Consider the following 135,143-nt stretch of genomic DNA (forward strand, 5'->3'; position numbering starts at 1 on the left):
TTTCTTTCTTTCTTTCTTTCTTTCTTTCTTTCTTTCTTTCTTTCTCTTTCTTTCTTTCTCTTTCTTTCTTTCTTTCTTTCTCTTTCTTTCTTTCATGAAGTCTCAATATGCTGAGATTCCTATTTAGATGATAAGTTAGAATGAGAGAGTGGGAGCTACTAGAGCAGTGATTCTCAGGTCTGTCAGATCAGCACCCCTTTTATATATATTAAAAAAAAAAAGTCACAGCATCCTCTTTACTCTGCTGAAATGTAATTGATGCATAATAGGCCTACAGATGCATAACATGCCTATATAAATAATTTCCAAAAAACCAATATAATGCCTTAACTCTAATATAAAGAAGAAATAAAAATAAATTATAATGAAGCATATATTCCAGATATGAATGTTTAGGCACGACTCTCTAGAAGACCTAATGAAGTAGTCAGATGTTTACAACCCTCTTTAGACTCAATGAAAATGTGACAGCTACAAATGCAGACTGATATTGGTGTGTCATTTTGGTAAGTCAAATACCAGGAGTGGTGTTGACATTACTACATGGTTTCTGAAATGGTGAACAGCTCTTGGTGAAGGTCTTAAGAAAGTATCATTTTTCCTCTAATTTACGTGGAGTTGCATTTCCAGAAATTTTAGTGTGTATAAAACCATGCCAAAGCAAATCAATCAACCCAGCATTTATTAAAAAAAGTCAAGTTCTAGGCTCCATTTTTTAAGGTGATTTTGTTTTGTTTAATGAATGTCCGTGATGGCATTTGAAAGGTATAAGTGTTGGACAGTTTTTTGTTGTGTAGAACTATCCTGATTATTCCTTCATCATAAGATATTTAGAATCCTTGGTCCCCACTCACTAAATGCTGCTAACAGCCCCCATGGTCATTGCGATAATTTAAAATGCCCCTCAGGTTTCTGTGGGAGCAGCACTGAGCCACTGAAAACCACTGGGTTGCTAGAAGAAGACACGCTGATAGAGTACACGGAGGGCCTTAGAGTGAGGGGATGACCAAAAGTCACTCAAAGTCCCAGTGCAGTAACTTCATTCAGTTCAGCAACCATTTGAACTGCCTCCTGACTCAAAGAAGCATGGGCCAGTGAACACTCAAACCCTAAACTAGGGCAACATTTTATTATACGTAACATTTGCTATAATTCGTGTTGACGGGTATGATCCCAGGTCATCAAAATAAGGTATACCTTGTTTAAGGAGGTAGACCAAAACTAGATAATGGAAATTTTCCTCTCAAAAACAGAAGTTGTAGTTTTGGAAATTCATATATGTAGAATATCTCCTTTTTAAAATGTCGATTCACTAATGGGCTATTATTATGGGATTTTTATCTAAACAGGAATCCTCTAAGAGGCAACTACTCTATAAAATTCAGCTGCTCAGTTGACAGTCTTAATAAATAAGTGACAGCATTGGGATCTGTTTAAAGTTTGATTTTCAGTTCTCTTTCCAATTACATTAAAACTACTTAGGTTGAGTTGAAGTTTAAAATTGCCAACCTCAAGGAAAAATTCAAACTCAAAAGCTATTCTCTTTCACACAGTGCTAGCATAATTTAAGTATTTCTAAATACTGATTTTTGTTAGACGAAGAGAGATTGCAGAAAGAGAGCGTCGAGAGCGAGAACGCATTAGAATAATTCGTGAACGGGAAGAACGGGAACGCTTACAGAGAGAGAGAGAGCGCCTAGAAATTGAAAGGCAAAAACTAGAGAGAGAGAGAATGGAACGCGAACGCTTGGAAAGGGAACGCATTCGTATTGAACAGGTGCAGTCAGAAAATCTTTTCATCTTAAATAACTGACCTTTTTCAAACCCTGTGATTTTTGCCCTAAAATTTGCTTTACTTGTTGTAAAGCGTCTGTAGAATGAGTTCAGCTAATGAGCATTTATTAAGTGTCCCTGAAAGATAACAATCACTTAGGTGGTAGTTCAAAATAGATTTAGTAGTGACTTTGTTCTAGCCAATTGGTGAGAACTCAAGCTCTGCAATATCATGGCAGCCTAATCGTCTGAGCATAGGACTATGAGTCCAGAGTAGTTGTAATCCAGGCTCTGTCACTATCCCAGTCTCAGCAAATAATAACTTATTTCCTTACATAGTAGAGTGGGAATGATTTCCCAAGGCTGGAAGGAAATAATGCCTCTCTTTGCAGAACTGCATCTGGGGTTTTAAGGCACTTTAGTTTCCATACATATTAAGAACTTTATCTCTAATTCCCTTTAGGTACTTTTGTTTCAGTCAAATGATGAAACTAAATCTAACTTTCCCCATTACCTGCCAACCTCCACCACCCAATCTCTGTTACTGTCATGTTGCAGAACAATAGCCATAGCCTAGATTACTGATTTCTGAAATCAGTTTTGTTTATGTATTTGTCCCAGGTATGTGTTTTGCCCGGTGCTTGCCTATGGTTTTTCTTAATGACAGGATGAAGACACCGTTGCGTATGTACTTACCTATGTTTTCATTTTGCATTGGTCGGTTCTTCCTTCTGTGTTGTCTGAAGGAGCGTCGTAAGGAAGCCGAACGTATTGCTCGAGAACGAGAGGAGCTGAGAAGGCAACAACAGCAGCTTCGTTACGAACAAGAGAAAAGGAATTCTTTGAAACGCCCACGTGATGTAGATCATAGGTAGTTGCCTGCTTTCTTCTTTAACCGTTAACACTTGCTGTCTTGCTGCTTTCAAACTAAGACAGCCTGGAGCATGAGCAAGTACAGGCAGCCGTCGCTGGAATAAGAGGTCATGAGAGTAGGGATGGGAATGATTGCAGGATGGGAGTGGATCCAGTGCATTGTCAAGTAGGAAGAGTCTGCTCTGTGTCCCTCTCCCTTCCTGTTGCCAGATGTTTTCCATTACGACTGGAAATACAGCAGCATAGCAGGCTTCAGTGGTGGTCCTCAAACTCAGACCCATTTTGAAAATTCTTACAGGGTAGTGCAGATAAACTTGGAAGTTACAAACTTGGAAAGATTGCATTGCGTGTTTGTGTTCATGCTGCTTCATAGATTTCCAGATGCAATCACTTAATTTTCTTAATATAAGTTCTGTGAGATTTAGTTGATTGTGTTGAGAAATATGTGGAATGAATGAATTGTGCTTGGGACTTACCTATCTAACCTTTCCGAAGTTAAGTGTGACTGAAGAAGTTGTGTACCGTTGGTTAGAATTTTATTATAAAATGGTATCTGTCTTTCCCATTTACGAATTTTAAAACAGACCATTTTTCAACTATTTTCTCTTCTGTGAAATTCCTCTAACGTTATATGACTTTATGCAGTCTGATAATTCTTTGCTAGCTTGTTCTTGTAACAGAAGGTTTTATGTCTTGAGTTTATTAGCCCTCTGTATCCACAGTTCATAGCATGTGGTATGTATGACTCCAAGTAAGTGTCGTCGGATTATTATAAAACTAATTTATATAAATGAGCAAATATTTCTCTTCAAGGCGAGATGATCCTTACTGGAGCGAGAATAAAAAGTTGTCTCTAGATACAGATGCACGATTCAGCCATGGATCTGACTATTCTCGCCAGCAAAACAGATTTAATGACTTTGACCACCGAGAGAGGGGCAGGTTTCCTGAGAGTTCAGCAGTACAGTCTTCATCTTTTGAAAGGTAGACAGATACCTTGAAAGTTGTTGTATTTGGGGGGCGCCTGGGTGGCTCAGTCGGTAGAGCGTCTGCCTTCAGCTCAGGTCCCGATCCCAGGGTCCTGGGATGGAGCCCCACGTTGGGCTCTCTGTTCTGCGGGGAGTCTGTTTCTCCCTCTCCATTTCGCTCTCCCCCAGCTCATGCTCTCTCTTGCTCGCTCGCTCTCTCAAATAAATGAAATCTTTAAAAAAAAAAAAAAAGATAAAAAAGAAAGTTGTCGTATTTGGTACATGAGCCTTACTAATGATAACATGGGTTGTCTGTTAAAATCTTAAGTACTGCAGGTCAGATCTGACTGTTCAGAACAAATCCTATGTTTGGCTTTTGTTTTTATTAATGTAAATGTGATTCAGTATTCAGAATTAGTTTGGGGCACCTGGCTGGCTCAGTTGGTAGAGCATGTGACTCTTAATTTCGGGGTCATGAGTTTGTGCCCCACGTTGGGTATAGAGATTGCTTAAATAAATAAACTTTGAAAAAAATTAGTTTAATAGGCCACCATAACAAGGTTAAGTAGATTGGCTTTACCTTCTTAACCTCGTTTAAAACTAGGCGGGAATACCGTTAGCTTTGGATGTGCCGCAACCGTTGAGAGCGCAAGAACAGCCTTCAGTAGTCACTTGAGTGATGGTAGCTCCTCCCAGATGCTAAACAACAATCTCCGTGCCAGACATTTAGGATACAAGTTATTATAATCAACAGTTGTGGCTTTTTTTGGTGGCTTTGCCTGAAATTAATTTTTAAAGAAGCTGTGATTTTTTTTTTAAGTTAATGCAAGTAAAATTAAGACTAAGGCCAAGTAAGTACATCTCAGGACCTGTGTTCTTTGTTTTGGATAATCAATAGGCGAGAACGCTTTGTTGGTCAAAGTGAAGGGAAAAAAACACGTCCTACTGCACGGAGAGAAGATCCAGGTTTTGAAAGGTATCCCAAAAATTTCAGTGATTCCAGAAGAAATGAGCCTCCACCACCAAGAAATGAACTTAGAGAAACAGACAGGCGAGAAGTCCGGGGAGAGCGAGACGAGAGGAGAACGGTGATCATCCATGACAGGCCTGACATCACTCACCCCAGACATCCTCGAGAAGCAGGGCCCAATCCATCCAGACCGACCACCTGGAAGAGTGACGGTGGCATGTCCACCGACAAACGGGAAACAAGGTATCTGGGTAGTTGCCAGTGCCCAGCCCATGGTGTAGAACGAATTTGGGTTCTATTAAAAAAAAAAGGTGTAATAGAGTTTTGATTGTAGCTGTCTTTGTTTTGTTTAACAGAGTTGAAAGGCCAGAACGATCTGGGAGGGAAGTATCAGGACACAGTGTGAGAGGGGCTCCCCCTGGCAGTCGCAGTAATGCTTCTGGCTACGGAAACAGAGAGGGAGACAGAGGCGTGATCACGGACCGAGGGAGTGGAACACAGGTAAATGCTTGAGGATGTATTGTCACCTCTTCAGGAGTAAATTCAGAAGATTTACCATTTTGATGTGGCCTTAATTACAGTAGAATGATTGGGAGATGAGGTTCTTACAAAAGATCTTAATATTTTTCATATTTTACTGTCAACAATTGAACATTAATAGTCCAAAGAAGTAGGATGCTAGCCCTGAAATTCTTAAGCCTTTTTATTAAAATTCCTGCTGAAATTTGAGCATTGTTAAATTTTCTAGATGAGCCCTCCTAGTGATGAAGATTTTATTTCTCTTTAAGAAATTGAGACTTTTAGATTAGCTGGGAAATCTTTGGCCTTTTCTTGTGTTTCTCTTTCACTTTTTCTTTTTCTTTTTTTAAATACTCTCCTAGTTCAGTAAGTAGCTCTTTTTATCCCTTTTTTGTTCTTTTAATTCTAAATGTAGGTGAGTGGAATATTTCATATTTCTTAATTGCTTTTTATTCTTGTGACACTTTATTGACTTGAATATTTCGTAAGTTAATGAACCTGGCTGGAGGGAAGTATCTTCATCTCTTAGCAACTCAGATGAGCCAAAACCTTTTTTACCTAATCTGAAAGCATTCTATTGATGAAATACTGGCATATTCATTGACATTAGCACAAACAGAGTATCTTCTTAAATTACATACAAAAAAGAATTCTGAAATGTGTTTGTGTGGGTGTGTCCATCATCCAACCTGGTTATACTCTAATGTTTTGTCTTGTGTTTGAATACCTATTAGGTTTTGTAGCAATATTTTTTACTGGAAAATGTTTTTTAATCCCTTGGCATTCTAGCTAATACCCCTATACATTTCCATTTCATCCAGAGCATTCATGAAACAGATTTGGGCCTGATGGCGCTTTGTAATCTTTCATGTTTCTAGTAAGTAGAAATGTTCACTGGATCAGTTAGTTCATTGGGCTCCTTACCCTGGACAGAACTTGTAAGACCGGATTTGTAATCCAGACATTCTGCCTTAGTTAGAGTAAACCTTAAGGCAGTCTCATAGACTGGCCCCTGCATTCTGATATCCATTTAGAAAAGGTATCCCGAGGAGATCATCCTGTGCCTCCCTTGACAATGCTGTTTTTCCTAATAGAAGTTGTTTTGCCAGTATTATCTCTCTGTAGAGTACCATCAGCTTTGTTTTCTGTGGACTAAGTATCATCACTTCTGAGTGCTTTCCTTGGATCCTTAGTTCTATGGCTTTTGTTTCCTTATGTTCATTACTCTGTTTTTCATTGTCGTGTATGTAAGACCTTCTAAGAGTCATGCTGTAATGAGTACCGTGTGAAATAGGACGACGGCTCCCGTGTCTCTGTGCTGTTGGCATGTTGATCATACACCCCACCCTGATTTTGTCTGTTTTGACCCCTCACTGTGCCTTCTTACATATCTATCGATCCAGTCATCATATATAGATCTAGAAATACTCAAGGGTCAAAAAGTACTTGCATGCTGAAAGGTATGGAAATTGAAATTACATTGCCCCCATACCCTACCCTGAAGCCTGAGCAGCTTCTCAATACGAAATAGATGGAAACTCTTTGCATGTGCTCTGGTATTATTCACCCTCTTTTCTTTTCAAACACCTTGTTGATTTGATCCTGACATGAAGCGCACACCAGCGAAAGTGAATCGGCATGAGGCTGCAGGTGTTGTGACTTTTCTTTTAATATGTGATTCCGTAGCACTACCCTGAAGAACGACATGTGGTTGAACGCCACGGACGGGACACAAGTGGACCAAGGAAAGAGTGGCATGGTCCCCCTTCTCAAGGGCCCGGATATCATGATGCAAGGCGAATGGGAGATAGCCGGACAGGAGCAGGCATGATAACCCAACACACCAGGTAAGTACTCAGTTAAGACTTTTCTGCCAGCATACATCCAAACCTTTATCCTTTCCTGAAAGGGCAATATAGTTTGAGAGATTGAATCGCAGCTGGTAACAGCCCTAGGTCTGCCTGTACATTTCCCATACTAACTCCAGATCTCCTGGAGATTATGTGCAGGGCCGCGGATGGTAATTTGTTGGTTTATATTCCTCATTGTAAGTTCATTGATTGGCATTCAGCCATATGGATTGAGATACAGGTATGTGTGTATGTCAGAATCCAGTAAATAAAGAACACTAACTTGACGTTGGAGCTGTCATCTTGTTCACTACCTGTCACTCCTAAAAGTCCTAGAAAGGAAGAGGAGACTGAAAGTACATTCTGCTCCCTCCCTTTTCCGGTAGCTCTAGCAAAACTTTTGGACATTTAACCCAAAGCCTGTTCATTTTCTCAGAGGTGAGCTTTATCTTCTCTGTGCACTAACATCCATTGTGGCCCCTCAGCCGCCAAGTCTGTGGTCTCTCCCTCTCTTCGTGCCCTTCTGTCTTCCCATTCCCCTGTCTTAGAAAAGGGGGCGGGCTCACTGACCCAGTTTACTGCTGTTCTGTGGTCAGTTCTGCTGTCAGGCTTGAGTGAGTGTTTATTCTGTCCGTGGCTGCACGGCCTCGTCACTCATTAGGTCTTTGGTTTCAGAGGTTACCAGTGCCCTTTTTCTAGATACATCTATATTCCTTTATTTTCTGAGCTCTCAGTCTCCTTGGTGGTTAAGCACTATTGCTCACTGTGGCTTTTCTTTTCTGGGGGGAACTCTGTTTTCTAAGGCATCAGACTTTTCTTTCTGCCCTTTAGATTTCCTTTGCCGGCTTCTTCAGCCCTCGAGACTTAGCTCCATAGTGTCGTCGTTATGTAAGTGCTTTGCCGCCTCCATAGATTCTGGATCACAGGCAAACTCATGCTCTCCTGTTTCAAACCTTCGTGCTCCACGTGTTGCCTCCAGCTTCTTTTACTTTGCCAGAACCACTGAGCGTCTCGTTCACCCAGACTGGGCCTCACCTGTTATCTTTCTCCACTCCTAGCATACTATTTCTAAATGTGGTTCCATTAAAAAAAAAAAAATAGTTGTAATAGCTATGCCTTCTTCCTCATTTCAGCTTCTCTGATTAGTCTTTTATCTTCTCTGTTACTCACGCTATTTATAAATTTAAGTATTAGAACTGTTTTGTTATACCATTATTTGCTCCAAAGCCATGAGCCGCCTCTCTGGTCACAGATCTAACCCGCCTTCCTGAGCCAGGCATCCAAACCTTTACGTCATGTGATCTTACTCTCCTTCAACTATTTCACCATGGGCTTTTATCTCCCAAATTGGTTGTAGGGTGTTTTGGTGGGTCTTTTTTCCTGTGTCGCTCGTTACACTAACTACGTTGCCATTAAACATATAAAACACTCCATCCTCCAAAAAAATCCAAAAATAATTCTGTGACGATGTCCTCTGGCTCAGAGGTTCAGGTTCCTCGTTGATGCCGGTGCTGCTGATGTAGGGGTCACACTCTGAGAGCCACTGCTCTCCCCATTGACGGGCTTACTACAAGGCAGAGGCTCTGAAGTGAGAGTGCCCAAGTTCAGATCCTTGTTCCACCCGTTATTAGCCGTGATCTTGGGCAAGTTACTTAACCTCCAGATGCCAGTTTCTTCATCAGGAAAGTAGGGTTAGTGATGGTCCATACCTCACAGGGCTGTTGAAAAGAGTAAGTTATCTAATATGGGTAAAGTACAAAGAACAGTGCCTGGTAAACGATAAGCACTTAATAGGTATTAGCTGTAATTTAATCTCTTGTTCTTGACAATTTTTTCTTTTAAACCTTTTTCAGTAATGCATCCCCAATTAATAGAATTGTACAAATCAGTGGCAATTCCATGCCAAGAGGAAGTGGCTCCGGATTTAAGCCATTTAAGGGTGGACCTCCACGACGATTCTGAAAATTAGCTCTCTGCCATGGTTTCAAGATAATTTATTGAAATCTCCTGTAAACTTTACTTGACTACTTATGAAGAGGACCTCTGACTTGCTCGAGAGTTCTGTCAGACTTTTCTTTTTTTCTCTTTTTTTAAAATTTAACATGATTGCTTTTCTCAATTTTGGAGAAGATGTTTAAATAGTTCCGTTGTAACTTTTAATAGTTTTGTGTATCATTCAACTTTTTTTCTTGCAGCACCGAGACACATTTGAAAAGATGGAGTCAAAACCATTTTGTTCAACGCTGTGTGAATATAAAGAGTAGTTTGCAGCTGTGTGGTAGTCGTTTCATTTGCAGCATTAGCTCTGTGGTGTCAGGCTCTAGAGTCACTTCTTGTCACCAAGCGTTCGCAGCCTCCATTTCGAAGGCTGTCGAAGCTTAAAAGAAGTCTGCCGTCTAATTTTTAGAGAATAAGATTGTTCCTTGCATTTCTGAGTATTATGTAACCTATTTTTGCAGAAGGTACTGTTACATTAAGTGCATCTGTGTATCCTGGTTTAAAAAAAAATGTACTCTTTTTTGAAATAAACCTTCATATTCTGTATAGTTGCTAAAGCGTCGAGAACCTTTTTAATTGTAAAACGAGAGCCGGTTTTCAGGTTAGTGTAGCAGCGCCCTTGTTCGGGTTTGCATGGTGTGAAACCACATAGATGAATGAAACCTTGGCCAGGAGCTTTGTACCACTGAGGTTTTTAGACTGAGTTGTGCAGGTAAGTGCACTTTTAGGTAATCTGCACTGTTTGGTGGGTAAATTCCATCTCTGGGAATTGTGTGGGTACTAATGTTTCCATGTTCCCAACTATGTTGAGAACTGGAAAAAAACCAGGTTCTAGCTTGGTGAATCAGTTGGGTTTTGTAAATACTTGTATGTGGGAAGGCATTGTTGTCTCTTTGTGAAAATAAAAATCCACGCCTGGAAGTGTATGTGTCTTTGTTTCCAGCTCTTTCTGGAGTTACCCCAAAGTAAGTGACTAGGTTTAGAGCTGCGAAGGCAGTTTTTTGGTCTTTGTTCCTTGGAAATACATCTCACTTTGATCTTTCACCTCAGTAGCTGGGTTGCACGCTATGGTGAAGTGTCGGTGAGTTAACCACTAATCTTAAGCTTTTTTTTTTTTTTTTTTTTTTTTAAAGATTTTATTTATTTATTTGACAGAGATAGAGACAGCCAGCGAGAGAGGGAACACAAGCAGGGGGAGTGGGAGAGGAAGAAGCAGGCTCCCAGCGGAGGAGCCTGATGTGGGGCTCGATCCCAGAACGCCGGGATCACGCCCTGAGCCGAAGGCAGACGCTCAACCGCTGTGCCACCCAGGCGCCCCAGCTTTTTTTTTTTTTTAAAGACATCTTTTCTAGGAAAGCCCTTCGAGGTAAATTCTGAATACCGCTTCTTAAAGCCTGCCCTGTTCCTTCCTATAAGTTAGTGATGAGTAATCCAAGTAGTCTAGATTCCTGGGTAACTCAACAGTCTGGATACTCATCTAAGGGGAAAGATGGGAATAAGGGATCGCCCTGAGGCCCCCTTTTGATGTGAGAAGTAGTCTTTGTAGAAGTTCTTGTAAATGTCCGCGGGTGGCCCTGGTCGGGCCCATGAGATGACTCAGACTTCTGAGTGGCATGGGCAGCCACAGTACCCTGGTCTTGGGCCCTTTGGGGGAACTGGCGCTTCTGTATTGCTCTGGGTTTCATAACATTTTTGGCCCTTCTTAACCCCACAACTGACGATTTCAGTTTGTAAAGCTTGCTGGTGAAATAGAGAAATGCACTGGTGCAGCTGCCGGCCGGCCAAACTTGGAGGTCTCCTCGGGTGAGCTAGGGCAGTGGTTCTCAAGCCCAGGCCCCACCCCCAGACGTTCGGGGTGGGGCCTAGGCATATTTTCCACAAAAGGTCCCCCAGATGATTCCTGCGAGCAGGTGGCATTGAGAATCACGGATAGAGTCCAGAGTAAGTAAAGCCAAATGCTGTTTGAAGAACAGCCAGTAATTTTATGGGCAGGAGACTTTTCCTCGTCACTGCTCAAACACGTGTTATTTCAGTCTTATAAACCCCATCTTTTGCCAGTGGGGATGAGATGCTCTGATTAATGTAATTTTCTAGCTAACTGGTGATTAATAACTTTATATAGTTGAACCATTCAGGAATGGGCAAAGGAGGACTTGAGCACCAACTTTCGGAACTTGTGTTAAGTGGTGAGATCTTAATATTATATATTACAGTGCTTTGTTTTCATTCTGCTAACTAGAGAGTCCCCTCTGAGAAGGGTTTAAAAGGGTTTTAGTGGGGTCCCAAGGTTGAGACACTAGATCAAGAGAATGTCTCGGAGTCTGGTCCAGACCCTCCTAGCTGAAGCATATAATCTTTATGGGCCCCAGTTTATTTATCCCTAGATTTATCAACCTTTATGATTCCTACTCTCCAACTTCCGTTATAATAAAAACTCAAAGTACAGGCAGCTCTGGGGGCGCCTGGGTGGCTCAGCAGGTTAAGGGTCTGACTCTTGATTTTGCCTCCGGTCATGATTTCAGGCTCTGGTGAGTTCAAGCCCCACATTGGCCTCTGTGCTCAGTGGGGAGTCTTTCTCTCCCTCTCCCTCTGCCCCTCCCGCCGCTTGTGCACACACTCGCTCTTTCTCTCACTAAAAAAACACCTAGCTCTGATCATTCAATCACAGGAAATTAAAGAGAGAAAATGTTTCTCACACAATAAGGTAATTAATATGTGTGTTCTCCCCATATTTACTCTATATGTGTTCAACGTATTTTCATTCAAAATCCCAGCATACTTTTTTTGTAGAAATTACTAAGCTAATTTTAAACTTTACATGGAAGTGCAAAGGAGTGAGATTAGTCAAAATAATTTTTAAAAACAAATAACTCCAAGGAATTATATTACCTGATTACTGTGTCGGCATGTTAAATATGAATGAGTATGATTCAGGGAGTCATCACAGAGGTTACTGTTTATTGAGTACTTATATGTGCTAGGCATTGTTACTAGGTAATTTACATGCATTAATTAATTACCATAACAATGTTACGTTTTAGGTGTAGGTACCAATTTTTTTTTTTCAAGGTATAGGTACTGTTATTATTCCCATTGTTTATGTGTGGAAACTAAAGAAGTTTGCCCAAAGTAATAAAGATGACAAGTGGTAGAACCAAGACTCAAACATAGGCAGATATTTATAAGAACATCAGGGGCGCCTGGGTGGCACAGTGGTTAAGCGTCTGCCTTCGACTCAAGGTGTGATCCCGGCGTTCTGGGATCGAGACCCACGTCAGGCTCCTCCACTGGGAGCCTGCTTCTTCCTCTCCCACTCCCCCTGCTTGTGTTCCCTCTCTCGCTGGCTGTCTCTATCTCTGTCAAATAAATAAATAAAATCTTTAAAAAAAAAAAAAACATCAAATCATTTCATCCAGTGTAGGGCATAGATCTATATATAGTAAAGGTGTGTGTAACGTTACAGGAAACCTCTACAGAGTTTTCTGAAGTGGTGGTACCATTTTGCATCAGCAATGTAAAGGGTAAAACTTGCTCCATGGACTCATCAACACTTGGTATTGTCAGTCTTTTTAGTTTCAGCCATTTTAATGGGTGTACAGAACTATCTTGTATTAGTTTACATTTCCCTGCTGACTTACGATGTTGAGTGTGTTTTCATGTACTTATTGACCACTGCTCTGTCTTTGTGAATTGTTTCTTCAAATACTTACCCATTTTTAATTGTGCTTTTTGTCTTACGGAGTTGCAAGATCTCTTTATGTATTATGGATACATAATACATACTTTTTCAGATATATTTGGGAATATTTTCTTCCAGTCTGTGGTTTGCTGTTTCATTTTCTTTTTTTTTTTTAAGATTTTTTTTTTGAGAGATAGCACACTAGTGGGGGGAGGGGCGGAGGGAGAGGAGAGACTCTCAAGCAGACTCCCTTCTGAGCATAGAGCCTGACATGGGGCTCTCTCCTACGACCCTCAGATCATGACCTGAGCCAAAATCAAGAGGGGAACGTTTAACCGACTGAGTCACCCAGGAGCTCCTGCCTTTTCATTTTCATAATGGTATCTTTTGAAAAATAGTTTTGTTTTTTTAAAGATTTATCTATTTGCGAGAGCGAAAGAGCACAAGCAGGGCACGTGGCAGAGGGAGAGGGAGAAGCAGGCTCCCTACTAAGTAACAAGCCAGACACGGGGCTGGATACCAGGACCCCAGGATCGTGACCTGAGCTGAAGGCAGACGCTTAACTGACTGAGCCACCCAGACACTCCTACCTTTTCATTTTCTTAATGGTATCTTTTGAAAACTAGTTTTTAGTTTTGATAAAGTTCAGTTTATCAGTTTCTTTCTTTAGGGATGTTTTTGCTCTAGGTAGAAATCTTTGCCTGTCCCCAAGATCACAATTTTTTTCTCCTGTGTTTCTTCTAGGCCTTTTATAAAGTTTTAGTTTTTACATTTGGATAAAATCCATTTCAAGTTGACTTATGTATGGCATTAACTAAGGGTTGAGTATATTTTTTCTATATGGATATCTAGTTTTTCCGGTATAATTTGTTGAAAAGGCGTTTTCCTAGAAATTACCTCAATCACCTTTGCTTTCTTCTTTCTTTTCTTTTCTTTCTTTCTTTCTTTCTTTCTTTCTTTCTTTCTTTCTTTCTTTCTTTCTTTCTTTCTTTCCTTTTTTTTTTTTTTTTAAAGTAGGCTCTACACCCAGCCTGGAGCCTGAAGCGGGGCTTGAACTCAAGACCTGAGCAAAGTCTAGAGTCAGGCACTTAACCCACTGAGCCACCCAGGTGCCGCCTTAACACCTTTATTTAAAAAACATCTATACATGTGAATCCACTTTTGGATTTCATTCTGTTCCATTGGTCTCTACGTCTACACTTTCACAAATACCACAATGTCTTGATTACTGTCTGTATATTAAGTCTTTTATATTAGTCTATTAGGTCTAAATCAGATAATGTAATTCTTCCAATGTTGTTATTTACATATTTCAAAATTTTGGCTAATCCCACTCCTTTTAAAAAATCAGCTTGATAATTTCTACGAATAAAGCATGCTGGGATTTTGAATGAAAATGTTGACTATGTAGATTAAATTTGGAGAGAACTGACGTATTAACAGTATTGAATCTTCCAGTCCATAATTACTGTAGTGCTTCATTTAACAGGTCTTCCTTAATATTTAGCAATTTGTGTTAAAATTTTCATTGTGTAAATTTCACTGCACTGGCTAGTATCTCCAATAGAATGTTGAATACGAGTAGTGAGGGCCGATATTCTCGCATAGTCCCCGATTTCAGGGGGCAAGCATTCAGTTTTTTGCCATTAAGTGTGATGTCACTGATGAGCCTTTCATTTATACCCTTTCCGAGGTTGAGGAAGTTACCATCTATTCCTAATATACTGGGAGTTTTTATTACAAATAGGTATTGAATTTTGTCAAAGGCTTTTTCTGTGTCTGTTGAGATGATTGTATGGGTTTTCCCCTTCATTCCGTTAAGAGATGAAGTACATTGATATTAAAACATCAACCTTGCATTGTAGAGAAAATTCATACTTCGCTATGATTTCTTTCTCTCTCCAGATACTGATGTAGCTGGGTTTGGTTTGCTAAAACCTTAAGGACTTTTTCCACAACTGCTTTATTGAGATAAAGTCCTATACCATCCGATTCTCCTACTTAAAGTGTGCAACCTAGTGATTTTAGTCCACTCACAGATCACCACAGTGAATTTGAGAACATTTCCATCACCTCAGAAACACTGTACTCTTTATCTGTCACCTCCTCAGTCCCTTATTTCCTTGGCCCACCCCCAATCCTAAGCATCCACTGATTTATTTTCTGTCTCAATAGATTTGGTAATTCTGGGCATTTTATGTAAGTGAAATCATGTTATCTTTTGTGACTGGCTTTTTTCCACTTAGCATAATGTTTTCAAGGTTCATCCATGTGATAGCATGTTATCAGTACTTCATTTCTTTTTATGGGTTAATGATGTATTGTGTAATGATTTCTGTTTCTATCTAATATTATTCTGTTATCCATTCATCAGTTGATGCACATTTGGTTTGTGTTTGCCTTTCGGTTTTAAATGTAATACTGTTATGAACATTCCTGTACATGTTTTTACGTGGGCATATGTTTTCACATCTCTTGGGTATGCCCCGGGAATGGAATTGCTGGATCATATGCATCTCTATGTTTAATTGCTTGAAGAACTGCCAGACTATTTTCCACATTTGCCCTTCATTTTATATTTCCGTTGACAGCATGTGTGCGTTCTGATATTTTCACTTTCTCACCAATGCTGACTTACCTGACTGACCCCAGCCAGTCTCGTGGGTGTGAAATGGGATCTCATTGTGATTTTGACGCGCGTTTCCCTGATGACTAATGACACTGACCATCTTTTCCTTTGCTTATAGTTCATTTGTACATCTTCGTTGGAGAAATGTCTGTTCAGATCTTTTACCCATTTTTTTTTAATTGTGCTGTTTGCCTTTTTGTTATTGAGTTGTAAGAATTCTTTAACTGTTCTATCTAAGTAGACGTCCCTTGTCGCTATATGACTTGCAAATATCTTCTCCCATTCTCTGGGTTGTCATTGAACTTACGGTACCCTTTGAAGCACGAAAGTTTTTAATTTTGACTTAGTCTATTTTTTTTTTCTTATTGCTTGTGTCCTTGATGTCATTTCTAAGAATCTGTTACCAGAGCAGAAGTCGTGCAAATTTACCACTGTGTTTTCTCCTAAGAGTTTTATAGTCTTAGCTCTTACATTTTAGCTGTGTGATCTTTTGGGTTAATTTTTGTATATGTTACAAGGTAAAGTTCAAATTTCATTTTTTTACATGTATATCATCAGTTTTCCCAGCACCATTTGTTGAAAAGACTGTTCTTTTCCCATCGAATAGTCTTGGCACCCATGTTAAAAACCAGTGCACCATGGACACATGGTTTCATTTCTTGACTCTCAGTTCTCTTACATCGATCTTTTGTCCTTACGCCAGTATCACACTACCTTTATTTTTGTTGCTTTAGAGTCAGTTTTGAAATTGGAAAGTTTGACGGTTTTTCCTTTGTTCTGTTGTTTTTGTTGTGGTGGTGGTAAGAATTTTTGCATTGTTTCCATAAAGAATAGTCTGTAGTTTTCTTGTACTGTTTATGAGGGTAATGCTGGCTTCGAAATGTGATAGAGAAATGTTTCTTCCTTTGTCTTTCTCTAAAAGAGTTTGCATAAAATTGGTATTTTTTCCTTAAATGCTGGATAGAGTTTACTGGTAGTGAAACTATGTGGGCATGGAATTTTCTTTTGGGGAGATGTTAAATTTATAGATTTAATTTCCTAAATAGACATGGAGCTATTAAGATTTCCTGTTTCTTTTTGAGCCATTTTTTGTACTTCTTGTCTTTCAAGGAATTTATCCATTTTACCCAAGTGAACACGTTTATTGGCAGAAAATTATTCATTATGTTCCCTTTTACAATCTGTGGGATTTGTAATGATGCCACCTCTTCCATTTCTCATACTGGAAATTTGTTTCTTTTTTCTTTTTCTCTCGCTCAGTCTGGCTAAAGAGTTTTTTACCCCCAAAGGACCAGCTTTTAGTTTCATTGTTTTTTTCTTAATCCTTTGTCTATTTTCTACTCATTTTTTTCTGATCTTAGTCTTTGTTATCTTCTTTGGTTTAATTTGCTCTTTTTCTCGCCTTAAGATGGAGACTTAGATCATTTTTATAGGCCCTTCTAATTGTTTTATAGATTTAAAGATTCTTTAAAGATGGTGGGACACAGTACAAAAGCACTTGGATGGATGAAAGGCAGAACTCTGTTACTTACAGTTCTGAGCGAGTGAGTTTCCATGCGGTGCAGCACAGAGGGTTGCACCCAGGGACGTGGTCACAGCAAATCAGAGCTGTAAGGGGCAGCTTTGGTATGGCGTATGAGGTTAGCTAGGTTTCATGGGCTCCCCTGAGGGTCAGCTGTTTTGAGTAATTTCACTTTACAGCAGAGGGATTGTCCTTAGTTGTGTGGTACCTGGTCCCAGGGTAATTAGGGTGGGTGCATGGTGGCCCAGGGTATGAGAGCTCAGTAAGGGAATTGGCTAGGCCGTGGATTGACTCAGCCGCTCAAGAAGGGAAACTTGTTAGTTAGCTAGGGCCTTTAAATTGGGTCAAGAGAGCATTTTTAATTTCTAGAGGTATTTCCTAAGGAAATGAGTATAGATCTTGAAGAGCTCTCTGCACATCTGTGTTCATTACAGCAGTATTTACAATAGCCAAGAGATGGAAACAACCTAAGCGTCTATTGGTGGATTAAGAAAATTGTGTGTGTGTGCGTGTGTGTGCGCACACGCGTGCACACACAATGGAATATTATTCAGCCTTACAGAAGAAGGTAATCTTGCCATTTGGGATCACGTAGGTGAATCTGAGGGGTTTCGTGCGCAGTAAGCTACACACAGACAAATACTGCATGATCTCACTTACGTGTGGAATCTAAAATCGTCAGTTTAGTAGAAACAGACAGTACAATGGTGGCTGCTGGGATGGCAGGAAGGGGGAGGTTAGCGAAGTGTTCACCAAAGGATACAAAGGTTCAGGTGCGCAAGATGAAAATGAGCTCTTGTGTACAACATAGTGACTATAGTTAATAATACCGTGTTGTGTACTTGAAATTCGCTAACAGGGTAGATCTTAAGTGTTTTCCTTACAAAAGAGAGGAAGGAGAGAGGGAAGAACGGAAGGAAAGGAGAAAGAGAAATGGTAACTGTCGAGCTGATGGACATGTTAACTAGATTGTGTGATCATTTCACAATGTATACGTGTCAAAACACGCCGTCTACCGTAAGTGCGTACAATGTGTTATTTATACCTAGGTGTTAAAGAAAATAAGCTTTCTTTTTTTTTTTAAGATTTTATTTATTTATTTGAGAGAGAGAGAGAGCACAGGTGGGGAGGAGAGGGAGAAGCAGGCTACCTGCTGAACAGGGAGCCCGACGCAGAGCTTGATCCCAGGACTCTGGGGTCATGACCTGAGCTGAAGGCAGACGCTTAACCGACTGAGCCACCCAGGCGTCCCCTGAAGAAAAATTTTTTAAGGATAAAATTTTAAGATACAGATTAAAATTGACCTCTTGATGTCTTGACATCAGTTTTAAGCTCCGTTATTTGGGGTGTTTGGCCTAAATAGTAGAGGAGACTTAGAGAGTAGAGATAAGTTGTCTTGAATGGCATAGACACCATTTTACTGTGAGGTGAAAAGGAAGAAGAGAAGTGGAAGTACAAGGAACCCTTGCAGACTGGCCCGTATCCAAGTTCCCCATTTATATGGCATTAACCACGAAACCATTCTGAACTTTCTGGGGTCTCTAGCGATATCTTGGTGGACTTGTAAAATGTGTCGAAAGCCCAAGTTACATTTTTCATGACAATACTGTCTCGGTGTTTTCCTTGGGTCAGGGTGGCAGATTCTGCAGTTACGTTGAAGGGAATGAACTGCTAGTTCAGTAAGGTGTATTTAAATGTTAGCGGTATTTGTGGTAACCAAGGGGAAGGGGTGTTTGTGGCGGCCGTTGATGGAGATGCAGGGTGAGAGGTCAGGTGGCAAGCCAGAGTTTGGGGAGGGGAGGTAGGAGAATGCAGTGGGGGCAGGAGGTCCTGTCCCCAGGGAGTTGAGGGGTAGACAAATATGAGGCAGTTGTACGCTGGGGAAAGCATTAATTTCCATTAATTTTTAGAGTTGCACAGATGATAGTAAGCTCTCCAAAATTTCCCTTTAGGCATGGGAATATTAGGGCGGAGAGCAACGAGTACACCAGGATCACGGGCTAAGTAAACAGCGAGATGGAGAAGCGTAATGGAAGCCTCCTATTAAAGAGGACAAGCAGTAAGTGACGTGGGTCTCATTGGTCAGTCCCTTAGCAGAGGGGGCCAGTGGTCTCAGGGCGTGGAGTGCAGTCCTCTCCGGTGGTGAGCTCTTCGGGGTGCTGGTGTCCGAGGCGGTGTCTTCTGCAGTGTTGAACTCCTGGGCCAGAGCAGTGTGGTCTGGGAGGTGGGGCTGGTGCACCCTTCCAAGTGCGTACCCACTCAGAGCGATATGGCTCGTGGGTTTTCTTGTTTGTTTTGTTTTTCGAGTGTTTTATTTTCTGAGACTAGAAATTACGAAATTGAACCGAGAGGGGAAAAAGCAAGCTGTGACATCTTGAGAATCTGATTAACCGTTCAATCCTTTTAAAGTCACTAACTCCAGCGGCGGCTGGGTGGTTCAGTGGGTTGAGCTCTTTATTTCAGCTCAGGTCACGATCTCAGGGTGCTGGGGTCGAGCCCTGCATCAGGCTTGCGTCAGGCTTGCTTTGGCTCCGAGTTCAGTGAGCAGTCTGCTGGAAATTTTCTATCCCTCGGCCCGTCCCCACACCGTGCTCACTGTCTCTCTCTCAAATAAATCTTTAAAGTCACTAACCGTTTTAATAAGATAAGCGCCTTAATTTTACATTCACAAAACTACACTATAATGAATTTTGGGTTTTTTGTTTTTTTGTTTTTGCGTCAGGGGGTATAAACGTCCCCCCTACCACCTATAATATAGTAGGACTGCTTGTAGGATTTGAAGCAGGGTTGGGCCCGCGAGCTTGACTTGCACGTGTCTGTGAAGCTCGGGGGCTTGGGGGCGTCCAGTGATGCTGGAGACTGGGCCAGAGCCCCAGGGCGGGTGGCCGGATCTCCAGTCTCCCCAGCAGCCCGAGGTTTTGCCCGGACGGGCGTTGAGAGGGCTTCTGCATCAACAGATGGCGCACCTCGCGGCCTGACTTGGGTGCGCGTTGTTCTCCGGTGTCGTGTTGTTTGCCCATCGCCGTGTCTGCAGCCGCAGCGTTAAACTGTATGCAGACCCCCCAGCTCGGCCCGCGATGATGGGCCTTTTGTGCCGTGTGTTGGTTTGACGGTTGGCAGGCGAGCTGGCAGGGCCTCGGGCTGCAGAGCTTGCCTTAGCCGCACTCCATGTCTCGGGGCCTCAACCTTCGCTCCGTTCGGTGGAGATGGCGACTTGGAGGGTTTGGGCCTCCGGGCTGCAAACCGGTGAAAGCGCACAGACCAGGAGTAACGACCAATAGCCGGGGAACCGTGGGCCGCTGCGCCCGGCAAGCTTTTGTTGCCCGGTGCTGATCTTACTGTGGCCCGCAGGAGCGTCCCCAAGAAGGGACTGGCTCGGCTCCTCCGTGCGGGACGTGGTTCGGATTTTATCATCATCTCTGAATGGGATTTTCTGTAGTCCTCCTTGGTAGTCCACACCGTCTGTGCAATGGCCCTGGACTACTAATTTTTACGTCCTTGAGGGGATTGGAGGGGGGATCCCAGAAGAATTATCCACCTATTTATAATCTGAATACTGAGGGAGGTTTTTTGGGTGGTGGAAGTTCAGGCTCCAATGGTCCCGTATGAGATGAGATAAGCAGAAGTCTGGCCTGGTGGGAAATTTGTGGTTAACAGGCCCCAGAAGATATGTACCCTCAGTCTAGCCTCTTGCCTTTATGGGGTGGGATTGAAAATCCTTGAAGACAGCAGAGGCATCAAAGGGCCTCGTATGTGGTGAGTTCTCATATACATAAAAGCTAGACATTCATTCCCTCTTTAAAGATAGGAAAGGGCATTGGAAAGTTTGTTTAGTCGGCGTAAGGTGTGAGTAATCCAAGGAGCCTTAAATTAAGAAAGAATAAGGCCTGGGGCAAGATAGAGACCCATTTACGGGTCCATTTGCAGGCTAGGGGTTTAAAAAGAATAACTTCTTAGTTATTTGAAGAGACCGTCATATCTCTCATTTAACTGGCTGTCTGGGACCTGTTGGGAAGATGAAAGTTCAGTTGAATGCCTTTCCTGAGAGGACATTGTGTGGTTTGAGAAGTGAAATGTATGTCTTGGTAACTCGGGAATGTCTGGAACTGGGGGGATGAGGACTGTCTGGGAGGCCTTGTATTTTGGCCTTAGTGTATATGGAGGCATGTGAGACTTCGATTTCGATCTTGGGTATCTGTGAGGCAAGAGATTGGGAGGTTTTTTTTACCTTGGGAGGGATCAACTTTTAGGCAGTGGCCCCAAAGTTTGTAAAAAATGTGCAGATGGTGCTAAGACGACTGCCTGAAATGTGTCTGCCTTTGCTGACCTCGCGTCCCGTCCTTTATCAGGGACATCCCGGTTAAGGGACGGAAGCGGCAACAGCGCCCCGCGCTCCCTCCCGTGTGGTGGCTGTGCTGTCTGCACACCGGGAGATGTACTGCCGTTCGCTCCGTTCACCCCGAGCAGCCCCCCCGGTGGTCCAGGGCCTGGAGGAGGAGGGGCACCTGGCAAGGGGCTGAGAACAAAGGAGGCCATTTCTCTTGCAAGCGGAACAAGCCACCGGGCCGACGTTTGGCTCTATCCTACAAGGAGGCCTCAGTAGCCGTGCGGGGTTTGTGGGGTGCCCGCTGCCGTGACCCACGGCATGATGGGCAGCTGGGTGCAGAGGGTCACAGGCTCAGGGTCTGTGGGAGCCACTCTTCCCGGGGTATCTCAGGATGTGGCCAGCAGTTTCTGCTCTGGAGGTATATAGCGTGAGACGAAGGAGGCTAGTTTCTGGCATCAGAACCTATGGGCAACTTAAGGCCATCATAGGTGGTCCAGAGACCGGGAGGTAAGAGGGGAGGTGGGCAAAGCCCCTCCAGTGGAGCCTCCAAGGTACTGAAGGAAGTGCCTGTTGATTTTCACTTTTCACTTGGGCAGATGCTAGGGCCTCTTGTTGGAGGGGCCCCATTTAAGATGGACAGATTAGTAAGTAGTAGCATCAGTGAGATTAAGCAAAACTTGAAGTGAGGATTGTATTGCCTCCAGAACCCAAAAAGGACTCGAAAATACTGACTTGTCTGTCCTTAACGAGTGTGTCAGATGCATCTCCTCGGACATGGATGTCATCACGTTAAGGGAATAGCTGCGCTCCTGGACAAAGGTGAATGCAGTGAGGAGCTTTTCTGCAAAGACTGTGTGTGAGGGCCTTGCTGAGCTCCCCCCCGTGGTCTAGTCACGGTGTCGTGTGTCCTTCAGAGGTGAACGCGGACTCGCTGAGGCTGTGTGAATAGGCACTAAAGTGGACATATTAGCCGGTTGCCGAATGGAAGACATTAGTAATTTCAGTAATACTGGGTATTGAGTATGGGGGCCTTCAGGGATGGGACCGCAGCGTTGAAGGCCGCGGTGATCCAGCACGAGGCATCAGCCATTCTCCTAGATGTACGAACAGGCAGAAGTGGGCTGTCGAGGGGAGAAGCAGTAGGAATAATCACCCATTCATCAGTTGGGTCTGTGTAAGTTTCCATACTCGAAGGACCTCTTTTAACCCTCACTGGGCCATATTAACTACTTAAATTTTTTTTTTTTTTTAAGATTTTCTTTATTTGAGAGAGAGCGAGAGAGCACGAGTGAGCACAAGTGAAGGGGCAGAGAGGAAGAGGGAGAAGCAGAGTCTCCGCCGAGCGGGGAGCCCAGCGTAGGGCTCAATACTAGGACCCGAGCCAAAGGCAGACGCCTAACTGACTGAGCCACCCAGGTGCCCCTGAAACTTTGTTTCAGTTTAATAGTGTGTGCGTGTGTGTGTCCATGTCCATTTATTTTATTAGCTTTTCCTGTATCCAGGCTTTTTTCTTTCTTTCTTTCCTTTTATCATTCTTTCCTTTTTTCCTCCCCTGCCCCTCCCCACCCAGATGCCCCTCCTCCCTCCCTCATTGGCTGTGGAGGGGGAGGGGGAGAGGTTCTTTAGCCTGCTCATTCATCATTTTCCTCTGGAGAGCCTCAGGTCGGTATTATTACGTTTGGGGACTTCCTTCACAGTGACGGTTGTACGGTTTAGTACTTCAGGCTTAAGTTGGATTGGTCTTGATGCCTTGGTTGTGCCACATGGGTACCATGGCTATTTTCTCCTATAACTGAAAATTAGATTTTTCATTGCAATGCAGCGTAAGAGTGCTGGCCCCACAGCCCTAGAGCTTGACGGATGGAAACTTCCTTGCAGCAGATCTACCATTTCCTCTATGGGGAAAGCCATGGTTTTCAGTTTCTCTGTTTGGAAAATGGAGGAGAGGGACATGGCCAGCTCCTAAGTGGCTGTCTTTCCTTCCAAGGCTTCCCAGTCTACATCCGAGGGATCTGGGTTGGGACTTAGAGCTCTAGGAGCCTCTCCTTGGGACAATGCAGTGAGCCCCCTGTCTGAAGTATCAGTTCCTTGGCATTTGTTGTGCAGTGGAACTTACTAAAGCCCAAGCACAGTGTCTAGGAGTCTCGCATCATTCAAGCAATTGGGTAACCTTGGTGAGTTATGCTAGGTGGGGTGGCGTGGGGGTACAGGAATGGGGTAGTCCTTCCCTAGCCTGCCCCTCGCTCTTCGTGGCTGCTGTAAGACTTTGTTTATCACTGGTTACAGCATTTGATTATGATGTGTTTTGGTGTGTGTGTATTTTCTACTTGTGGTTTGTTGTTTTAATCAAATTGGAAAATTCTGGCCATTTTTTCCCCTATATTGTTTCTACATTCTCTTATTCTGAGACTTCATTTACATGTAGTTTTTGTTTTGTTTTTTTAAAGATTTTATTTATTTATTCGACAGAGATAGAGACAGCCAGCGAGAGAGGGAACACAAGCAGGGGGAGTGGGAGAGGAAGAAGCAGGCTCCTAGCGGAGGAGCCTGATGTGGGGCTCGATCCCATAACGCCGGGATCACGCCCTGAGCCGAGGGCAGACGCTTAACCGCTGTGCCACCCAGGCGCCCCTACATGTAGTTTTGAACTCGATGTTCCCTCAGAAGTCACTGAACTTTTATTTTTTCATTCATTTTATCTTTGTGCTTTCACGTTTACCAGTCTTTTCTACTGCAATGTCTAATCCACTGTTAATCTTATGATGTGAACATTTTATTTCATACATTGTTTTTTAATCTCTAAAAGTTCTATGTGGGTTTTTAAAAATGCGTTTGATTTCTCTCTTTATTATGTCCTTATTTGCCTTTGAATATATGAATACAGTATCTAAGTTCCTTGTCTGCTAATTTAACATGTCTCACCATTTCTTTTATTTGAATTTTCTCCTGGTTAGGGATCATCTTCTTGGGTTCTGGCATGTCTAATAACTTCTTATTCAGTGCTTGGCATTATGATTACTGTATTGTTGAATGTCTGGATTTTGTTGTTTTCCTTCAAGGCGTAAGGCATTTAAGTTATTTGTTGATCAGTTTGACAGATTTGAGCCTTGTGTATAGATTGTTACGGTGAAGCTGGAATAGATTTCAGGCAAGAGATAGTTCAGTCGTAATACTGTGGGGCAGCCTTGTTGAACTCAAGGCTTCAGCTGGTTGAAACTCGAACTTCTTGCCCTGCATAACTCTGGGAATTGTTCAGTTTAAAACTGATCTTTTTTTGCTCAACCACATGGGTTTCATTTCATGCATGTTTGGCCTAATACTACGCAAAGGTTAACGAGTACTTATATGGGGCCCCCTTTCTGTACAGCTCCCTTCTCTCGAGAGCTCTGTCCTGCAGCCGACTCCATGAACTCCCATCTCTGTCTTTTCACACTCAGCATTCTGGGCTCTGATTGAGTTCCCCTCCCTGTAGCACCGTTAGGAAAATGCATCCAGGCAAGAAAATGGAGCAATCAGAGAGCTCACTTCTGTCGTTCTCTTCTCTCAGGGATAACAGCCCTGCTCTGTCTGTTGTCCGTTGTTTAAAACAGTTCCTTTATGCATTTTGTCCAGTTTTCTAGTGATTTATGATAGAACAAATGTGACCTCTGTTATTTTATCCTTTATTGATAAATAGTGACAGACGATAAATTACACAAACACTGGGTAAATGTTGGCATATACAAGCATGTGTCTCCGTGAACTGCCACAATAATCAAAATAAAGAACATCCATCATCCCCAAGATTCCTTTTGCCCCTTATCATCCATTCCCATTCCATCCCCAGGCAATCACTGATCTACTCGAAGTCTAATAGATTAGTGTGTATTTTCTAGAATTTTGTATGAGTGGAATCATAAATACAGACTCATTTTTGTCTGGCTGCTTTTACTTGCGATCCTTGGCAGTTTGTTCATGTTGCTGCGGTGTCAGCAGTTCATTCCTGTATATTGTGACGAGCACTTCGTTTAATGATGAACTACAGTTTGTGTTCCCCTGATAATGAACATTGGGGTTACTCTCAGTTTTAGGCTCTTTCAAATGAAGTTACTCTGAATGTTTGTGTAGAAATCTTTTTTTTTTTTTTTAAGATTTTATTTATTCGACAGAGACAGAGACAGCCAGCGAGAGAGGGAACACAAGCAGGGGGAGTGGGAGAGGAAGAAGCAGGCTCCCAGCGGAGGAGCCTGATGTGGGGCTCGATCCCAGAACGCCGGGATCACGCCCTGAGCCGAAGGCAGACGCTTAACCGCTGTGCCACCCAGGCGCCCCATGTGTAGAAATCTTTGCGTGCACACATGCTTTCACTTCTCGGGGGTAAATAAGAGTGTGATAGCTCGGTTGTATGGTGGGTATATGTTTGACTTCTTAAAAATTGCCAAACTGTTATTCAGAGTTATTCATATCAGCAGGGTAAGAGTTCCAGTTGTTTCACATCTCTGCCACCGTTTGCTAGGGTCAGTCTTTTTAATTTTAGTCATTCTAATGGGTGTGTAGCGGCACCTCATTATGGTGCTAATTTGCATTTCCCTATGACTAACGATGCTGAGCATCTTGTCATGTACTTATTTACCATCTGTATGTTTTCCTGGTAAAGTGTCCACACTTTTGCTAATTTTTAATATTTTTCCTCATTGAGTTGTAAGATTTCTTGAAATATTAATACATGTCCTTTGTTAATATATATTTTGGAAATATTTTCTCTTCAGCCTTTATCTTGCCTTTTCTTTTTCTTAAGTGTCCTTAGGAGAACAGAAGTTTTAAATATTGATGAAATCTAATGTATTGGCAATCATGCTCATAGATTAAGAAATTAAATGTTAAGATGTCATTACTTCTCAGACTGATCTATAGATTCAAAACAATCCCAATCAAAATTCCATAATGCTTTTCTTATAGAAGTTGTCAGGTTCATTTTTAAATTATATAGAAATGCAATTATATTTTAAAATTATATAAAAATGCAATTATATAGCACCTATAATAGCCAGAACAACCTTGGAGTTGCAGAAAAAATTCACATTACTCCTTCTCCTTGATTGCAAGACATTTTATTCAACAACAGGAATCAAGATGTTATGGTTCTGACATAAAGATAGAGCAACGGATCAATAGTATCCAGAAAATAAAAACCTGAACATTCACAATTAATGATTTTGACAAAAGTGCCAATATAATTAAATGGGAGAATATAATCTTTTCAACAAATAAGACTGAACTAATGGAACAGCCATATGCAAAAAATGAATCTGGATTTTCACCTCACACCATATAGAAAAATTACCTTGAGGGACATAAGCATCATAAGGCAGTGTGAGTCCTTTCCTTTTTCTTTCCCCTTGATTTACAACTCATCAGACATCCATAACTAGGGGCCAAAAGTGCCTCTGGCCAGAAGGGAGCGACATGATATATTCCAAACGCTGAAAGAAATATTCCTGCAACCAAGAATACTTCATCCAGCAAGGCGATATATCATTCAGAAAAGAGAGAGATAAAGAGTTTCCCAGACAGACAAAAGTTAAAGATTTTCATCCCCAATAAACCAGTCTTACAGGAAGTATTAAAGGGGACTCTTTGAGTGGAAAGGAAAGACCATAAGTAGAAGTAAGAAAACTAGGAAGCACAAAAGCAGTAAAATTAAGTAGAGCTTTACAAGTTAGTCAAGGGATTCAGTGAAGCGGGAGGGAAGAGGCGTGAAGAATGGCTTCAAACTTAAGCGGCCATCAACTAAAGACAGACTGCTGTATGCATAGAATGTCATATATAAACCTAACGGTAACCACAAATCCAAAAAGCAGTAAGGGACACGCAAAAAATACAGAGAAAGGTATCCAGGTATATCACTAAAGAAAGCCAGGAAATTATGAAAGAGCAAGAGAAGAAACAAAGAACTATGAAAACCACCAGAAAACAAAGAACAAAATGGCAGTAAGTACACACCTATAATAATTACTTTGATGGACTAAACAATCCAAAGACATAGGGTGACAAAATAGATAAGAAAGCAAATTCCGTCCATACGCTGCATACAAGAGACTCCTTTCACAACTAAAGGCACCCCTGCAGATAGAAAGGGATGGAAAAGTGTTCATCGTGCAAACGGAAGCGAAAAGAAAGCTGGGGTGGCAATATTTATACTGGACAGAATAGACTTTTTTTTAAATTAACATATAATGTATTATTTGCTTCAGGGATACAGTTCTGTGATTCATCAGTCTTACACCCAGCACTCACCACAACACATACCCTGCCCAGTGTCCATCACCCAGCCACCCTGGACAGAATAGACTTTAAAACAAACACTGTAACAAGAGACAAATATGGGTACTATATAATCATAAAGGGAACAACTGAACAAGAAGATATGACACTTGTAAATATTTGTGCATCCAACATGGGAGCTCCCAAATACATAAAGCAACTAATAACAAACATAAAGGAACTAATCAAAATAATACAATAATAGTAGGGGACTTTGATACCCCACTTACTTTAATGGATAGATCATCCAAACAGAAAATCAACAAGGAAACAGTGGCTTTGATGATACGTTGAAACAGATGAATCTAACAGATATTACCAGAACATTCCATCATAAAACAGCAGAATATGCATTGTGTTCAAGTGCATATGGAACGTTCTCCAGAGCAGATCACATGCTAGGCTAAAAATCAAGTCTCAACAAATTAAAAAAGATGGAAGCCATACCATGCATGTTTTCTGACCACAACACTATGGATCCAGAAATCAACTACAAGAAAAAGTCTGGAAAGAACACAAATACATAGAGGTTAAAGAACATGCTACTAAGGAGTGAATGAGTCAACCAAGGAAGTAAAGAGGAGATCAAAAAAATACATGGAGACAAATGAAAATGAAAACACAACAGTCCAAAATCTTTGGGATGCAGCAAAAGAGGGAAGTTTGCAGCAATACAGACCTACCTCAGGAAGCGAGAAAACTCTCAACCAGTCTTACACTGAAAGAAGGTAGGAAAAGGAGGACAGACAAAACCCAAAACCAGCAGAAAAAAGGAAATAATAAAGATTAAAGCAGAAATAAGTGAAATAGAAACAAACAAACAAAAAAGAACAGATCAATGAAATTAGGAGCTGGTTCTTTGAAAAGATCAACAAAATTGATAAACTGTTAGACTAATTTAAAAAAAGACACAAAATCAGAAATGAAATGAGAAATAATAACACCAAAGAAATACAAAGAATGACAAGAAAATATGAAAAGTATATGCCAACACACTGGACAATCTAGAAGAAATGGATAAATTACTAGAAACATACAACCTTCCAAAACTGAATCAGGAAGAAATAGAAAATTTAAACAGTGATGAAATTGAATCTGTAATATAAAAACAAAAACAAACTCCCAACAAACAAAAGTCCAGGACCAGATGGCTTCATAGGTGAATTCTACCAAACATTTAAAGAAGAGTTAGTACCTATTCTTCTCAAACTATTCCAAAAAATAGAAAAGGAAGAAAAGCTTCCAAATTCATTCTATGAGGCCAGCATTACTCTGATACCAAAACCAAATAAAGACACTACAAAAAGAACTACAGGCCAGTATCTCTGATGAATGTAGATGCAAATATCCTCAAAATACTAGCAAACTGAACCCAACAATACAATAAAAAAGTCATTCACCACAATCAAGTGGGATTTATTCCTGAGATGCAAGGATGGTTCAATATTCTCAAGCAATGTGATACATCACATCAACAAGAGAGAGGATAAAAAACCATATGATCATTTCAACATTCATGATTAAAAACTCTCAACAAAATAGGCTTAGAAGGAAATTACCTCAACATAATAAAGACCATATGTAAAAAACCCACAGCAAACATGCTCAATGGTGAAAAACTGAGAGGTTTTCCTCTAAGATTAGGGACAAGACGAGGATGTCCATCCTCACCATTTTTATTCAACGTAGAACTGGAAGTCCTAGCCACAGTAATTGGACAACAAAAAGAAACTTTAAAAGCCATCCAAATTGGTAAGGCAGAAGTAAAACTTTCACTGTTTGCAGATGGCATGATACTATCTATACAAAATCTGAAAGGCTCTACCAAAAAACTATTAGAACTGATAGATGAATTCAGTAACATCATAGATATAAAATCGATACACAGAAATCTGTTAAATTTCTATACACTAATAATGACGCAGAGAAATTAAGAAAATAATCCCATTTACCATTGCACCAAAAATAATAAAATACTTAGGAATAAACTTAACCAAGGAGGTGAAAGACCTGTACTCTGACAACTATAAATCTGATGAAAGAAATCGAAGATGACACAAACAGAAAGATAATTCTATGCTCATGGATGGGAAGACCAAATATTGTTAAAATGTCCATTCTACCCAAAGCAATCCACAGATTTAATGCAATCCCTATCAAAATACCAATAGCATTTTTCACAGAATGAGAATAATTAATCCGAAAGTTTGTATGGAATCACAAAAGAGCCTGAATAGCAAAGTAATCGTGACAAAGAAGAGGCATCACAATCCCAGATTTCAAGATATACTACACAGCTGTAGTAATCAAAACAGTATGGTAGTGGCACAAAAACAGACACATAGATCAATGGAACAGAACAGAGAACCCAGACGCAGCTCATGGTTATATGGTCAATTAGTCCTTGGCAAAGGAGGCAAGAATACACAGTGGGGAAAAAGAAAGTCTCTTCGACAAATGGTGTTTGGAAAACTGGACCACTTTCTTACACCATACATAAAAATAAACTCGAATTAAGGATCTAAATAGGAGACTTGAAACCATAAAAATCCTAGAAGAGAGCACAAGCAGTAATTTCTCTGACATCGGCTGTAACAACATCTTTCTAGATATGCCTCCTGAGGCAGGGGAAGCAAAAGCAAAAATAAACGTAGGACTACATCAAAATTAAAAGCTCTTGCACACAAAGAAAATAATCAACGAAACTAAAGACAGTCTACTGAATGAGAGGAGATATGTGCAAATGACATATCTGATAAAGGGTTAGTATCCAAAATACATAAAGAACTTATAAAACTCAACATCCTCAAAACCAAATAATCCAATTAAAAAATGGACAGAAGACATAAACAGACATTTCTCCAAAGAAGAGATAAAGGTGGCCAACAGACACATGAAAAGAGGCTCACCATCACTCATCATAAGGGAAACGCAAATCAAAGCCATAATGATACATCACACCTGTCAGAATGGCTAAATTAAAAAACACAAGAAATACCAATTGTTGGCAAAGATGTGGAGAAAAAGGAACCTTCCTGAACTGTTGGTGGGAATGCAGACTGGTATAGACACTGTGGAAAAGAGTACAGAGGTTCCTTAAAAAATTAAAGATAGAATTACCATATGATCAGTAGTTCCACTACTGGGTATCTACCCAAGAATACAGAAACATGCATTCAAAAAGATACATGCACCTCTTTGTTTATTGCAGCGTTATATACAACGGCCAAATTATGGAAGCAGCCCAAGTGTCCATCAATAGATGAGTGGATAAAGAATGCTTTCTCTGCCATCTATTGAATGTCCTTCATCCATTCATCTATTGATGGACACTTGTGCTGCTTCCATAATTATTATATAAATAACACATATATACATTATATATATGTTATATATATAACATTTTATATTATATATATGTATATGTGTGCATATATATATATATATATAATGGAATATTATTCAGCCATAAAAAATGAAATCTTGCTCTTTGCAACAACATGGATGGAGCTAGAGGGTCTAATGCTAAGTGAAATAAGTCAGAGAAAACAAATGCCATATGATTTCACATGTGGAATTTAAGAAACAATAAAAGAGACAAACCAAGAAACAGACTCTTGACTCCAGAGAACAAACTGGTGGTTACCAGAGGGGAGGCGGGTGGGGGGATGGGTGAACTAGGCGATGGGGATTAAGAGCACACTCAGCACGATGGGCACTGAGTAATGCATACAGTTGTTGAATTTACTATATTGTACACCTGAAACTAATGTAACACTATCTTAACTATGCTGGAATTAAAACTTTTTTAAAATGCAAAAAAAATAAAGTGCCTTGGCACAGCCTACCAGGATACCTGTGAGACCCAAACATGCGCCTGAAAGTGGGTGGACTGGAGTGTGGAGGAGGTTGCAGAGAAACAGGTGTTGGCTGTAGAGCCGGTGATGGCAGCGAAGGCCGGGTCTGGCGATGAGCCAGCATGAACTTTCCGGCAGAGCAGTTGGAGGGTGAATCTGAGGAGTGGGGTCTGCCTGGCCACAAGTGCTGCAGCTGGAGGGACCAGCCGCCTCTTCATGGAGTCTGTGGTGACGGAGAGGGGAGCAAGGAAAGGGTCGTAGGCAGAGACGACTGACGGAAAGCGTCTCCTGTGTCCGCTCCAGGAGGCAAGATGACTGCATGGCCCTCTGGGACCTCCCGCCCCCAACTTGAGAATTCCCCTGTTGGGCTGCGGGCACAGCCACAGCTGCAAGTACTGAGTTCACACACCTACTCCCACTGTGCTGCCACTCTTTGCCTTTTTTTCTTAAATGCTGTACCCCCGCCAGAGTCGGCTCTGCTGAAAGAACTGTAAAAGTCCTGTGTTGTAGCTCCACTTTCTGCAAAACAAAAGGAAGGCTCCTAACTGCCGACCTCTGAACTGCTCCAACCAAAGTAAAAACAGCCTTGACCTTAGTAGGTATTTGCTACCTGAAAGGCAGCAGCAGAGGCACTTTTCATAAAATACCGTGAAAAAACACAAAGTGGCTGGATGCATTAAAAAAAAAAAAAAAAAGACCCAACCATATGCTGCCTAACAGGAGACTCATTTGAGCTCCAAAGACACACGTAGGCTCAAAGTGAAAGGATGAAAGATGATATTCCAAGCAAACAAAGAAGGCAAGCATAGCCATACTTAGGCAAAACAGATTTCAAGGCATAAAGGGTGACGAGACAAAGGGGTCAATACAGCAAGAATATACAACAGTCATAAATATATATGTGCTCCAGCACCAATATAGTAAGCAATTAAGCAACAGATCTTAAGGGAGAGACGATAATGGTAGAGGACTTAACTACCCCACTATCAGCAATAGACAGATCATTCAGACAGAAAATCAACAAGGCAACATCGGAATTGAAGCACACTTTAGAACAAATGGATTTAACAGACATATACAGAACATTCCATCCAACAGCAGAATACACATTATTCTCAAATGCACCCAGAACGTTCTACAGGATAGATCATATAGGCCACAAAACAAATCTTAGACAATTTAAGATCAAAATCATACCAAATATCTTTTCTGACCACAGTGGCATGCAACTAGAAATCAACAAGAGGGAAGTGAGAAGATGTACAAATATGTGGAAACTCAACAACGTTCTTCTAAGCAACCACTGGGTCAAAGAAGAAATCAAAAAGCAAATTAAAAATGATCTCGAAACAAAAAGAAAATGAAACAGATCGAGTACTGTGGGATGTAGCAAAAGTAGTTCTGAGAGAAAATAGCAATAAATGCATATATTAAGAAATTAGAGGGGTGCCTAGCTTTGGATGCCTAGAGCATGCAAATCTTAATCAAAAACAATAAATCAAAACAAAAACTCAGAGTTGTGAGTTCAAGCCCCACATTGGGCATGCAGCCCACTTAAAAAATTATATTTATATATAAATTAATATATGTTTATATATTATATGTGTTATCAAATATTAATATAATATATACATTTGTTACAGAGAGAGAGAGAAAGAAATGAGATCTCTAATAAATGACCTAACTTTACACCTCAATAACCAGAAAAAGAACAAATTAAAACCAACGACAAATTAAAACCAACGTTAGAAGGAAGATAATAATAAGGATCAGAGTGGAAATAAAGACCAGCAAAACAATAGGAAGGAACTGGTTCTTCAAAAAGATGAACAAAACTGACAAACCTTTAGCTACAATAACTAAAGAAATTAGGAATAAAAAAGACTCAAAATTAAAAATGAAAGAGAAGACATTACAACTGATCCTACAGAAATAATAGAGTCATTAGAGACTATTGTGAACAATGATATGCCAGTGAATCACATAACCTAGAAGAAATGGATACATTTCTAGAAACAACCTATCAAGACTGAATCAGGAAGAAATAGAAAGATTGAATCAGTAAGCAAAATCTCTCAACATAGAAAACACTAGGACCAGATGGCTTCACTTGAGAATTCTACCAAACATTTAAAGAATTAACACCAATCCTCTTCAAACTCTTTCCGAATATCAGGGAGGAGGAGGGAACACTTCCAAGCTCATTCTACGAGCCTGCATTACGTTGATACCAAAACCAGATAAGAATATTGTAAGAAAAACTACAGAGCAATATCCTTGATGAATATAAATGCAAAAATCCAACAATATTAGCAAATTCAAGAACACATTAAAAGGATTATACACCATGGCCAAATGGAATTTATCCCTGGGATGCAAGGATGGTTCAACATACAGAAATCAATAAATGTAACACATCACAGCAATAAAATGAAAGATAAATACCATATGATCATCTCAATGGGTACAGAAAAAGCATTTGACAAAATACAACATCCCTTCATGATAAAAACCCTTAATGGTCTGGGCATGGAAGGAACATATCTCAACATAATAAAAAGGCCACATACTACAGACCCACAGCTACCATTATACTTGGAGCAAAACGTGAAAGCATTTCCCCTAAGATCAGGAACCATGCAAGGACGTCCACGCTCACCACTCCTATTTAGTAGTACTAGAATTCTAGTTAGAGCAAGTCGGCAAGACAAAGAAATAAAAGGCATCCAAATCAAAAAGGACTAAGTAAAATTGTCATTATGTACCGATATTATCCTATGTATAGAAAATCCCAAAGAATCAGTCAAAAAACTGTTGGAATTAAGCAACAATTTCAGTAAAGTGGCAGGATATAAAATCAACGTACAGAAATCAACTGAATTCCTTTACATAATGATGAAGCATCCGAAAATGAAATAAAGCGAAACATCCCATTCACAGTGGCACCAAAAACAATAAAATACTTAGGAATAAATTCAACCAGGGAAGTGAAAAAATATATAATAATAACCTTGCTGAAAGAAACTGAAGAAGACACAAATGGAAACACATTCCATGTTCAGAACAATTAATATTGTTAAAATGGCCATACCCAAGCCATCTACAGATTGAACACAATCTCTGTCAAAATTCAAAGGCATTCTTCACAGAAATAGAAGAAACAATCCTAAAATTTATGTGGAGCCACAAAAGATCCCAAATAGACAAGAATTCTGAGAAAAAAAGAACAAAGCCAGAGGTATCATACTTCCAAATTTTAAAGTAGAGTACAAAGCCATAGTAATAAAAACAGTATGGTATTGGCACAAAAACAGACACACTGACCAGTGGAACAGAACAAAGGGCCCAGAATTAAACAACAACAAAAATCAACAAATGGGATTACCTCAAACTCAAAGCTTCTGAATAGCAAAAGAAACAATTAACATAATGAAAAGACAACCTACAGAATGGGAGAAATTTTTGCAAATCATATATTGGATAAGGGGTTACCATCTAAATGTATAAAGAACTCAGTCGACTCAATAACAACAACAAAAAATCTGATTTAAAATAGGCAGAACTATATAGACATTTCTTCAAAAAACCTTCAACAAAATGGCCAACAGACGCACGTAAAAATGGCCAACATCACTAATCATCAGAGAAATGCAAATCAAAACCACAAAGAGATAGCACCTCATACATGTTAGAATGGCTATCATCAAGGGGCACCTATAAGGTGCAGTCGGTTAAGCGTCTGAGTCATGGTTTTGGCTCAGGTCGTGATCTCAAGGTCATGGGATCGAGCCCCATGTCGGGCTCAGCGCAGAGTCTGCTTGGGATACTCTCTCTCCTGTCCCGCCCCCCTGCCCTCTCTCTCAAATCAATAAATCTTAAAAAAAAAAAAAAAGTTAAAAAAAAAGGAATGACTATTAAGAAGACAAGAGACAACAGGTGTTGGCAAGGAGTGGTGACAAGGGAAGCCTTAGACATTATCGGTGGGATATAAGTTGGCCCACAACTATGGAAAACAATATGGAGGTTCTTCAAAAACTTAAAAATTGATCTACCATATAATCCAGCAATTCTGCTTCTGGGTATATACCCAAAGGAAATAAAAAGAGGATTTTGACAACATATATGCACTCCCGTGTGTATCACACATATTATACACAACAGCCAAAGTATGGAAAAAACCCAAGTGCCCATCAGCAGATGAGTGGATAAAAAAGATGTGGTACATAAACCCAATAACATATTAATCGGCCACGAAGAAGGAAGGTATCCTTCCATTTGTGACAACATGGATGGACCTTGAGCACATTATGCTAAGTGAAATAAGTCAAAGGATGACAAGTACTGTATGATATCACTTGTACGTTTTATCTAAAAAAGGTAAACCTGTAAAAAACAAAATACAATGGTGGTTATCAGAGGATAGGGGTTAGAGTGATAGTCGTTAAGGGTACAAACTTTAACAAGTAGAAAATAAGCCTTACAGACCTAATACACAGTACACTGGCTATAGACAATGCTATTATAATTACGTAATATGATAAACAGCACCACATCGGCAATCGTAATACATAAACGTATCAACACGCTGCGCACTGTAGACTTACATGATGTTATGCATCGAATTTATTCAGAAGAAAAAAAGATTAACTTGCAATGGTTCACAGACCTAACTGTAAGAATAAAACCAGAACACACCTAGAAGAGAAATCTTCTTGATCCCAGATTTAAATTTTTGATTGGCTACCTGAAATGTAGATGAGAAATTTCAGAAATATAAGAAGTGGCTTAAAAAGGAAGGAGGTCATTAGAATATGTTAGGTGTGCAAAAACTTACCGAATTTTGGGGAATGAAATCTTTATAAAGGGGCATACATCTAAAACGCAGTGATCAAATACAAACAAGGCACATTTTAATTTGGCCTCCAAACCCTATTTACAGAGTAAACCACCTCGAGAAAGCTGCAGCTTTGCAATCTTACTGACACTATTCTTTTGGTAAATCAAAAGCACAGAAAGAGAAGCTTCAGAAAATTTCAGGCCATAACCTTTGACCCTTTAAAGGATGATCTGGTACCCCAGTTCCACACCAAGGGAAAAAAACCAAAACACTGATGAGGCGAGGTTTCAAATGCTTAGTCCCAGAATGTGACTTTAAAGGATTAGCCTCCCTATGCTGAGATTCAGATTCTGTCAAGGGCAGCCTACGTCTGAAACAAACACCGAAGTCTAGGAGGACCGGTAACTAACCTCCACATCAGAGGAGCCAAGAATGGCAAATGCGTGACTGCTTCCGTGATGCTGAAGTAAGAGAGTGGGCTTTGGAGTTGGACAGGTTTGGTTTTACATTTCAACATTGCCAGTAGCAGCGACCTTTTGCAAGTTGCATAATCTTTCAAGTTTCTGTTTAACTGTGACAGTATCGATCTCCTAAAACTGTTATGAGGATTAAGAAGAAGAAGATAAACAGTGCAATGTCTGATACATAGTAATAGCCTAATAAATGTGGAGTATGGTTGTTACAATAATGAGTAGTAACCCGTGAGCTCCCTGTTCTAAGGACTAGGACATTCAGTGGAATGCCAGGGTTCAGGGGCTACTATATTTCATCTACCTCATCACCGTGTATTTAGAGTGATTTATTTAGTGATGTTGGCCGTCCAAAGAAAAGTCCTCAAAAGAATGAAGCCGTCCTTGGAGGTCTCTGACTGGCTGAGTCAGGAGAGCATGAGACTCTTGATCTTGGGGTCCTAAGTTCAAGCCCTACAGTGGGCCTAGAGCTTACTTAAAAAAATGAAGACTCCTTTAAAGGTGACATGTTGGCCTTTGCCTGAGTTGACTGAAAGGTAACAGAATATGCCACCCCAAAATATGCCTCTTTGTATTATTTTGAGCTGATTGTTTTGAGAAACAGCAGACACAGGAGTTCTGAAAACAGAACAGAAATTACCCTTTTGTAATGGAAATTTAAATTTAAAAAGGAAATCTTCCTTTATCAGAAAAAGAATGACTAAATCACAAGAGAATCTTGTCAGTGGAGAAGACACCAACTTAAAGATTTTAATGTGCATAACAGACCTTACTTTACTATACTTTTCCTGGTTACTTCCTCTGGCTTGATCTCCACCCCCCCTCCACCCTCCCACCCCCACTCTTCTTTCGTCTTTATCTGAAATGGTATTTAAGCCTGAATTCTAAGCAACCTCTGAGAATTAATGCATCTTTCCCTATCTCCCAAGTGTACATGAGGTATACATTTTAATAAATGATTTTTTTCTTATTAATCTGTCTTATGTTACAGGGGCCTCAAGCTAAGAACTTACAAGGGTAGAAGGAAATTTATTTTTTCTTCCCTGACCCTGACGACTTTGTTGAAGGTGCCGACTTTTGTCTGGCTGACTCTTTGTACCCTGCTCCCGACTTATGCTTACTTTTAAAATGTAATGTCACAGCTTTAGTCCAAATATGGTCCTTCCTATGAAGGCTAGGTGCCTAGGTCTCCTGCTATATTTTATTCTTGATAAATGAATAACCAAACTAGTCTTCAAGGAGAACATGCCACAATTTCCAGTTTTAGAATTATTATATTATTCTATGTATTAAGTTTGCTTGTTGCACATTTTTCACTGTGGGTCATTCTGAGTCCAGATTTATCTCAGTCCTTATCACAGGGTCAGCATTATATTTGGAGAGAATAGAAAAATGTTTGCTTTTATGAGGCTGAAGTAGCCTTCTTAAGCTCCTTAATCAAAGCCTTTCTTAAAGTTCTTGGCTTGGTTCAAAAAAAAAGTTTCCCCTAGTCTATTACTAATTGTTACAATTTATTGAGTGTTTGTTATGTATCTCATACTTTGTATGCAGTATCTTTAAACTTTGTAACAAGGTATAAATTATTACATTTTAGAGATAAGAAAACAGGCTATGTAGTATTAACTTCCTCTAAGACTAGGGAGTACAAAAAAGGCCTGATTTTGCAGATTTCTACAGGTTTGAAACAGATGTGACTTCAAAAGTCCAGGGTCAGAATTTGAACACAGACCTGTCCTAGACTTGTATGTCCCCTTCCAGATATATTTGTGAACACAACCTCTGGAGTCAGACTCTTGGCTTCAAATCTCAGCTCCAATAAATTAATAGGTGCCTGCTTCATAAGATAATACAGAGTGAGGAAAGAGCCTGCAAGAGAAGGTGTGAAACAGGGAAGAACAATGCTGCTTACTCTAGTTTTGTTGAAGCTGCTGTTTCCTAAGCATCCTTCCATCAACCCTGGGAGAATGCAGGATGATGGCCACGGAAAATCAGAGGCAGGGGTAAAGGATTAGGAATTTTAGTTCCCTCTATCTACGTAACTCTTATGCTATAGGAGAAAGCCAATTCAATAACTCAATTTACTTATTTTACTTATTTAAAAGACAGGCAAGCAATACCTATGTAATGCAGATATCTTTAAAAATTCCTCTAAATAGATATTCAAGTTCATTTCAAGTGCCAGTGATCATGTAATGTGCCAAGAAAATCAAGATGAGTAAGATTTGACTCCTATTCTCAAAAGGCCCACAATCTAGTTTAAGTACTGTAACAAGGGGAGGGCAACAAAACACTATGTGTAATGATTAATTCTGCTGAGAGGGCTGTGGGGGTCTAAGAAAACTGTCACCGAAATGTCACTCATTAGCCGGTTTGGGCATTAAATTGTTGGACAAAAACTTTACATTAGGGTTGGCGTGGTATAAAGATAAAGTGATTCCCTCTCAGCTCTTTCTAACTTAGTCTTGCAAGAAGATAAAAGTGTCAGATATAATGAACCTACCATCGGGATCAGGTAGTTAACTACTGTATGGTTTAGAGTTAATTGTTTTTTTGTTCACTGCCTCAGGTGGGTAAAAATCTGTCTTTATCAAGAGTTAGTCCAAGTATTCTAAGAGTTAATTCCAGGTAAATGTGAATCAATATGTCAATTCCCCATCTCTCCATTTCCCCACTTTGTAAGAAGTACCTTAATGAGATGAATATACATAGCGGGAAGACTGTTTGGTCTAAATATCAAAGTTTATTGAAATAAAATATAATCTATAATAAAAAATACTAAGGGTGTTATCACTGGTTACAGTTTTAAGTACATTAACAAAAAAATCCAACATTTTAATCCAAGAATGACACTATCCTTGTGGTACAATAACAAACATGAAATTAAATATTGAATAATACTGAATAATTCTGTCAGAAATATTTTATACTTTCCCATCTATGTTCAATATGCCTTTTTTAAGGAATATCCTCCAAAAGTGAAACTTTTGAAACTTGCTTAAGACATAGTTTTTAGAATTAAATAGTTTTAACATAATTAGCATTTAAAACCAATAACTTTTTCATAGAAATTCAGTTCAATTCTAAGTTGGGCAGATAGATGCTTTTAGGTGTCATTTGAAAATGTCTTTCAATGCTGTTTTGTATCGGTCTCTATAGTTGCTATTATTCTCAGATTGCAATTAAAGCTGGTCATAAAGCAAAATGAATGAATTAGAAGTAGAAAGGGTGTTAAGATCGCAAAGAAAAGGAGGAGGGAAGGGCAGGCACTCATACGTTATATATTTAAACTCTTTAAGAACTCTATTTCAGTCGGCCTATCTTGGCCTAACACAAGAGATCTAGGATATGTCACAGCAACTTCCTTTCCTGACCCAAGTAGTCAGACGTGAAAGTGGAGGAAGAAAATCGGTTTCTTCTTACTACACTTAGAGATCACTTGCTCTGTAGTCATGATACTATTTCACTTGCTATTCCCCAAGATATGTGCCACATCCAATTATTCTGCACAATTCAAGGACAAAGACTCACATGCGCTAACTTTAGGAAATGACTTTCGGGTACCTCTACACGTGTCACACGTGAAGATTATCCCTTCTGCTGACTGCTGTGTAGCAGTCATACATCGGTCTTCTATCATCGTGTCCTACTTGTCATGTGTGGGTCTGTGAAAACAGTGGTGGTCATTTTACTGAGGAAAACTGATTTTTAACAAAAACCATTTTTCATATCCCCATCTTTAAAAATCTGTAGACCTATGATATCTCATGTACTCGGGAAAAGGAAAATGATTACCTCATACAACTAAGATGTAAGAAGGAATAAAAACTGACAAAATTGTGACGCACCAGACAGATCTTCCAAGATTAAATGCCAATCTTAGTCTTTAAATGTATTGTTAGTTAGAACTACTCTACAGGGTATTTAGTGATAATGCCCGTTTGCACAGGTCACTGATTTGGGAATTGAAACGGGCAGTTTCCTGACTTCCTGTTTAAAGGTGTTAACTCCTAGACCCAAAGAAGCCAGCATCACCTTCAGAAGAATTTTGCTTTGTGCATCCTCTAATCTAGGAGGCATCTCTGCCTCTAAAGCACGATGTTGCAGTGAGGAAGGATATAAAGTTTTTAAAGTTAATGACAAATTATTAAGTGACTTGAAAAAAATTCTTAAAATTAGTATCAAATAAAGTAGATGCATTATAGAATAATAATAGAACTTTTTGTCTTTTAAATCTACAGAGATTTATAGTTTAGGTTTTGTATTTCTGCCGTGGTATTTCAATAGCTTATCTCGGGTAGTACCATGTTCTCAAAAATACCAAGTTATAGGCAGAGAAGTCTAAATCTCAGGACAACAGGACGAAGCTGAACTTGGTAATAGTTCAGCTATTGTTGAAGACTTTGGCCCAATTTTTTGAGTTTAATTTTTTTAGATCAGAAAAGTGAAATGAGAAACCAGGATACTTTATATGTAAAAATACATATGCATATTCACAATGTATTAAACTCCAATTTCTAACAGCAGAGACACTGGGATTAAGTAACAGATATGTGTGAATTAAAATTTAGATAGATCTTCAAAAGAAGTTCAAATTACCTGGGTCCTGCAGTCTGTTCCTCAGACTCCGTTATCTCTATTTTGCAGTTTTTTTTGGGCAAGAAGGCTTTGATTTTAAACTTTAGTTCGTTTTAAAGTGTTACCTGAGAAAAGTAACCTCAGTTCTTCATAAGATTTTCTCAGCAGCTATAGAAATGTTGGATATCAGTAAAAAACAAAACAAAACAAAAAACCACTATATTCCCAGAGAACCAAAGAACTCTGATTTTCAGTCACTTTCTAAAAGGAATTTATCTGCACATCATCAAATAACATTTTATACTAAAAAACAGAAATAATTCAAATAGCCCTAAAAATGACAGCACTTAACAGACCTAAATGAATTCCATCCATGCACAAAAGTTTACATACACGTATTAGTAACCTAATACCACTGTACTTTGTTCCATGAGAAAAAGGTAAAGAGAATCTAAATATTTAGATATATGAAAGATACTGGAAAAAATAGACTTTTAATGCTTCTTATACTCTCAAAATACTCTCAATTTTGATCAAAACACAAAAGCAACCACAAAATACATTTTAGGAAGTGATGACGCCATACTCAAAGACAAGATAATTCTACAAATTTTAACAGCATTAAAAAAACCGACTTTAAGAAATATTGTTATTGGGAAAAAGATGTGCACACTCAAGAACAAAAACTATAATATTTATGATTATTTAAGTAATATTCTGAGCTTATACTATGCCCTTGATTCAGGAGTGTAAAGCACTAAAAAAATGAGCATCTTTTACATATTTAGAATAAACTGAGGCACAGAAAGTTTGCCCCTAGAAAGATAAAAGCCAGATTTTTAGACTAAAACAGTTCAGACTTCCACATTTCCACATTTGTATTTCCTTAAAATACAAATTACGTACATCTTTAATGCTTCCATGTTATTTTATCAAGTATTAGTAAGTTTGCAATGATAGTTTAAGTTGTATGCCCAAGTACTGTATGATAGATAAAGCCTGTTAAGTTTTCCATCATATTTTAAAATAACTGGTATATTTAATTGGAAATTAAGTGAAATGTAATAATCGATTTGCTTTTTTGTTTAAAAGAGTTTTTTTTAAATAAATGAGTTTGAGGACAGTTCTGGAAATTCTTGCCTTGACTATTTCTCCAGTAGGACTTTACAGATATCTGCTTCATATGCCAACATTAATATAGGGACCATAACAATTCTTCCCTTAAATATCTATTTGACTTCTAGTCCTCTCTCCTCTCAAGATCTCTCTTAGTGACCTGAGCTGGTGATTCATAAAAACAAGTATTAAGGTTTTGTGAAAGTACAAAATGGTGAATGTTGGGTTCAGTCAACTAATCTCTGATACTGACTTGCTTAATTAGGCTAAGATCAAGAAGTATGAGGAAGAATTTGAAACATAATATGGGATAAGTTGCCAAATACTAGAAATATGAGACACAACAAAATATATTCCAAAACGTAATCCTAAACTTAAATCTATGCCTCATTCGACTGCAAAACTGACACCTTGAAACATGGAAGAAGTCACTTCACCCAGGCACACTGGACCAGCATATTACAGGAGCAGGCAATGCCAATTTTAGCTGCCTCAAACTGCTTAGTGTATGTATGTACCTATGTATGTGTGTGTATTCTTAAATGGTAATTCTTAAATTTGAGGGAAATTTCCCAGATTTCTTTAATAGAAGTCATGGATCCTTGCTTCAGAAATACACAGATACACACACACACACATGCACAATGCACACACACACATACACACACACACACACACAAATACTGTTAAATGTTGATAACCTACTGTAAAAACTGTAAATTACAGCATTGTTAATTCAATGGGATTACACATCAGGACAATTTTCATATTGGTAACAAAGACTGGTCACTAAACTGCAGAAATAGCCTTTGAAAGTATAAGAAAGTATAGTGACCATATCCACTCATTCACATCTCTTTTGCTGAATCTAATAGTGATTGGTTGATGCAAATGCATCCTTAATCTAGCCTATAAATATTAACAGCAAAAATGTTTAAATTCTAACTTCTGCTAGCAGTTCACGTAACAGTTTTCAAGTACTACAAAACACTGAAGGAAAGACTTGAATATACCACTATCGAATTCCAATGTACCCAAACCAGCAATGAAATGTCTGAATATATAATTTGTTGCCTTAAGCAAAATATAAGAAAATAAAAGACACAATAGCTCTAACCTTCAAGGATGGGAAACCAGTATCTCCAAGAAGTTTAAGAGAACTGAACATTTAATTTTTTTCCTCACAGTAATCAAAGCTAACATTTTATCATTATTACTCTTGGTATATTAAACTGAATTCCAGGAATGTAAGAAAGTCTGACTTGGAAATATTACATAGAAAAAAGGTTGAATTAACAAACACATTACATTTTTTAGTTATTTTTTATAAGTATACATTGACGTCTACTTATCTGATAGCAGCACTGCTGGTTTTGAGTGAGTTTTTTTTCTTCCAGAGGGAATGCAGAATGGCAGTATTATCTTTGGAACAAATTAAGAAGATAGTAACAAATAACAGAATAACTTTTACACATATATTTTTCAAGGGTAATAAATAGATAAGTATATAATTATGGAAAAATATGCCTCAAATATGCTTTTTAAAATTTCTCAGGATTTACCGTTTTGCTTTTTCCTATTAAAATATAATGCACTGTCACTACTATCTGTTCTAGGAAAAACAAACCCTGAGGTTTGAGTTTCCTCCTTCAACCAATAGAGTGATATCAAGAGTAAACTTGTACTAAGGTCAGCTTGCTTGAGCCAACAGAGAATTCTGTAGTACATCTGATTACTTTACCAATGTACACATATTCTAGGTTACTAACTAGAGACTCACCAAATATTTTGTATCAAAGTTTTATACCCTAAACAGATTCTCTGATGATTTATCATGCTAGCATAGGAAATCTGAAGGAATAAACAAATGGTATAATATAACCAGACATGCAATACAGAAGGACATGACAGAAAAGATATAGCTTGACCCTGGATTTCTCCCTTAGAATAATTCCTTCCATAAATAAGACTTTACTTTTTATTTTTACATATAGACTCATCCTATAAATAGTCTTGGATCATGGAGAATGTTAAAGACATAGCTTAAGAACACCAGACCACATTTTTTTGTAGTCTATTGTCACCCTAGGCCACAAGAACATTCTCCAAGTGGATGCTCAGGTTAGATTAAGAGGCTCTTAAACAAATTTACTGAGGCTGAGAATGTAAATCACATAACTACTTGCAGCAGCAATAGCCTTTTCAAAAATAACTAAAACAAACTTTTAAATATAAAGCATATAAAAAGGACTATTAAGGATAGTAGAAATACAGGAAAATATGTGTTGCCTCATAATAAAGTTCAATAAATATTTCTTTCTGAATCCTATAAACACTACAAGATGTTATAGGTCTATTTGGTTCCCATAAGTTAAAAAAATCCGATTGCTTTTACATAAATTCCTCCCAATTCTTATCAATTTTCAGAGTTTTATTAATGCTTTTTCACTAGACTCAGAGATTATTTCGAACTTCCTTTCAGAAATGTGCTTTTTTGTTGGCTTTAATAAGTATACTTAATTTTCCAGCAAATGAACATGATTTAAATTTTAAGGTTCAAGGTAATTCTAGAAAAAGGTAGACGTTGAACGATCTGCTTTTCCACATCCCATATTTACAAGGCCTAGCATCCACTGTGGTTTCCTTCCTTCCTACTCAGTTATCACACTATCAATAAATAGTAACTGTCGTACAAGTTACCTATATTAAGGATTTCAAAATTCCTCAAAATTTGACACTACAAAGTCATTAATATCTGATTTTGATAGAATATGAGTATTAGTGTTACGCAATTTTTTGCTACTGGAAAATAAATGCAAATTATTTTTTCTATCTAAATTAAACCCAAGCTCCATTATCAGTTCTCAAGACAATATCTAAAATGTACATTCCTAAAGAAAGGTAAAGCTGTTCAAGGGCTGAACTAGTCCAATTCAGGATTAAGGGTTATTTATTTCTGTTATTTTTTTGTCTTGGTTCTTTTGTGTTGTTGTCGTTTTTCATTTTACATCCCTACATTAAACCCCTGGTTTCTCTTGGATTAGATCATAATTTATCACTGTAAAAGTTAATTTCCGAAACTATTGTGCTAATATTTAGATTTCAGGAAGGAATCAGACAAAATAAGTTACCTCCATTCATTGTTAGAACAGAAGATAAAATAGCTTACTAACTGATAGGAGTTATGAATGTCACTATGACACAAAATTTGCTGTGATTTGCTTATTTGGCTACAAGTGCAGTATTTTTCATGAATGATAACACACAGCATTTCCAACTTGTAACATGAAACTCCAGCTCATAAAGAGTGTACTGTGTGACTTGAAAAAGTCTGATTGTAACTAAGTAACAACCTTTCCCCTGAAAAACATGAGCAAAATCCATTGGGAAATCAGGCACAGACGGTATTTATCGGTTTTTCTTCCTTTCCTCCTGTGGTTTTGTTTCTCAAGACATATAGACGCATCCAACAGAATCCAACACTTGTTACAAAATGACACAGCTATTTTTGTCCTTTTCTTTCTCTTTATCTTTTTCTCGAGGTTCCTTTCGTTTACGTTCACTATTCCCAGGTTGTCTTCTACTTGGAGAGGCTTGTGCTGGCTGGCTTTGCTTTAAGAAAAATAAACAGGAAGAAATTACCTCAACTTTCTAAGGTGCTTAATTATAGTTATCTAGAAGGAAAAACCACAAGAGTGAAAGGAATCATTAATGGAAAAGTTATTTGTACACAGAGTTGTTGTGTTACATGGTATCTGAGGAACTGCCTCTGTCATTTTGGACAGATCTAATTAATGTAGCCATTGTTCCAAGTAAATGGAATTTCAAACAAATAATGTATAGGATTATATTCCCTGAAACCTCAAATTCAAGAAATATTTGTGTTAAAGTTTAGAAAATGTTAAAGAAGGTGACGTTTGGTAAATTAAGTTCCCTAAGACCTCATTAAACTATAATAAACCTCATTATTATAATAAACAGATTTTAAAGGAGAAAAATGAAAATCCTGAGAACTTTGAGTGTGAAATAAGTGTATTCTGTGAAATAAGAGAACATAAGAGAATGTTTTTAGTGAAAAACTACTCATGACATGGTAGGTTTTAACTTTTAAGCTTGGAATAGTCAATGTTTGAACCAGAAATAGAAAATACTTAGTTTAATGGAGACATCTACGTTTAAAGTTTCATCAGACCTTAAAGTGCACCTTGTTTTCTTGTATACCCAAGTCAAATGAACCGTTCTGGCATGGTATAGTTAAACATACAAGAAGGGAAGTATTTTTTTCATTTAATAAAATGAGATTTAATATAAAGGAACCCACTTAATAGTCACATTTTCAGTGCTTAATACGTTTAACTAGGAAAAGTGGAAAGGTGCTAATAACCTTTGTTGAATACTTAGTACACGTCAGACACTGGGTTAAGTACTAACATTATTTGTTCTTATCCACAAATCTAAGAGTTAAGCATTATCTTTTATTTTCAAGATAGGGAAAATGGGGCTAAGAGAGGTAAAGGACTTTGTCCAAGGTGTTACAGCTAGCAAGGGGAGAGACAGAAGCAGGAAATACAATCCATGTCTATCTGGCTCTTTAAGTCTACATTCTTCCCAGCAGTACCTCATACCACCCTCTAATTGTTACAAAAGACTTTGTTCCCATTGGTTTATATTCTTTGGAGCTATTAACAATTTAAAAAATACATTTGATTCAATTGTACCAAAAATAATACTTAGAAATAAACTTAACCAAAGAGATGAACTCTGATGAAAGAAATTGAAGACAACACAAAGAAATGTAAAGACATTCCATGCTCATGGATTGGAAGAACAAATATTATTAAAATGTCTATACTACCCAAAGCAAGCTACAGATTTAATGCAATCCCTATCAAAATTTCAACAGCATTTTTCACAGAATTAGAACAAACAATCCTAAAATTTGCATGAAACCTTTACAAAAGACCTTAATGGCCAAAGCAATCTTGGAAAAGAGAAACAAAACTAGAGGTCTCATAATTCCAGACTTCAAGCTATATTACAGAGTTTTAGCAATCAAAACAGTATGATTCTGGGGTGTTTGGCTGGCTCAGTCAGAAGAGCATGCCACTCTTCATCTCAGGGTCATGAGTTTGAGCCACACGTTTGGTGTAGAGATTACTTAAATTAAAAAAAAAACACAACAGTATGATACTGGCACAAAAATAGACATATACATTAATGGAACAGAATAGAAAAAACACAGAAATAAACCTACAGTTATATGGTCAACTAATCTTTGACAAATGAGGAAAGAATATGCAACAGGAAAAGGTCTCTTCAACAAATGATGCTGGGAAAACTGGACAGCTACATGCAAAAGAATGAAAATGGACCACTTTCTTACACCATACATAAAAATAAACTCAAAATGGATTAAGGACCTAAATGTGAGACCTGAAGCCATAAAAATACTAGAAGAGAGCACAGACAGTAATTTCTCTGACATCAGCCATAATAACATCTTTCTAGATATGTCTCCTGAGTCAAGGGAAACAAAAGCAAAAATAAACTATTGGGACTGCATCAAAATAAAAAGCTCTGCACAACAAAGGAAACAATAAAACTAAAAGACAACCTACTGAATAGGAAAAGATATTTGTAAATGACATATCTGATAAAGGGTTAGTATCCAAAATATATAAAGAACTTCTACAACTCAACACCAAGAAAACAAATAATCCAATTAAAAATGGACTGAAGGGGTGCCTGGGTGGCTCAGTCAGTTGGGCGTCTGACTCTTGGTTCGGCTCAGATTGTGGTCTCAGTCGTGGGATCGAGCCCCACGTTGGACTCTGTACTCAGGGCAGAGTCTGCTTTGGATCCTCTCTCCCTCTCCCTCCCGCTCACTTCCTCTCCCTTAAGTAAATAAATAAAAAATTAAAAAAAAAAGTTAAAAATGGGCAGAAGACATAAACAGGCATTTCTCCAAAGAAGACATACAGATGGCCAACAGAGACATGAAAAGATACTCCACATCAGTCATCATCAGGGAAATACAAATCAAAACCACAATGAGGTATCATCTCACATCTGTCAGAATGGCTAAATTCAAAAACATAAGAAACAGCAAGTGTTGGCAAGGATGTGGAGAAAAAGGAACCCTCACGTGCTGGTGGGAATGCAAACTGATGCAGCTACTGTGGAAAACAGTACGGAGGTTCCTCAAAAAATTAAAAATAGAACTACCATATGACCCAGCAATTACACTACTGGGTATTTACCCAAAGAATACAAAATACTAATTCAAAGGGATACATGCACTCCTATGTTTACTGCAGCATTATTTATAATAGCCAAATTATGACAGTAACCTAAGTGTCCACTGACAGATGAATGGATAAGAATACGTGGTATATACACGATGGAATATTACTCAGCCATGAAAAAGAATGAAATCTTGCCATTTGCAACAACATGGATGGAGCTAGAGAGTATAATACTAAGTGAAATAAGCCAGTCAGAGAAAGACAAATACTGTATTATTTCACTCATACGAAAAATTTAAGAAACAAAACAAAGGGGGAAAAAAAAGAGAGACAAATTGAAAAGTCGACTCTTAATTATAGAGAACAAACAGATGCTTCCCAGAGGGGAGGTGGATGGAGGGAGGGTAATGGGGGGAATAGTGAAGGGGATTAAAAGTACACTTAGCTTCACAAGCACTGAGTAATGTATAAAATTGTTAAATCACTATGTTGTACACCTGAAACTAATATAACACTGTATATTAACTACACTGGAATTAAAATTAAAAAAAAAAAAAAAACAAAAAACTGAAGGGGCGCCTGGGTGGCTCAGTCGGTTAAGCTTCGACTCTTGATCTCAGCTCAGGTCCTGATCTCAGGGTCGTGAGTTCAAGCCCCGCGTTGGGCTCCACACTGGGCGTGGAGCCTACTTAAAAAACAAAACAAACAAAACAAAAAACAAAACTGAAAAATCTTGCCATCAGAAACTCAGGAAAAATAATTTCACTAAATGAGAAATACATTAAGATAATCACAAACTTTGACAATGCCATAAAACCTATGGGTGCTAAAATGCTAACATAATTGAAGAGTCAATACCTAATTTAAAAATATTTATCTCAGAACAAATGTCTTTGTTGCTAAAGTGATCATGGTATCTAAGAATCCGAACACTATAGCTTACCTGGGCCTGTGTAGAAGCAGAAGCAGCAGCTGCTGCTGCTTGTTCCTGCTCCTGATAATATTGAGAAGCCCGTCTATCCTCCTCTTCTTGGAGTTTCTTTGCTAGTTCCAAATCACTGATTCCTTCAGGTATTTGTTCCCAATTGATCTCTTGGCTCTGCTGTTCTTGTTGTAGAGATAATGCCATAAGGTAGTCCTAAGAAATTAAATTATAGCCATCTTTAGCTATGAGATTTTACTCAAGAACTGAGGAGTATAAATCCAGAGGTTATACCTACAGAACTATGAGAAAGGCTTTTTAAAAACATACCAGAGTTTAAATATAAAAACTAAAGTTACCTAAGTATTTCTGTTTGAGTGCTATAATTTCAGGGATGCTGCCATTGTTCTAAATATTCTTGGAATTCATTATTTCTAGAACTAGCATATAAGGCATTCAAGAAAGCTTTAACTCACCTCAAAAACAAAATCAACCTCCCCCCGCCCCCAGCCCTGCAAAACTCCCCCTAGGGCATCTGGCTGGCTTTGTCTAGAGCATGTAACTCTTGATCTTGGGGTCATGAGTTCAAGCCCCACATTGGGCGTAGAGCCTACTTTAAAAACAAAAAAACCAAAATAAACCTCCCCCTATTTATGAAAGAAACATGTCTGTAGAAACTTGAGACAGAATTAAAAAGTGTAAATGAGAAAGTTAAAAATACCGTATCATCATACAAAGATAACTATTGTTATCAACTGATACATATCCACCTAGTTTTTTCTACATTCACATACAAACTCAAACACATTTTCCAACCCCCACTAAATGTCATAAGTTTTGTTTAAAAAAAAAATCATAAGAATTTTCGAAATCATGTATTAAATGTTCTTCCAAAACATGATTTTTAAAACCAACATAGTTGCCCATCATACAGCGATACTCAATTACTTAACCACCTCCTCCTTCCTCCCATAAACACTGCCAATTATTTCCTATGAGAAAATGTGATGCATCTTTGAAGGTTATATTATCTAACATCACACCCACGTTTATTAAGAATTAGTACTGAATGGAACTTGACTATTCTGTGCATCTCCCCCAAACTATCCTCAAAATAAGAGAATGTTAATTAGCCACAGAGGATATAAAAAAAGGTTGTAGCCTATGAAGACTTTGTACTACCTAGCACGAATATGTTACTAATAGGAAGAATTTGTCCTTCAAATTTTTCTGCTCACTTCTTTAAACTGCTCTTTGCCAAGTCCCATAGTCTTAAATCCACTCTTTCCTTGCACCTTTCACAGACACTATGCTATATCTTTTTTTCTCAGCATCTTACACCTTTACTACTGTAGCAATCTATTGGTTTACCTTCATTCCCTCTGCTCTGATATTTTCTACATGCAGTGTTAGAAAAATCTTGCATGTTTCTCTCAAGTAATATTTTTTAAATGCCCCTATAAAGCTTCTGAAGGAAAATGAGCATGTATTTGTTATAGCTATTTGAATACTTAACTTCCAAGAGTCCTAGAAAGATCAGCATTTGTTTGAATCGCATATTCTTCCGTGTGCTCATAGCTTACTATTCAAAGTGCCATTATAGAACTTAACATATACTTATTAGTTGGTCAAATATTTGCCTCTATGTTAGACTGTAGAATTTTTCAGGACAGGACTAAATGATTTATCTTAGAGTCTCCAGGACCTTGTTAATAGTGCCAGGAACACAACTACTCAATGAATATTGGCTAAATGAACAGTCTCTATGTACTTAAATCGTTATCAGTATCAGAAACACGTATATTTCCGCCTCAGTAGAGGAAGAAGTCACATCATTGTTATACTTCCAGTAATAAATACGCTTGTGGCTCTAAGACTGCCCACCTATAGCAGGCAAAGATCTCACCTGTCTCAGTTCTAAATGAGAATTCCACTCATTAGTGCCCCTCTTGCTCTAAGTGTCTGCTTGCCCTGAACTCTAAGGCTTAGAATACCCACTCACTTTTTTACCCTCTCTTAGTTTTCTACTTTTTCTGACTAGCCAAAATATATCTCTAATCTGTGCTCAGCTCATCTCTACCACCATGGCTAAGCCATTGTCACCTCCTGCTTGAATTGCTAGTCTCTGTTTATACCTGTGCATTCTTCACATAGTAGCCTTTCAAAAAGGTAAAGTAGATCATCTCACTTCCACGTTTAACACTTGGCATAGCTTTCCTATTACAGTTTAGAATAGAGTTCAAACTGTACCAGGGCCTTCACATTTCAATATAATCTGGCCTTCTGAACCAAAGTGTATAATCAATGTATAATATGTCAAATGATCACTTACTGATTCAGGAAACGTCAGGAATATCACAAAATAAATCTTTAGTTCAAAATTCACATTTGAAAGGAACGAGCATTTTATTTTTTATTCTGTTAAAAAGATTTTATTTATTTATTTGAGAGAGCAAGCAAGAGCAGGGGGAGGGGCAGAGGGTCAAGCAGACTCCATGCGGGGCTCTATCCCAGGACCCTGAGATCAGGACCTGAGCCAAAGTCAGACGCTTAACTGACTGAGTCACCCAGGTGCCCCGAAAGCAAGAGCATTTTAAACTATATGAAGAAGACAAATTTACCTGATCTATCTGATCTTGCTGTCCTCTGTATACGGTTTCAGGATCTGAAGGAGGCCGCAGATGGAATTCTGAGTCACAGAAATTTCCATCACCATCTACATTGTGTAGGCTTTCCCAAACAACTTTTTCTTCAGTAAGAAACCCCTGGTCTGTTACCAGCAAATACAGTAGACCCTTAATAAGATAGAAAAAGGACTGTTAAATTGCCCAAAACTAATTAACACTTAAGGGAAATTTTATTACCTGTATGTTTAAAGCATATTACTTATTCCTACTAGTTAGATATAATAAATAGTAGGCAAAGTAGACACCTTATTTGTTCACTGAATTAGGTCTATCTGGCTTTGAATATAGTTTATAATTGGTATACTGCAGTATAACGAGAAGTAGGAAGCTGCTGGCAGGCTCAACTACTACATGACTCATAAATAAGCCTTTGGGGGTTTACAATCTCATTTCATAATATAGAAATATACTATACAAATTCCTTAAAAACATATCAGATAACAAGACACAGCCACAATAAAATGATATAACACTACATGTTTATTAAATAAAAAATTGAGCCCATATGACTAATTCAATCCATACCAATTTTTTCTTTTTCTGCTAGCACCATTAGCTGCTCTTCATGTACCAACAGTACTTTATACTTGTTTCTATTGGTGCATCGAATCACACTGTGCCATGATGTGTTTCCCTGCCTCATTCCCAAACTATATTTTTAAATCTAGTTAAATCTAGTAAGGTGCATCATAAAATTGAAGCCTAATATTTACTGAATCAACTAATGAATTAAGTTGTATTTATAGTCACTACCACAGAATTTAGTACCGACCTCTAATTTTTCATATGCATTAGCTCTAACTCCAGTTATATGTAAAGCGTCCCTACTATACCATATAAGGTTTATAAGCCATTTTTTCTTCAGATCTGCCAAAGATATGACGTTCATTTACTTGCTCAGGGTTCCCACTGGTTAGTACAGTATTTCTGGTTGCACAAGATTCATGTTTCTCATGTTCTCTCATCACAATCTTAATAATTAAGAATAAGAAATTCCTTTACAAAGTTTCATGGTAGGGTTAGAGAAATCACTGAATAGAACTACAACTATGTGGTAAACTAATATTTAGCAAAGCAGGAAAGAATATCTAATGGAAAAAAGACAGTCTCTTCAACAAATAGTGTTGGGAAAACTGGATAGCAACACACAGAAGAATGAAACTGGACCACTTTCTTACACCATACACAAAAATAAATTCAAAACGGTTGAGAGACCTAAATGTAAGACCTGAAACCATAAAAATACTAAAGGAGAACACAGGCAGTAACCTCTATGACATCGGCCTTAGCAACTTCTTACTAGATACATCTCCTGAGGCAAGGGAAACAAAAGCAAAAATAAACTACTGGGACTTCATCAAGATAAAAATCTTCTGCACAATGAAGGATACAATCAACAAAACTAAAGGCAACATTTGGGACAGGGGAAGATATTTGTAAATGCCATCTGGGACAAAGGGTTAGTATCCAAAGTATATAAAGAACTTGTACAACTCAACATCCAAAAAACCCAAATAATCCAGTTAAAAAATGAACATTTTTCCAAAGAAGAAATACAGACAGCTAACAGACACATGAAAAGATGCTCAACATCACTCATCATCAGGGAAATGCAAATCAAAACTATGATGAGGTATCACCTCACACCCGTAAATATGGCTACAATTAACAACACAGGAGATGCTGGCGAGGATGCAGAGAAAGGGGAACCCTCTTACATTGTTGGTGGGAAAGCAAACTGGTGCAGCCACTCTGGAAAACAGTATGGAGGTTGCTCAAAAAGTTAAAAATAGAGCTAGCCTATGACCCAGCAATTGCACTACTGGGTATTTACCCAAATGACACAGAAGCACTGATTTGAAGGGATACATGCACCCCTATGTTTATAGCAGCAGCATCCACAACAGCCAAATTATGGAAAGAGGCCAAATGTCCATTGACTGATGAATGGATAAAGAAGTTGTGATACACATACACACACACACACACAGGAATATTACTGAGCCATAAAAAGGAATGAAATCTTGCCATTTACAATGACAAGAAATCATTGAAGAAACTCTGAAGCTTTAAAAAACCAAGTAACTGGGGAGCCTGGGTGGCTCAGTTGGTTAAGCGTCTGCCTTCAGCTCAGGTCATGTCCCAGGGTCCTGGGACTGAATCCTGCATTGGGCTTCCTGCTCAGGGGGGAGTCTGCTTCTCCCTCTGTACCCTCCCCCCCACTCATGTGCATTCTCCCTCTCTCTCTGACACAAAAATAAATAAAATCTTCAAAAAAAAAAAAAAAAAGGAATAGTTTTGCTTTTATCTCCTAGAATTTTTGCTACATTATCTAGTCAAAGCATTCTTTTCTAAGCCTTGAATCTTCTTCCTAAAATCTTACTCACCAGCCTCTAAATACTAATTTCAAAAAAATAACTAATAAAGGATGCATATATGAAATTCTTAAATTAGGTATTAATGTATAAAATGTATATAAATTATTTAGTATTATATGAAAATAATAAATTATATTGGATAATTTTTTATAAACTGGGCAACTGGATCACCAAAGACAGAATGAAAAACTTTTTTTTTTAAGGTTTTATTTATTTATTTGACAGAGAGAAACAGCCAGCGAGAGAGGGAACACAAGCAGGGGGAGTGGGAGAGGAAGGAGCAGGCTCCCAGTGGAGGAGCCTGATGTGGGGCTCGATCCCAGAACTCCAGGATCACGCCCTGAGCTGAAGGCAGAGGCTTAACGACTGAGCCACCCAGGCGCCCCTGAAAAACTATTCTATCTAAAATACCCTGATAGGGGCACCTGGGTGGCTCAGTTTGTTAAGCATCTGCCTTTGGCTCAGGCCATGACCCTGGGGTCCTGGGATGGAGTCCTGTGTTGGGTTCCTTGCTCAGTGGGGAGTCTGCTTCTCCCACTCCCTCTGCCCCCTCCCCCTTGCTCATGCTCTCTCTCTCTCATTAAGTCTTCAAAAAATAAATAAATAAAATACCCTGATAAATTAGTCCTATACAGAGTATGAGTTACCTGTATTAACAACATACATGACAATATCATCACAATTTGTAAATTGTTAAAATAGAAAACTTGTCAAATGTATAAAAAAATTAATTATGTAATTCCAGCCTTTAAATATGGAGGAAAGTACTGCCCAAATATTTTTGGTTGATTAGCTTGGATTCAAATTACTTAATGTCTTTGGACCTCAGTTTTCTTTTCTTTATTATAAAGTGATATAGAGGCAGTTCAACCAGAGAATTTCTAAGATATTTTATAAATTAGAAGATCAATTTTACTTCTACTTAACAAGCAAGCATCTCTCTCAGCTACAAATAGCTTTCTTATCCATCCAGAGAGGCAGAGCTATTGAGTGTGGGCTTCAAAGTCATATTGGAGCTGCTAACAAACTGAATGGTCTTGGGCAAGTTACTTAGTGCCTGTAAGCCTGTTCGTTCAGTTGTAGAGTGGTAGTAATAATATCCACTCCCCACAGGGAAGCTGTGAAAATTAAATGAGACAATGCATGTTAAGTGTTTAACACAATGCAAGGCACATAATGTTTAATGAATATAAGATACTATATTTATGAATACTACTACCTAAATCTATCTCAGTTTCTGTATCTATTGCCTTTTCCTGCCTCCTATTTAGAAGAAAAAGATGAATCTCTCTGCCTACACTATGGAATCTATCACTTGTCTTAGTCTGTTTCTACATTCTATATTCCTCACCCCTGCCACCTCTTAATGTAACAATTTCTGATGTATCCACCACCTCTGAAAAATAACTACATTAAATAATACTAAAATAATTGAACTTTTACTTAAATGTAGCCTTCTGTGGGGGGAAAAATCCCAATATAGTCTTGGTCAAAGAGAAAAGAGAACAGATTTATTTAAAATGGACTTAGCACTTATTTAGAACTAGTATCTCCCTCTAAACTACTTTTCACTTCTAATACCTACATGAAAAGTAAAAATGCAAACAAACAAAAGCCAACCTCAAAAACCCTGGTTTTGAATATACTCCAGAGAAATGTGAGTAATTAAAACCAAGAGGTAGAAGAAACAGTTATGACATGGATAGAAGGGCTGACATGGATAAGGGATGATTAAGAAGTCATGAATAGAAACAACAACAAAAAAAGGGTGTCATGATGGGGAGACAGCTACACAGATGTCATGATATAATCCAAAGTTCTAGAAGCTAAGTGATGTGCCAGGCAATTTACAGTTTACCCTACTAAAAAGAAAGCAGAAGTATTAGAGAATGGAGAAGGATCATAAGAATAAAATGGAGTAACTCGGGGCGCCTGGGTGGCACAGCGGTTAAGCGTCTGCCTTCGGCTCAGGGCGTGATCCCGGCGTTCTGGGATCGAGCCCCACATCAGGCTCCTCCGCTAGGAGCCTGCTTCTTCCTCTCCCACTCCCCCTGCTTGTGTTCCCTCTCTCGCTGGCTGTCTCTATCTCTGTCAAATAAATAAATAAAATCTTTTTTAAAAAAAGAATAAAATGGAGTAACTAGATCTTAGACATAGAATTATATATATAACAATCTAACAGTCATGAACATATAGATAATATGAGAAGCAAAACAGACCTACAAGGTCTTTCCTAGAAATAGACCTATAAGGGTAGTTTATTTATAACTCATTTTTTTACTTTCAAATTTCCTGCCTGGATAAAAAACTCACCTCGCTAGCTGGAACCACAGGAATGGCCCTGAAAGCATCTGTTCTCTCACTAGGATCTCCTCCCGGCTGCTTTCAGATCCTAATCTAGTTATGTTGATGCACAAATCTCAAAGGATCATGTATTCATTATGGAATTGCCAAGATAATCGGCCCGGTTTAATTATACAAGATTAAGTGGAAGTACATGGAGCAAGGTAACATAAGTGACAGCAGAAATTGGTATATATATTTGTTCCTGATGGACAGACGAGGGATGAAGAGTTTAAAAAAGGATTCATGGAGGGTGCTATTAGCTAGCAAGAGCTGGACTTGATTATTTTCCTAGCGATGAGAAGAAACAGCACAGGTCCTTGTCCAGGGGTTAGTAACGATAAATCACAAAACTAGGAATGGCAGGAGGACTTTCCAATAACAGGAAGTCAATTAATATCTATGGTTAGGGAAAATATCATGAGAGGCTGTGCAATCAAAACCATAGATCATGCTAAGTTAGGTAGTTGAGAAGTGTGAGGTCGACTGGTAGCTATTATTCAGGGGGAACAAAGTCAATTTGACTAACACAACAATTGTGACTTTGTAATGGCAGGAAGCCTAATAAAAAGTCTATGAAGATGGAACCATAAAGTCAGTAAAGAGAGAATACTTTGTCCAGGTACAGGTTTTAGAAATATCTATAATCTTCAGTGCTTTACAGAGAGTCATCAAAAAGTCTAACGTAACAGAGAATTTGCCTCTGCCTCTATTCAGTGTCTAAAGAGAGGTGTTAGAACAAAGATGAGTACTGGAGAACATTATAATAGACATATACCTTCCCTTTGGTCAAATAAAAGTCCATAGCTCATATACCTCTAGAGTTTCAAAAGATTTTAAATGAAAAAAGACTTCTACACATAAATTAGAGTTTAGAAAGTTCCTAAAGAAATAATACAACCAATAAGGAAACTGGAAATGACCTTTCCTAGGTAATCCTTTGTCCTGCCAACATGGACTTCCTCCTTGTAGGTCTTGGTCCTGGGATGATAATGGCATATGATATGACATGGGTATCAGAAAGCATAAAGATCCTTTCTGCAAATCACATAAAGATAAGCCCCACAAATAAAAATACAATTATAGACACATATGATATTATCAATTTACTATTTATATAAATAATTTAATATTACATAATTTATTATTATAGGGTACTAGTTATAGACACCATTTATCTTAGTAGCAAGTATTCTATGTTAAATTTATTTTTTGTTGAAGTATATCTGGAATTCTATGGGATGAACTGTATTTATACTATAGGTATTCCAAAGAATTCACAGGGGTAGGAAGATGGGAAATAAAGTAATCATTAAATATGAATACATAAAATGACCCTAAAATCTCAGGGGTCTTCAAAAGTGAAATGTAATGAAGACCTAATATAGTGTTAAAGTAGCCATATCTTGTTTGAAAAAGCAGCTTTATAGTTTTTCCTTACTTATATCCTTATTAGATTACAGATTCCCTGGGGCTCCAATTTATAAAGAACTACAGAAACTCTTCACAACCAGAAATTAGTGGTAGAGAAGAACAGTTTTAATGCTGAACAGGTTTAATAGAACCAGGGCACAATCTTATATCCTATTTCCTTACCAAGCAAATGGATACCATGTTGGAGGAACGCCTTCCCTAAACTTTATTAAGTATTCTTTTAGGGCTTCTAGCTCTACACCAACAGCCAAAGAAATGTTACAGATTTTGCTGTAAATCAGTTAATCAGCCACTGGGTCAATGAGGAGGGAAAGTGTCTCTGACTCTTATATAAAAGAATGTACTCATTGGGGTGCCTGGGTGGCTCAGTCCATTAGGCGTCAGACTCTTGGTTTCAGTTTAGGTCATGAACTCTCAGGGTCATGGGATCAAGCCCCTCTGTGGCCACCTCAGTGATCAGTGGGGAGTCTGCTAGAGATTCTCCTTCCCTTTCCATCTTCCTCTATGCCTCCTCCTGCTCACGCACTTTCTCTTTAAAATAAATAAATAAATCTTAAAGGAAAAAACCCCCCAGAATGCTCTTATTAAAAAAAAAAAAAAAGAATGTACTCATTAAGTATTCTGCCTGACGTAAAGCAATGTCTTATTTACAGACCCTCAGGATTGGATAGGTCAATGGGAATACAGGAAATAGGACGGAGAGGATTGTAATGGGGCATAAATAAATAGTTCACAGGCCTACAAGATCCCTGGAAAACACAAGATTTGCATCATATTAAATGGAGTTACTTCACCAAATATAATGCATGTTCCTTGATTAGACCCTGGTTTGAACAAATCATCTATAAAACAATGTGGGGGACAAATGGGAAACTTGAATATGGCTTGGGTATTAGATGATATTAAAAATTATAGTTAATTTTGTTAGATGCAGTAATGGTACTGTGATTTGAAAGGAATATGTTCTTGTTTAGAGATGCATATTGAAGTATAAACAAAAATACAAAAACAGATGAAAACAGTAAATATCAAAATAGTTGAAAGTTATGAGTATAATAGGCACACATTAAACTAGTCTCATTACTTTTCTCTAAGTTTGCAGTTTTTCATAATAAAAAACAAAAAAGTGGTGTTACTGTTTCAGTTTATTGGCCACTACAATAAACAACGGAAACTAAGCACTTCTCTCAGTGACTGACCACCAAGATAGTTGTTCCCATTTGTCCCTTCTATAAAAATAGGATTACCTTAGTGAAGAATGAAGAATGATGTTCCTAAACTCCTTTGGTTTTCTATTCTTTATTGCACCCACTTAAAGTCCCAACTCTAGAATAACAAGCTAGCTCCTTTTGCCATGCCTATACCCTGATGAATACTTTTGCAGAAAAAAATCAATATATAATTAATACTTATTATTATTATTAATAATTAGTATATTAATGTAATTATTACCTTCTTAATTTCTCTAATTAGAACTTTCTCCCACATGCTGTAAAGACTATTTCAAACTACCCCCTTCAAATCTGTTACCAAACTACTCAATCTTAGTAAATGATCTTGTCTTCCAAATAATAATAGAAACTAGAAGCATTTAAACAGTAGCTTTCTCTACTTTCTGCCATCAAATCTATAAATTAGCTGTATTCATAGTCTACTCTTTCCCTCCTTTACAACGAAGAGGTCTCTTTTTCAATCAAGGGTTAATCCCCTTTGCCTGTGAAAATTTCTATCCTTTCTCACCTTCTCAGGAGCCTTCTATCAATTATCTTCTCTCCTGAATCTTCAACCTTTCTCTCTCTATTGAGTCACGTTTCAATACTGAAACATGATCAAGTCTCTCATATTAAAAAACAAAAAAACTCTTCTGGATTCCATACTCCGCTACAGCTATGAGCCATTATGTCTATGCCCCCCTCACAGACAGTTTCAAACAGTTTCCTATCATCTGTTTCTAGTTCCTGACTTCCCCTTCCTAATCAATTCAAATTGAGTTTTTTCTGCTTCCACCATTCTCTAAAAGATACAGTGAAATCCATATCACGTCTCCCCCCAGTGTTCTCATCTTCTCAACAGCCTTTAACAACTGAGATCTCCAGTCTTCTTGAAATACTCTCTCCCGGTTGTCTTACACGATACCATATTCTTTAGATTTTCCTTTTCTTCTTTTCTTTCTCAGTCTCCTTTGCTTGTTCATACTCCTTTAGTTGACCCTTAAATACTGGCACTCCTTAAACCTCTGTCCTAAGTCTTGTCTTTTCTCCTCCTTCTTTATTTTCCTTGCAAATCTTCTCCTCTCCCCAAATTACCATTTATACACAAAAATTACTCCAGTCCTGAACATTTACCCCACATCTCCACTTGGAGGTGTGCCTCAGAAGCAGCTCTAACAGTTCCAAGGCTGATTTCATGCTATTTGTCTTCTCTTCAGTGTTCTCGGTGTCAATAAAGAGCACCACCCTTTATCCAGTTCTTCATGCTCAGAGCCCAGAAACCATTCTTTCTTAGTTTTTACATCTTAATCACCAAATCTGGTAGATTATACCTCCTAAATGTCTATGGGCTCTTTCTACTCTCCATTTCTTTACCATCCTAGTCCAAGTCACTGTAACATCTTATTTGGCCCCCGTAAGAGTCTCCTAACTAAATCCACAACCACATTTGCCCAAAAGTCCAAAGCACCTTCATGTTGTACAAAGGGATCAGGGAGATAACACAACACCTTGGATACACTGTTTTGCCACAGAATTAAGGTTTACTGAGAAAAACGCGGAAGCAGAGAAACAGCAGAATGCACCCATTTTCTGACTTATCATTCTCTCACAGAAATGTATACTTCGTCCAGAAACAGACACAGGGTAGAAAGTGCTTGAGGAGAGGTACCCGTTCCCCAACCACGAAAGAATATTGGCAATACCTAGCTGACTAGTAAAGGACTTCTGGTCAGGGATATGGCCTTCACAGAAAAGAGAACATCTACAGTTTAGCCTGGGGCGGTTGTATAACAACGACCAATGACAGCCAGAGATCTTGTTTTCCCATTGAACTATCTCACCCCTGCTGAGCCTCCCCTCCCCCCAGAAAAAAAGAAAAGAAGAAAAAAAGAAAACAAAAAGAACCACTGGGCCATCAGGAAACCAAGGTGTGTTTCTCCTCTTAACTCAAGACTCTACAAGATCTGGTACCTGCCTATCTTTTTAGTCTTGTATCATGCCTCTTAATTTCAATGCTTCAACCACACAGGCCTTATTTTAATTTCTTAAGAACTTAATTTCTTAAGAATTTCTTAAGTTCTTTCCCTTCTCAGGGCCTTTGCACACACATGTTCTATCTGCTTAGTTAATCCTTTTTTTGCTAACTGATTAAACTCCTAAAAGATTCATTTTTCAAGTCTCAGGTTTTTTTTAATTTTTAAAAAGATTTTATTTATTTATTTGAGAGAGCGAGAGAGCACAAGCAGGGGGAGTGGCAGGCAGAGGGAAAGGCAGAAGCAGGCTCCCCACTGAGCAAGAAGCCTGATGTGGGCTGGATCGCAGGACCCCCGAGATCATGACCAGAGCTGAAGGCAGACACTTAACCGACTGAGCCACCCAGGTGCCCCCAAGTCTCAGTTTAAATGTTACCTTCCCAAGAAATCTTTCCTGACATCCCAGCTAGGTTACAAGTCCCAATAAAAGCACTCACAGCATGTTTACGTACCCTTTACAGCGTGTATCCCGACAGAAATAAGAACGATTTGTATAATTATTTAACATGTTTCTTGTCAAATTCGGAGGTCCTTAAATGGTAGGAGCCTATCCACCTAGCTTGCTCAGGCTGTAGTCCTAGTACTTGGCTGAGCACCCAGACATAATCATGTTTAATAGATATTTGACATAATCATGCTTAATAGTACTTGTTAAATGAATGAAGTGTGGACTTGAAGAGATCAGGTAAAGCAAGATGACTTAGCAATATACACTATGTAGCAATAATTGTGATTCTGAGGTTTTGGGGCCTTAAATATCTGAAAAGTATGGATGACTCTGGGCCTGTACCTAGCACATATCTACCTCAAATGCGCGAGCAATACAAATAGAACCCCTACTATAACTAATACAACAGGAGAGCTAGGGCCTTACAGTATTTTTTTCTTAATTAAAATTTTTAAAAATTTTAATTCCAGTGTAGTTAACATACAGTGTTACATTAGTTTGAGGTGTACAATATAGCAATTCAACAATTCCATATATTGCTCAGTGCTTAGAGTATTCCTATATAAGCAAACAAATCATTATTTTACACTGCTTTGTGCAATTCATTGATTAAAGTGAAGGAAATATGAAGACCCGATTTCTGACTTCAATCCACTTACTTTCATTTAGAGAAAGAAGGCACATTTACATGAAAAGAAAACTGGTAACTAGGTACTCATCCATAAGGGAAGTAAGAATACACGGCTCATAACAGCTCCTCAGAGGAGAATGGGTAAAGCAGTGATCATCAACACTAGCTGTACATTTAAATCACCTGGGGAGCATTTAAAAAATATAGATGCTTAGGTCCTACTTCTAGACATTCTGATTTAACTGAGCTGGTGGTGGGCTCTGGGCATTGGTATTTTCTAAAAAGATTCCAGGTAGTTCTAGCATATGACCTGGTTGAGAACTACTGGTTTTAAGAGAAAAGGAGTAGCTGTACTGGAGAGTTAGTACTTGAAATGTTTCTTAAAAGCTAGGTGGATAGGCTAAAAGGACTGAGATCTTTTCAAACAGGAATTAAGGAGTAAGAAATGATGGTAGAAGTGCAGAAATGGTAAAGCATAAAGTGGGTATGAATATAGAGGATTATTAATGAGTAGGCAGACTATATGACTGAAGCAAAGTGTTGGCATAGGAGGATAGTAGAAAATACCTTGCATTTTTATCCTCTAGGCACTGAGTGCTACTGAGCATTTCTGCTATATTATTGACATGATCAGAGCAGTATTCTACCACAGAATACTCCCTGTAAGTTGAGAAACTCCTCAAATAAGTATCAGCTGTAAAAATGGAAGAGATGGATGAAAAGATATCGAAAAGGATAAATCTGTAAGATTTTTGGCAGAGCCATAAATGGCATAAGAAGAATTTAAAGTCACACTGGTAACTTTAATAATAGTAAACACTATCATAAAGACAAATCCTGATTCTTTCTTCTAACTTCACCTCAAATATACATATCCATCATTAGTGATCCTAGTTCTATCTCTAAGGTTTATCTTTATTTTTTTCTTAGAAAGGAAATAATACTTTTTACGCCGTCATCTGTGAAAAAGGAGTTGAGACTTAAAACAAAAAGCTGATCTGAAGTAACACTTAAGTTGCAAATCCATTGCATCCTAAATAAGTATTTAATAATTACCTTCATAATTTGATGAATAAAGAATATTATGCTGAATTTTTTTATTTTGAAGTAGATCATAAGACATCTCTAAATCCAGCTCCTTTAATTTAAGAGTAACAATTAAATAGCTATTTCTATATCATACCTTGTATTTGGTCATGGTGCTAAAATGATTATTCCGAAAGAACACACAAAGTTCTCCTTCCTGAACCGTTGAAGTTAGTTCACATAATCCATGGTATGTCAGTTGAGTGGCTGTGTTATTTAGAAACTGCTCAGCTACAAAGCCTATGGAACCAATGCATAGTATTAGATGGAAGAATAATTTCAGAATTAAAAAGTTTTTCTATTTACATTGTGTTCCAAGTATGAAGAAAGGCCAATCAAAGTAAGATTTTAACTACTATAACATGATGACTCCAAACTGAAGATTTTTCTTTCTAATTTTGCTATGGAAGATATGTCTACAGACATTCTCCACCCTAAAGAAACAGTTACGTGAAATTCTTTTTAACAATAAATGTATTTACTTATACTCCACCTACTTCCAAAAAGGATTTCAAGCAGCTATCAATAGAAGATACAGACAAAATAAAACTAAAACCCATTAAAACAAATAAGAAGGCAAGAGTTAGCAATTTAAAAAATAGGTAGGAATAAAATATGTATGCCAACAGCTACTTTCCCAAAGGAAAGGTGTTTAACAACTTGAGTTGCTTAAAGATGTTAACAAAGATCCCAATAATTCTCAATTCACAAACTGTTCAGTTTTTATCTTAAAAAACTAAAAGTGTGAGACCAAGCAGAAAACAGTGGGATAACGGATGCCATTTTTATCCTAATGTCTTCCCACATACACCACTCATTATGTAGATATATAAAGTTCAGAGACAGAAATGATCTCTTTTTTTTTCCAAACACAATGAAATATAAAGTAGTTTTCTGGGGTTTAATTTTAAAGATATATGTATAGTTGATCCTCATTATTTGTGCACTGTCATATCTGTAAACTTGCCTAGTAACTAAAATCTACTTATAAATCCAAAATCAATATTTGCTGTGCTTCAGGGTCAATCTTGGATATGTGCAAAGTGGCAAAAATTTTGAGTCACTTAATGCACACATTCCCCACTGAGGTCAAACAAGGCAATGTTCTGCCTGCTTGTTTCAGCTTTCTTACTATAAACAGACTTTTCACAGTCTATTAGGTATGCCTTTTTGGGGTATGTAAAATGGCCCCCAAGCATACTGCTGAAGTGCTGGGTAGTCAAAGGCTGAGATACGCCTTACAGAGAAAACACATATTTTTGCAGATTCATTCAGACATGAATTACAGTGCTGTTGGCCATGAGTTTAATGTTAAATCAACAATATGTATTAAATAAGGTGTCTCTACACAGAAATACAAATAAAACAAGGTTATATATTGATCAGTTGATGAAAATCTTGTGACTAGAGGCTCAAAGGAACTTAATCTTGTGTTTCCCCTAGGAGCAGTGGTTCAGTATTCATGAATTCAATGTTCACAGCAACTTTTAGAACGTAACTACCAGGAGAATCTGTGCAAATAACTTAAAAGGCTGTATTTTTCTTCCTTCCTTCTTTTTCTTCATTCTTTTGCTCCCTTCCTTGAATAAGGAATGTCTCAGAAGCAATAGGGGTGGGGGTGGGGTGGGGTGGAAGAGAATGCTCTAAAAAGTTTTGTAAGTGAGCAGAGAGGTACAGATACAGGGAGGAAAGATAAACCTACATTAAAAAACTGACCTCAACAAGAAATTGAAAATAAACTGGGTAGGGCCAGAGGCAGCTGGATAACATAGGTTTATTCCACTCCCTCTCCATCCTTCACCCTCAGTGTCAACCTATAGCACTTCAAGCTGCAAAGTGGTTGTAAAAAGCTATCACTATTCCAAGGAATTGGTTAAGGTTGGAGGGGAAGTGCAAAAAAGTTATACAGAAGGCCCCTGCCAAAGGAGACTTATAGCCCATTTGCAACTTCTTGGGTTTATACATTTAGAAGAGCTCCCCCCTTCAATTATTATCATTACTTTGCTACGTACTTAGTTACTGAGTAGAATGTATCAGTTCTATACTAAAGCACTTGCTATATAACAGTTTTAGTCCTAAGCACTATACCTAGGCTGAGAAGTACCAGCTCTATATAATATCCGCACTACTAAATGCTTCCTTCAGAAAGATGTTTCCAAATACCCCTCCCACAGCTCACACAATATCCTCTCAAAAAATCCCTTTCAAAAAGATACAAAAAATGAGTGGAGATTACTGAATTCACATTATTTCATGTGTGTGAAATTCAAAAATGCTACACTAGAAAGGTCTTTCTCAGCTACTTCTTTCTAGAGAACAGGATTATCAGCTCAAGAGAGAATACACGACTTGCTCAAGGACATAAAACTAGTTACAGCAAAGTAAAGACTGGAACCCAGGAAAATTATTGGTATTAAGTTAAAAAATTTAGTGGTGATTATTATAAATGCAAACTGAATTATATTTCTCCCAAGCTATAAAGCATGTCCTAATTTAGACTTATAGAGAACAAGGTTTCCTAATTCTTTTACCAACTCTTAAAATGACCCCTGTGGTTTTCATGGAATATTTAAAAGCCTAATCTAGTTTCAACTTTTCTAACTAACTAATTTTGGTAAACAATTCTAAGTGTTACGTAGCAGTTAACTTATCTGCATTACTTCAAATGACAGTTTATTTGCAACATTCAGCTTAAACTTCATTTTTTTTTAAGTGGGTTCCACCTGCCCAATACAGGGCTTGAACTCATGCTTAACCAACTGAGCCACCCAGGCGCCCCTTAAATTTCAATCTTAATGTTATAGATACTGTTATTAATGATACTAAAGTAAGCTAAAAATTAATATAATGGTAATAATAAAATTATATTACTAAACATAAATTTAAATTAAAAATTGTTTTCTTGACATTAGTGTGTTTGAAAATATTTCTTAGTTTCAGAAATTCAATACTAAATTTATCAAATTACTTTCCTTCATAACTGAGGAGCTATTAGAGAACCAGAAAGTACTAAGTGCCTTAAAGAAACTGAAATAGAAAAAGAGGCACTAAAATTAGGCAAAAAGGAGCAAAAAGAGAAGACAGGAGAAAAGGAAACTTGGCTTATTTTTAAATGTTGGCTAGATTTGGCACTGCTTAAGATTTGCATTCAAATTTAAACTCAATCAGAACTTTATCACTGTGATAGTTTTAAACAATGATTTTCTTTCTAATTTCACCTACTATCAATTTTCAAAAATCAAATACATTATATTAATATTTTTCCCCTAGAGGATGCAATAAAACAATCCCTTTCAATATGACAAATACCCAGATTTTCTTTGAAATACAAGGGCTCATATATTTTGATTCCAGGGACGTGGTAGGGACCAGAACATCCTTATTGTGCCATAGAATAAGGAAGTACTCAAGAAATGAAGATGTGTTAAAAGAACATGGGATCCAGGCTGAGAGGATTCCACCGGATAAACCTGAGACAATTCTAAGCATTAAAAAGAGTCATGATAATAATGGATTATAACACACTGAATAAAAAAATCTATGAGTCTACATTGATTTAAAAAAATTTTAATGGGGAGGAGAAAACGCTTTTTATTTTTACAGAAGACTGCCAACTAATAGATGTAGAAAGAATAATAGAAATATCATAACCACCATAGTAATGGTTGATTCAGACAAAAATCAATGAATGCCAATTGTACTGACTAAAAGATTATTAGGGAACAGGGTATTCATGCAGTTTCAAAGCACAATATCAGAGATTACTAATTAATTACAAAAGGCAAAGGACATCTTTACAACAAAAAAATCTGGCAGATACCACCTTAATCATATTTCAACATCACCAATAATGGTATAATCCAGACATCTTGTGCCACCTGATTTGATGCACTGGGAAAGACACAGTATCACCGATGTACTGTTCCCACCAAAAATATATGACCTATTCTACTCATGAGGAAACAATCAAATGAATCCAAACTGACGACTATTCTACAAAAAAACTGGCCTGGACTATTAAGAAAAGTCAGTATCAGAAAAGACCAAAAAGTAAAAAAGAAAAGAAAGAAAAAAAGATTAGGGATCTGTTCTAGATTACAGGAAGCTAAATTGATAATGACAATTAAATGATTCTTGATTGGAGCCTACACTGAAAAAACTTCAAAGCTAAAAGGGGCATTACTGGGACAAATGGAAAATTGAGAATATGACCAGTATATTAGATCAAAGTATTGCATTCATGCTAAATTTCCTGAGATAACTGTATTCTGACTACATAGGAGAATTCTTGTTTTTAGGAGACAACTGTTAAAGCATTAATGGGTAAAGTGCTATGATATTTGCAACTAATTCTCACATGATTTAGGAAAAAAATGTGTGTGTGTGTGTGTTTGTGGTAACAGAGAAAGAAAGCAAAACTCCAATATGTTAACAATTGATGAATTCAGGTGGCATATATAATCATTGTACTATTCCAATTTTTTAATGGGTGTGAGTTTTCAAAATAAAAGAAAAAGAAGAGAAAATCAGTATCATTTAATCAGAAATAACATGAATTCAAACTATAATCTTCAGTGTTGATGGCACATGATAAAGGCTCAATAAATATTTGAATGAATGAATTTTCTGGAATTATTTCAGCATTTTTTTTTTAAACTTAGGAGTAAGTGTTAAAGAAGAAACTATTCTTGAGAAAGCATCTGGAATTAAATGACCAGCTCTAGTAAAGTCTGGCAGCTGGTGCTGTGCTATTTTCTTTCCTTACTGATTTTTGCTGCCATGCCATACCCATCATTATAACTAGATTTAAAAAAATACTATCACCCAAAAGAGGTAGCAAGTAATACATACTCTCTACGTACATGTAAAAATTCTGGTACTTTTACTTACAAGGTATTGCCATCAAAAGAAAAAAAAAATACCTGAAAGAAGGTGAAAGAATATCTAATTCTATTTAGCTAAATAACATTGCTTTTTCATCAAAAAAGAATGATAGTAAAAATGTATCTTGTATTCTGCACCTTATGGAGATGAAATATTTGAATTAAAAAAACAAGTAGTTATCACCTGAGATTAAAGCTTATTACTTTTTAATAAAGAAGGATTAGGAATAAACCACCTTTGGGATGTTTTATTGATTCAGAAGGAAAGTTATAGTTGTGGGCAAACAAAAAGAAAGCAGACTCCTTCAGCTGAACACAATACCCAATAAAATATGAGGAAGAAAACAATGTGGGGAAGCTAAATTGCTACATTATAAGTAAAAAATATCCATTGTGGCCTTTTCTTTCCTATACCATTTCTTAGTGCCTATACAAGTAACCATTGGAACTGAATAATTACTTTACAGACCACACATTTGTAGTTTCTTATAAACAAAAAACTAGTTTAGCTTTTTAATTCTACTGAATTCTACATATAATCATTCCTTGATAATAAAAATCTGGTATGCAGAATTCTACCATACAAAACTTATATACCAAGGAATTAATCAATTCTGGTACATATTACCCCAAAATTCTATAGCACTAAAGAGGATGATTCCTTCCTTGCTCTCATCAAGGAGTTCTTCTCAAGGTATCAATACTACGTGAATTAGTTAGAGTTTTTTGTTACCCTGGGGAATCAATGTTAGAGAAATAGTAACAACAGTTGTAACATCAGGTCAAGACAAAGGAGAAGTGATGAAGGGGCTGGATTTTTGCTGTTGTTCACTTTGTTAATTAGCATACTGCCTAAGTATATTACATTACTTATTACATTACAGCCTGGCTTGGGGAAAATGCTGTTACCAAGTGTTCCCTATAGATTCCTACCCTATAAGCCTGTTAACCCAAATATCACTTATATAGCTATCATTCCATCTGTTAATACTTGTAAATCCTGTTCCCTCAATTACTACCGAATAGCATATTGGAAGTTATGGAGAAAGCTGGAATCTACACATGGAAATTTTCTTTATAGTCTGTTTTTTTAGGAATATATAGTAGTGACAGTTTGGGTAAGGAATGAAAAGTTAGAGTGAATGGAATTTTGTTAACTGGAAGTATTTTTAACAGCTTTTGTTGCTCCTCTCTCCCCTAAAATTAAACTTTGTTGCCTTGGGATGCAGTGAAAGAGCTGTCATACAGATCAGTGATCAATATCCCTGAATACTTATGTATATTGCAAGGAAAAACCTAGAATAAGTCTCCACTAAAATACACTCTTTTCTTGCTACCTGCTTCTTGAATAAACGTGCTAAACTTATGGATAATTGAATAATTACTTGGGTTCTGATTAATATAGTATGTGATTCATGTACATATCTTCTCATATGTTCTTACATACTCTTGTAGCCATTTAGTTTTATTTTTTTTAAATGTGGTGATTACAATCAACTTTTATTATACCTAATGTAAAAGAACCGTGTCTCAGAGGATGATGAAGCCCATCCCCTACTTCTCATGATTTCTCTCTCATTTACTTTTCAAACAGAGGACAAGAGCAGCCAAAGTATTTCTGCATATTTATGAGAAAGTGAAGTGGGTTGTAGGAAAGGTATATCCAAATACTATGGCTCCTAACAGCATTCTGGTTTCAAATGTGCTTTTCCCTTCATCGACCAGAACACAGCAGAAGAAAACATGAAACTGCTTCTATGATGATAAATTTAGCAATTTTAATTAGTTAGGGATTAGGAAATCTGATGATCAGAGGTATACTTTCATTTGGAATGGTGCTTTAATATACTATATTGTACTGAAACATAAAGCAGAGCTCTACTAAAATAAACACTTGAGTACATAACACTCATTTCAGTTAATTAGAAGATGAATTATAAAGTTCACTCAGTACTCCCAAATAATAATCCTTTTTTTTAAAAAAAGTAATTATCAATAACTCCTGGGTAATTGACCATATCAAAGCTAACAAATGATTCCAAAGACTTTAGTAGAATCCAGGCCTGATTTTAGAAGTCAAGTGAAAAGGGTTCTAGAAAAAAACCTTTCACTGGTATCTTTATGAATAATTACTTCTTTTAATTCCTACAAGTAGCAACATTTGGATTTTTCAGAAGTCTTATTTATGACATTTAAAAGCTACTAAATTATAAGACAAGTTATTTTGCCAAGAATAAATCAGGTAATAGCAGCACTCACCCACCTTCACTAACGAGCTCACTATTGTCTGACTGCTTACAAGAGATGATCTTCTCCACTAGTTGGTTGTAGCTGCAGTTACCAACAGCTTTTACAATGTCATCAATCTAGAAAACAAATGACTGTCTCACTAATCATGATAAGATACAATAACAAAGAAACCCATATCACTCTTTAAGGTTTTATTCTAATATTAAATGTAAAAATACTACTTATGAAAAAGAAAATCAACACCCAACAGTTCCTAATTTTGTTTACAGCTCACTATAACATATTACGAAAAATATTGCTTAGCTGTATTTCAATTATGCAAAAAGTAATGAAATGGGATTATTACATGCAACTTTATTTCCTAAGGTTGTAAAGATGCATTTAAGTATTTAAAATAAAAAGTAAACTATTTCACAAGGAAAAATACGAACATTTCAGTTTTTTTTTCTAAAAAACAAATATTTTGCATTTAAAGCAAGGCAGATATAAAGATAATTTATGGGATTAACAAAGTTCTCCCATTTTATTTATTATTTAGTTCTTAGCAAAGTATAGTGGAGATGCAAATAGATATAACTATGTCATTTTCCTGAAGAAAAGTTAATATATATTAATCAGGAATAATATTTGCCTCACGAGTCTTGTTTAATCTTTGTCTTTGGCAGTAGAGTAGAAAAGTAAATGCAAAGTTTTAAGCTGTAGGAAAATGAAACTGGGCATCTGTACTCTCCTTCCATTATACTTTGCTTTGACTATTAAAGAAAAATGGGTTTCTGGTGTCTAAACAACTTGTTTTGATTGCCATCCCATCTGTAAAATATATTTATTTATCAACTATTTACATGTACTATTGTATTGATATATACATAATTGAACAAATATAAGTCAATACAATGATAAGAGGGCCAATGTTTTCTTTCCACATCCAAATGACCCTCTTGAATACTCACACTTGCACACCACATACATCTGTGCACATAGTAATCTGGACAATGGTTCTCAAACTGGGGAACTTTGCACACCACAAGTCTTCACATACATCTGTACACATAGTAATCTGGACAATGGTTCTCAAACTGGGGAACTTTGCACACCACAAGTCTTCACATACATCTGTGCACATAGTAATCTGGACAATGGTTCTCAAACTGGGGAACTTTGCACACCACAAGTCTTCACACACATCTGTGCACATAGTAATCTGGACAATGGTTCTCAAACTGGGGAGCTTGTTAAAAAGATCTAAACAAATTCCAGGCTCAAGTTGCTTCTCAGTTGTCTAAATTTTCATTCCACTGCTGCATAGCAAAGTTGAAGAAAAACTGCTCTAGGCTATAATTTCTTTGTTCCTGAAAAATTCTAGGATGGAAAAAACCTCTGAACCAATGTGGGACTGACCGTTGAGAAGAGCAGTTAATTGAAAAAAGTCAAAGCAGGGAGTTGTGAAAAAATGTTATATACACATCTTGAACATTTCATGTTAAAATACACAATGTATTGGGGCGCCTGGGTGGCTCAGTCTTGGGCATCTGCCTTCGGCTCAAGGCGTGATCCCGGCGTTTTGGGATCGAGCCCCACATCAGGCTCCTCCGCTGGGAGCCTGCTTCTTCCTCTCCCACTCCCCCTGCTTGTGTTCCTTCTCTCTCTGGCTGTCTCTCTCTCTGTCAAATAAATAAATAAAATCTTAAAAAAAAACAAAACACAATGTATTTCCTTGTCAATCTTTTGATGTAGAGCCAAATAAGGCTTTTTCTTTGAAAGCAGAATCTTACATTCTATGTAAACAACACAAAAAGAGTATGACTTCCAGTTTTGATTTAAAGTGAAAACTTAGACCCTTAAGAAGCAATCTGAGGTCACAGTTCCTTTAGATTTTCATTATTCTTCTTAACACCTTTACTATTTACAGCAATTTTCCTTAGTGACTCAGCTTCATTAAGTCTTTCCAAAGGATCTGAATTTTCAATCCTAAGGAATCCACAAAATACGAGATCAGTATATAAAAATCAATTGTACTTCTATAGACCAGCAATAAACAATACAAAGATTTCAATACAGAGATTTCATAGGCCAAATCTCTACATTAGCATTTCCTTCAATTAATTCATTTGGGAGCCTCTTCCGCACTGCTGTGTACTAGGTGCTGCTGGAGAAACTGCAGACTCAAGTGTGAACAAAAGAGATGGTCTATGCTTTCATAAAGTTTACATGCTAGAGTAAAGACGAAACAACAAACCAAATAAGCCAACATATTATATGCCAGGTAGTTATATGTAGTGGTGTACAGCTATTCTTTGTTTGTTTTCATTTTATAGTATTCCACAGTTTGGATATACCATAATACGATCTTTTCTTCATTCATTTTTTGATGGCAAAGTTGCTTACATTTTGAGCTATGACAAATAATACTGTCATGAATATCCTTATACATTTATCCTACTCTACATATAAAGAGTTTCTCTAAAGAATATGTTTTGTCAAATTGCTAAGTCTGAAGGTATGCCTATCCTCAACTTTGCTATAGAGCTCCAAACTGCTTTCCAAAGCAGAAAGCCAATTTATTTTCTCATCAGCAGGAAATGAGAATTCTCTACATTGCACACCTTCTCCAACATTTAGTACTGTCAGACTTTTAAATATTAATTGTTCTATGTTCTAATGGGTGTATAGTGGTATCTCATTTTGGTTTTTATTTGCATTTCCCTGATGACTAGTTCATATGTTCACTAGTTGTTTGGATATCCATTTTTATAAAGTGCCTGTTCAAATCATTTGCTCCTTTTTCTTTTTTTAACTGGGCTATTATATATACATATATATATATATATATATATATGTATTTTTTTTTTTGTAGGAGCTCTTTATTCATTATATAATTTGTAATCCTCTCAGGGGCTTGCTTTTACATTTTCTTTGGCATTTCTTTAAATAAATACAAGTTCTCAATTTTAATGTAGTCATGTTTACCAAAGTTCTTCATGGTTAATGTATTTGTTTAGAAATCCTTTCCTATCATTAAGGTCAGATATATACTCAAACTTTTGCAGTTTTAGTTTTTACAGTTAAACATCAATGCATATGGAACCGAATTTTATGCTGTGAATTGGAGGAAATGATTTCATTCTTTTCTAATTGACTACCTAATTAGAAATATGAATTGACTGTCTACCTAATTCCCTTAGCACCTTTTATTATAAGGACTGCCTTTCCCCTGTTGTTCTACAGTGCCTTCTTTCTGTCTATATATGCGTGCTCTTTTTGGGTTCTCTATTCTCTGTCATTGGTCTAGTTCTTAATTATAATATTTAAAGTATTTCCTATCTGGAAGAGCAAGTCTTCCCTGCTTGTTCTGCTTCAAGTATATTATGGCTTCTATTCCCAGACCTTCGCATTTCCACAAAAATTGTAGAATCCACTTGTCTCATTCTGCAACTACTCCCCATAAATCTGCTGGGATTTTGTTTGGGTCATACTGAAACTATAACTTACTTTGGAGAGAACGGACATCTGTATAAATTGTCTTAAAATCTAAGAATAGAGACCTACATTTACACAGGTCTATAATTTCTCTCAAATTTTAAAACTGTCCACACAGAGATCTTGCACATCTTTTTGTCAGCTTTATTCCTAGGAACTTATGCTATGTAAATGACGTATTTTTAAAATTTCATTTTCTGTCAACTTATTTATTTTTTTTTTTAAGATTTTATTTTTAAGTAATCTCTATACCCAGTGTGGGGCTCAAACTCACAACCCCGAGATCAAGAGTCGCATACTCTACCAACTGAGCCAGCCAGGTGCCCCTTCTGTTCGTCATTTTAAAATTCTTTTTGAAGAATGTTTATTTGAAGAATTTTAGCTTTTTTAGGCTTTTTTACTACATATTTACTTTCTATTTTAACACTTTCTGCTTTTCTGATTTTTTTAACACTTTCTGCTCTTAAAATGCATATATAGTTTACTAGCTTTCAATCTTTTCTTATTCATTAACATATGACTTTAGGACTTTAAAAATCCCTCTAAAAGCTGTTTTAGCTAAATCTCACAAGTTCTGATATGGATTTGGTTATTGTGCAGGTTAAAATATACTCTGACTTTCATCTACCATCTTTTTGGCCCAAACAATTTCTATTGTTTTTCTACTGATTTCTAGCTTAATTGCACCGTGGTCAGAGGATATTCTATACTCTATATGATTTAAATCCTTAGAAATTTGCTGAAACTTAAACTTTATAGCCCGGTAGTAGGTGAGTTTTTATAAATTTCATGAATGTATAAAAAGAATGTATAGTCAGGTTCAGGAAAAAAAAAAACAAGAGAAAATGTCATGGACAGGAGGAGATTAGGAAGATATGATGATTAAATGCAATGTTAGATTATAGAATAACAACAACAACAACGATTAGTGGAAAAACTGGTGAAGTGTGTGAGAACTGAAACCATAAAAATGCTAGAGGGGAATACAGGCAATAACTTTTTTGACATCAGCCCTAGCAACTTCTTACTAGATACATCTCCTCAGGCAAGGGAAACAAAAGCAAAAACAAACTACTGGAACTACATCAAAATAAAAGTCTTCTGCAGAGCAAAGGAAACAATCAACAAAACTAAAAGGCGACCTATGGAAAGGGAGAAGATATCTGCAAATGACATCCGATAAAGGGTTAGCATCCAAATAAACAACTTATAAAACTTAACACCCCCAAAAAACAAATAATCCAATTTAAAAATGGGCAGAAGACATGAATAGACATTTTTCCAAAGAAGACATATGGCTAACAGACACATGAAAAGATACTCAACATCACTCATTATCAGGGAAATACAAATCAAAAGTACAATGAGATATCACCTCACACCTGTCAGAATGGCTAAAATCAACAAGACAAGAAACAATCCCCCTTGCACTGTTGGTGGGAGTGCAAACTGGTGCAGCTGCTCTGGAAAACAGTATGGAGGTTCCTAAAAAAGTTAAAAATAGAACTATCCTATGACCCAGCAACTGCACTACTAGGTATTTACCCAAAGAATACAAAAATACTAATTCAAAGGGATACATGCACCCCAATGTTTACAGCAGCATTATCTACAATAGCCAAATTATGGAAAGAGCCCAAATGTATGCCGACTGATGAACAGATAAAGATGTGGGGTGTGTGTGTGTGTGTATGTGTATAAATATATAGGTATATATATATGTGTGTGTGTGTGTGTATACATATATATATACACATATACATATATATACATATATATAATGGAATATTACTCAGCCATAAAAAAGAATGAACTCTTGTCATTTGCAATGACATGGGTGGAGCTAGAATGTATAATACTACGTGAAATAAGCCAGTCAAAGACAAATACCCTATGATTTCACTCATACTTGGAATTTTAAAAACAAAACAAATGAGCAAAGAAAAAAAAAGAGAGAGGCAAACCAAGAAACAGACTCTTAACTGTAGAGAACAAACTGGTGGTTACGACAGAGAGGTGGGGGGGATGGGTGAGATAGGTGATGGGGAGGAAGGAGTGCATGTGTCGTGATGAGCACCAGGTAATGTATGGAAATGTTGAATCAATGTATTATACACCTGAAACTAAATTACACTGTATGTTCACTGGAATTTAAATAAAAACTTAAAAAAAAAATAAACTGGTGAAGTGTGAATGAAGACTCTAATATAGTTAATAGTAATGTACCAATATTAAGTTTTGACATATGTACCCAGGTCACGTAAGAGAAGAGAAATGGGATGAAAAGTACGCAGGAATTCTCTGTAATATCTTTGCAAATTTCTCTGTAATATCTTTGCAAATCTGAAATTATTCAAAAATAAAAAGTTTACTTTTTTTAAAGAATATACATTCATTAGGTTTTGTTTTCTGTTTTTATCAATTACAGAGAAAGATATAACATCTTCCAGTATGGCAATCTATTTCTTTTTATAATTTTGTTAAATTTTGCTTTATGTACTTTGAGATTTTACGATGAGTTGCGTACAAATTTTATTTTCTATTGTCAAAAACTGACTTTTATTCTTTGTGACGGTTCCCACGGGTCCAAAGAATGAGCAATCGATCAGGTATTTACTTCCTAGGTATCTCCAGGCACATACAGATTTAAAATTATATCTCCTCAGCAAATTAAACATTAAGCAATCATATGGCATCTTTTTTTCCCTCTCTTTACTTGTAACCTTTGTTTTTTATATCTCTTCTGAACAACAAATATATATATATTTTAATCCAGCCTCAGAACTACTTTAACTACAGCATTTACTCCTATTTACAATTTCTATAATTATTTATACACTTGAATTTATTACATCTATTCTCTTTGTCCCATTAGTTCAACATTCCTTTACCTCTTCTTTCTTCCTTCTTTTTAGAGAAATTTTTCTCTTTTCTACTAATCTAGAAGTTACCCACTATGTTTTCTATTCTTTTCATAGTTACTCTAAAAGAGCGTTATCCAACAGCACATTCTGTAATAATGGAAATATTCCAAATCTGTGTTGCTCAATAAGATATCCCCTAGCCGCATGTGGCTACTGAGCAATTGAAATGTACCTAGTGCAACTCAGAAACTAAATTTTTAATTAAGTTTAAATAGCCACACTTGGCTACCACATTGGACAAAGAAGTTATAGAAACTATAACATCTATCCCTACACAAAGTCAGAAGTTAATATTCTCTTCTTTAACAATTAATTTAGAATACTTTACCTTCCTCCCAACTTATGTTATTATTTTTGTACTTGCTAATGTTTTTTTTAAATCCCAAAAGATAGTGTTATTATTTGATACAGTCCACATTTATATTTATCCACATATTTATCATGTTATTTTCTCTTCATTCACTTTTCCCTCCATCCGAGATCATTTTCCTTCTTTCTAAAAATCCTTGTTTAGAATTTCCATTAATGTTAGTCTATTGCCAGGAAGCTTTTTTTTTTTTTTTTTGAGATTTAAAAAAATTTTTAAGTAATCTTAACACCCAATATGTGGCTCAAACTTACAATGCTGAGATCAAAAGTCACATGCTCTACTGACTGAGCCAGCCAAGCACCCCAACAAAGCTATCTTAATTTAATTAATCTACAAAATGATTTTGTTCCATTCTTGAAAGATAATTTTTCTGGGAACAGGATTACAGGTTAGCATTTGTCTCCTTTCAGCACACTCAATATATCATTTCCACTGTTATCTGGCTTCCAATGTTGCTTTTAAAGAGTTAGTTATCAATTCATAATAGAGAAATAATCCTCTCAGTGCCTGAATTCTGGTGCCCATCATTGAGAGCTGAAATTTATTTGCAAGATCATCATTTGCAGAATACATCATCAGAATACAAAGAACTAACCAGTTCTGAGAGGTAGTTCATGGACACCTATAGATTTCAAATTTTTGCCTTGTTCTTTTTTCTTTCTCAGCAGCAGATTCATTCTGTCACAAAATAAGTTAAGTAAAATAGATAAAAAGCACAGCCCTCACCCCTTCCAAGAGTTTGAAAACCACTATGTATACCAGAAAAGTCTGATGAACAATTTCATTTCTACATTTGAGTATATGTTTTTCTTTAAGCATATGAATTCAACTGTTTACCAGACAGTATATAGCTCTACACAGACAGTCAGAGAGATGATCTGAGTATAGTCAGAGAGATGATCTGAATACGGTTTTTAAGAACTCAGGCTTAAGTTCCTCAGGCTGTCAGCTCATTCTCCTCAAGAATCTAGGCAACCTGCCATTGTCATCTGCCAGGATCTGACATGGCTCACCTTGGATATGTAAAATGCTGGACATGTTACACTTTTCAGTGATATTCTCAGAGACAGAATGCCAATAAAGATACAGATGCCCTGTTTACAGTAAGCCATGCCTTCCTTGCCCAGACTACCAGTTGCTTTTACCAACAGACAGGAATAAGGAAACTACTGCTACTGTGATCTCTCCATCCTTGTAGTTAACACGTGGGGACATGTATACGTGCTTCACGCCAACAATCAATATTTACTAAGAACCTCCTATGTGCCAACCACTGCTCTAAACAATGAGCTGTAAGAGCCTAGCCTTCATAAAACTTTCTAGTGGGAGATGAGAGTCAATCAAGTAAAGAAATAAATAATAATTCCAGATAATGGTGATAAAGAAAATCAAATAAGATCATGGGAGAGGAAATGACTGGGGAAAAGGAAGGTGACTAATTTCAACAAGTTTCAGAAAGGGTCTAACAAGGTGATATTTGACCTGAGATCTGAATAATGAGGTACCAGAAACATGAAGATCTGGGAGAACAATGTGTTAGGGTAGCAATACAATGTTCCGCAGCAGGCAATCAGCCAGCAGAAAAACCTGAAATGGAAATGAACTTGACATGTCTGAAGAACAGAATAGCAGTTAGCGTTACAAGAGAGTAGTAAAAAAAAAAAAAAAAAAGAGGGAGAATTATATGAGGTGAAGTTGGACAGACAGGCAGAGTCTAAGTCATGCAGCATATTATAAAAACTCCGATAAGGATTTTGTATCTTATTGAAGTTACAGTGGAGGCTTTTAATGAAAGGAGGGGGCACAGGAATCAAGGGGAGGGTTATTTTACAAAGATTGCTCTGAGTGACAAGACAATTCAATGGGGGAAAGAATAGTCTTTTACAAAGAATACAACAAATACTACTAGGACAACTGGATATCCACATGCAAAAGAATAAAACTGGATCCCTCGTCAAACTATATACAAAGATTAACTCAAAACTGATTGACCACACTCCTAAATATAAGCACTAAAACTTTATAAAACTCTTAGAAGAAGATACAGGAGTAAATCTTTGTGACTTTGGGTTAGGCAAAGCCTCCTTAGGACACCAAAAGCATAAGCAACAAAAGAAAAAAAAAAGAGATAAATTGGACGTCATCAAAATTAAAAACTTTTGGGCTTCAAGAACACCATCAAAAAAGCAAAAAGACTATCCACAGAATGGGAGAAAATATTTACAAACCATATATCTAGTAAGAAACTTATACCTAGAATATATAAAGAACTCTTGCAACTCTATAACAAAAAGACAAATAACCCAATTAAAAATGGGGAAGGGATCTGCAGACATTTCTCCTCAGAAGATATACAAATGGCCAATAAGCACATGAAAAGATGTTCAACATTATTAGTCAAAAGAAATACAAACAAATCCACAATGAGTTACAATTTTATACCTATTAGTATGACTATAATCTAAATAACAGATAGTAAGTGTCAGTGAGAATGGGGACTCAACTTTGTAGGTGACTCCCAACTCCTTGTAGTTATAGTCAGAAGTCTTGGACAAATTGAGCAGTCTGGAGGACAGTGCCCTTAACCTCACAACTTGGCTAATTTCAGGTAAAAGCACAAAAATATAACAACCAGAGGGGCACCTGCGTGGTTCAGTCGGTTAAGTGTCCGACTCTTGATTTCAGGTCAGGTCATGATCTCAGGGTCATGAGATCGAGCCCCATGTTGGGCTCCATGCTAGGTATGGAACATGCTTAAGAGTCTGTCTCTCTCCCTCTTCTTCTGCCACTTCCACTCACTCTCCCTCCCCCCAAAACAAAAATATATATACATATAAAACAATCAGAAAATATAAATCTAGATTAAATTTCTAAATGAATAACATTTTACTACATTTGTGTTTCTATAATTTTAAATTTTCTACTTACCTGTGGATCCACTAACCACCCATGGTACAAAGGAATATCAAGAAGATCAAATACAATGCATTCTGGTGTATATTCAAATACTCGAACACCAGTGAATTTTACATTTACATCCAAGCCTGTCTGTAGTTTGTGCAAGATTGCCATAGCATCACTCATATTCTGAAAACAGAAAGGAGAAAGGTAAAGATAAGAAAAGTGAAATGACAATGACAACAACAACAAAGATACTTGAATGCAGGCACATTAACTTCTAATTTTCCATTTTATCCAATTTATTTGTCCCTTCAACCAATTTTTATTATTAAATGCCTACTATGTATCAGGCACAGTCTGAGTTCTAAAGAGATAACAGTGTATAAAACAAAGTTCCTGATCTCATGTAACTAATATTCTATTTTGAGAGACAAATATATATACAATATAATGTCAAGTATTTAAGAAAAACTGAACAGGATAATGACATACAGACTGACAGGGATGATGGACCTACTTAGGCCAGAAAGACCAAAGACAAAGTTTCTAGTCAAAGAGTATTACCTCTCCCACTTCTGGGCATATATCCAAAAGAACTGAAAATAACATCTTGAAGAGATACTTGCACACCCATGTTCACTGCAGCATTATTCACAATAGTCAAGAGGTGGAAACAGCCCAAATGTCCATTGACAGATAAATGGATAGAGACACTGTGGTATATACATACAATGGAATATTATTCAGCCTTAAAAAGAAAGGAAATTCTATTACATGCTACAATATGGATGCAAATTGAGGACATTATGCTGCGTGAAATAAGCAATCACAAAAGGACAAATACTATGTGATTCCACTTACATGAAATATCTAGAGTAGTCAAAATCCTGGAAACAGAAAGCAGAATGGTGGTTGTAAAGGGATGGACAAAGGGAAAGCTAAGGAGTTGTTCAATGGGTTTAGAGTTTCACAGTTTTATAAGATGAAAATGTCCTAGAGATCTGTTATCAATGTGTATATAGTTAACACTACTGAACTATACACTTAAACATGTAAAGGGATTAAATTTTATATAAAGATTTTATTTATTTATTTGAGAGAGAGAGAAGAGAGAGCATGAGTAGGGGAGGGGCAGAGAGAGAGGGAGAAGCGGACTCCCCACTGAGCAGGAAGCATGTCTCAGGCACCTGATCCCAGAACCTTGGGATCATGACCTATGCCAAAGGCAGACGCTTAAGCAACTGAGCCACCCAGGTGCCCCTAAATTTTATATTGTTTTTTAATCACAATTTAAAAAGAAAAAGAAATGAGCTATTAAGCTTAAAAAGACATAGAGAAAATTTAAATGTACATTACTAAGTGAAAGAAGCCAACCTGAAATGGCTACATACTGTATGAGTCCAAATGATATTCTGGGAAAGGCAGAACAATGGAAGCAGTAGAAAGATCAGTGGCTGCCAGGGGTTAGGAAGAGGGAGGGAAGTATAGGCAGAACACAGAGGATTTTTTAGGGCAATAAAACTACTCTGTATATACATACTCTGTATGGTACTACAATGGTGGACATTTGTCATTATACATTTTCAAAACCCATAGAATGTTTAACAAGAGTGAACCCTAATGTGAACTATGGACTCTGGGTAATAATCATGAGTCAGTATAGATTCATCAATTATAACAAATGTAACAATGAATGGATGCTGATAGTAGGAGAACATTTGTAAATGTGGGATGGGGAGCAAGGAGGGACAGGAGGTATATGGCAATTCTGTTCTTTCCACTCAGTTTTGCTGTAAACTGCTTTAAAAAGGTGGGGGAGTTCTTTCAAAATGGAACTTAAATATCAACCAAAGCAAAATACTGAGTCTTGTGAAGTTCCAGGGAAAAAAAGCACTCCAGACAAAGTAGACACTAGTACAAAAACTCTGATGCAGAAATGATCTGATACTATGTCCATGGAACAAGGGGTCCCGAATGGCTAGAACAAAAGTAAGTAGAAAGTGGTAGATGAAGTCAGAGAAAGACAGAAAAACACAGATACAAAGACTTGTTGCCCAAATTAAGGAGTCATTCTGTCCACATCTGTTTTCTCTGTAAATATGGTCACATAAATCTGTGATGAATACTATTTTAAAACATATTTTTCTTAACTTTTTAAATACATTATGGTCATACTTATAGAGAATATATTTGATGAAACAAAAAACTTCAATATATAAAATTTAATATAATTTTTATTTAATCCCTACTGTTAATCAGACACTGTGCTACATACTGAAGATATAAAATAGGAGGGGACTACAGCCTACTGGGGGCCTTACAGTAGAAAGGGTGAACATGAAATAAATCCTTTTATATTAAAACTGGGGACTCTCTGAAATCTGAAAAAGATAAACTTAGGTTGTAAGAACAAAATTGTTTTACCAAATAACATAAAACTCCATTCGAAGAGGCTTTACAGACTGAAAATAGAAATTACTCAAATTTTTTAAATTTATCAATGAAGAATTTATAACAGGGTAACATTGTTATATAGTCTGGCTTTCACCAGTTTCACCTCTTCCTAATAACTATATTCTCCCAAAACAATGTATTTTTTCAATCTTCCCAAAAGTGGAACCCTTGAAAATAATCAGCTTGCATTTTTTTCCCTTCAGTGTTGTAAAACTTTTCCTAAGCCATAGCAATGATGAATCTGAAAAAATAGTAATAAGGGACTACTATTGTAGGATTATGGCTCCACTGCTACTGATTTTTCTTCCACATTTGTTAAATTCTTCTTTGCCAGTCACCCCATTTCCTTTAGCGTAGGTATAATTTCTAATAGCTCCTGGGGTCATGCTTATACTTTTATATATCTTCTACATTTCTTTATAAATTATGTAGTATTAAAATATCTAAATTGACACCATTTGATAATCTCCATAGATACTAATAACACTGATAAAAATGAACATTTGTAAACAAAGAACTAGGATAACTATTTTGCCATTTTGTTCTTAAATCCAAATTATGATATTAATAATATCAAATATAAATCCTTGGGATGGTTGCCTTCCTTTAAGCCAGTGGTTTAACTGTTTTATGGAATTTTTCACAAAGGTACTTCTGACATGATGAAGTATTTTTAATTTAAATATAAAATATACTTTACAAATATATTTGCAGTCATTTAAAAACTGTCATACATACACACAGAGAGTGCTTTCTTGTGTTGTCAGAGTATCTATCATTAAACAAAACTGGAAAAAAAATTGCTTTTTGTTTATATTACTACTTCTGGCAAAGAAGTTTTAATTAGGAAGATTTCAGCTCTACATTGGTCTTTCTCAAATTCAGGCTTAAAATTTTCTGTTCATGTAAAATTATACAAAAAAGAACACTATTAAATCACACCTGTAGCACATTAAACACCTCAGCTTAAACTCAGCCTCATCAGCTTGGTACATGCTATTCTCACAACTAATAGTAATGAAATCATAACACCTTATAAATAGTTTAAGAGTGTATCTTAAATGCAGGATATTTTTCATCTGACATGTATTTCTCTTAAGATATGTAAGTGGTTGTTAGATATTGGTTCAACTTGAAACAAAACTTTACTTCCAATCATTTTCCAAAAGTCTAGATCACCTTAATGGAAGTATTTCCTGAGACTGCAAGATGAACTTGAAAAAACATACAAAATGCTGATATCATTGGCAAACAATCATCAATCAAGATATTCTCAAGACTGTGCAACAAAAATAAAATGAATGTTGAGGGTGATACGAAACTGCACTTTTATATATTAAAGGGTAGCATGAGATTTCATTTGAAAAGTTTTTTGTGTTTTTTTTTTAATATTTTTTATTTTTTTATTTATTTAACAGAGAGAGAGACAGCCAGCAAGAGAGGGAACACAGGAAGGGGGAGTGGGAGAGGAAGAAGCAGGCTCCCCGCGCAGGAGCCTGATGTGGGGCCCGATCCCAGGACTCTGGGATCATGCCCTGAGCCAAAGGCAGACGCCCAATGACCGAGCCACCCAGGCGCCCCTGAAAAGATTTTCTAACGCTCAAAATATTTGGAAATTACTGCTTTAAGCTACAAATTCCAATAGAATTTAAATGACTCAGCCTGCCAATTTGGCTTTAGCTACAGATTTCCTACCTTACAGAGTGAAGCAATGCAATACATTTGGCTTTTCAATTCTATTAGGACTAGATTATCTGATAATTCAAATTCAAGAAATTTTGCAATACTGAAATGAGTTTTGCTTCTTTTTTGCCAATTTGATACTGGTAAAAGAATGTAAAAAAGGTTGCTTGGAAAGTAAATAAAAAGGTTCCAATGATGTCTATTCCTTCCCTGATACCTCCTTCTACTGTAAGAACCTGATTCCTTCTTGCCTTTTACTGTCAAACAGAAGAACAATACTCATGAAAATGAAGTTCCCCTTGTTTTCTTCCAGCTCCAGTAGTTTTGAGCTTCTCCTATTTTACAGAATAGAATCTCTAAAAAACATGCAAGAAATGTAGACACATTGAAACTACAAAATAACAGATTTTGTCCTAATGATACACAACAGACATCATTTACTCAACTTCCTCTCAAATACAACTTAATTATAAAACACAAATAAAATGAGGAAAGATGAATCAATGACAAATCCACTTGAAAGTCAATTTTTCAAGAAAAATACCAGGTTATCATTCTACAGAGATCTGTAGGATGATACCTATGTTTTATTCCATATAGCATATATGTTCATATAAAACAGAGATCAGAAAAGTATGGCCCGGGCCAAAACTGGCTGAAGCTGAGAATGGTTTTTACATTTTTAAAGGGTTGTAAAATAAGAAAACGAATATGCCTACAAAGCCACTGACAGAACAATGAATACATCCATAAGTTAAAAATTACACATTTTAATATAACAAAAACTGTGTCTATTACCTGCTCATAGTTTAAACGTTGAATTTCTGAAATTTCTTTTGGCTTTGCATCAAGCATGTAGTCTCCTGTAAAAAGAAATTGTGAAGTTGCCCTTTTAAAATATTACTTTTTCATTACAAAGGTAATGATTTTAATTATAAATTTTAGAAATGTGACACAAAATTGACCCCTAGTTCTACTCAGAGAAAAATCAGTGTTACCTAATTGCTACAGTCTCAGTTTTTTCAATGTACATACTATAATGCTTTTGAACTTATTTCTTCCACTTCACAATATATTTGAGCATTTTTCCATGTCACTACAATAAAGCTCTAAAAGGTTGTACAAAGTCTCATTGCTATCAACAATAGAAACTGCTACCTCATTATTTTTTCAAGAATGGCTGTTACTGGGTCGCCTGGGTGGCTCATCTGGTTAAGCCTTTGGCTCAGGTCATGATCCCAGGGTCCTGGGATTGAGCACCGCATCAGGCTCCCTGCTCCACAGGGAAGCCTGCTTCTCCCTCTCCCTCTGCCTGCTGTTCCCCCTACTTGTGCTCTCTGTCAAAAAAGTAATAAAAAAATCTTAAAAAAAAAAAAAAGAACAGGTGTTATCAGTGTTTGAAACGTTTGCCATTCTAAGAAGTACACAAAATATTTTTTGCACTTGAAAAACTGGTATATGTATTTATATGTATTTTATATGTGTATTCTTGTTATCACTGTCCCCCATCATCTTTTTAATATATGTATGACTTTTAGTATATGTAGCACCTTTTTAATCTATGTAACACCTTTTTAATCTATGTAATTTAATATATGCAGTATCTGGGGCACCTGAGTGGCTCAGTCAGTTAAGCATCTGCCTTCAGCTCAGGTCATGATCCCAGGGTCCTGCGCACTGGGCTCCCAGGGAGCCTGCTTCTCCCTCTCCCTCTGTCTCCCAGCTTGTGCTCTCCCTCTCCCCTCTCTCTCTCTGTCAAGTAAGTAAATCTAAAAAAAAAAAAATATATATATATATATATATGTATATATATATATATATGTCTGTAATAACTTTTTTATGTTTTGCCTTTTTAATTTTTTATTTTTTAAAAGATTTTACTGATTATTTTAGAGAGAAAAAGAGCACATGCAAGCAGGGGAAGGAGCAGAGAGGGAGGGTGGGAGAAAGAATCTCAAGCAGACTCCACGCTAAGCATGGAGCCCAATGCAGCACTCAATCTCACAACCCATGAGATCATGACCTGAGCCAAAACCAAGAGTCGGATGCTTAACTAACTGAGCCACCTGGGTGCCCCTATGTTTTGCCTTTTTAATTATATATTAACTATATATACTTTCCTTTTTTTATTATCTATTTATTTATTTGAAAGAGAGAATGAGCAAATGGGAGGAGGGGCAGATGGAGAGAATCTTCAAGCAGCCTCCCTGCTGAGCAGGGAGCCCGAGGGGGGTGGGCTCGATTTCACAACCCATGAGATCAATACCTAAGCAGAAACCAAGAGCCGGACACTTAACCAACTGAGCCAGCCAGGCACCCCCATACTTTTACATTTCTTTTAATTGCCTACCTATACAAGTATCATTTTTTCTTATTGAACTGTAAAAGCTTTTTTAGTAAAATGACTTTTTAAAAGATTTTATTTTTAGAACTTGTGGGACTTCATCAAGATAAAAAGCTTCTGCACAGCCAAGGAAACAGTCAAAAAAACTATGAGGCAGCCCACGGAATGGGAGAAGATATCTGCAAATGATGCTACAGATAAAAGACTGGTATCCAAGATCTACAAAGAACTTCTCAAACTCAATACGCAAGAAACAAATAAACAAATCATAAAATGGGCAGAAAAGATGAACAGACAGTTTTCCAATGATGACATACAAATGGCTAACAGACACATGAAAAAATGTTCAAAATCATTAGCCATCAGGGAAATTCAAATCAAAACCACACTAAGATACCACCTTACGCCAGTTAGAATGGCAAAAATTGACAAGGCAAGAAACAACAACTGCTGGAGAGGATGTGGAGAAAGGGGATCCCTCCTACATTGTTGGTGGGAATGCAAAGTTGGTACAGCCACTCTGGAAAACAGTGTGGAGGTCCCTTAAAAAGTTAAAAATTGAGCTACCCTATGACCCAGCCATTGCACTACTGGGTATTTACCCCAAAGATACAGACGTAGTGAAGAGAAGGGCCATATGCACCCCAATGTTCATAGCAGCATTGTCCACAATTGCTAAATCGTGGAAGGAACTGAGATGCTCTTCAACAGATGACTGGATTAAGAAGTTGTGGTCCATATATACAATGGAATATTACTCAGCTATCAGAAAGAATGAGTTCTCAACATTTGCTGCAACATGGGCGGCACTGGAGGAGATAATGCTAAGTGAAATAGGTCAAGCAGAGAAAGACAATTATCATATGATTTCTCTCATCTATGGAACATAAGAACTAGGAAGATCGATAGGGGAAGAAAGGGATAAAGAAGGGGGGGTAGTCAGAAGGGGGAATGAAGCATGAGAGACTATGGACTCTGAGAAACAAACTGAGGGCTTCAGAGGGGAGGGGGCGGGGGAATGAGATAGACTGGTGATGGGTAGTAAGGAGGGCACGTATTGCATGGTGCACTGGGTGTTATACGCAACTAATGAATCATCGAACTTTACATCAGAAACCAGGGATGTACTGTATGGTGACTAACATAATAAAAAAACATTAAAAAAAAAAAAGAAATGCAAAAAAAAAAAAAGATTTTATTTTTAAGTAATCCCCACACCCAACATGGGGCTCAAACTCACAACCCGGAGACCAAGGGTTGCATGCTTCACTAACTAAGACAGCCAAGCACTCCCCTCCCTTTTTTTAAGATTTTTTTCTTGATTAAAGATTTTTATTTGCTTATTTGAGAGAGAGAGCATGAGAGGGGAGGAGGGGCAGAGGGTGAGGGAGAAGCAGACTCCCTGCTGAGCAGGGAGCCCGATGTGGGACTTGATCCTAGGACACTGGGATCAAGACCTGAGCTGAAGGCAGATGCTTAATTGACTGAGCCACCCAGGTGCCCTTAAGATTTTTAAAATGCCTTTTTTTTTTAATGGAAGTATAGTTGATACACAATGTTGTATTAGTTTCAGGTATACAACGTAGTGATTCAACAACTTTATATGTAATGCTATGCTCACAAGTATAGCTACCATCTGTTATCATACAGCGCTATTACAACATTGTTGACTGTATTTCCTATGTTGTAACTTTCATCCCCATGACTTAGTCATTCCATAACTGGAAGTCTGTACCTTCCCACTTCCCTTCATCCATTTTGCCCATCCCCTCACACACCTCCTCCCCTCTGGCAACTACCAGTTTGTTCTCTCTACATTTATGGGTCTATTTCTGTAAAAACTCTTTTTCAATTAGAAGAATTAGAACACTTCCTGCTACATTGTACAGTAAATATTTTTTCCCCTATATTGTATTCTGACTTTACAGTGATGCTTTTTGTCTATTTTTTTTAACTATACAGAAATATTTAAATTTAATAAAGTCAAATTCTTCTATTATGGCTTCTGGTTGGATGTCATGTTTAGAAAGATCTTTACCTCTTAAGCATAAACAAACATTCACATGTGCTTTCTTCATGTAATTTTATGTTTACCTTTTTTAATGTTTAAATCTCTAATTTATCTGGAATTTATTTTGATATAAATAGTAATATACGGAACCAACTTCTTACCTAACCTCCCAAATCACTAAGTTGATAAAACTGTATGGGTTGGTTTTGTTTTGTTTTGTTTAAGATTTTATTTTTAAATAATCTCTACAGTCAATGTGGGGCTTGAACTCACAACCTGGAGATCAAGAGCTGCATGCTCTATGGACTGAGTCATGCTCTATGGACCCAAAAATTGTTTTTAATATAACTTTTATTTTTCTAATTCAAAATAAACCTCTAAAGACTGGATCAAGTATTCTCTTAAGCTTTTCAACAAGAGATTTCTGATAACATCAAGAATCTCTGATAACAAAAGATTCCTATGAACATCAGTATATTATTACTTGTGCTTTTTGTGTGTGCTTTTTCTTTTTTTTTTAAGATTTTATTTATTTATTTGAGAGAGAGCATGAGCGGGGCAGTGCAGAGGGAAAGGGAGCAGCAGACTCCCCACTGAGCCAGGAGCCTGATGTCGGGCTTGATCCCAGGACCCTGGGGTCATGACCTGAGCCAAAGGCAGACACTCAACTGACTGAGCCACCCAGGTGCCCCCTTTGTATGCTTTTAATTAGAACTTTAAGATACTAAAATCTAACCAGTAATGATTTTATTCCATTTAGGCACTAAATGGAATAAAAAGCACTAAATTAGCAGATTTCCAAGTCCACTTAACATTTTTGAGTTCTCTCCATACAAGCACATTATATAATTTTATGTTGAGGCTTTCATATAGCATTTAACTGAAAACTCCACTTTAAGTAAATTTTATACATTTAATTCAAATAACTGAGGACACAATTACTATACTTGTATTTTATATTTAGGTTTGTATATATTACTATACTTGTATTTTATATTTAGGTTCTGTATATATCCTGTATTTGCTTTTCTCATTAAAACCTTAGTGGAGTCAGGAGGCAGAACATTTTAGAATTCAATATTAAATGACCCTGAATATTCTATCATAGATAAAAACTTAGATGCTAAGAGTAGAATAATTATTGTGAAAGACTCAAATACACAACTCCTCTTTTCCTGAGGCCAGAAAAGGTGCCTGCACAAGACAATAGCATGGCTAAGGTAAGCAGCTTCTCAGAGGGACCTCAATAGAGGTACCTGTGTGGCTCAGTTGTCTGGGTGTCCAACTCTTGATCTCAGCTCGGGTCTTGATCTCAGGGTCGTGAGTTTGAGCCCCAAATGGGACTCCATGCTAGGTATGGAGCCTACTTTTAGATGGACCTCAATAATTCCTGTCTTCTGGTATTCACGTCTTTGTATAATCCCCTTCCCTTGAGTATGGATTGGATTTATTAATTCACTTCCAGGAATAAAAAAAATGGCATAAATAATGAAATGTCACTTCTGAAATTAGAATACAGAATATTGTGGCTTTTGTCATGATACTCTCCCACGTGCTCACTCCGAGGAAAGCCAGGTGCCATGACCTGAACTGCCTTATGGAGAGGCCTGCATGGCATGGAACTAAAGGAGGACTCTGGCTACAGTTAGTGAGGAACTGAGAACCTCAGTCCAACAACCTATGAGGAACTCAGTCCTGCCAACAACCATGTGAATAGTGAGCAGATCCTCCTGAGTTGGGCCGCAGCTGACACCCTGACTGCAGCCTCATGAGAGACCCGAGCCAATCACTTAGCTAAGCTATGCCCAGATTCCTGATGTACAGACACCACTGGATAATAAATGTTCATTATTAAACCAGTGAATTTTGGGGTGATGTGTTATGCAGCAATAGATATCTATATTTTTAGGAAAGTTTGTAATAAAAAAAATCAGATATTTTAAAAAGACTAAGTTTGAGTTTCGATAAATAAATCATCTCTTAAGAGTGTTGTTTTATCTAGCTTATCTAACTTTTATATCTGGATTTGGTCAAACAATACTCTTTCAGGGGCTCAGTCGGTGAAGCGTCTGACTCTTGATTTTGGCTCAGGTCATGATCTTAGTGTTATGAGATCAAGCCCCACGTTGGGCTCTGCACTAGGCGAGGAGCCTGCTCAAGATTCTCTCCCTTTGCCCCTCCCCCACTTCTCTCTCTCCCTCTCAAAAAACAAACAAATGAAAACAATACTATTATAATCAGAAAGTATTTATTGAGAGTCTAGAGAGTCTATTGTGAGTATTTAATAATAGGCTAAAACAAATATTAGGAAATAAATGTTTCTCTTAAAAAACTAAAAACTTGATTGGGAAAAGAACATACAAGAAACAGAATGAGACGATGTAAAGGATAATACAGCGTAACATGTAATAAATGCCTGAAGTACCAATTGATTTTGAAAAGAGATATTGATAAAGCCTATAGCACCTAGAAATATCCTTTGGAGGGGGTCATATCTAAACTGGATTCAGAAAAAGGGGCAGAACTTGGCAAGGCAGTGAGGGAAAAGGCATTCTTTGAGGGAGAAAAAGTGACAGAAAAGCACATAAAAGAAATATCGTGCCGTGGGGCACCTGGCTAGCTCAGTCAATAGAGCATGCAAACTCTTGACCTCGGGGTTGTGAGTTCCAGCCCCACGTTGGGTGTAGAGGTTACTTAAAAATAAAATCTTAAAAAATAAAAAGAAGGAAGAAAGAAACATCATGCCATATGGACAGCTCATAAGAAGGTTTATATGTAAGATTTACGTTATAGGGGTGCGGGGGTGGCTCAGTTGGTTAAGCAACTGACTCTGGATTTTGGCTCGGGTCATGATCCTGAAATCCTGGGATCAAGCCCTTTGTCAGGCTCCGTACTCAGCAGAGAGTCTGCTTGAGGATTTTCTTTCTTTCCCTCTCCCTTTACCCCTCCCCTGGCTTGTGCGCACACTCTAAAATAAATAAATCTTAAAAAAAAAAAAAGAAAGAAAGAAAGGAAAGGCAGAGATGATGCCATTTATTTAAAAAAAGATTTATGTTGTAGAGAGTGGTGGGAAATATGTCTGGACAAGTAAACTGGATCAGATAATAGAAAATCATAAATAATATGTTGATAAGTTTGGCTGCTTGTGAAAGATCGTAAGGATCTTTACCTTTATAAGTAGACAAGTGAAATATGAAATTGATGCTTTAGGAAGATAACACTGTTACGTAGGCTAACTTGGAGGGGAGAGGAAACAACAAGAGTTTGTAGTAATTCACACTGTGAAGTACACAGAGAGAGGAAAAAACTTCAGAAAAAGAATCCATAAGACTTTGCTACTAATGGGACATTCCAGACAAACAGAAATCAAGAAACAAAACCTCACAGCTACATTAGGCCAAAAACTGAAAGAGAGGGTTTGGCGGTAGTTAGCTTATCCCAAGTGAGCATTAGGAAAAAAGAGAAGACAGGTCAACTTTGGGCAAAATTAAAATGATTTAACAGTGACCTCCCTATACAGTATTTATATGTAAAGATAGAATAAATTATCTTTTTAAAAGTCAGACACCACCACTATTCAAACAACTATTTTCCTTAGTCATCATCATACGAACTATTTTGGATAAAGTCACAGTATATATTCCTGCTTGTGTGGTGCTGCTTTACATTATCTTCTTATCCACATTCTGCCTTCCATCTATACTTCTTCCCACCTTATTTTATTAAACCTCCCAGCACTTCCTATGTATCCGAGCTTGCAATGTTCCTTTCTCAATGCCAAAGCCCTCCAATGGCCATGTCCATGTCTGGCCCCGCTCCAATACCCTAGGAACAGAAATTTTCAAATTAAAATTTATTTCTCCTCTAATGTTTGCCAATCAAAATTCCCATTCCCTGTGATCTCTAAGCTAGGTTCTAGGAAAGCAATTAGTGGTTTGTCTTACAATCTTTCTACTAGCATTTGCTTGTTAATTCAAAAGCATCTCTGGTTCCTCCAGAGAACGGAAGTAATCTCTAGAGGAGAAAATCCAAATAGCTTAGAAAATTAAACAATTTGTTCTGGCAGGGTTGGCTCTGAATAACGTTTACTTTTGGCAAGGCAGGGTCTTCAGAATCCCTTTTCTCACCTCATTCTTGCTTGCTTCTCTCCCACCTCCCATTAGGATCATATTACTTCCATGCTGCCCCTAGTAGTTGAGTCCCTCTAACTCAGGACTTCCAAACCTCTTTAGCTACCCCAGATTTAGATGTTTCTTCCTCAATTTTTCTTTTTCCTATTAAAATTCTCTACCCTGGGGCACCTGGGTGGTGCAGCGTTTGAGCGTCTGCCTTCGGCTCAGGGCGTGATCCCAGCGTTATGAGATCGAGCCCCACATCAGGCTCCTCCGCTATGAGCCTGCTTCTTCCTCTCCCACTCCCCCTGCTTGTGTTCCCTCTCTCACTGGCTGTCTCTATCTCTGTCGAATAAATAAATAAAATCTTTAAAAAAAAAAAAATTCTCTACCCGATGTCCTGCTTCCTCACGGCTTTGCTAGCTAACAAATAATACAAAGACATGCTAATTATTTTCTCCCAAGAAAACCACCATGTTAACATTTTCATAGCAGAATACACTTATGCTGCCACATTTACTGCATTGTTGACACCTCCAAATAACTTGTCCACAGTATGTGCTCAGTCAATATTTGCTGGATAAGAAAAATAAAATAAAAAGACCAGTCATGGGAATTTCAAATATTATGTCAAGAATACTTTTGAGTGGTAAAGGGGGAGGAGGGACATACTTTTGAGTATATGAGCCTTTCAGGGAGGAGGTTAGGTAAATGGCATCAACCTATGACAGTACAGAGAGCAGAGCCAGAATGAAGTTAGAAGCTGTGGAGTAGCAGTATAGTTTAGGTTAACACTGTCCAAGAGAAATATAATGCAAGCCACAAATATAAGCCCATATGTAACTTTAAATTTTCTAGTAGTCACATTGAAAAAAGTAAAAATAGGTGAAATTAATTTAAATCATTTATTTAGCCCAGTATATTAAAAATATTATCATTTCAACAGTATAAAACTCAATGATACTTTTTTCTTTTTGCATTAAGTCTTTGAAATCCAGTGTATATTTTATACTTATAGAACATCTCAATTCACACTGGCAAATTTTTAAGTGCTCAATAGCCAGATGTGGCTAGTGGTTACTGTACTGGACAGTGCAGGTTTAGGTGATTATGGTCATGATCTGAGAACAAAGAAAGCAGGGCAGACAGTAATTAGATATGGAAGAGATGGATAGGAAATTGGGCTCAGAGATATATGTTCTCATCACTTAAATTATATATATTAAACTTTCAAATATCTGATGATATTTGACCACATCTGAGAACTATTGATATTTCCTAATTGGTCTCAATCAGACCATCTTAAAAACTACACTTAACAGGTTACTTACCACACTTAAGAAACTAAAATAGATTAAATGGCCTATTATAGTAAGCCCAAACTCCTCAACCTGGCTCCCAAGACTTCGCAGTTTGGCTGTAACCCACCCAATCCAATCTCCACTCCAACAATGATTCAATATGCTTGCCAACTACAAATTGTAATCATTCACCATTCCTCCAAATATCCCTTATATATTTTCACCTCTAGCCTGAACTTGAAATAGTTTCCACCTAGCCCTGTAACATTGTTTTTCTTCTTTACAAGGGTTTAGATTCTAACTACACTTAAAACCCAAAACAAGTCATGTTCTCTATTAAACCTTTTCCTACTTCTCACCCACTTCTCATACCCATTGCTGCCAAATTTCTCAAAAGTTATCTGCACTTGAGGTCTCCACTTACTCACCTCTTAGATGTGCTCAAACTCTCCACTCCATTTCCCTCCCATCACTGTAGTGACACTGTTTCTGTAAAGATCACAAGAGCCTCCATGTTGCCAAATCACATGGAGAGTACTCTCCAGTATTCTATATCCCCTCTCCTTCCTTCTGGCACTCCTTCTCTTGGCTTCACTATACCACCTCTCCTGGCTCTTCTATCTTACTGGCTACTACTTCTCTTACTTCTCTGTCCTCTACTCCATGCACTTCAGCAGGGGCCATGCTGCCTCCAGGACAAAAACTGATTCCCTGGTGGAGAGGCCAAAGATATTTTAGCTAGTATAATGGTTTGTGGCTTTCAAAGGGCACAGTACATGAAGAAACATACAGTATGTCTGTGGTGTTAAAATTTCCTGGAGTGGTGATTAGGACAAAATGTCTTCAAAGGCTCTTTAGGGGGCAATAATTAAAAAAAGATTGAGAAATACTGCTCTACCCCATCTCTCCATGCTGGGAAACTTCAGGGGACTATCCTGACCCTCTTCTCTTCTCTCTTTACACTGTCTCCCTTAATGCTCTCATCAATTTCCACCGATTTAAATGCCATTTTTATACTGATGACTCCTAAATTCCTATCTTGAATTTCAGTGTCCTCTGGAACTCATGGATCTTCCTCAGCAAAATCTTCCAGGTATTTTCTTCTCTTAATGTTCCCTTCACCTTCTTCCCTAAATGAAATTTGGCTTTGCCTTAATGACACTGCAGCCTTCTCAAGTGATAGTTCTTTCTCATGTTTCTTTACCAGTGAGCCTGGAGGTGAAGCAGATATCTACTTACTCCTTATTGTCATATTGTCATTCTCTCTCTCCTCTTCCCTAAAACTCCTGTTTTAAAACTCATGCCATCGAATAATACTACCCATCATCCACCCACGTGGTTGCAGTCCTCTACCAACTTTCATGTCAATCCCTCTCATTCTTAGCTCACTATCTCTCCCTAACACAAATCCTGACATAATTTTTTGGTAATTTCAGTATTAATAGAGATAATCCATCCGATAATCTAGCCTTTCTCTTCCTTGACTTCTTCAACAAAAATCTTATATTCTATCTTACCTCAGAAACTCATCCCCCATGGTCATACAGCTTTGACATTATCAAGCTCCAAAAATTCTTAAGCTCTATCAGGACCCCTCTAGTCCTTTAACTCATTCACATTTTTTTTTCAGCACGTTTGTATCTTCATTTCCTCTTTACGCAACTCAAATTATTGGCCCGTCATTATAATCACTCTGAACACACATCTTCAATTCCCTAGACTCTTTCTTCAACATACTTACTGGGCAAAAACCCAAGTCTGGTTAAATCCTGCCCCCCCCATGTAGGCCTATACTCATGCAGCTAAATGTGACTGGAGAAATCATACCAGCATGCTTGCTGCTCTCACTAACTTCAGAGGTAATGCCCAGGAACATATCATCTCTCCCATTCACTCTCCTACTCTTCGATAGGCAACTCTTTCATACCTTCCCTCTCACGTCCAACAACTCTTTCATCATCCTCGCTCTCAGCTGATGACCTGGGTCCCTATTTCACTGAGAAAATAAAAGTACTTGAAAGACCTTCCACTAGCTACCACAACCACATCTACCCACCTACCTGCATCTATTTTTAATACATTCTGTCTCACCTCTTATTGTTACCGATGAGCTATCTATACTACCTAAGACTAATTCTTCTGTTTGTCAAAAGTACTCTTTTCAATTCCTTTCCTCCAGTTTTCTTTTTTAAAATGGCTTGAGATGTAATTCACATACCACACAATAAACCCATGTAAAGTATACAATTCAATATTTTGAAAGTATGTTAACAGGATTGTGAAATCATGATTTAATTTTAGAACATTTTTGTCCCCCCAAAAGAAATTCTGTACCCATTAGCTGTCAATCCCTATTTGCCCCCTTATCCTCTTCACCAGTCCCAAGCAACCACTAATCTATTTCTGTCTCTATAAATTTGTTTATTCTGGACATTTCATATAAATGTAATCATAAAATTATGTGGTCTGTCTTGACTTGGCTTCTTTAACTTAGCATAATGTCTAAGTTTTATCCACATTAGAGTATGTATCAGTACATTCCTTTTTGTGGCCAATATTTCATTGTAAGGATACACCATATTTTGTTTATCCACTCATCAGCGGATGACATATGACCTTCCATTTTTTTGGTTATTAAGAACAATCCTGTCATGAACATTCCTGTACAAGTTTCAATGTGTGTTTTTACTTCCCTTGGGTGAAATTATGGGTCATGCAGTAATTCTGTTTAACTTTTTAAGGAACTGACAAACTGTTTTCCAAAATGGCTGTGTTATGTCATTGCTACTGGCTGTGTATAAAGGTTTCCAATTTTCTCTTGTACCTACCCTGTCTGGTCTCCTCCCATGCACTTGTTGAGGTTACCAGTGACCTTTTTATGGTTCAATTAATAGTCAATTTTTAGTCTTCACACTGCTTGAACTATTAGCAGCATTTGGTTCAATGAAACTTCATTTGGATTCTAGGAAATCAGTCTCCTGTTTTTCTTCTACCTGGCTTGAACACACCTGTTCTTCCTTCTTCCACAACTTCTAATCATTAGCATGTCCCACACTCAGTCCATTGATCCCTCCCTTCTCTATCTACATTCATTCTCGTTGTGATTTCACTCAGTCTACCACTTACATATGTTGTCTGTTCCCAAATGCGTATTTATAGGCTAGATCTGCAATGCCCATTACATTAGCCAGTAGCAACATATGGCTATAAAATTTTAATTAATTAAAACTAAATTTAATATTCAGGTCCCCAGGCACATTAGCTATATGTTAAGAGCTCAAGAGCCACATGTGGCTAGTAGCTACCAAACTAGATAGCAGAGATATTGAACCTTTCTATCATCACAGAAATTTCTATTGTACAGCACTGACCTACGCCTCTCCTCTGAACTCTAGATTTATATATCCAACTGCCATCCTGTAATTTCCACTTGGGTGTCAGTAAACATCCCAAAACCAAAATCCTGTTATTCTTCCTAAACATGTTCCTTCCATTTTTTTTCTTGTTTCTGCTGATGTTAACGCCATCTTTCCAGTTGTGCAAGAAAAAACCACGGGGTGAACCACTCTCACTCTACATTCAACTGATTAGTAAATTCTGTCAGCTCTCTATCCAGAATCTGACCACATTTTACAATCTCCACATCTACTACCTCGTTTGAAGTCACTACCATCTTTTGCCAGTTGTAATAGCATCTTTTGTTGTAACAGCTTCCTCATATCCCTGCTCGTCATTCCTTCCTAAGTTCTAGTTTCAGCCAGAGAATTCTTGTTACACTCAAAGTCAGATCACATCAGTCCTCTGTTCAAAATTCTCTAATGGCTTCCAAGCTCACTCACAGCAAACATCACAAGTTGCTATAACAGCCTGCAGGGCCATATATGACCTGACTCTATAACCTCTCAAATGTCATCACCTTCACACACTTCTTGGAAGTCATACTGGCTATTCATCAAAAGCACATTGCAGCCTTCCCCTTGAAACATAATTTCCAATTATGAAACGTAATTTAGAAATCACAAAGTTTAAGGATCACTAAGCTAGACTAAAAGACGTATAAATAGAAATTCTATTTCCAGATATATGGGTATTCAAAGTAATCTACCCTTAACTATGAGATTTCCCTAACCAGTGAATAGGATTAAATGATAGTAATTACATAAAGAAAAGGGTCTTCCAAAAGCTACAATCTCCATTAATTCACTAAGCCTATATTTCATTAAAAATCAGCCTGTAGTCTGGAATGGTGTAGACTAATCAGCTGACCAAAATTTTTTTTTACAAAATTTTTCTTAAAATAAAAATTTAATTATTAAAAAAACTAAGAATGTGGATTAAGGTTTCCTGTTTGGTAACAGTATAAATACATAAATTACTATTTGCTAAACTGTAAAAGACCTCAGTGTGATATATAGCAACCTGCTTTGTAAACAAGTTCTACTGAAAGCAGCTGTTCTGCAAACTGTGTATTATTAGTCTGTTTTGAAATAAGAAGCTTGCGTAAGAATGCAACTTAAGACACTGCCTTCTTCATCAAGAAAATTTTGCTATGAAAAATTTCAGATGAACTAAACAGTGTGCTCATGTAAATGTTTCACATTTTGGCACAAGCCCCTATATCACTGCAGATTGGTAACTAACATTTCATAGACTGGTACAGGTCCATGAATCATACTTCGGATAGTGATGCTCTGAATCACCTCCTGGGTCTTTAATTCAAGTCTACTCAATTTTTTTTTTTTAACACTTTCTACATGCATGTCAGAATTTCTGTACCATTTCCCATTCTGCAATTTATTGGGAATTAATATGTATCTTGTTCTTTTCTGGAAGTTACCACTCTCCTTATTTATATTATAGAATTTTAATGCTGATTAGAAAAAGCCTTTAGAAAGGTTTAACACCCAAGAACAGTAACATACTGATACAAATTTTTAATTAAGAGATTCAAAATTAAAATTTTAAAGCAGATTAAATAATAGCACTTCAGAAAGATGCGATTTGGTAATATATTGCTTTGGAGATTTTATTTTGAAAGAGATACAAAATCATCCACTTTTCAACACTAACCTAAATATTCCATCAGCTGCTCAGCAGTTATGATTTCCATCATCGGTGGAAGTTTCACCTGAAAAACAAAGTATTTTTTTCTATAAAATCAAATGTTTTAGGTGATTAAAGTGTTTCTTCAGTCAGAAACATAAGTATGTATGTGTACATATGTATCTACTATATGTATACATTAATATTTGTTATTAAAATATTTATAACTAATCTTTATAAAATATGACAAAGTCAATCTTATCACCATAAAATTTACAGGGTGATAAAAGATCTCATAGAGACACTGAGAAATCTGTTTTCAAAACCAAGTGCTACCCCTTTCACCACCCACTACGATTGTCACGAGGCACCTCCAACAATGAATGTCCTACATTATAGACCAGTTGAAGGGCAGGAAGAGGCACCAAACATGTGACAGGTCACCCATGAAGCAGTTTTACTGAAGACAGGTTTGAACATAGCTCCATATCCCATTACTTCAGTTTACTTTGGCCATTTTCATTGAATGACTATAATGAATACAATATTAAAGTATTAGTCAGGGGCACCCGGGTGGCTCAGCTGGTTAAGGGTCTGCCCTTGGCTCAGGTCATGATCCCAGAATCCTGGGACTGAGCTCCGCGTTGGGCTCCCTGCTTAGCAGGGAGTCTGCTTCTCTCTCTCCCTCTGCCTCTACCCCTGCTCACGCTCTCATTCTCTCTCTCTCTCAAATAAATAAATAAAATCTTAAAAAAATATATTAAGCATATACTGAAGAATTCACACTGTATGATTCCACTTGCAAAGTTTAAAAGTAGGCAAAATTAAACTATATTGTTTACAGCTGCATACATGGTGATAAAGTTATAAAGAAAAGTAAGGAAACAGATACTATAAAAATCAGAATATGGTTAGCACTAGGGGTAAGGGAAGGAATTATAGTTGGAAAGGGGCATATAAGAGCCTTCTGGAGGGCACCCGGGTGGCGCAGTCGGTTGAGTGTCTGACTCTTAGTTTCCACTAAGGTCGTCATCTCAGGGTCTTGGCATTGAACCCCGGGTCAGGCTCTGTGCTCAGCCTGAGATTCTCTCTGTCTCAAATAAATAAATAAATCTTAAAAAAAAAAAAAGAAAAAAGCCTTCTGGGATGCTGGCAGTGCTCTATTTCTTGACTTGCATGGAAGTTCCACTGACATTTACTTTATAATAACTTGTTAAACTATACATCTCTGCTTTAGGTATTCTATGTGTTATAGTTCACAATAAAAAGGTTAAAGGTAGATATATATATTACAATTATATTTAAGTTTCTAAAGTTAATTCAGCTGCAACATATTAGTCTACATTAATGTTTCAACTGAGTTGTCAGATGAGTTACAAAGACATTACAGCCAATGGTTATAAATATTTTAACTGACTTATTCAAAAGCATACTCTGTGGTATATTCGTAAATACTGTAGGTTGGAAACTCAAACAAAGTAATAAAATATCAAATTTTGCCAAAATAATTAAAATCAAACAAAATAATTAAATATCAATGACAGGAGACCAGTAACAGAATTTAAAATTCTTCAGGAGTTACTTTTTGGGAATTATTTTCTGTTCAACCAAGGAAATCATTTAAATCATCAATTTTTCCAACAATTCCTCCAAGTGTTGAGGAAGGTGCTCTGGGTGTTTATGTTAGCAAATGTGGTAATAGCATGTCACAATATTTTGTTTGTTTTAATCAATGAATAAAATAAGTTCTAAAACAGATCTCTGTAAAACAGAACAGTTTGATATCCTCTGAGAGCACACATGACAATTGATGCTTACAATTTTGTCATGCAGGGGATTTATCTGTCAGTGAAAACCAAGAGATACCATGGAGGTTTTGATCATTACTTGATTCTAAATCTTTTTTTTTCCTGTGTCATGTTTTTCAAAAAGTTTTAACAGACTTTTTTTTTTCTTTAGCAACTTTAAGTGTACAGAACATTGAGCAGAAAATAGAGAGTTCCCATATATGGTATATTTTTAAACTGAAATTTATTGGCAAATTATGGTCTCCTGTCTGTTTTTCTAAATAAAGTTTTATTGGAACAGTCATTCTCATTGTTTATGTATAGCTTTGGCTGTTTTTGCACAATGATAACAGAGTTGAATCTTTACAAGAGAGATCATAGAGCCCACAAAGATTTACTTACTATCTGGTCCTTTATAGGAAAAATTTGCCGATCCCTGCTTTAGATGATTTTAACTATTACTACAGAATATTTTATAACTATAGAATATCTTATCAAACTATTTCAACAGCACTATTAAAAGCCTGATATTTAAACCAGTAGTTTATATTCATTGTGAATGTTTATATTCTAAGTAATTGTCAGAACAATCTGAAAGTCCCACTTATACCTAACAATGTTTCTTAAATAAGACTTATATATTCTTTTTTTTTTTTTTTTTTTTTAAGATTTTATTTATTTATTTGACAGAGATAGAGACAGCCAGCGAGAGAAGGAACACAAGCAGGGGGAGTGGGAGAGGAAGAAGCAGGCTCATAGCGGAGGAGCCCGATGTGGGGCTCGATCCCATAACGCCAGGATCATGCCCTGAGCCGAAGGCATACGCTTAACCGCTGTGCCACCCAGGCGCCCCAAAATAAGACTTATATATTCTTTAATTCCAGGCAGGTTCAGTCAGAATACATTCAGCAGAAAATTGCACAAACAGATAGCTTGTCCTCTGCTTTGTTTAAAGCAGCAATCCTACTATAAAATTGTCAAAGTAAGAATTAATGGAATTGTCAATTGTGGCAATTCTGTCAAATAAGAAACAACGGCACTAACAAGTGTATGTACTTGGGAAAAACATATTATGAACCTAGATTTCCACAAACATGATTTCAGGGTTTAGCCTTGAAAGTTCCAAATAACGACGGCCTACCATGTGTTGCTTCAAACATCTGAAAAAGAAAATGACACCTCTATACTGATTAAGAATTGGGACAATAACTATACAAATATTTTAACTAACTTATTCACAAGCATACTCAATGAAATATTCATTTCCTGAATCCTAGCCAATAACATATTCCGGATAGTCATTAAAACTAAGGACAAATAAACATAACTGAAAAGGAACGCCTACTTCTCACTAATACTGTGAAGCTGTCAACAGATCTTTTTTTTTTTTAAACCAAGAATGACCTTCCTGAAAGCTCGATTCTCCTTTTGCTTTTCTCTACCACCATCATCTCCAAAACAAGTGCCAAAGGTTTTGTTAATGATCCGATGACTTTCACTCCTTTGTCTCTTTAGATTTTATAAAAGAAAAAACAGGTTAGGGAATAGCTAGCTAAGAATATAGACTTAACAAGTATGGTATTTTGTCTGAATCTCTAAATTTTAAATTTTACAATAAAAAACTCAAATGAAGTATGACCTAGGTTCTTAGGTGGCCTTCTTTTAGTAATAATCAAACATATTGCTAAGTAAATGAATACTTTAATGTCTATGAAGGTAGTTGAAAGATACTCTCTTAAGTAGTTTAAATATTCTTCTTAAAACATGAGCAAAGCTTCTCAGTATATAGTAACACATAGCTCCAAATAGCTCCAAATTAGAAGTCCAAATAAAGTCTAGGAAAATAAATTATGTCCTCTCCTAGAACTAAGATTTTACTGAATTAACTGGATTTCCTGAGTAAATTAATGACATAAGCACAGCAAGAATATTTAAGTTAACAAAAGGAAATAGCTACCTCAACTCCAAATATTCAACTACAGGGTAAAGCCTCATTAATTCAGCCAAATTATTTTATAATTCTTAGTCATCTGAAAAGTGAAGTGTATTTGAGAACAGACTCAAGCAAGAACAAAAAAAAAATTTTATTTTAAAAAATTAAAAATAAATTAAAAAAAACACAAATCTTCCCTGTAAAGTATTAATAAAATCTTAAACAAAAATGCAAAACATCCCAAAAGTGATATGCCAAGATTTTGATACCTATGATTCTGATATTCTGAGGGGGGTAGAGAAATGCAGGAGACCCAGTAATAACTGAGAAATTAGCAGTTTTTATAGGTTACAGTAAGTACAAAAATGACCAAAGAATATTTTTAAATGTTTAACTAGAATACCAATAACAAGTCAGAAATACACAGTTTGAATTATAACACCTCTATAAGTTGGGGAGTTACTTGAGAATATAAAAAATAGAGTATCTGCCAATCTCTGCTCTTCAGGAAAGTCAGAAAAAAAACTTAATATATTGAACTGTCATTCAATTTGCATGTTACCCTTAATCCACATCAATCCTATGAAGATTTTATTACCTTCATTCAAAGAATAAACTAATGCACTGAAAGTTAATTTGTCCAAAGTAGCAAAGCTGTGATGTGAACTGAGATTGGACTCCAAGGCCAACTACCCTCTCCATTATACCAGTATTTACAAACTTTACAGCAAAACACTTTCTTTCAACACAAATCTTACGTAAAACATCATCTGAAATATATTTTAAATGAAGAGCTGACAGAACTTTGTGACCAATGAAAAGTGGAGGATGAGGCGCACCTGGGTGGCTCAGCAGGTTAAACGTCATTCAACTCTTCTTTTGGCTCAGGTCACGATCTCATGGGTTATGAGATCGAGTGTGATCGGATCCATGTTCAGGGAGGAGCCTGCTTGAAGATTCTCTCTCTCCCTCCCTCTCTCTCTCAAATAAATAAATAAGTAAATAAATAGATAGATAAATAAATAAATAAATCTTAAGCCCCCAAACAAAAGAAGGAACAGTGGAGGATGATAGGGAAAGAATACTGAGGTTGACTCTAAGACTCAGGAGAACTAAAAATTAAGATCCATATAATCAGTATGAACGAGAAATTTGGTAAGGGAAGTTAAGTTTGTAGAAGGAAATGATGTCTGCTTCAGAACTATGAGGTTTAGTCTGACATTCAAACAAAGTTGAGTTGGAACTCAGGAGACAATCATTGTTAATCTGTACAGAAATTTTTTGATTCTTGTGTTGCAGTCTATTTCTGCATTACTTATGGTAAAATGAACCAACTATATAATACAATTTCTTCTTAGTTCAAAATTCACTAATTGAAAAAAAAATTGTTTTAAGTCTCTACACCCAAAATGGGGCTCAAACTCTTGACCCCAAGATCAAGAGTCACATGCTTTATGGACTAAGCCAGCCAGGTGCCCCTCTAATTTTATATATACAGTAAATCACATTAGCATTCATGATTTTTTTTGAGTTAAAATTGTAAAGAAATTATTTTTAAAAATATTAGCAGTATAGGGGCGCCTGGGTGGCGCAGTCTTTAGGCGTCTGCCTTCGGCTCAGGGCATGATCCCGGCGTTCCGGGATCGAGTCCCATCGGGCTCCTCCACTGGGAGCCTGCTTCTTCCTTTCCCACTCCCCTGCTGTGTTCCCTCTCTCGTTGGCTGTCTCTCTGTCACATAAATAAATAAAATCTTTAAAAAAAAATATTAGAAGTATAAATGGGAATCAAAGGGAAGATATGTAGCTTCTTTCAAAATAAAGACTAAAAAAGTTAAGGATCCTTTCAACATGCCTTAATTCCGGCTCCAGCAAATAAACTTAGGTATTATAAACTATTACATATCATCTTCATATTCTAATTTCTTATGTGTATCATTCATTATTTATTTATCATTTATTAATTAAAATAATTCCATTATTATTAATAAAACATAATTGCTGTACTTAAAAATACCAAAATTCCGACTTTTTAGTAAATCCTTCTGCTTCTCATCAGTATTTCAAGTCAGGAAAAATTAGAAGAGCCAATCTTCAACTTAGAAAAGACAATTTGAAACACATTTACCAAAAATTTTTACCATAATTTAGACCCTACCCTCAGAGTAATACCAAAGCCTATTTAAAAATATTTGAAACCATCAGAAGCTGCAGATACATTCGTAACATTAGATTTTCAAGAATGTCCTATTTTATATGCAATTCAAGAGTTTCAGAGCAATGAAGAACATTACAGTGGACTTATATTTAAGAAGCTCAGAAAGCTGGGGCGCCTGTGTGGTGCAATCATTAAGCGTCTGCCTTTGGCTCAGGGCGTGATCCCGGCATTCTGGGATCGAGCCCCACATCAGGCTCCTCCGCTGGGAGCCTGCTTCTTCCTCTCCCACTCCCCCTGCTTGTGTTCCCTCTCTTGCTGGCTGACTCTCTGTCAAATAAATAAATAAAATCTTAAAAAAAAAAAAAAAAAAGAAGAAGAATCTCAGAAAGCTTACCTGATGAAAAATCTACCCAAACTATAACTAACAGTGAAACTTTTGCATTAGTTGCTTGAAAACCAGATGGGAATAGGGAAGGCAAGGGACCAGTGTGAAGGCTACTGGAGTAGTCCAGATGAAGTGAAGGTAGCCTGAACTAGGGTTGTGGTAGTAGAGACAGAAGTTACTAACTAACGAAAATATCAAAGAATGTATTTAATAAACTATGAACGGAAAGGCAAGTGCATTCACTCCGGAAGCTAAGAAAGTCTCTGACACTAGAAGTGTCAGGTAATTCAGAGGACATGGGATAAAGTACAGGGAACTAAAAATGGAAGGAGTTTGTATAAAGAGCAGCTGGTACCAGATCTTCAGGATTTGTTCTAAGGCATCAAGAAGGCTACTTCTACTTCTCTGACTTTATCACTGGTTCTTCCAATCTGCTTTGTTCCAGACCTACTGTCTATCAGATGTGCTGGCATCCTTAATTTTAACTTCCAAGCCAAATATCCCAAGTAACAGCCCAAGTTCTGGAGGGTGTGATAATCTTAGGTTGAGCAAGTTATTTAAATGTTATGCACCTCAGTTTTGTATATATGTAAAATAGGAACAATATTTACATTAGGATTTCATGATGTGATTGGAAAATTAAGAAATGCATACAATGCATGTAAAATACTTAGCACAGTATCTAGACATAAAAATAGCTGAGTGCTATTATTTTTCAAAGCTCTATGATTGCTGGTACCATCTATGCTCAAATGTTCTTCACCTGGGACTCAACATAGAAAGGGACTCAACACAGGCAAGGTTGGATGGGGAATGGGAAAGTTATTCACTCAGACCAACGGGAGAGGAGAAAATGAACCCATCATTAATAGGACAACCTACTACATATAGAACAAACCTACTACAGCTGTCAGCAGTATTCATACTGTCATCAGCCCACATCCACTTTATTTCACAAATCCAGAGATACTGTACCAATCCTAATTCTTAAGAGAGATTGCCTCATAAGTGTTACTTGCATCTACTGTGTGAAGTTATTACTCTCCTCTTACAAGATCTATATTAAAAAAAAAAAAGGTATGGGGCGCCTGGGTGGCACAGCGGTTAAAGTGTCTGCCTTCGGCTCAGGGCGTGATCCCGGCGTTATGGGATTGAGCCCCACATCAGGCTCCTCTGCTGTGAGCCTGCTTCTTCCTCTCCCACTCCCCCTGCTTGTGTTCCCTCTCTCGCTGGCTGTCTCTATCTCTGTCAAATAAATAAATAAAATCTTAAAAAAAAAAAAAAGTTAGGCAGAGGCTAAAGTGGACTCTTTGGCTCACCATCTGTTTTTCCACTTTTACAAGGAATAAACACACTTGGAAAGCCTCAAAAGAGCTTTGTGCCTACTTTAGGAAAAGGGAAATAAGAGATAATTTGTATGATTGCAATGTTCTTACAAGTCAGGAAGTTTAAGAAAAAAAAGAAAATTGGGATGCCTGGGTGGCTTAGTTGGTTAAGCATCTGCCTTCGGCTCAGGTCATAATCCCAGAGTCCTGGGATCAAGCCCCGCATCAGGCTCCCTACTCAGTGGGGAGCCCGCTTCTCCCTCTTCCTCTCCCACTCCCCCTGCTTGTGCTTGCTCTCTCTTTCTCTGTTAAATAAGTAAAATCTTAAAAAAAAAAAAAAAAAAAGAAAAAGAAAAGAAAGTAAAACCTCCTCTAAAACCTAGTCCGAAGCAAGGAGAGGTGTCTGAAAAGGGTATACGAAAAGCTGTCAAGGAGGGAGGAAAAACTAGAGCAAAAACTCATTGCTGGCAAGAGGCTCACCTTCACGGTGCCTTACTCTGCAAGTGATAATGAGAGAGAGGATGTCCATTTGAACTTTGAATTTTCTGGTAATGGCCTTTGCTCATTTTGCTACTGGGTTGCTCATCTTTTCTTTCCAACGTATAAGGGCTCTTTGTAAATGAAGAAATCAACCAATAGACACATAATCTGGCAAATAGTTCCCTCAATCTATACTGTGTTTTGGTTTAGATCCTGCTGGGGTTTTTTTTGGGGGGGGGGGAGGAGTAATTTTCTTTTTTTCTAACCTTCAGCTTTTTCATTTTTTTTTAAATTTTTATTTTTTAGAGAGAGCATGCACGTGGGGGGGGGTGCAGAGAGAGAGAGAGAATCTTAAGCAGACTCCGCACTTAGCACAGAGCCCAGCACAGGGCTTGAACTCATGACCCCAAGTTCATGACCTGAGCTGAAGTCAAGAGTTGGAGCTCAACTGACTGAGCCACCCAGGTGCCCCTCAGCTTTTTCATTTTTTATAGTATCAAATATATCAATCCTTATTTTTCAGTTTCTAGCTTTAGTGTCTGGAAAAACCAGCTTAATATTTAAAAAAAATCTTGGAGTGCCTGGGTGGCTCATCTGTTAAGCATCTGCCTTCGGCTCAGGTCATGATCCCAGGGTCCTGGGATCAAACCCCGCATCAGGCTCCCTGCTCGGCGGGAAGGCTGCTTCTCCCTCTCACGCTCCCCTTGCTTGTGTTCCCTCTCTCACTATCTTTCTCTGTCAAATAAATAAATAAAATCTTAAAAATAAAAATTGTGCTTCAGAATCCTAGCATTCCTCCCTTGACTTGGAGTAGGAGATAGTCTCAGCTCCTACTAAGCAAAGAAAAAGGGGGAAAAAGAATTCCCTACCCAAAAGGACTACGGAGGAGATGTGCTTCCAGCATCTTGATTCAGAACAGTGTATTCATTCTTCTACTAAAATGCTACATAGTGATTAGATACATAATCATTAGTTATTACAAAACTATCTGTCTTCTGTCACAATGTATAGAGTAAGTTCATGTAAGTTTTTTTCAGTGTTTGAGCCTCAGAACCTATAACATTCTTTCTATAAAAAAACAAAAGTATGGGTTCCTGGGTGGCTCAGTTGGTTAAGCATCTGCCTTCAGCTCAGGTCATGATCCCAGGGTTCTGGGATCGAGCCCCAAATCAGACTCCCTGCTCAAGCAGAGAGGCTTCTTCTCCCTCTCTCTCTGCCCCTTCCCCCAACTCGTGTGCTCTCTCTCGTTCTGCTATCTGGCTCAAATAAATACATAAAATCTTTAAAAAAAGAAAAAGAAAAAGAAAAAGAAAACAAAAGTATGGCAAAGTAGGGATTCCCTCTAGTATTAAAGTAATATGGGATGCCTGGGTGGCTCAGTCCCTTGAGCATCTGACTCTTGGTTTTGGTTCAGGTCATGATCCCAGTGTCCTAGGACCAAACTCTGTGCCAGATTCCCTTCTCAGTGGAGAGTCTGCTTGGGATTCTCTCTCCCTCTTTTTCTGCCCTACCCCTGCTTGCTCTCTCTCTCTCTCTCTCTCTCAAATGAATAAAGAAAAAATAATTTTAAAAAAAGTATTACCTTTTTTAGTAAGATTTTATTTATTTATTTATTTATTTAGAGATTTTCTCTTTATTTATTTAAGAGAGAGTGCGTAAGAGACAGCACAAGCAGGGGCGAGGGTCAGAGGGAGAGCGAGACTCCCACTGAGCAGGGAGCCCCATGGAGGGGGGCAGTGCTTGATTCCAGGACCCTGAGATCATGACCTGAGCCAAAGGCAGATGCTTAACTGACTGAGCCACTGGGAGACCCCAAAGTAATACTTTCATAAACATAAAGATATTAAGGGAGAAACTTTAAAAAATGTTACATAATGCAATATTTAAGTTACACAAAGTAGAGAAATTACAATGAATTTCCAAGTACCCATCAGAAAGCTTCTACATTTATAACATAAATTCAGTATCATCAGAAACTAAATTTTATATTTTACATACCTTTTGACTTGTTGACTTTTACAAACACATCTTTTTAAGATTTTGTTTTTAAGTAATCTCTATACCATATGTGGGGCTTGAACTCAAAACCCTAAGATCAAGAGTCGCATTACCTACTGACTCAGCCAGCCAGGCACCCCCAAACAAATCTACATAAATGGGTCACAGCCTTCAAATATACCTATAGATGGCATTGTTTTTGATAGATAAAATGCAAGATTAAAGAAAAACTATAAAAAACACCAAGTACAGTCTAAAGTAAAGAAGCAAAATGAAAATGTATTTCGAAGCATAAATTAAGATAAATTTACCTGGTGTCAGTTAAACAGAATTAGAAATTTGAGCTTGAATTAAATTTAATGAATTGGTTTCCTTCTTTCTTGATTTGTTGGATTATTACAGCTCAACTATTTCAGAGATTATGACTGATCATCTACTCTTCATTAGTCCTAAAGCAACACTTATAATTAAGACTCCAATATTTCCAACACAGTACTTAGTCTGTTTGATAATTTTAACTATCATCTCTCATCCAGAACCATGGCACTTACTTTCTCTGAATCACTCAAATCCTCCCAAGATGTTTAGTTTATTGATTTTTCTCATTACTTCACCTCCCCCAAAAGAAATAATCAACTGTTTCATTTTCAACTCTAATTCCATTGTCTCTCCACAAATCAGCTCTTGAAAAGCCCAATCCCTGATATAACTCTAACCAGCCATTCTTCCTGCTCCTATTTCTAGGTATTAGAGAACTACTGGGGGGGGGGGGAATAAAGCAAAATTGATATACTAAAAGTTTTTAAAGTGTACCCCCAATTTATCCATTACTACTTACTACTCTCTATTTATGCCTCTAATTCCTAGACATAACCTCCATGAGATTAGAATTTCTTTAAAATACAATGTACCTTTCTCACAAAATCCTCCCCTCCATGCTTTACAACCTCTCCACGCTAATTATTGACAAGTTCGATAATTATTACTGAGTTCAATTGTTATTCTGCCAAAATGGGAGAATAAGGCCTCAATTTCCATCTGCCTCTCTCTCTTTTTTTTTTTTAAGATTTATTTATTTTATTTATAGAGAGAGCACGAGTGAGCAAGCTGGGCGAGGGGCAAAGGGAGAGGGAGAGAGAATCCACAGGCAGACTCCCTGCTGAGCTCAGAGCTCAGCCTGGATCCCACTACCCTGAAATCATGACCTGAACCAAAACCAAGAGTCAGCCACTCAACTGACTGAGTCACCCAGGCTCTTCCTGCCTCTCTATCTTAACATGACCTTGCCTATCTTCTTTGTCCCATTCCTTCCATTACTTCAGAAAATGAGATTGTTGTACTTTTCCTCTGAAGAGAACTTTACCACCTACTGTGAGGAGTCATATTATCCTGACTTTCAGCAACCTGGTCCTCACACCTGTCCTTTTTTAGCAAAAATCTTTCCTACTCCAATAGCTCCTTGATGCAGTTGCACTTGACAATGACACCTGACCACTTCGTTACAGTCACTCTCTCCAAGACTACTATCATGACATTGAGATATTCCAGTTCTCAATCATATCTTAAATTATGCCTATACTAGTTTTTTTTACACTCTCTCACCCTTAATGCTTAGCATGCCCTGTTCCCCACCAAGTTTAATCCTTGTTCCTCTGTTTTCTCTATGTCTAGTGAAGAATGGAGTGGAAGAAGACATGGGGAATTACAGGGTGGAATTACAGGAAGGAATTAAGTTGGCAATTTGTAGTTCCCCACATATACTGGGATGGAAAAAAGTTGAGAATTATTGTTCACCACTCCCTATGAAGTATTCATCTATTCTCATATTATGGCAAGTAAGCTACCATACTTATATCTATGCAGTTAACTCCCCTATTCAGTTCTTCTCTATAATTTGACCTCTTCCCTGAGACCCACTCCATGCCTTCAGAGGCATGGTGAATATTTATATTATCATGCCCCACTATCAGACATTTCCAACCTGACACAACCAAACTTTGACATCTCCTACCTAAAACATATTCTCTGTCTTTTGAAATGACCCAATCAATCTCTATTGCCCAGATTGGAAAAGGTGGGGTTGTCTCCTTTATCTCCTATGTCCAGTTAGTGATCAGTTCATCATTTAGGTTGCAACATTATCTTCACCAAAGAGAACGGGCAGAGAATTCCCCATCCAAAAGGGTTATCCTCATCCATTCTTCCTGCTACACTCACTATGATCTTACCTTAGTCTAATTTCAAACAAACACGACCACTTTCATCACGTTATTCCTCTGTCATTTATAATAGCTCCCTATTACCAGCTAAATATAAAGTGTAAATACCACTAGTGATGGGTCTTCTGAAATCTGACAGCTACTTTCATAACGTATTTACTATTTTTCTTTATTGTAGCATTTCGCAAACCTTTTAGTGTAGGGACCATTACAGTTTTAAAAATTATAGTCCTCCAAAGAGCTTGTCTGTGTAGGTTATATCTACTCATACTTACCATACTAGAAATGAAAATTGAGAAAATTTTTAAACAGAAGAATACATAAGCACACATTCCTGTCAGAGAAATGATGTCACCACACATCACATAGCCTGGAAAACTCCACTGACACTTGTGAAAGAATGAGAACGAAGAGGCAAGTAACATCTTAGTATTATTATGAAAATAGTTCTGACATCTAGCACCCCTGGCTCACTTAGAGAACGCTGCTTTACCAGACTTTCCATCTCTTTATCTGCCTCCCTATTGATTACTGATAAATAACATTTGTGTGTAGCCATAGCCTAGAGGCAGAAAGGCTAAAAGCCACAGATTTATAAAATAGCCTCCAAATTAATTAGCACACCTGCTCTTTAACAGTCTAATCTGACCTATCAATTTTATGTTCTGCTATTGCCATTTCCTTCCCCTCTTCCTCTGCACTCCCGACCACGGTTGGAATCAGGAAAAAGAACAAATCTTTTTCTGCTTCACCATTTTTGAAGACACTATTTCCTCTGCCTGAAAGGCCGCCTCTCACTCATCTTCAGATCCAGTTCATAGGTTACCTCTTCTATAAAGCTTTCCCTTGACATATCCCAACCTCAGTTACCCTTTTCTCTGTAATTCCAAAGCATATTTAGAACTTATCACATTGCATCGTAATTATTTACACGTCTGTCTCCCCACTAATAGCTACATGAGGGAAGACTTGCATCTTGTTTTTGCATTTCTAGTACCTCAGTGGAAACTGAAACGTTTGATCATTCCATCAAAGACATGTCTTTGAAAGAGACAATTAAAATTCCAGACTAAAGGAAGGAGCTCCTCTGAACTTCTGCAGTACTGTATGGAAACTAAGAGAAAAGCCTAAAGGAAACTGTTACTCCTTCTTACAAAAAACAAACAAAAAAACCCCACCAACCTGGGGATTTGGGCCCATATATCAAGTCTAACTCCCGACTCTGACCCTAAAGGGCCTTCATCAAGTGGCTCTTCACCTTTTCAATCTTTTTTTTATTATTCACCAGTATAAACTTACCACTTCTGTCATCTAGACACAAACACACACACACACAATCCATTCTATTTTCATCCCTTTTGTTTACACCCTTCCCTCTCCCAGAATTCCATTTCCCTATTATTTTAAATTCTACTTTTCTTTAAAAGCTTGGTTCAAGACCACAAATTCCATGAAGCTCTCTGGGACTATGCCAAAACAAAGAAAAATTTCCCCTTTTGGAATATCTAATACATTTCCATCTATTTTCTATAACCTAAAAATTTATATTTATATAAACATATTTATATGTATAGTGTTTTGTCTTGCACTGTCCTTTAATAATTTCAAGTAAGTCAATGATGCAACCCCAAATAGCTGAACAGCTCTTCAAAAGCAGGCAGAGTCTTCAACAAACATTTGAGTGCCCTTATGTACCAGATACTGCTAAAGTTTCTTATCTTATTTCTTTTGCATCAGCCCTTGCTAGTAACAGGAAAAAAACAAGGCACATAATAAATACTATTCCCTTTACTTGATTTTCTTCCTAACTGGTCGGAATAATCCAGGTTATTTTTTTTCTAGGAAACATTCTATCAACAGATATAATTATCAATTTGGAAGTAAAATATGTGCTATAAGATGCTTCTTCTCAGCACCCTAAAACTGCCAGCTTAAGACACTGCAATTATACATAACTCATTGAGTCCTCAATATACTTAAGTTTTGAAGAGCCCCTCCTTTTTTTGTTCCTTTCCCTTGAATATATGTTTTCTTATTTTAGTTCCCTTAACATATTCTGATGCGTAGTTACTAGTAATAATGCCAAACTAGTAAAGTAGAGCCAAAGAAACAAGGCAAGTAAAAATCAGGCGTAAAGTGAAAACGTAATCTTTGAAAACCAAGAAGTTATGGTAATTGGGCTCAGACCAATGCTTTCCCTTAAATGGAATTTGTCAAAAGGGCCACTCTTCCCTGTCACCGTTTCCTTAAGTATCTATCTACACCCTAATGGCACAAGTATTAGCTGGAAAATCGACTAACATAACCATCAAAACTTGCTCCCTGGTAACATGGATTAATGGTAACTTCTGAAGATCATTTTCCCCAATTCTTCATTCTTTTGCATACGTGACAAGGTCAGTAAGAAGAAAACGTAGAAAAACATAGTTAAATAAAATATCCTAGGGTTTAGGATGCTCTAAGCCCTAGTTGTTTTTTTAAGTACATCATCCTGAACTCTTATTTAAACACTAGAGAGACCCGGGGTTGCCGGCAATTCTTTACGAAATACATGTAAGAATATTCTTTGGACAAAGGAGTCCCATAATGAATTTCAAGGGAATAAAGTACTGATGAATGAGGAAAGAAAAGAGGAAGCCGTCAGCTGACATCCAGCAGCTCCCTTACCCCGTCCCCGCCACCCCCGACCAAAAAGCGGTAGGAAATAGAAAGCTGCAGAATGTACCTTCCAGGCCAGAAGCAAAACATTGAGGATGGCCAGCAAAGGGCAGGGTCCATTCTCATTCTGAGTGATGATGGGTGTGTTCTCTTCCTTCCACTGGATCCACTTGATGTGATAGACAGACTGTCCCGGGAAGCGTTCCTTGGAGGCAGCCAGTACCTGAGCTTCCTCCCCCTCCTCCTCCTCTTCACGGCACAGAGGCACAGCCCCGGGCAACACTACTGCGCCCGCGCCCGCGCCCGCGCCCTCCTCCTCCTCCTCCTCCCCAGGGACCCTGTTCTCAGCTCCCTCCTCACTATTAAATTCAGAGCTACTAGGGAAAGAATGCAGGTTAGAGAACGACTCCAGGGAGTCCAGGCTCGGCGATTCCCCAGGAGGGCTCGGGTCGCTGCAACTGCTGCTGAGGCCGCCGGCGCTGCTGGGCTCCTCGGAGCCAGCGGCTGCCAACTCTGCCCGGCAGGTGCCGGCGGGATCCGGGCGGGGGCCAGCGTCTCCGGCCGGACCCGATCCATGGTCCGCTCCGGCCTCGGCTGTCTCCGGGGAGGCGGTCACCTTGTGCTGCCCTCTCGGAGGCGTCTTCTGGGCAGCAGGATTCTCCAAATCGCTCTCCGTTAAGTCCAAACCAGGGAAGGAGCTGCAGGGTCCGGGAACCTGAGGAGAGCCGGCAGGAGAAACCGAGTCCAAGAGGCTCCTCCCGGCGGCCGCCGCCCCCTGCCCATTCCCGCCGCTGCTCTCCGCCGCCCATACTCCAGGACCATCCCCAGCGGCGAGCCTGGTCTCCGGTTGCCCTTCCTGCGGAGAACCTGTCCCTGGCGCTGGCTCGGCGGCCACCCCGTGCTCTAGCGGCTGCAGGCTCCCGGGGCCGCTCTCCATACCCAGCCGCCAGCCCCTCGCTCTAAAGAGACCGCGGCGGGTTCTCTTCAGCCAGCGCCTCGGACGCCATGACAGCGGCACTGGCAGCAACAGCGCCCTTGCGCGGCCTCGGCCAGGCACGTCACGGGGAGGGCACCAGGCGCGCGCGCGCGCCGCCGCGCTATCCCCTGGCTCGGGGCGGGCCTGCGCGCCGCCTGGTGAGGCCGAACCGCGCAGCGGCCCTCACGCGGCCCCGCCCCTCCTGCGCGCCCGCCTGCTAGAGCTCGGGCTCCGAAGGCGGGGCGTGGCGGGCGTGGCCAGGAGGGCGTGGCCAGAAGGAAAACATCCTCTCACTATGTGGCCGGAAGTTGAACTCTAGGGCAGCCCGACCGCGCCGCTTCTTTAAAGGCGGGGCGGGCGCCGTCTAGTTTGTTGTGAACCTTCAGACCTGGGTTGTGTGTGGCCCAGGCTAGGGCTCAAGGATGGGGAGTTGGCGCTGTTTGTATTATTTGGAAAAGAGCTCGTCCCCGAAGAGCTCAGGAGATTTGTTTCCTCGGCCTGTAATATGGAAAATTGGAGGAATTTTTTACGAGATGCAGATTTTTAAAGGCTGGAACCTACTCGAGGTGTTTGGATTACTACACCGCATAAATCCCAGTCTCCCAGGGTTTTGGCTGAGAAACACTGGGCTCCCCACCAGCTACTGGTGAATACGTTCGCCCTACTTGAGGCGTCAGTGCGGTTGTGGATATTGGCCTGCACAGCGAAAAAAAAAGTGGGTAATTTGGGCCAGTAATAATAAATTAGCTTGTGCCTGAATTAGCCAAGTCTTTGCGGTTTTGTTAACTTGGCCTCACTTTGGATAGAGTGGGAAGTGACTGTTCCTGAAAGAGTTTTCTAATTAGAATTGATTCTTCTTAAAGCCACGCAATTTTCAGGGAGGACGGAGTAGCCTGGACATTTTCTTGGTGACAAAATGGGATTTGGATCCTATTCTGACCTGTCCTTGACAAGGAGCCCTTCCCCCCCCCCGCCTTTTTTTAGTCTTTCATCATTTTTTTTTAGGTTCAAGAGATACAACAATTGACAAGACAGGTCTTCCTCCGTAGTTAGGCACATAAATACCTGACACTAATGGAGTGGTGTCTGTATCTCTTTTAGAGAAGGTAGACAAAATTACAAATTAGTTTCATTCACTCATTTAACAAATTTCAGGACTAAGTATGTTGCTGGATACTGTGGCACTGGCGATGCTACACGGTGAATAAGACAAAGGGCTTATATATTCGTTGGGTTTACTGTCTAGTAATTTTTTTCTTCTTGCTAATTGTTAATACTTGCTTGGGAAGTATGGTTTCCTGAGAATACAGAGGATGGAGCTTCTTCCACCTTTTTGCATTAACACAATATTGTGATATTTATCCAACTCTTCCAAAAGGAAAATTTAAAAAGAATAGCATCTTCAGAATGTTGAATTTAGAACTTTTGTGTGGTTTTGGTCTCCCTATCAATTTATAAGCAATAAATACTATTGTTCAAATCAGGATTTTGCCCTGAAAAAAGATTGCAAATGTTAACAGATATACGGTGCTGGGGGCACGGGGCTGGCTCAGTCCACAAAGCATATGGCTCTTGATCTTGGGGTCGGGAGTTCGAGGGTCGCTTTGGGTGTAGAGTTTGTAAGATTTATGCTGCTGGATTAAACGTTTTATGGTATTTAAGGCCATTAAGTGCAAGTGAGAATATTAGAGATTTCAGGAAATCCAGAATTTAGCATGATGCCTTGAATAGAAATAGATTTATAAAGGTGTATTGTAGGGCTACCTGGCTGGCTCAGTCAGTAGAGCATGCGACTCAGTCCTTAGGGTGGTAAATTCAAGACCCACATAGGGTGTGGAGCCTACTTAAAAAAATAATAAAATAAATAAATAAAGATATAATCATATGAATAAATCAAATACTAGATCATTTACAGATCAGAAACCACAGAGCCAAAAAGTGTGGAACAGATGTCTCAAATAATAGCCTCTCACTTTTTTTTTTTTTTTTTTTCCTTTTTTAAGACCCTGCTTAGATAGGCCTGTACTTGCTCTGGTAGTTTTCATTGGTATATGTTTCAAATGTTCACATGCATAATTTAATAATTTATCCATAATAGAAGCAGAACCAATTTTTCTTTTTATATGTTGTCAGCAATTACATAAGCCAAAATGAAGAGTGGTGAAAATGTGTGTATGTAATTATTTAAGTTTGTGAAAATGTACATAGTTATTTTGCTAAGGGAGTGGGGAGTGGCATCTAGGGAGAAATGCCAGAAGACAAACTGAAAAATGTCTCATTCTTTTTTGCCTACGTGTATCTTTACTTAAATGTGAGGTAAAATGTACCATTTTAAAATTCAATAGTTACTATCCAAACTTTTTAAATTATTTTTCAAAATCAGATATAAGTCTTAAAGTAAAATAGTTTATATAAAAACAAAGCAGTTCCCTGCTCCATTCCTCTACATTTTTGAGTCCTATTCTTTAGAAGCAGTCCTATTCAACTCCTGGACATTCTTTAGCTCCTTATACCTGAACTTTTGAGTAACGTGATTACACTCTGATTTCTTCATTTAAAAATTGTAGATTTTGTTTATTGATTTATTCTTATGGAAGATGAGGATTTAGTTCTTTTCTCTCCTACCATTCTTCCTCCTCTTGCTCCAACCTCCCAATTACTTCAAAAATTTTGATTAAATAAGTACGCAAAGCTTAAAGCATCAGTTATGTGAATATTATTTACCATTTAAGTTGGGTATTTTACTATGACTGTGATTACATTTATTTTTTTGTTAAAGTTTTTGTTTTTCCTGGAATTAACAATTACCTCATTGATTTGTTTGCTCAACTCTTCACCTACCACTGACTCAATCATAGACTTACCAGAACAGTCAAACCTATTAGGCTACCTCTCGGGTCCATTTTTTTTTTTTTTTTTTAAGATTTTATTTATTTATGTGACAGAGAGACAGCCAGCGAGAGAGGGAACACAGCAGGCGAGTGAGAGAGGAAGAAGCAGGCTCCTAGCGGAGGAGCCCGATGTGGGACTCGATGTGGGACTCGATGTGGGACTCGATGTGGGACTCGATGTGGGACTCGATGTGGGACTCGATGTGGGACTCGATCCCGGAACGCCGGGATCACGCCCTGAGCCGAAGGCAGACGCTTTAACGACTGCGCTACCCAGGCGCCCCATCTCGGGTCCATTTTAATCTTGGGTATATCCCTCCTGAAACACTTACTTCTCTTACTCTGGTCTAAATTTACTGTTTTATAGGGTTCCTGCATGGCTGTCATCCTGGAACTTCTCTTCACTATTGTCTTAGGAGTTCCTTCCTCCTCATTCCCATGTTGATTCCTTTCTTTCTTGAATCTCCTGACTTCTTTCTTTGATTGGGTGGAACATATTCTTATTTAGCTTCCTGAGAAAGAGTGCATAGGAAGCATTTTTGTAGATTGTGTATGTCTGAAAAAAGACCTCTCTTCTACCTTTATGTTTATAGTTTGGCTAGATATAAAATTCAATGTTGGAAATACTTATTCTTCATTTTGAAGTCACTGATCATTGTCTGATAGCTTCCAGATGATTATAGTAGCCTGATACTCCAGAACCTTTGTATATAACCCATGTCTTCTCCCTGAAGTTTATTTGATCGTCTCTTTCTTCTTGGTGTTCTGACATTTCAGTATTTGATATACTTTGGGGTGGGTCTTGCTTTATTCATACTTGGTGATCACATTCAACGTAGAAACTTATGTTCTTCAGTTCTGGAAATTTTTCTGTTTTCATTTATCTTATAATTCTTATTTATTCTTTAATTTTATTTATCTTTTTGTTCTACTTTCTATGAGATCTTCTCATATTTATCTTTCAATTCTTTTTTTAAATTCTTTTTAATGCATTGTTTACTGGTACTATTGTATATTTAATTTCCAAAATTCTTTCTTTTTTATTGCTTAAAGGCACCTGACCTTTCTTCTCTTAGAATATTGATCACAGTTTTTAATGTATCCTTTACATTTTTCAAAAGATGTCTGAATAATATGCTATAAAAAGTATACTTACTACGGAGTTACTGATAGTGCCAGTGAGTGAGATATGGAGGATACAAGTGTAAAACATTAATTTTACTCTTCGGAAGGGCAAAATCTGTTTTAGGAAATAGATATATTCACATGAAATGTTGAGAATATGTCAGTTCATAATTAATACTAAGCGAGTGGTGGGGCCCCTGGGTGGCTCAGTCAGTTAAGTGTCTAACTCTTGATCTCAGCTCAGGTCTTGATCTCAGGGTTGTGAGTTCAATCCACATGCTGGGATCCACACTAGGTGTGGAGGCTACTTAAAAAAAATACTGAGTGGTACAAGCAATAACATAAAAATTCAGATGAGGAAAATCTTTAAGTATGAGATAATTAAGGAATTAAACTACATTATCCTAATTAAAATCACAGGCCATTATTATCTCAGGCTTAAGAAACCCAAATAATATATTTCTAACTCTCAAAATTATTATTCTTTCATTTAAGTTGGATTACCGCTTTCCTAGCTACCATGATAGAAAAGTTGGTACTATCTTTGACTTTAACCGTAATTTATTTACTGATTATTATTTCATCTATCAAGTCTGACTGACATTATACACCCCTTTTCTATTTCATTCATCCATAGCCTCCACCCTGCTAAATCTTTATCATCTTACTACGAGTGTGTATCAGCATTCTAATTATTCCTTGGCCTAAGGGTTTTTTCTTCCTAATTCCTCATCTCCCATAGGAATAAATCAATAAACAATATCTACAATTTTTATTTTATTTTTATTTTTTTTAAGATTTTATTTTATTATTATTATTTTTTTTTTTGAAGAGTTAGAGACAGCCAGCGAGAGAGGGAACACAAGCAGGGGGAGCGGGAGAGGAAGAAGCAGGCTCCCAGCAGAGGAGCCCGATGTGGGGCTCGATCCCATAACGCCGGGATCACTCCCTGAGCCGAAGGCAGACGCTTAACGACTGCGCCACCCAGGCGCCCCTATATCTACAATTTTTAAATGCAGAAATCAGAGTGTTATCATGTTACTCAGAAATTGGAGGCAAGGAACTAAAGAATATGAGTTGAATGGGACTGCTTCTAAAGAACAGCACTGAAAAGTGTGGAGGGATAGGGCAGAGAACTGCTTTGTTTTTAAATAAACTATTTGACTTTTTAGACTCTTACATCTTGCTTTTATTTTGTTGATGGTTCTACTAAAAATAATTTGAAGATTATTTGTAATTAGCTGAACCAAAGTTGGGTCAGAGCAGATCGCACAGGTATGGGGCACATATAACTTTACTTTTCTCTTAGCTCTCTACTCAAGATATGGTGGTAAAATTGTGAGTTAAAATCAAGTGTTTCCATGTAACTCAAATCACGCTGGCTCTGGCCCTCAACTGCTTATGCAGAAATTCCAGCCTCCTGCAAAGTACATCCCCTATTTAATTATTTCTGAGAGCCCCCATGAGGAGTCCCACACCTGTTCAGAAACAAATCCAATCCTATGATATTCTACCAGGTGCTGCTTCTACTCCATGCTGCTTCACCAGATGCTAGTCTGTCCTGGTGGTATTAAAGATGCATGATGGTGAATGGAATAAAATGACCATCTTTTCCCTTTATTACAGCTCTAATGGGCTAAATATTGGTGAAAGAGTTTTTTAAAAAAATTTTACTTATATAGTTCTTTTTAAGAGTGGGACCTAAATTTGGGTCTAGATAAACTGTATCAGGAATGAATTCAAGGATTATATGCCATCACCTTCAACTCAAAATCCCTATTCTGCTGGTCTTATGACAATTTGTTATTAGATCAAGTATATCATGCCTTAGGACACCTCTCCTCAAACACACTCCTACCGGTTTGCTAGATTTCTCTCAACTTTAGTACAGTTATTCTCAAAGTGCCATTTTTAGATTAGGAATATTAACATCACCTGGGAACTTATTAAAAATGAAAATTCTCAAGCCCATCCCAGATCTACAGAAGCAGGAATTCTGTGTGTAGAGCCCAGCGACACAGAGGACTGTTGTTTAACAAGACCTTTAGGTGATTCTGATTCACAGTAAAGTTTGAAAATTACTATTCTAGCACTAGGGGAACCCTCTCTTCCCCACCCCAATGGCAAATAAATAAACCTTAGCAAGTGTGAAAGTCTTCTAAATTCACCTTCTATTGCCAATTTTATTTTTCATCACACACTCAGAACTTCCCGAAGTTGTTTTTTGGCCATTTCCCCCCATATATTCTCCCTTGAGGGGCGTGTGTGTGTGTGTGTGTGTGTGTGTGTGTGTGTATACCTTCAAAGTCATGTTGAAAACCATATTTTGTTATCCTGATCTCAAAATGCTTCTTTGTTCTTGTTTTTCCCACATTTTTTCTCTGTCACCCAGGCTTAAAACATTCAAGTACTTTTGTTTAGTTTCCTCATGGTCAACAAGTCTTATTTTTTAATTTAAAATGTTTAATGTGAGTAAATATTTAATTGTGCTTTCTTAATACAGAACCAAAAGATATTCATTTTAGAAAAACTAACAAACACATGTAAGCAAAAAAAGAAAGGAAAAACCACTCTTCATCATACTGTGTGGAATGAAATATTAGAGATAACACTAGTGATACGTCACTGTATGTATGTCCTCCTCACATTTTCAAGGCATCTGAACACATACATATTTTTGTAAACAAAAATTGGACCATTCTGAACACATTTTTTTCAGTTATCAATATATTGTGAACATCTTAGGGTGTAGCTGGCTCAGTCAGTACAGCATGCAACTCTTGATCTCAGGGCTCGGAGTTCAAGCCCCACGTTAGATGTGAGTTTACTTAAAAAAATAAAATCTCGAAAATATATGTATACAGTGAACATCTTTATGCATTAATATACGTTCATCTACAACATTTCTAGTGAATTAATAATATTCCGTTATAGGGCTAAACCAATCCCTGCTTCTTGGACATTTAGATTGTGTAACTATTATGAACTTCACTGCAATCAATGTTCTTGTAACTGAATCTCTATTCCTTTAAAAGATTTCCAAATGTTTAAATCAAATCAGGATTTGACTCTTCCTTCAATATTTTACCCAAGGCTTGCTTTCCATTCTCTCTGGTGCTGTCCTAGGTCAGTGAGTATGCTGGAGTAAACCTGCTAACTGATTTCTCCATAGTTTATTTTCCTTGGAGTACATTGTGTATATTGCCAGACTAAATAATGCTTTCATTATTTCCATCTACCACTGAAAACCTTTAAAGACACTTTTATTTTTTTTAAGATTTTATTTATTTATTTGACACACAGAGAGAGCCAGTCAGTGAGAGAGGGAACACAAACAGGCAGAGTGGGAGAGGAAGAAGCAGGCTCCCAGTGGAGGAGCCTGATGTGGGGCTCGATCCCAGAACACCAGGATCACGCCCTGAGCCAAAGGCAGACGCTTAATGACTGAGCCACCCAGGTGCCCCTTTAAAGACACTTCTTAACACTAAGTATCGTGAGTTGGTCTAGCATTCAAAGCTTTACTTAATCTATCCTCATTCTTTGTAACAGCCTTATCAACTACTAAAATGTAATAATAACCTTCTTTCTGTAAGATTTGATTTGTCACTCACTGAACTAATTATACCTATGCAAATTATTGGCTTGTTTTGTTTCCCTAATTCAAAATGTCCTCCCCCTTTTTCTCTTAATTCCAATTTAGCTTTTAAAGTCTACTGAGATTATGTCCAACTTCCCACTTCAAACTCCCCGTGTTTTTACTATACCATTTAAAATACAATATTGAAAAAAAATTCAATTATCGAATTTCCTCAGGTCTAAGTTTCACTTTCTTAATATTTCTAGATTCAGAATTAAACCTTTTTAAAAAATTTTATTTGAGAGAGAGAGAGAGAGCATGACTGGGGGTGAGAGGCAGAGGGAGAGGGAGAGGAAGAAGCAGAGTCCCCTCTAAGCAGGGAGCCCAATATGGGGCTTGATCCCAGGACCCTGACATCATGACCTGAGCCCGAGTCAGACACTTAACTGAGTGAGCCACCCAGGTGCCCCCAGAATTAAACATTTTGTGAATATTTAATGCTCTTTTTTCCAAAAGCTACTATTAAATCAATGGCATACCTTACAATTGAGGGTATCTGAGAATCAAGGAAATATATCCTCTTCTCTGTTATTTTTGTATTTTGACATTGACTTCCCAAGAGAACCTGGTCTTTTATGTTCACTCTATCCCTCACGTTTATTTAGGTCAGTGATTGTCAAACTTCAGTGTGATTGACACTTACACGAGAAGCCTGTTAAAATGCATGTTTCTGGGGGCGCTTAGGTGGCTCAGTTGGTTAAGTGTCTGACTCTTGATTTGGGCTTAGGTCATGATCTCAGTTGTGAGACCAAGCCCCATGGTCTGGCTCAGCCCTCAGTGGGGATTTCACTTGGGATTCTCTCTCTCCCTTTCCCTCTGCCCACCCCCTCAAATAAATAAATAAATCTTTTCTTTAAAAATGCATGTTTCTGGGCTCCAAGCCCAGGAATTCAGACTCAAAAGAATTGGAGAAAAGCTGAGGCATCTGCAGTTTGACAGGCATCCTCAGTGACTCTGACGCAGGTATTCCACAGGCCATACATTGAGAAACACTCATCTAGAACAATAATCAGATAATAAGCACTTGCATTGTTGAGAAGCATAGTTGGTAATTCTTAAAATGCATATAGTAGGAATTATGACTCGTTTGGCTTCTAATTACAATAATGAACCTCTAATTATTTATTGAATATCTACGATGTGGTGCTTTGGGGCACATGGGGGAATATTAAGCATGGTGACAGGGAAGCAGCCTAGTGTAGTGGGAATTGTGATGAATGGAGACCACAGACCTGGTACCAAAACCTGGTCCTGTATTGACTAATTTTACAAGCTTGGGTAAGTCAATTTACTTGAGAGTTCACCTTTTGTAAAAGAAAAAAAGGCAGGGAAAAATATTAGCGTGGATGATTTTGCTACGTGGCTTTGTGAATAAAACGGGAACATACAGCAAAGCTCTTCAAATATTTTATTATTGTCACTGCCCTCAAATTGGTTACAATCTGGTTAGGAGGACAAGACATAAATAAGCATGTACAAGTGAAATAAAAATATGACACTTGGGGGAGTATGGGAGGCCCACTATGAGGTGCTCCCCAGAAAGATGAGAATGAAATAACCAAATCAGTATAAAATGAATCAGATTCGCTAGTTGTTACAGTTCCCTGAGACGACAGGATTCTTTCCAGGTCCAAAAGAAGTGAAAGTAAAGCTTAGCAATCAAATCAAAATCTGAATAAATGTAAGAAAGTTGTGGCCTAATCAATTATATTATTCTTGAAAAAAAAAATAACAGAAAGGGAGATGGTGGTCTGTGTGGAGTCTAGAGAATATCCCAACATATAAGGGTTTGTCATCATGGGCTTCAATCACCATCCAGGGTGAAGGTTACCTGAACAACTGGATGGCCTGATACCTGTCTGGTCCCTTGACAGTTTCTAATGTGACACAGTAAGTTGCGTAGTTGGATAAACTAGCCAGTAAAATCATTTAATTAACTTCTTCTGCAGTGATGCCTTGCTTACTAAGCTGCTTTCAATGATGATTTAGCCGCTCATGTGTTAAAAGTAAAAAAAAAAAGAATGCAGTGACTTGTTAACATGAATGTTTAACTTGTAGAATAATAAGGTGATATTTTGATCAAGACATGTCCCTTGAGAGTTTAGCGCCTATGAATTAGTCCTTATTGGCTCGATCAACTCAGGTTGCACTATGAAAAATCAAGCTTCTGGACCTTCCAAACCAAACAGTAGATTCTGGACCATGGCAGTGATAATGCAAATGGATTCACCCAGTAATTAAAAAAAAAAAAACAGACTATAAGATTTGGGGTCAAACTTAGGTTAGAAGCCTGGTCCTCCTCTGTTTCCTCATTTGTAAATCAGGATATGTCTACTTCATAGTGTTGTTGCAAAGAGTAAATGGGATCTGCATGTCAGGTGCTTGTTACGGTGCCTGGCGCGATGTCAGCAATATTGTCTTGGTAGTCTGGAAATCCCCAAATCAGGAGCAGAACAAAAATTTGTTGAATGGATGATCAATAATTACCATTATCACCCTGGAAGGTTTTTGGGTGTTCGCTGCTTTGCCTCAAAACCTTTCTCTCTCTGTCCTCTGTAATATCAGAATAATAAAATGAGAGCTTCCATAAAGTAATACGGGATTCATTACAGATGAGCGATATAAATAATAGGTTTTTTGTGTTAAAGTGTGATTGAGATTTATGGGGCTCCTGGGGTCTAGGAAAACATTTCAGGATGATTTGGAAGTTGATCTGTTCTCAACAAAGAGGTCACAAACTACAATTCTGACAGGAATAACACAGGCTGGGGGGACATTAGACCAGCGCATCCAAGGAGGGCAGCCTCTACTCAGTTTCAGCCAATTGAGGTTTTGTAAGAACTTAAGTCTGCTTAACCTGTCAGTTTTCACAGAAAATCTGGTATCTAGGTTTTAATTCAAAAGCTTCTGATTATTGAATATTGACATTTAATTAAGAAAAAAATTTAACTACAAGTCAAACCAAACATGTCTGTGAGTCTAATTTGGTTTATGAATTACCAGGTTGTGACCAGAGCTTTAAAGGCTATGTAATCCTTGTTAAAAGATAAACTGAGGCATATTTAAAAATTTTAAAGACTCTTTGAGCAAAAATCAACTCAAATCAGGCAACAGATAATAATGATCTAGCAGATAGAAAAGCTTGGAAGAACTCCACAAAATGAAAGACTTTCAGAGGCAAATGGGAGTGGGAACAAGACAGTTAGTTATACTAGGCAAAAAAAGTGGTTTGGTTATTGCAAAGTTAATTCCTGTAGAAGATGACAAGAGCTTATCTGGCAAATTACCTAACTAAGGCTGATCAGGCATTTCCTGATTGACCAACTGGTTTAAGATTCCATTTCTGAGAGAGTAGAAATTGTAATTGAGTCTCAGTTTGGTGAGGTGGGGTTTAGCATTAATGACTCCATTTGGGCCTGTTGTCTTGTTTTTTTGTTTTTTGTTTTAAGATTTTATTTATTTATTTGAGAGAGAGAGAGAGAGCGAGCGCACGCATGAATGGGGAAGGGGGAAGGGGAGAGGGAGAAGTAGGCTCCCTGATCACTAGAGAGCTAGATGTGGGGCTTGATCCCAGGACCCTGGGATCACAACCTGAGCTGAAGGCGGATGCTTAACCCACTGTGCCACCCAGGGTCCCTGTTGTCTTATTAACATAAAGTATAAGAGGAAAAGAGGTAAAGAAAAAACATAGAAGGGGGAAAGTTTATGATGCTTTGGGTTCTGAAGGGTAGACCAGTCTGACTGGATGGAGTGGGAGGTTCATTTCAAAAGCAAGAGAGAAAAGATTGGACAAGTGAGTTCGTTTTTGTGGAGCACCTTAAATGTTAGATTAAGATACTGGGGGTTTAGGCAGTGTGGTGCCACTCCTAGTTTTTTAATAACTTAGTGAAATGGATCTTATTCTAGCATTAACATTCAATAAATGTTTGTTGGATATATATTTGCTAAACTCCCTGAGGCCCTGTGTTTAAAACCCCTATAATATGTGATTCATACCTATCTTCAAGAATTAGGGAAGATATCAGGGGTGCCTGGGTGGCTCAGTCAGTTAAGCAGGTCATGATTTTGGGGTCCTGGGATCGAGCCCTCCACCAAAATCAGGCTCCCTACTCAGCGGGGAATCTGCTTCTCCTTCTTCCTCTGCTACTCCCCACTGCTCATGGGCACTCTTTCTCTCTCAAATAAATAAATAAAATCTTAAAAAAAGAATTAGGGAAGATATTAAATAAAAAATACAATACAGTTTAATAAAGCTTTATTTTAGAGAGAGAGAGAGTGAGTGCACAGGGTTGGGGGGTAGAGGGAGAGGGAAAGGGACAGAAGCAGACTCCCCCTGAGCAAGGAACCCCACCAGGGCTCCATCCCAGGACTCTGAGATCATGACCCAAGCCAAAACCACAAGTCTAATGCTCAAGCAACTGAGCCACCCAGATGGCCCTACAATACAGTTGACTAAAGCTACATTAGAAGTATGTAAATGGTAGATATTAAATTTTGTCCAGAGATATAGTGGAGATTTTACAGAAAAGTAGCCTTATCTTTCATAATATCTATTTCTTTACATTCGAACGGAAATTGACACTTGTTCCATGCCTTCTAAATGCCTTCAGTTTTAAATACCATTTTTCACTGTTCTCTTTCCCCAAAAGTCAAATTTCTAAGCCCTTTTCTTCTCTGATCCCTTACACAGAAAGCAAAATCCAAGCAAAAAGTGTCTTAAAATTAATTATTGAAAGGATCTTTTGAGCCTAATGTTATAGAATATATAAGATAAATGGGAGAGGCATTCCTCATGGAGGGAATAAAATGTGCAAAGGTGTCCAAGAGGGAAATGATATGTGTGTTTGGGAAGACAACTGCAGTTGAACAGTAGCATACTGTAGTGATTAAAGCACATGCTGGGAGGAAAATTTAATTTTGGATATTGGCTCAGCCTCATACCTGTTTTGTGACTTTGAGCAACCTGTTTAAGTTCTTTTTTTCTTTTTCCTACATTTTATTCATTTGTTTTTTTACATAATCTCTACACTGAACATGGGGCTTGAACTTACAACCCCAAGATCAAGAGTTACATGCTCTACCAACTGAGCCAGCCAGGTGTCCCCTTTTTTTTTTCTCTAGATGGCAACTTATTTAAGTTCTTTAAACTTTCATTTCCTTACTAACTGCCAGCTCTTAGTGTTATTCTGGTTTTTGTCCTTGATGCTTTTAGAAGATAAAGTAAGAGAAGAGAGCCACGAAAGACAAATCTAGCAAGGAAGGCAACAACCAGATCATGAAGGCTTTGTGTTCTACCCTGGGAATAAAAGGATATATATATTATTTTATTTTTTAAAAGATTTTATTTATTTGTTTGAGAGAGAGAGAGACAGAGATAGCGAGAGAGAACACAAGTGGGGAGGAGAGGGAGAAGCAGGCTCCCTGCTGAGCAGGGAGCCTGCCATGGGGCTCAATCCAGGACCCTGGGATCACAACCTGAGCTGAAGGCAGATGCTTAACTGACTGAGCCACCCAGGCACCCCAGGAGATATAGATATAGATATAGATATAGATATAGATATAGATATAGATATAGATATAGATATAGATATAGATATAGATATAGATATAGATATAGATATAGATATAGATATAGATATAGATATAGATATAGATATAGATATAGATATAGATATAGATATAGATATAGATATAGATATAGATATAGATATAGATATAGATATAGATATAGATATAGATATAGATATAGATATAGATATAGATATAGATATAGATATAGATATAGATATAGATATAGATATAGATATAGATATAGATATAGATATAGATATAGATATAGATATAGATATAGATATAGATATAGATATAGATATAGATATAGATATAGATATAGATATATAGATACAGATATAGATATATTTTTTTAAAGATTACTCTGGCAGCAGTGGGGCAAAGGTCAAGGAGAAGGTAATGTGAGACAGAGAGATCAGAACGAGGGTTCTGGCCATAGAGATGGGGGGGTGGTAGTTCATAGGATGGAGATTAAAGATGACTTGACCTACTAGAATGGGAGAGGAGTTAGGTAATTGCTTGCATGGGGTTGTCATCAATCAAGACGGAAGAAGTGGTCTGAGTAGGTTGATGTAAGTGTTTGTTTCGTTTGGACATGTTGTATTTGGTGTACTGGGAGGAGTTGGTTAGTAAACGTTAGATATGCAATAATAACAACACCTGAAATTTTACAATTATATGGGCCGTGTAATCTTCTCAGTGCTTTACAAGCACTTTACTTAACTCTCACAGCAGCAGTCTGAGGTTGGTCTTACTATTCTCCCCACTGTAAAAATTACCAAAGTGTGGCACAGGTGCCTTAACTTATTCAAGGTTACAGCTGGCACATGGAGTGACTAGGATGTAGGTCTGGGACTTGGGACACAAGTATAGGAAAAGTGCTGACTGTGTGCTAGGCACTGGGGTAGAATTCAGAACAAGAGAGATCTAGGCTTTCTGTAATGGAGATTACAGCCTAGTGAGTCATAGATGTTTGGAGTAGTAAAACTAATCATGCAAGTGAAGAATAATAAGAGAGCCAAGGATAAAGACCCGAGGAATACCAATATTTAAAGGATAAAGACAAGAAAAAGCCCCAGGGAAGAGATGCAGAAGGAGGCATAGTTAAAAGCAGGGAGGAAAATCAGGAAAGTCAGGAGGAAAATCAGGAAAATGAGCAAGGTCTTGAAAAACTGGAGGAGGGAATTTTGAGGCGATCTAGTTAGATAAGGACCGTGGGTGTATAGTGGCACTGATAACTAACAGATCTTTGATGAAGCTGGCAAAAGTAGCTTCTTAGGAATGATAGGGATGGAAGCAAATTGCAGTGCATTGAGTGAGGACCAATGGTGAGAGACCATTGCACTGCAATGCTCTCCAATGGGAGACTGGAGTGAAATGAATAAGAAGTCCTGCGGCAGTGTAAGCAAGAGAAATTGTGTGAATTGGAGTGACAGTAGTGGGAAGGGAAAGATTAAAGGCACAAGAAACATTTTTAGGGGAAGAATTAACACATGGTGACTGGTTATGAATAGACAAGGGAAGAAGAGTCCACAATGATTCCACTCTCCATGTCAGATTACTGGGAGAGTGATGATGCCATTATCAGAGATAGGAAGTTCAACATATTGAATTTGCATGACAGTGAGACATCCAGGAGGTAGTTTATTAGGAGTGGGGAATTTAAAATGTAAATGTTGAAACGTTTAGCAGGATGGGATTAAGTTGTGTAACAAGCATTTTCATGCAGTATTACTTGTGTAATATTCTGCATACAAGCATATAGTTACTAGCCAAATTTCTTATTATTGCAGCATGAGGATAACTTTTATTATACTGGTAGTATCAAAGCTGTGTATTGTTGCTAAGGAAATAATTCTATTAATTGCTGCTTTTGAATGGATGTTTGAGTATTCATGAAAGGACACTGATATTTATATATTTTTACTAAACACTTACATAGCAATTATTACCTGCCACTTTACAATGTTAACTAATTTAATCATCAAAACAATCCTGTGAGGCAAATATTTTATCATTCTTATCTTATAAAGAGATATTGAGGTTAGAAAGGTGAAATAATTTGGCCAAAGCAACACAGCTTATACATGGGAGAGCTGGGAGCCAAACCCATGCAGTCTATGATGGTATAAATCATCAGTTTCCCATACATCTGCAAAATACCCAAAATGTGATGTTAAAATTTCAAACAAAATAGCGGTCCAAACTTGGGACATTTTAATATCATCCATTATGCTGGTATGTTATATATTTATGTTTTAAAATAAAAAAGTGGGGTGCCTGGCTGGGCCAGTTGGTGGAGTGTGCAACTCTTGTTTTTTTTTTTTTTTTTAAGATTTTAATATTTATTTGACAGAGATAGAGACAGCCAGTGAGAGAGGGAACACAAGCAGGGGGAGTGGGAGAGGAAGAAGCAGGCTCATAGTGGAGGAGCCTGATGTGGGGCTCCCAGAACGCTGGGATCACGCCCTGAGCCGAAGGCAGATGCTTAACCTCTGTGCCACCCAGGCGCCCCATGGAGTGTGCAACTCTTGATCTCAGGGTTGTGGGTTCAAGCCCCATGTCGGCTGTAGAGATTACTCAAAAAAAAATCTTAAAAAAATAAAATAAAACAGAGAGAAATATAATCTTAAGTGTAATTTTCAGTGATCACCTTGGTAATGCAAAAGATGACTTTGGATTTTTTCCAGTTGAATTTATTATTTATTATTTATTTGTTTTTTGTTTATTTAAAAAAAGATTTTATTTATTTATTTGAGAGAGACATCACATGCAGGACGGAAGGGTAGAGGGAGAAGCAGACTCCCCACGGAGCAGGGAGCCTGCCTCCAGAGCTGGATCCCCGGACCCTGGGATCTTGACCTGAGCCAAAGGCAGATGCTTAACCGACTGAGCCGACCAGGGGTCCTCCAGCTGAGTTTAAAGAGAAAGTGTCATTTGCCTCTAACCATTATAAATAAGTTAATTTAAAAAATAATTATAAAAAATTAATTATATAAAATTAATTAATTATAAAAATACTGTGCCACACAAAACAAGATTGTCTAATAGCTAGAAATCAAAATACAATTTGTTGACACCACCACCAAAAGAGAATAGTAACAAGCACAGGTGACAGGCAATGTAATGTTTGCATATAATAACTCTTTCTTTTAAGAAAGGAAACAAAAATTCATGAGAATCTGCCATCTTTAATAATCTCATTCATCTCATTATAAATGGATGCTTTTAAATGATGGTTTTGGAACTACTGTATTTTTGAGCTTATTAAGGTTGGAGCAAAACTATAATAATTCATTTGTCAGACAAAGAAGCATAGTCTTGACTTATGTAAAGGGTAATAAATTTTAAAAATATACAGAATAAAAAGTATAGGAATTCCAATTTATTATTAGTAATGATACTATTAATACTTATATTCCCTAATTCAGCCTATTCAAATAGGATGCCAAATAGATAAAGAATATCTAGTTAAATGCCACCAGGAAGTTCTAGTTAATGAAATACAAGTTTTTTTCTCCCTTATTTGCCATATGAACATGGTCTGGAACTAGACAGTGGTAATGGTTGTATAGCAATGTGCATTTACTAAATGCCACTGAATCGTGTACTTTTATTTATTTAATTTCAATTTTTTCCAGCTTCATCAAGATATAGCCAACATATAACATCGTATAAGTTTAAGGTGCATATGTGTTGATTTGATACACATATATCGCAAAAAGATTATCACAGTGGGGTTAGTTAACACCTCTATCACCTCACATAATTACCATTTCTTTTTTGTGGTGATAACTCTCTTAGCAACTTTCAAGTATATAATACAGTATTATTAACTATAGTCATCATGCTGCTCATTAGAGCTCCAGAACTTATTCATCTTATAACTGGAAGCTTGTACCTTTTGACCACCATTTCCTTCCCACCCACCCAGTCCCTGGTAACCATCATTTTACTCTTTGTTTCTAAGCGTTTGGCTTTTTTAGATTCCATGTATAAGCAAGATCACACGGTATCAGATCTCTGTCTGACTTATTTCATTTAGCATAAATGCCCTCAGGGTTCACCCATGATGTGGCAAATGGCAGGATTTCCTTCTTTCTCATGGCTGAATAATATTCTGTTGTATATATAGACATACACACACACACACACACACACACACACACACACACACATGTATATCGCATCTTCTTTATCCATTCATCCATGGAGGAACACTTACCTTGTTTCCATGTTGCGGCTGTTGTGAATAATGCTGCAGTGAACATGGGAGTGCAGATATCGCTTCAAGATCCTGATTTCAATTCCTTTGGATGTATACCCAGAAGCGAGGTTGCTGGATCATAAGGTAGTTCTATTTTTAATTTTTTGAGGAATATCCATACTATTTTCCACAGAGGCTACACTAATTTACCTTCCTACCAACAGTGCATATGGGTTCCCTTTTCTTCACATACTTGCCAACACTTATATCTCCTGTCTTTTTGATGATAGCCATTCTAACAGTGAAGATTGTGGTTTGGATTTGCATTTTCTTGATGGTTAGTGTTGTACTGTTGGCCATTGGATATCTTCTTTGGAAAAGTGTCTATTCAGTTCCTCTGCCTATTTCAAAAACATTTTTAAAATTTATTTTTTATTCAAGTATAATTAACATACAGTATTATATTAGTTTCAGGTATACAATATAATGATTTAACAAGTCTATACATTTTTAGTGTAATTAGTGGATCATATGGTAATTCTATTCTTATTAAAAATTTTTTTAAAGTAATCTCTACAGCCAACATGGGTCTCGAACTTACAATCCCTAAGGTCAAGAGCTGTATGCTCTACTGACTCAACTAGCCAGGCACTCTGACTTTTAACTTTTTGAGAAACCTCCATACTGTTTTCCACACTGGCCGCACCAATCAACAGTGCAGAAAGTGTTCCTTTTTCTCCACATCCTCACCAACACTTATTATTTATGTTTTTGATTTTGGCCATTCTGATATAAAGTGATATATCATTGTGGTTTTTATTTGCGTTTCCCTGATGATTAATGATGATGAGCAACTTTTCATGTGTTTGTTGGCCATCTGTACGTCTTCTTTGGAAAAATGTCTATTCAGGTCTTCTGCCTATTTTTAAATTTGATAGTTTGTTTCTTTGCCGTTGAGTTGTGTAAGTTCTCTATACATTTTGGATACTAACCCTTTATCAGATGTATGATTTACAAATATCTTCTTTCATTGTGTAAGTTGCCTTCTCATTCTGCTGATTGTTTCTTTCCTTGTGCAGACCCTTTCAGTTTAATGTAGTTCCACTTATTTGGATTTTGTTGCTTGTGCTTTTGGTTTAATAAGAATAAAATCATTGGCAAGACCAATGTCAAGGAGCTTTTTCTCTGTTTTCTTCTAGAAGTTTTACTATTTTAGGTCCTATGTTCAAGTCTTTAATCCTGGAATATGGGTTTAAAGAACCAAAGTGAGTTACTGAGAAACCAAACATAAACCAAACATGAGCTTCAAAGAAGTTGGGGTGAAGATCAGAGAGTTCTCTTCAGAGCTGGGAAAAACAGTGGTAAAGAGGACAAATTTGGGCAGGAGATTTAGGACCGTATGGTTTAAACTGCGGGCATTTAGAACAGCCAGTCTGATCTGCGACAAATTTTTAAAGAATTCAGAAAAATATGCCATAGGCTGTGTCTTTCCTTTCCGGGCTTGAAGGTCTTTCCATCTGTTTTGATCATCGGTGGCTGTCGCTTGTTGGGACTTTGCTTTCGTTTACTTGGTTGCTGTCCTGCACCACCAGAGGCAGAAAAAGAAGAAATAAAAATCTCCCTTCCTTGTGAAGTTTAGAAGAAGAAAGCGGCCTCTTAATATCTTTCACTCTCCCATTTTTGCCCTAGGGACGGTCTTCAGCAGTCGTAAGAACTAGCGAGCCCGGGCTGCTCTGCGGAGATGCGCTCCTGTTTGGGGGCGGGACCAGGGGAAACCCCGCCTCCTAAGCCCAATCCCAGCTCTCCGCCGGCGGACAGGAAGCGGCGGCGGGCCTAGCAGCCCGGGAACCGGCCCCCGCGCGCATGCGCGCGCCCCTGGGGTGCCTGGGGGAGGGGGAGGGGCGGGAGGAAGGGGTGCGGCTGGGCCTGCCGGTTGGGCACCGTGGATCACGTGGTGAGGAAGGAGGCGGAGGTCCGAGGCTCGGGGGAGGGAGGTAGAGAAGAGGGAAGGAGCGAGGGAAGGAACGCGGGGAAGGGAGGAAGGAAACGAACGAGGGGGAGGGAGGTCCCTGTTTTGGAGGAGCTGGGAGCTTTGCCGGCCCCTGAAGTGGAGCGAGAGGGAGGTGCTTCGCCGTTTCTCCTGCCGGGGGAGGTCCCGGCTTCCCGTGGAGACTCCGGACCAAGCCCCTTCAGCTTCTCCCTCTGGATCGATGTGCTGCTGTTAACCCGTGAGGAGGCGGCGGCCGCGGAAGATGGTGTTGCTGAGAGTGTTAATTCTGCTCCTCTCCTGGGCGGCGGGGCTGGGAGGTGAGGCACGACCCCGAGCGCCGGGGACGCTTTGACCACGGCGGACCGCGCG

General features: G+C 37.7%; 2 protein-coding genes across 13 annotated transcripts in view; one reads left to right on the forward strand and one right to left on the reverse strand.

The window, feature by feature from the left end:
* SLTM (SAFB like transcription modulator) overlaps positions 1–9,868 on the forward strand; it is a 44,448-nt gene extending 34,580 nt beyond the window's left edge. For 9 of the 10 annotated variants that reach the window (XM_040620579.1, XM_040620581.1, XM_040620588.1 and 6 more), the window contains 7 exons: positions 1,597–1,777; positions 2,520–2,644; positions 3,460–3,630; positions 4,513–4,827; positions 4,941–5,085; positions 6,790–6,950; positions 8,807–9,868. In XM_040620579.1, the coding sequence (XP_040476513.1) occupies positions 1,597–1,777; positions 2,520–2,644; positions 3,460–3,630; positions 4,513–4,827; positions 4,941–5,085; positions 6,790–6,950; positions 8,807–8,915 (1,207 nt within the window). In that variant the 3' untranslated portion in view covers positions 8,916–9,868. The remainder of the gene's footprint in view (positions 1–1,596; positions 1,778–2,519; positions 2,645–3,459; positions 3,631–4,512; positions 4,828–4,940; positions 5,086–6,789; positions 6,951–8,806) is intronic. The other variant, XM_040620583.1, reaches the window with a different exon arrangement.
* A 31,459-nt stretch (positions 9,869–41,327) lies between these two features.
* MINDY2 (MINDY lysine 48 deubiquitinase 2) lies at positions 41,328–115,445 on the reverse strand. Of its 3 annotated transcripts, none has more exons than XM_008706071.2 (9): positions 114,445–115,445; positions 99,465–99,522; positions 85,425–85,489; positions 80,517–80,675; positions 70,831–70,933; positions 63,782–63,924; positions 52,055–52,228; positions 49,455–49,649; positions 41,328–45,878 (listed from the first exon to the last, which is right to left on the reverse strand). In XM_008706071.2, the coding sequence occupies exons 1-9, from the start codon at positions 115,312–115,314 to the stop codon at positions 45,753–45,755; spliced, it is 1,893 nt and encodes a 630-aa protein (XP_008704293.2). In that variant the 5' UTR covers positions 115,315–115,445; the 3' UTR covers positions 41,328–45,752. The 3 variants fall into 3 exon arrangements, with proteins under 3 accessions (XP_008704293.2, XP_040476524.1, XP_040476523.1); XM_040620589.1 differs by lacking the exon at positions 41,328–45,878 and adding an exon at positions 49,161–49,199; XM_040620590.1 differs by lacking the exons at positions 63,782–63,924; positions 70,831–70,933.
* Positions 115,446–135,143: the final 19,698 nt, after the last annotated feature.

This window comes from Ursus maritimus, unplaced genomic scaffold (genome assembly GCF_017311325.1).
Source record: "Ursus maritimus isolate PB19 unplaced genomic scaffold, ASM1731132v1 scaffold_35, whole genome shotgun sequence".
In the NCBI taxonomy this organism is placed as follows: domain Eukaryota; kingdom Metazoa; phylum Chordata; class Mammalia; order Carnivora; family Ursidae; genus Ursus; species Ursus maritimus.

Bases quoted from the DNA above. Each gene is read 5' to 3' on its own strand.
- MINDY2 (XM_008706071.2), bottom strand. From the start codon at position 115,314: ATGGAGAGCGGCCCCGGGAGCCTGCAGCCGCTAGAGCACGGGGTGGCC. The intron at 70,934-80,516 runs GTAAGTAGAAAA...TTTGTTTTCTAG, and splicing joins GGTGGTTAGTGGATCCACAG to ATTGATGACATTGTAAAAGC. The intron at 63,925-70,830 runs GTGGGTGAGTGC...TTGGTTCCATAG, and splicing joins TAGTGAGCTCGTTAGTGAAG to GCTTTGTAGCTGAGCAGTTT.